The sequence below is a fragment of the Salmo salar genome, chromosome ssa18 (genome assembly GCF_905237065.1).
Source record: "Salmo salar chromosome ssa18, Ssal_v3.1, whole genome shotgun sequence".
Taxonomy (NCBI): Eukaryota; Metazoa; Chordata; class Actinopteri; order Salmoniformes; family Salmonidae; genus Salmo; species Salmo salar.
Window position 1 is genome coordinate 1,678,565 of NC_059459.1, and position 144,179 is coordinate 1,822,743.

Here is a 144,179-nt window from a genome sequence, read left to right on the forward strand (position 1 = left end):
CGGAGTGTACTGTTCTATCTTGCCAGTGCAGCGTATATCCCGCTAGCTGAATATCCATGTCGTCATTTAGCCACGATTCCGTGAAACATAGGATATTACACTTTTCGATGTCCCGTTGGTAGGATATTCGTGATCGTACCTCGTCTAATTTATTGTCCAATGATTGCACGTTGGTGAGTAGTATTGACGGTAACGGCAGCTTTCCCACTCACCCTCTCCGGGTCCTGACCAGCCATCCGGCTCTTTGTCCTCTGTACCTGCGTCTCTTCCTCTTGCAAATAACGGGGATGTCAGCCCTGTGGGGTGTTTGGAGAATGTTTTGTGCGTCCTCCTTGTTGTAGAAGAAATCTTCATCTAATCCGAGGTGAGTGATCGCTGTCCTGATATCCAGAAGCTCTTTTTTTCCGTAAGATACAGTTGCTAAAACATTATGTACAAAATAAGCTACAAATAACGTGAAAAAAAACACATAGTACGACAATTGGTTGGGCGCCCATAAAACTGCTGCCATTTCTTCCGGCGCCATTTTCTACAATCCCTATTGGATTGTAATTTCACTTTTTTGTGGATTTACCTTTTCTTTGGAGAGAACTAAAATAACGTAATTAACTTTTTATAGATCTTATATTTAAAGGACATTTAATAGATTTCAAATCAAAGCTTTGATCTGATGCTTTAACCCTTTGACACGTACAAACACACAGGTTTGATCATTCTACAGTGGTCCCTGCAGCGTATCCTCAAACTGGTGTGATTAGAACACCTATATAGCATGTACAGTTACGATTGACGCAACAGTCAGGGTTTGAGCTGGCCACACTGTTTTTTCACAAAAACATTTTGCACAAACAGTCTTTACAATGTTATGTCCTCACTGTGGGCAGTTTATTTTTGGATGCAACGTTCAGACATTCACAGAAGTAGCAACAGCATAACACAATTCTCATCCAAACCGGAAAATGGGGGCTAGATTAGTCGTAACGCTAGTTGAGGAAAGAGTGACCTAACACAAGCAGTCATATTTGGCTAACTCTCGGCTGACATAAACCATATGAATTAGCTAATAGCAATTACTATTTACAATTCATCACATCACAGGTGACTTCACCAGTGATCTAAATAATTGAGTAAAACACTTTCTAAAAATCGAAAGTAATCCGATTATGGGTAGCTTGTGTGTGCCGGCATCTTAGTTTTTTCGCGTCAACCCAACATAAGAGGTTACAAGACATGTTGTGACTGTTTGCAGTATGCGTGTTGAAGGGGGTGTGTCATCTACCATCATTCACTTTCGGAAGATTACTCGAAAGATGCCTGAACCATCCCTTTACCTCATTTTGTTATTTGGTCTGACAGACATTTACGTGACAACCAGAATGCATTGTATGATGTCAACAAACATGGCTGGCAATTAGCTTAGCATTAGCTCATCATAATCAATACAACTGTCAAAAAAGTATTTTATACACATCATACTGTATGTGTCCATTACAATCTGTGCAAGAATCAGAATGCATGATTTGTCACCAGCACTTGAAAACAGTAAATACAGTACATACATTTCTCTCCATACTTACGGTGTGCTACAGTAGAAACGACAACACAATAGACAGAAACTATAATAATAGCGTAATAATGCACTTACTTTGATAGGAACGCACACATGTCCAAAGTTATTATTAGTAGAGAAGGAAAGTCGGAAAATGTGCCTGGGAGGAAAGAGTTTGTGCTTTGGCTGTTGTCAAAGAGAGAAGTTTGTCCTGCTCAGTAATGTCTCAAACGTAAATTGTCCGCAACAGTGAAATGGGTTACTTCTATATTTTTGAGGCAGAACACACCTCAAAAATAAAACTTGTTTGATTTAATTTTAACAATTTTAACTTGGCCTAGAGATAATTAGCAGGCAGTGTACCTTGGTTTGAGGGCAGTGTGGGTTAACTGTCCTGTTGCATAACAATCATATTTTGGAACAGTAAGTGCAATCTGACATCACGCACATAAAAAAACTCACGCTGGTGCGACCTTTAGAGATATTTGGAACTCACACGTTAAAATGTTAACGGTGCCGTGTTTGTAGACGTTCATACTGTTTCTATATTGCAGAAAGGTCTAGGGGTCAAACTATATGCTTCACAGTACCCTAGCCAAAAGGTTTCGACTTGAAGTTTAGTAATCCTTCCTTCAAGTAGAAAGGGTCATATGCCAATATGTTTGGCCCTGTCCAGGGTTATAGTCGGGCAGGGCCACAGTGTCTCCTGACCCCTCCTGTCTCAGCCTCCAGTATTTATGCTGCAATAGTTTATGTGTCGGGGGGCTAGGGTCAGTCTGTTTTATCTGGAGTATTTCTCCTGTCTTGTCCGGTGTACTGTGTGAATTTAAGTATGCGCTCTCTAATTCTCTCTCTTTCTTTCTTTCTCTTGGAGGACCTGAGCCCGGGGACCATGCCTCTGGACTACCTGGCCTGATGACTCCTTGCTGTCCCCAGTCCACCTGGTCGTGCTGCTGCTCCAGTTTCAACTGTTCTGCCTGCGGCTATGGAACCCTGACCTGTTCACCGGACGTGCTACCTGTCCCAGACCTGCTGTTTTCAAGTAGAGACAGCAGGAGCGGTTGAGATACTCTGAATGATCAGCTGTGAAAAGCCAACTGACATTTACTACTGAGGTGCTGACCTGTTGCACCCTCGACAACCACTGTGATTATTATTATTTGACCCTGCTGGTCATCTATGAACATTTGAACATCTTGGCCATGTTCTGTTATAATCTCCACCCGGCACAACCAGAAGAGGACTGGCCACCTCTCATAGCCTGGTTCTTCTCTAGGTTTCTTCCTAGGTTCTGGCCTTTCTAGGGATTTTTTTCCTAGCCACCGTGCTTCTAAACCTGCATTGCTTGCTGTTTAGGGTTTTAGGCTGGGTTTCTGTACATCAGCTGATGTAAGAAGGGCTTAATAAATATATTTGATTGATAGGCTGTCACTGTAAATAAGAATTTGTTCTTAACTGACTTGCCTATTTAAATAAAGGTTAAATAATTAGAATTTTTTTTATTCTGACAGTAATTTCTTCATGAATCCACAGCCTGAGGGGCCTGTCAGTGGTCAAGTCGGGAGCCTCCTTCTTGCCAGTTAGCACAAAAACTGGTGCCCACAAAGCCCCCGCTCTCAATGGTATCTCTGTGCTCTGGGGCAGTGTTTGTGTATGTGTGGGTGAGAGGTATAGTCGGAGGGCAGTTAGAAGTGGGGAGGGAGGAGGAGATTCCGCCATCGTGAGGCTCTCTTAGCATGACAATGCCAAAACGCTTGGTCGTGTTGCTTGTTTTTCTCCACCACTCACTCTCTCTCCAACCAATTGGAACTAATAAAAGAATGACCTGCATTGAGGTCCGCCGTTAAAAGGTGTTTAGGTGGGTCTTGGCCCTGGGGAATACAAATTATACATGTGTCAATGCTTTAATATTGTATCAGGGTGGAATTTGAAATGTTGGCAGTGTTGTAGTGGTATAAATAGTGGTTTGGGTTGAGGGTAGTGGGTATTGGTTTGTGGAATAAGGAACAGGGTAAAGACAGGATTAAGCTACCTCTACTCTAGAGATAAATATTTTCCTGAAAATCTACAAGTTTCAATACTGGGAATAATTCATATTTATGAGAGAGAGTCCCAAGAAGTACCGTCAAAATTGGAAGTGACCAGTTAAAGTGTTTAAAACCAAAATATGGTCACTATGCCAGACTTCTCCCCAAATATGAGGGGCAGTGCGTCACCACTATGTAAAGATTTAAGAGCAAATGAAACTGATACAGTAGATACATACACCAACAATCAAAAGTTTGGGGTCACTTAGAAATGTCCTTGTTTTTGATAAAGGTCCTCTGTACGCCTATGTATATATTACATTAAAAATCTGCCGTTTACAGCTGCAATAGTCATTTACAACATTAACAATTTCTACCATGTATTTCTAATCAATTAGATGTTATTTTAATTGACAAAAAATTGGCTTTTCTTTCAAAAACACGGACATTTCTAAGTGACCCCAAACTTTTGAATGGTAGTGTATGGAAAATTGAAATCCAAAATGGATGGTGTTAAGAGCTAGATGGGAGGCATTGAATGGAGCTGAAGGGTGGGACTAATAACAAGATAACCAATGTAAGACATACGAGGTTTGTAAAATGTATATAGGTGCTGTATTCTGGCTGGTCTAGTCGAAATTCACAATTTTAACGTGGTGATCGTCACCTCCACATTATCTTGTCTCATGTAAATTTCGTTAGGTTGTATTTGAAATGAGCCCTTTTTGTCACACTTATCGTCGTCGTCAGACGATATGGCGAAATCATCGTCGGAAAAGGAGGACCAATATGCAGCAGGGTTGACAATGCTCATCTTGAAATTTATTAACTCAGAAGTGAACACAAAAAATAATAAACAACGTACTCACGATTTACTAGATAGTCCTGTTAGGCTCACACACGCTAAACAAGAAACAATCTCCCACAAATGACACACAAACACACCCTAATATATAGGACCCTCAATCAAAGGCAAAGAGGAAACACCTGCCTTCAATTGAGAATCCCAACCCCAATTAACCAAACATAGAAACACACTCACTAGACTACCCATAGAAATACATAAACATAGACCATAAACCAAAACCCCGGAAATACTAAATCAAACGCCCTACTACCAAAACACCACCCCGAACCACATAAAACAAATACCCACTGCCACGTCCTGACCAAACTACAATAACAATTAACCCTTATACTGGCCAGGACGTGACACTTTTAAACATACGGACACCAGTCCTCATGTCATCGGGGACTCAGGTTGACTTCCATCAACAGGCTTTTGTACTGGGGGAGAGAAGGGCGTGTTTCATAGTTCTCAACCAATGTCTGTTCACTTGGGCATGACCACTGAAGTGTTACTATGAAACAATTCTCTTATTTAGGAGGCTAACATTACATTCAATCTTTTCACAAATAGTTTCATACTTAAACATTTAAATTGCACAACAATTCCATGTGAATCTGATGTGAATGTGTAGACTTTCCAAGATACAATTTATGACATCCTATCATCAGATATAATGTCCCAGACAACAACTGATCTGACATCATATTCTTTAAGTACCAACGGACACTTTCAACTGGTTGAGAAAGGGAATTGTTGTTCCATTCCCCATCCTTTTGATGTTACCATACTTTCGCTGTGGTAACAAAGAGCTTTCCAAGAGTCCATTCTGTAGAGTGGTGAGAAAAGGGGGAAAGGTATTTATGGAGGGGGGGGGGGAGGATTCATAAATGTCACCCAACAGGGCAACATCATGACAGTGGCTACTTTGAAGAATCTACATTTGTAAAAATAGTTTTTTGGCTACTACATGATTCCATATGTGTAAATCATTGTTTTGATATCTTCACTAATATTCTACAATGTAGAAAATAGTAAAAATAAAGAAAAACCCTTGAATGAGCAGGTGTCCAAACTTTTGACCGATCCTGTACATTTGACATTTTAGTCATTTAGCAGACACAATTAAGACACATTTAAAGATAATTCACCTAGTGGCAAAGCTGCCAACCCTCAGGCATTAGCCGTGAGACACACACATTTGACCCTCTTCTCAAGCTCACACGCCGATACTGTTATAGCTCACCCATTGAAAAGATCTGCTTTCATTTGTCTTTTATTTAATACATTGTACAGTCAGTGAGTTAACTTTTAAACTGTACTCCAAATTGTTTTGAAATTGGAGCAATTTTACATCACCAGCAGAACCTCTATTGCACTATGAACCGCTGCTCAATGAAGCATATGATTGGTCTAGTTATGTAAGGGATCAAGGGGGTTGAATGCACATTTTAAAGAAGCGCCCTCAAGGTTAGAGTGGAGCTGAATGGAGAGAGAACGTACACTGCTGAGTTTTTAAAAAGAGCAGCACGGTTGCGCTGTTTTATGTACAATGATGTCAACAAAATGAGGTTGCTGTTACTCCCATCCCTGCTGCCTTTTGACAGCACGCTATACCATCTACTGCATCTTGCCATCTTGATGTAATGTGTCACCAGCCACTTTAAACAATGCCACTTCATATAATGTTTTCATACCCTACATTACTCATCTCATATGTATATACCGTACTCTTACCATCTACTGCATCTTGCCTATGCCGTTCGGCTATCACTCATTTATATATTTTTATGTACATATTCATATTCATTCCTTTACACTTGTGTGTATAAGGTAGTTGTTGTGGAATTGTTAGGTTATATTACTTGTTAGTTATTACTGCATGGCCGGAACTAGAAGCACAAGCATTTCGCTACACTTGCATTAACATCTGCTAACCATGTGTATGTGACAAATACATTTGATTTGATTTGATGTACTAAAGCTGATTTAATCCACATATGTATTGGTCCCCTCGTTTGGTATTGGCACTCAGGCTGTGACGACGAAAAGGCAGCAGACAGACCTACAGTATGTTGTAGCAGGGAAGATTGGTAGGGTGACCTGATTTTTAACTACGAAAATACTTTTGTCAAACATATTGTGAACCCAAAAGTGTAAGTTTGATTCTAGAGGGGGATAATACAGTTGAAGTCGGAAGTTTACATGCACCTTAGCAAAATACATTTAAACTTATTTTTTCACAACCTGACATATTAACTTGACATTTAATCCTAGTAACAATTCCCTGTCTTAGGTCAGTTAGGATCACCACTTTATTTTAAGAATGTGAAATGTCAGAATAATAGTAAAGAGAATGATTTCTTTCAGCTTTTATTTCTTTCATCACATTCCCAGTGGGTCAGAAGTTTACATACACTCAATTAGTATTTGGTAGCATTGCTTTTAAATTGTTTAACTTGGGTCAAACATTTCGGGTAGCCTTCCACAAGCATCCCACAATAAGTTGGGTGAATTCTGGCCCATTCCTCCTGACAGAGCTGGTGTATCTGAGTCAGGTTTGTAGGCCTCCTTGCTCCCACATGCTTTTTCATTTCTGCCCACAAATTCTCTATAGGATTGTGGTCAGGGCTTTGTGATGGCCACTCCAATACCTTGACTTTGTAGTCCTTAGCCATTTTGCCACAACTTTGGAAGTATGCTTGGGGTCATTGTTCATTTGGAAGACCCATTTGCGACAAAGCTTTAACTTCCTGACTGATGTCCTGAGAAGTTGCTTCAGTATATCCACATAATTTTCCTGCCTCATGATGCCATCTATTTTGTAAAGTGCACCATTCCCTCCTGCTGCAATAAAACACCACAACATGATGCTGCCACTCCCGTGCTTCATGGTTGTGATGGTGTTCTTCGGCTTGCAAGCCTCCCCCTTTTTCCTCCAAACATAATGATGGTCATTATGGCCAAATAGTTCTATTTTTGTTTCATCACACCAGAGGACATTTCTCCTAAAAGTGCAGTCTTTGTCCCCATGTTCAGTTGAAAACCATAGTCTGGCTTTTTTATGATGGTTTTGGAGCAGTGGCTTCTTCCTTGCTGAGCGGCCTTTCAGGTTATGTCGATGTAGGACTCGTTTTACTAGGGATATAGATACTTTTGTACCTGTTTCCTCCAGAATCTTCACAAGGTCCTTTGCTGTTGTTCTTGGATTGATTTGCACTTTTCGCATCAAGGTACATTCATCTCTAGGAGACAGAACGCATCTCCTTCCTGAGCAGGATGACGGCTGCATGGTCACATGGTATTGTTTGTACAGATTAACGTGGTAACTTCAGGCATTTGGAAATTGCTCCCAAGGATGAACCAGACTTGTGGAGGTTTACCATTTTTCTGAGGTCTTGGCTGATTTCTTTTGATTTTCCTATGATGTCAAGCAAAGAGGCACTGAGTTTGAAGGTAGGCCTTGATATACATCCACAGGTACACCTCCAATTGACTCAAATGATGTCAATTAGCCTATCAGAATTTTATAAAGCCATGACATCATTTTCTGGAATTTTCCAAGCTGTTTAAAGGCACATTCAATTTAGTGTATGTAGACTTCTGACCCACTGAATTGTGATACAGTGAATTATAAGTGAAATAATCTGTCTGTAAACATTTGTTGGAAAAAGTACTTGCGTCATGCACAAAGTAGATTTTTTAACCGACTTGCCAAAACTATAGTTTGTTAACAAGACATTTGTGGAGTGGTTGAAAAAATAGTTTTAATGACTCCAACCTAAGTGTATGTAAACTTCCCACTTGAACTGTATATAGAAAAAATATTTGGTTAGGGTGTAGGGGAAGATTTATGTAATCTTGTTTTCAGGAGAGTTTATTTTCAATGTACTTTATTTGGTCATTGGAACAATTCTCATTGTTAACAATGGGCTAAAATATAGGGTCATTTCTGTGCTTGTCAGCAAGAACACTACTTATTGTTGCGAAATAGGAACACTACACAAATTGTATTATTCCGATTCTTCCCAATTTTGCCTGTGTAATCACATATTTGAAATCTTTTATGCCTTGTGTCTTTGAAAATTAATTATATGAGAATATGTTTTTTTGCAGCCATTCATGGACAGTTTTGAATAAGTCATAGAAATATGCATTGGATATTAAATGCTCCATGCCTCAAATATAAAATGATAGTAATTTGCAAACGCTAGGCAGAAATGGTAGGGGGACTCACAACTCAGAAACACATCATATGTTGTCTATGTGGAGTATAATGATGGAAAGGATGTTCAAGTAGTAGGCATAATCCACCTAAATAAACAAGTCATCTTCAATCTACTAATCTACTAATCTTCAAGTAGTAGGCATAAACGACCTCTTCTCTGTATATATCAATGATGTCGCTCTTGCTGTGGGTGATTCTTTGCTCCACCTCTACGCAGATGACACCATTCTGTATACTGTGGGGCAAAAAAGTATTTAGTCAGCCACCAATTGTGCAAGTTCTCCCACTTAAAAAGATGAGAGAGGCCTGTAATTTTCATCATAGGTCCACTTCAACCATGACAGACAAAATGAGAAAAAATATCCAGAAAATCACATTGTAGGATTTTTAATGAATTTATTTGCAAATTATGGTGGAAAATAAGTATTTGGTCAATAACAAAAGTTTATCTCAATACTTTGTTATATACCCTTTGTTGGCAATGACACAGGTCAAATGTTTTCTGTAAGTCTTCACAAGGTTTTCACACACTTTTGCTGGTATTTTGGCCCATTCCTCCATGCAGATCTCCTCTAGAGCAGTGATGTTTTGGGGCTGTCGCTGGGCAACACGGACTTTCAACTCCCTCCAAAGATTTTCTATGGGGTTGAGATCTGGAGACTGGCTAGGCCACTCCAGGACCTTGAAATGCTTCTTACGAAGCCACTCCTTCGTTGCCCGGGCGGTGTGTTTGGGATCATTGTCATGCTGAAAGACCCAGCCACGTTTCATCTTCAATGCCCTTGCTGATGGAAGGAGGTTTTCACTCAAAATCTCACGATACATGGCCCCATTCAATCTTTCCTTTACACGGATCAGTCGTCCTGGTCCTTTTGCAGAAAAACAGCCCCAAAGCATGATGTTTCCACACCCATGCTTCACAGTAGGTATGGTGTTCTTTGGATGCAACTCAGCATTCTTTGTCCAAACACAACGAGTTGAGTTTTTACCAAAAAGTTATATTTTGGTTTCATCTGACCATATGACATTCTCCCAATCCACTTCTGGATCATCCAAATGTTCTCTAGCAAACTTCAGATGGGCCTGGACATGTACTGGCTTAAGCAGGGGGACACATCTGGCACTGCAGGATTTGAGTCCCTGGCGGCGTAGTGTGTTACTGATGGTAGGCTTTGTTACTTTGGTCCCAGCTCTCTGCAGGTCATTCACTAGGTCCCCCCGTGTGGTTCTGGGATTTTTGCTCACCGTTCTTGTGATCATTTTGACCCCACGGGGTGAGATCTTGCGTGGAACCCCAGATCGAGGGAGATTATCAGTGGTCTTGTATGTCTTCCATTTCCTAATAATTGCTCCCACAGTTGATTTCTTCAAACCAAGCTGCTTACCTATTGCAGATTCAGTCTTCCCAGCCTGGTGCAGGTCTACAATTTTGTTTCTGGTGTCCTTTGACAGCTCTTTGGTCTTGGCCATAGTGGAGTTTGGAGTGTGACTGTTTGAGGTTGTGGACAGGTGTCTTTTATACTGATAACAAGTTCAAACAGGTGCCATTAACCTGTTAGGGCTAGGGGGCAGCATTGACACGGCTGGATAAAAAACATACCCGATTTAATCTGGTTACCACTCCTACTCAGTAACTAGAATATGCATATACTTATTACATATGGATAGAAAACACCCTAAATTTTCTAAAACTGTTTGAATGGTGTCTGTGAGTATAACAGAACTCAAATGGCAGGTCAAAACCTGAGAGATTCCTTTACAGGAAGTGGCCTGTCTGACCATTTCTGGAACTTCTTTGCCATCTCTATCATTTACTAAGGATCTCTGCTCTAACGTGACACTTCCCACGTCGTCCATAGGCTCTCAGAGCCCGGGAAAAAAGAGAATGTCGTCATTCCAGCCCCAGGCTGAAACACATTATCGCCTTTCTCAAGTGGCCCATCAAGAGACACTAGCTTATGCGCGTGACCCCGACCGCCCCCGCCTTTGGGATTTTTTCCTCTGTTTGCGAAAAGGAGATTCCCTGTCGGAATTTTATCGCTTTTCTACGAGAAAAATGACGTAAAAATTGATTTTAAACAGCGGTTGACATGCTTCGACGTACGGCAATTGAATACTTTGAATTTTATTGTCAGGAATTGCGCCGCGCGCGACACTTCTTTACTATTTCGGATAGTGTCTGGACGCACGAACAAAACGCCGCTATTCGGATATAACGATGGATTATTTTGGACCAAACCAACATTTGTTATTGAAGTAGACGTCCTGGGTGTGCATTCTGACGAAGACAACAAAAGGTAATGACATTTTTATAATAGTAAATATGATTATGGTGAGTGCTAAACTTGCCGGGTGTCTAAATAAGCGAGCCCGTGATGCCTGGGCTATGTACTTAGAATATTGCAAAATGTGCTTTCACCAAAAAGCTATTTTAAAATCGGACATATCGAGTGCATAGAGGAGGTCTGTATCTATAATTCTTAAAATAATTGTTATGCTTTTTGTGAGCGTTTATCGTGAGTAATTTAGTAAAATGTTAGCGAATTCCCCGTAAGTTTGCGGGGGTATGCTAGTTCTGAACGTCACATGCTAATGTAAAAGCTGGTTTTTGATATAAATATGAACTTGATTGAACAAAACATGCATGTATTGTATAACATAATGTCCTAGGGTTGTCATCTGATGAAGATCATCAAAGGTGAGTGCTGCATTTAGCTGTCTTCTGGGTTTTGGTGACATTATATGCTGGCTTGAAAAATGGGTGTCTGATTATTTCTGGCTTGGTACTCTGCTGACATAATCTAATGTTTTGCTTTCGTTGTAAAGCCTTTTTGAAATCGGACAGTGTGGTTAGATTAACGAGAGTCTTATCTTTAAATGGCTGTAAAATAGTCATATGTTTGAGAAATTGAAGTAATATGATTTTGAAGATTTTGAAAATCGCGCCACAGGATGGCAGTGGCTGTTACGTAGGTGGGACGAATTCGTCCCGCCGGGTTCCTATAGAGGTTAATAGACAGGTGGAATAACCTCTAGGGGCAGGCGGGACGAATTCGTCCCACCTACGTAACAGCCAGGTTGAATCCTGTGGCGCGATTTTCAAATACCTTAAAAATCCTATTACTTCAATTTCTCAAACATATGACTATTTTACAGCTATTTAAAGACAAGACTCTCGTTAATCTAACCACACTGTCCGATTTCAAAAAGGCTTTACAACGAAAGCAAAACATTAGATTATGTCAGCAGAGTACCCAGCCAGAAATAATCAGACACCCATTTTTCAAGCTAGCATATAATGTCACAAAAACCCAGAAGACAGCTAAATGCAGCACTAACCTTTGATGATCTTCATCAGATGACAATCCTAGGACATTATGTTATACAATACATGCATGTTTTGTTCAATCAAGTTCATATTTATATCAAAAAACAGCTTTTTACATTAGCATGTGACGTTCAGAACTAGCATACCCCCGCAAACTTCCGGGAATTTACTAACAATTTACTAAATTACTCACGATAAACGTTCACAAAAAGCATAACAATTATTTTAAGAATTATAGATACAGAACTCCTCTATGCACTCGATATGTCTGATTTTAAAATAGCTTTTGGTGAAAGCACATTTTGCAATATTCTAAGTACATAGCCCAGCCATCACGGGCTAGCTATTTAGACACCCGGCAAGTTTAGCCTTCACCAAAATCAGATTTACTATAACAAAAATGTTATTACCTTTGTTGTCTTCGTCAGAATGCACTCCCAGGACTGCTACTTCAATAACAAATGTTGGTTTGGTCCCAAATAATCCATCGTTATATCCAAATAGCGGCGTTTTGTTCGTATGCGTTCAGAAACTATCCGAAATGGTAAATCAGGGTCGGCGTGCATGGCGCAATTCGTGACAAAAAATTCTAAATATTCCATTACCGTACTTCGAAGCATGTCAACCGCTGTTTAAAATCAATTTTTATGCAATTTATCTCGTAAAAAGCGATAATATTCCGACCGGGAATCTCCTTTTCGGCAAACAGAGGAAAAAACACAAAGACGGGGGCGGCCAGTGCACGCGCCTAAGCCCACAGTCCCTTGATCGGCCACTTGAGAAAGGCGATAATGTGTTTCAGCCTGGGGCTGGAATGACGACATTCAGGTTTTTCCCGGGCTCTGAGAGCCTATTGGAGCCGTGGGAAGTGTCACGTTACCGCAGAGACCCTAAGTTTTTGAAAGAGAAAGAAAGACAATAAATGGTCAGACAGGCCACTTCCTGTAAAGGAATCTCTCAGGTTTTGACCTGCCATTTGAGTTCTGTTATACTCACAGACACCATTCAAACAGTTTTAGAAACTTTGGAGTGTTTTCTATCCAAAGCCAATAATTATATGCATATTCTAGTTACTGGGCAGGAGTAGTAACCAGATTAAATCAGGTACGTTTTTTATCCAGCCGTGTCAATACTGCCCCCTACCCTCAACAGGTTAAAGAAGAAGTTACAGATCTGTGAGAGCCAGAAATCTTGCTTGTTTGTAGGTGACCAAATACTTATTTTCCACCATAATTTGCAAATAAATTCATAAAAAATCCTACAATGTGATTTTCTGGATTTTCTTTCTCATTTTGTCTGTCATAGTTGATGTGTACCTATGATGAAAATTACAGGCCTCTCTCATCTTTTTAAGTGGGAGAACTTGCACAATTGGTGGCTGACTAAATACTTTTTTGCCCCACTGTACATCTGGCCCTTCTTTGGACACTGTGTTAACAACCCTCCAAGCGAGCTTCAACGCCATACAACACTCCTTCTGTGGCCTCCAACTGCCCTTAAATGCTAGTAAAACGAAATGCATGCTCTTCAACCGATCGCTGCCTGCACCCGCCCCCCCGACTACTCTGGACGGTTCTGACTTAGAATATGTGGACAACTATAAATACCTAGGTTTCTGGCTAGACTGTAAACTCTCCTTCCAGACTCACATTAAGCATCTCCAATCCAAAATTAAATCTAGAATCGGCTTCCTATTTCGCAACAAAGCCTCCTTCACTCATGCTGCCAAACATACCGTCGTAAAACTGACTATCCTACCAATCCTTGACTTCGGCGATGTCATTTACAAAATAGCCTCCAACACTCTAGTCAGCAAATTGGATGCAGTCTATCACAGTGCCATCCGTTTTGTCACCAAAGCCCCATATACTATCCACCACTGTGACATGTATGCTCTCGTTGGCTGGCCCACACTTCATATTCGTTGCCAAACCCACTGACTCCAGGTCATCTATAAGTCTTTGTTAGGTAAAGCCCTACCTTATCTCAGCTCACTGGTCACCATAGCAGCACCCACCCATAGCACGCGCTCCAGCAGGTATATTTCACTGGTCACCCCCAAAGCCAATTCCTCATTTGGCCGCCTATCCTTCCAGTTCTCTGCTGCCAATGACTGGAACAAATTGCAAAAATCACTGAAGCTGGAGACTCATATCTCCCTCACTAGCTTTAAGCGCCAGCTGTCAGAGCAGCTCACAGATCACTGCACCTGTATATAGCCCATCTCCAAATAGCCCATCCAACTACCACATCCCCATACTGTTATTTATTTTTTTGCTCCTTTGCACCCTAGTATCTCTACTTGCATGTTCATCTTCTGCACATATATCACTCCAGTGTTTAATTGTTAAATTGTAATTATTTTGCCACTATGGCCCATTTGCCTTACCTCCCTTATTTTATCTCATTTGCACACACTGTATATAGACTTTTCTATTGTGTTATGTTTGTTTGTTCCATGTGTAACTCTGTGTTGTTGTTTGTGTCGCACTGCTTTGCTTTATCTTGGCCAGGTCGCTGTTGTAAATGAGAACGTGTTCTCAACTGGCCTACCTGGTTAAATAAAGGTGAAATAAAAATAAAATAAATAAATGAACAATTTTGAAATTCATTGTTATAACAATAACATTTTCAAATACCCAGCACTTGGGAAATATAGACCAGGGATGGCCAACCCTCCTGGAGAGCTAGCAGGATTTTCTTCCAGACATATTTTAAAAAGATAGTTCACCCAAATTACAAAATACAAAATGTTTGTGTCCTTACCTTGAAAACAGTCTATGGACAAGGAGACTGCAATCTATGGTTTGGTTTTCCACTGCCATCAACCATTAATATTAGTATTTCCTGTGCAGAGCCTTCTTGTGCAGAGACTTGGTGTAGTGGTAACACCAGGGGTCAATTCCTGCTTGTAAGAATGGCTGCCATTTTACGGGCTCTTAACCAATTGTGATATTTTGTGTGTTTTCTCGCATTGTTTGTAACTTATTTTGTACATAATGTTGATGCTACCGTCTCTTATGACCAAAAAGATCTTCTGGGTATCAGAACAGCAATTACTCACCGCGAACTGGACAAAGATTTTTTATTTGATGAGTCCGACACAAACAATATAATGTTGCTCCCAGACAAGGCCCAGATCCCCGTCATTTGCTTCAAGAAAATAAGGAAATAGAGGGGCCGGAGAGCAGGGTGCCTGGTGAGAATTTGTTGGTGAGTGGGTAACCCGCCTCTACCATCAGTTCTATTAGCCAACGTGCAATCACTGGAGAATAAACTGGATGAGCTCCGTTCAAGACTATCCTACCAACGGGACATTAAAAACTGTAATATCTTATGTTTCACAGAGTCGTGGCTGAACGATGACACCAGTTGGCTGGGTTTTCCGTGCATTGGCAAGACAGAATAGCTATGTCCGGGGGCTTAATGTTCCAACACTTCAATGCTAGATGACCCATCCTGGGAGTGTAAGAGTCTACACCTTGTCTGAAATGGCTTGGGTCACAGTCCCTCCCCAAGTCCCAACAAGTTTTTACTACATGTCGAATTCGTTTGCACTGTTTAGTGTGCTGTTTAGGGATAACATAGTTGGAAGCAATGAAACATGTATGGTTAGAATATCCTCTCCTTATTAGTGGCCCATGTAACAATTCCTTGGAATGTGTTATCTGCAGGACCCCCCAAACCTAATGCTTTACTCAGGTGGGTGCCTGATTGTTATGTGAGCATTGTTAGTAACATGTCATTGTCACGTGATGGGATTTCATGGCCAGAATATTAATAGAAAAGTTTCCACAGTTGCTCTGCGTACTGTTCAAACTGTTATTTTGTGCCCTGCTTACAAGCCATGACCCTAGTCCAGTCTGCATGAGATGGATCCCGAAGAGTGAGCAAGTTTGCTTGAACATTTCTGCAATGCTTTCATTGTCAAACAGCTGGTTGACAATTGTGCCATCCTTAAATCACAGAAATTTCACTTGGATTTGTGAGCAAAAGTACTTGCCATGCATCTCGCATTTCTAGACCATATCCATTGTACTGGGTCTTCACCTGTTCCCGCCTTGGTGTGAATGGAGATTTCACTGGGAATGGTCCCATATTATTTATGAGTGGTGGGTTCTTTGCATGTAAATTGGCACGAAATGACAGACTGCGCTTGCGTATTTTGTCATTGTTTTTAATGACTGAAACATGAGCTACTACTGCCCTAAATGGACTCGCTAATCTATAAGGAGTGCGACAGTGGTTGGGAGTTCGAATATGGGGGCGACCGAACAAGTGTCTTGTAGTGCGGCTGCGCTCTCCACAGTCGCCTGAAAGCCAACACCACCATCGGTGTCTGAAGCATCACCAGTGCCTGAATTGTCAACCTCAAAGCAGAGCTGTGGGCCCAGTGTTCCAGCAACTTGACACTGATTTTCCAGCACTTTACATTACTGCTTTTAACATTTTGCTCATATTTGTTTTCCCATGAAATGTTTTTGGAATGCATCTTGTCAGAAAAGAGTTCCAAAATGCATATATTTCCCTCCAATTGCCTGTTTTAGTGTTTGCTAAGCAAATGCACACTAACCTCTAGAATTCGTTTTTTCTCCACCTGCTTTTTATGCATGCCAATTGTTTGTCAGTAATCAAGTAATTCATCGCTTGTCGAATTAATGTTAACACGGTTTTTATCTATCTTTATCAGGTTTTGAGCCAAATCATGAATAAGAGATTCCCTTAACTTAAAAACGTCTGCAGCTCACACCTTATCCATTCCGTAGGCTAAGTGTATGTTATATATTGGGGATTTAATCTGGAATAAATAATCAAAACTTCATACAGACCCACAGGTGCTCACTGAAGGATATGGGAATCCTCTACATTAACTCACCCGAACCAGACCGGACTTTAACTTCTATGGGCTAGGTGGGACGCCAGTGGGACACAGCCAGTGAAATATCAGGGCGGCAAATTCAAAAACAACAAAATGTCTTAATTCACCTTTCTCAAACATACGACTATTTTACACCATTTTAAAGATACACGTCTCCTTGATGTAACCACATTGTCCGATTTCAAAAAAGGCTTTACAACAAAAGCAAAACATTAGATTATGTTAGGAGAGTACATAGACAAAAATAATCACACAGCCATTTTCCAAGCAAGGACATGTGTCAATAAAACCCAAAACGCAGCGAAATGAAGCACTAACCTTTGAGGATCTTCTTCAGATGACACTCCTAGGACATTGTGTTACACAATACATGTATGTTTTGTTCGAAAAAGTTCATATTTATATCCAAAAACAGCATTTTACATTGGCGCGTGACGTTCAGAAAATATTTTGCTCCAATACTGTCGGTGAATCAGCACAACAATTTACAAAAATACTCATCATAAACGTTGATAAAATATTAAACTGTTATTCAAAGAATTATAGATGAACATCTCCTTTACGCAACCGCTGTGACAGATTTCAAAAAAGCTTATTGGGGAAAGCACACTTTGCAATAATCTGAGTACTGAGTCATCTAAAATCATAAATAGCATTAGAAATATTCACTTACCTTTGATGATCTTCATCTGAAGGCACTTCCAGGAATCCCAGGTCCACAATAAATGTTGTTTTGTTCGATAAAGTCCATCATTTATGTCCAAATAACTCCTTGTTGTTTGCGCGTTCAGTAAGCTACTCCAAATGTAGGAAGCGCGCAGAAAATTTTACGACAAAAAGTTATATTTACGTTCGTTGAAACATGTCAAATGTTGTAAAACATTGATCTTTAGGGCCTTTTTAACGTAAAACTTCAGTAATATTCCAACCGGACGATTCCAATGTCTTGAAAAACGTTATGGAACACAGCTATCTCCTCACATGAATGCGCGTAATTGTGGCCTGTCATTCTCTCGGTCATCAGTCTCCAGGAGGTCTTGTTCGCGCTCTGTTGACTGCAAAAGCCTGAAACACGTTCTAAAGACTGTTGACATCTAGTGGAAGCTTTAGGAAGTGCAAATTGAACCCTAAGTCACTGTATACTGAATAGGCCCAGTCTTGAAAAACGACAATCCACTTCTTGGTTGAATTTTTTCTCAGGTTTTTGCCTGCCATATGAGTTCTGTTACACTCACAGACACCATTCAAACCGTTTTAGAAACTTCAGAGTGTTTTCTATCCAAATCTACTAATAATATGCATATTCTAGTTTCTGAGCCAGAGTAGTAACCTGTTTAATTTGGGCACGTTTTTCATCCGGCCGTGAAAATACTGCCCCCTAGCCCAGACAGGTTTTAAGTTACTAATAAAACTCAACATTATCCGTAAGATACAGCAAGTCGGAGGTCACCATTTACTGTAGTGTGGTAATATTTATTTATTTATCCATGGACTCACTCTGTGTGCAACAATAGTGTTAACATGATTTTTGAAGAACTACCTCATCTCTGTACCCCACATTTACAATTATCTATAAGGTCCCTCAGTCGAGCAGTGAACTTCAAACAGAGGCCAGGGAGATTTTCCAATGCCTCACAAAGAAGGGCACCTATTGGTAGATTTAAAAAAATACAAAAAAAAGCTGACATTGAATATCCCTTCGAGCATGGTGACATTATTAATTACACCCTGGATGGTGTATCAATAAACCCAGTCACTACAAAGATACAGGTGTCCGTCCTAACTCAGTTGCCGGAGAGGAAGGAAATCACTCAGGGATTTCACCATGAGGCCAATGGTGACTTTAAAATAAGGGAGAGCCGCACACTCTAGGAGCTCAGATGCAAAAATGTAATATCCATTGTTTCGACAGCCAAGCTGTCTTCATCAGGGTATCATGATACCCCGATGAAGACAGCTTGGCTGTCGAAACGTTGGATATAAAATTTTTGCATCTGAGCTCTTAGAGTGTGCGACTCTCCCTTATTTTCAAGTTTTCTACTCCGCCAGCCAGCACCTCGCCTTAATAGGTGTGCGTTTATTTTTCTTCTACAATGGTGACTTTAACCTGTTAGGGCTAGGGGGCAGTATTTACACCGCCCGATAAAAAACGACCCGAGTTAATCTGGTTACCACTCCTACCCAGTAACTAGAATATGCATATACTTATTACATATGGATAGAAAACACCCTAAAGTTTCCAAAACTGTTTGAATGGTGTCTGTGAGTATAACAGAACTCATATGGCAGGCAAAAACCTGAGAAGATTTCATGCAGGAAGTGGCCTGTCTGACAAGGTGTCGTTCTTCTTGTCTCTGTTTATTGAAGAGTGAGGATCTTAGCTGTCCCGTGACACTTCCTACGGCTGCCATAGGGTCTCAGAAGGCGGTAAAAAGCGGAATCGTGGCTTTGCAGGCTCTGGCTGAAAAAAAGTAGCGCGTTTGGGGAGTGGCTGGTTACAGTACTGTGAGACTCAGGCTCGTGCCCGCGTTGACCGAATGCTTTGTTTACTTTCCTCTGTTTAGCTAAAAGGAGATTCCCGGTCGGAATCTTATCGCTTTTTTACGAGAAAAATGGCATAAAAATGGATTTTAAACAGCGGTTGACATGCTTCGAAGTACGGTAATGGAATATTTAGATTTTTTTTGTCACGAATTGCGCCATGCGCACGACCCTGATTTACCATTTCAGATAGTGTCTGGGACGCACGAACAAAATGCCGCTATTCGGATATAACGATGGATTATTTTGGACCAAACCAACATTTGTTATTGAAGTAGCAGTCCTGGGAGTGCATTCTGACGAAGACAACAAAAGGTAATCAAACTTTTATAATAGTAAACCTGATATTGGTGAGTGCTAAACTTGCCGGGTGTCTAAATAGCTAGCCCGTGATGCCTGGGCTATGTACTTAGAATATTGCAAAATGTGCTTTCACCAAAAAGCTATTTTAAAATCGGACATATCGAGTGCATAGAGGAGTTCTGTATCTATAATTCTTAAAATAATTGTTATGCTTTTTATGAACGTTTATCGTGAGTAATTTAGTAAATTCTTAGTGAATTCGCCGGAAGTTTGCGGGGGGTATGCTAGTTCTGAACGTCACATGCTAATGTAAAAATCTGGGTTTTTATATAAATATGAACTTGATTGAACAAAACATGCATGTATTGTATAACATAATGTCCTAGGGTTGTCATCTGATGAAGATCATCAAAGGTTAGTGCTGCATTTAGCTGTCTTCTGGGTTTTTGTGACATTATATGCTAGCTTGAAAAATGGGTGTCTGATTATTTCTGGCTTGGTACTCTGCTGACATAATCTAATGTTTTGCTTTCGTTGTAAAGCCTTTTTGAAATCGGACAGTGTGGTTAGATAAAGGAGAGTCTTGTCTTTAAATAGCTGTAAAATAGTCATATGTTTGAGCTAGCTATTTTGACACCCACCAAGTGTGGTACTCACCAAACTCCGATTTACTATTAGAAAAGATTGATTGCCTTTGATGTTCTTCGTCAGAATGCACTCCCAGGACTTCTACTTCAATAACAAATGTTGGTTTGGTTCGAAGTAATCCATAGTTATATCCAAATAGCGGCGTTTTGTTCATGCGTTCAAGACACTATCCGAAGGGTAAAGAAGGGTGACGCGCCCGATGCGTTTCGTGACAAAAAAAATTCAAAATATTCCATTACCGTACTTCGAAGCATGTCAAACACTGTTTAAAATAAATTTTTATGCTATTTTTCTCGTAAAAAAGCGATAATATTCCGACCGGGAGTCGTTGTTTTCGTTCAAAGAGAGAGAAAGTAAACATGGTGTCGGCTCGTGCACGCGCCTCCAGTCTCATTGTCCTCAGATCGACCACTTACCAAATGCGCTAATGTTTTTCAGCCATGGCCTGCAAAGCCCCCATTCATCGTTCTTGCGCCTTCTGAGAGCCTATGGGAGTGTTAGAAAATGTCACGTTATGCCAGAGATCCCCTGTTTTGGTTAGAGATGATCAAGAAGGCCAAGAAAAAGTCAGAGAGAGCGCTTCCTGTTTGGAATCTTCTCTGGTTTTGGCCTGCCAAATGAGTTCTGTTATACTCACAGACACCATTCAAACAGTTTTAGAAACTTTAGGGTGTTTTCTATCCAAATCAAACAATTATATGCATATTCTAGTTACTGGGCAGGAGTAGTAACCAGATTAAATCGGGTACGTTTTTTATCCGGCCGTGCAAATACTGCCCCCTATCCCCAACAGGTTAAGCACAGGCAAATTCCTAGAGGAAAACCAGGTGCATGGCAACAGTTGAACAAGATGAATGAAAAAGGAAAACGCACACTGCTCTTGATAGTATCACTGATCTTTAATAAGCTTACGTAAGCTTATTAAAAAATGTTTTGTGAGAAATCATTAATGCGGTTACTAAAACAGCTGTACCGTTCGATTGGTAGCTGATATATTTGTTACGATTCCAGATTTGAATAGCAAAGAAGTAGTGGAAGATTTCAGACATGCTAACTTTTTGTCTAACTTGTTGAGAAAGTGGTCAAAATGTAAGTTGTTTATAAAAAGGTAGAGGAAATGTAATTGACACGGTCAGTAAAAGAGCTGTATCGTTTTATAGGTATGAGATATTTTTGTTCCAATTTCAGATTTGAATAGCAGAGAAGGTAGAGGAAGATTTCATACACTCTTTTTGTCTAACTTGTTGGGTAAATGATCAAAGTAGCTGATTTGTGTCAAAGTTACATTGTTTACAGTGAATAGAATTGAATGTTGGGAGTGATGATGTCACAATGGGGCCTTTAGAATGTTGAGAAAATCCTATGAGGACAAAAAGCTTAATGTTTTAAAAAGTATAAAAGATATAACAAAAGTGGAAAAGCACATTTAAAAGCACATTTGTGGAAAGCAAGGTAAACACATTAAAGTTTCCATGATGTTTATAGCTAGTTCCAAAGAATGATAATAACAAATCAAATCAAATTTGTGACATACGCTGAATACAACAGGTAGACCTTACCGTGAAATGCTTACCTAACCAACAATGCAGTTCAAGAAATTGAGTTAAGAAAATATTTACCAAATAAACTAAAGAAAATAATAATAATAACTCAATAAGATTACATTACTATAACGAGGCTATATACAGGGGGTACCAGTACCGAGTCAACGTGTGGGGGTACGGGATAGGTGAGGTAATTTGTACATGTAGGTAGGGGTAATGTCAATATGCATAGATAATAAACAGCGAGTAGAAGCAGTGTAAAACAAAGGGGGAGGGGTCAATGTAAATAGTTCGGATGGCCATTTGATTAGTTGTTCAGCAGTCTTATAGCTTGGGGGTAGAAGCTGTTGAGGAGCCAATTGGACCTAGACTTGGCGCTCCGGTACCGTTTGCCGTGCGGTTGCAGAGAAAACAGTCTATGACATGGGAGACTGGAGTCTTTAACCTCTATGGGCTAGGTGGGACGCTAGCGTGCCACCCGTGGTGCACTCCATCAACAGCAGGTGCATTTCAAGAGCGGCAAATTTGAATCCAAATAAATGTCAAAATTCAAATTTTTCAAAAATACAACTATTTTACACCATTTGAAAGATAAACATCTCCTTAATCTAACCACGTTTTACGATTTCAAAAAGGTTTTACGGCGAAAGCATAAATTTAGAGTATGTTAGGACAGTACATTTACAAGAGTTGTGTGTAATGTTTTGTCAAGTCAAAGACAGGGTCACCAAAACCATAAAACCAGCTAAAATGATGCACTAACCTTTTACAATCTCCATCAGATGACACTCCTAGGACATTATGTTAGACAATGCATGCATTTTTAGTTCTATCAAGTTCATATTTATATCCAAAAACAGCGTTTTACTATGGCATTGATGTTGAGGAAATCGTTTCCCTCCAATAACCGGCAGTCAAGTCAGCGTCACAAATTAAATAATTAAAATTAGAAAACATTGGTAAAATATTATATTGTCATTTAAAGAATTATAGATTTACATCTCTTGAACGCAATCAACTTGCCAGATTTAAAAATAACCTTACTGGGAAATCACACTTTGCAATAATCTGAGCACTGCGCCCAGAAAAATACGCGTTGCGATACAGACTAGCCGTCATGTTGGGGAGATCTAAAATCGAAAATACTATGTAAATAATCCATTACCTTTGATTCTCTTCATCAGATGTCACTTCCAGGTATCACAGGTCCATAACGAATGTAGTTTTGTTCAAAAAAGCTCATCATTTATGTCCAAAAATCTCCGTCTTGTTAGCACATGATCTAAGCCAGCCGGACTTCTCGTCATGAATGAGGGGAAAAAATATATTTACGTTCGTTCAAACATGTCAAACGTTGTATAGCATAAATCATTAGGGCCTTTTTAACCAGAACATGAATAATATTCAAGGTGGACGATTGCATACTCTTTTATAACGTATTGGAACGAGGGTACCCAACATGAACTCGCGCGCCAGGTGTCTAATGGGACATCATCGTTCCATGGCTCTTGTTCGGTCAGATCTCCCTCCAGAAGACTCAAAACACTTTGTAAAGGCTGGTGACATCTAGTGGAAGCAATAGGAAGTGCCAAAATATTCCTCAGCCCCTGTGTTTTTCAATGGGATAGGTTTAAAGTCAATACAACACATCAGGTATCCACTTCCTGTCAGAAAATGTCTCAGGGTTTTGCCTGCCAAATGAGTTCTGTTATACTCACAGACACCATTCAAACAGTTTTAGAAACTTTAGAGTGTTTTCTATCCATATATAATAAGTATATGCATATTCTAGTTACTGGGTAGGATTAGTAACCAGATTAAATCGGGTACATTTTTTTTATCCAGACGTGCAAATGCTGCCCCCTAGCCCTAACAGGTTAATGATGAGCTTTGTAGGCACTATGGTGTTGAACGCTGAGTTATAGTCAATAAACAGCATTCTCAAACATGTGTTCCTTTTGTCCAGGAGGGAAAGGGCAGTGTGGAGTGCAATTGAGATTGCGTCATCTGTGGATCTGTTGGGGTGGTATGCGAATTGGAGTGTGTTTAAGGTTTCTGGGATGAGGGTGTTGATGTGAGCCACGACCAGCCTTTCAAAGCACTTCATGGCTGCCGACGTGAGTGCTACGGGGCAGTAGTCATTTAGGAAGGTTACCTTTGCATTCTTGGGTACAGGGACTGTGGTGATCTGCTTAAAACATGTAGGTATTACAGACTCGGTCAGGGAGAGGTTGAAAATGTCAGTGAAGTCACTTGCCAGTTGGTCTGCGCATGCTCTGATTACACAACCTGGTAATCTGTCTGGCCCCGCAGCCTTGTGAAGGTTGACCTTTTAAGGTCAAGGTAATATTCACATCGGCTACGGAGAGCGTGATCACACAGTCGTCCAGAACAGCTGATGCTCTCATTTATGCTTCAGTGTTGCTTGCCTCGAAGAGAGCAAAAAAGGCATTTAGCTCTGCTGGTATGCTCCCGTCACTGGGAAGCTCACGGCTGGGTTTCCCTTTGTAGTCCTTAATAGTTTGCAAGCCCTGCCACATCCGACAAGCGTCAGAGCCGGTGTAGTAGGATTCAATCTTAGTCCTGTACTGACCCTTTGCCTGTTTGATGGTTTGTTTGAGGGCACAGCAGGATTTCTTGTAAGCATCCAGATTAGTGTCTCGCTCAAGGCTTTAGCTCAAGGCTTTAGCTCGGTGCGGAAGTTGCCTGTAATCCATGGCTTCTGGTTGGGATATGTACGTACGGTCACTGTGGGGCCGACATCATCGATGCACTTATTGATGAAGCCTGTGACTGAGGTGGAATACTCCTCAATGTCATTGGATGAACAGAACATACTCCAGTCTGTGCTAGCAAAACAGTTCTATAGCGTAGCATCCTCGTCATCTGACCACTTCTGTATTGAGCGAGTCACTGATACTTCCTGCTTTCGTTTTTGCTTGTAAGCAGGAATATGGAGGATATAATTATGGTCAGATTTGCCAAATGGAGGGTGAGGGAGAGCTTTGTATGCGTCTCTGTGTGTGGAGTAAAGGTGGTCTAGAGTTTTTTTCCTCTGGTTGCACATGTGACATGCTGGTAGAAATGTAAGTTTGCCTGTAATAAAGTCCCTGGTCACTAGGAGCGCCACTTCTGAATGAGCATTTTCTTGTTTGGTTTTGGCCTTATACAGCTCATTGAATACGGTCTTAGTTCCAGCATCGGTTTGTGGTGGTAAATAGACGGCTATGAATAATATCGATGATAACTCTCTTGGTAGAGAGTGTGGTCTACAACTTATCATGAGGTACTCTACCTGAGGCGAGCAATACCTCGAGACTTCTTTAATATTAGACATCGCGCACTAGCTGTTAGTGACAAATAGACACACACCCTGCCCCTCGTCTTACCAGATGTAGCTGCTCTGTCCTGCCGATGCACTGAAAACACAGCCAGCTCTATATTATCTGTGTCGTCGTTCAGCCACGTCTCAGTGAATCATAAGATATTACAGTTTTAATGTCCCGTTGGTAGGATAGTCTCGACCGTAGATCATAAAATTTGTTTTCCAGTGATTGTATGTTGGCCAATTGAACTGATGGTAGTGGCGATTTACTCACTCGCCTCCGAATCCTCACAAGGCACCCCAACCTTCTCCCTCTTTATCTCTGCCTTTTCTTCACACGAATGACAGGGATTTGGGCTTGGTCTCATTCGCGTCGCACTCATTAAAGAAAAAATCTTCATCCAGTTTGAGGTGCGTAATTGCTGTTCTGATGTCCAAAGCTCTTCAGTCATAAGAGACGGTAGCAGCAACTCTATGTACTAAATAAGTTACAAACAATGTGAAAAAACAAACAAAATAGCACAGTTGGTTAGAGCCCATAAAATGGCAGCCATCCCCTCTGGCCCCATTATATTAAATGTCATAAGTATGTCTAAGGTTTGGTATTTGGTATTTTATTAGGATCCCCATTAGCTGTTGCAAAAGCAGTAGCAACTCTTCCTGGGGTCCACACAAGCATGAAACATAATACAGAATTGCATAATACGGAACATCATTAGACAAGAACAGCTCAAGGACAGAATGACATACATTTTTAAAAAAGGCACACGTAGCCTACTTATCAATGAATACACACAAACTACCTAGGTCAAATAGGGGAGAGGCGTTGTGCCGCGAGATGTTGCTTTATCTGTTTTCTGAAACCAGGTTTGTTGTTTATTTGAGCAATATGAGATGGAAGGAAGTTCCATGCAGTAAGGGCTCTATATAATACTGTACATTTTCTTGAATTTGTTCTGGATTTGGGAACTATGAAAAGACCCCTGGTGGCATGTCTGGTGGGATAAGTGTGTGTGTCAGAGCTGTGTGTAAGTTGACAATGCAAACAATTGGGTATTTTCAACACATTAATGTTTCTTATAAAAATAAGTGATGCTGTCAGTCTCTCCTCAACTCTTAGCCAAGAGAGACTGGCGTGCATAGTATTTATATCAGCCCTCTGATTACAATTAAGAGCAAAGCGTGCCGCTCTGTTCTGGGCCAGCTGCAGCTTAACTAGGTCTTTCCTTGCCACACTGGACCACACAACTGGACAATAATCAAGATAAGACAAAACTAGAGCCTGCAGAACTTGCTTTTTGGAGTGTGGTGTCAAAAAAGCAGAGCATCTCTTTATTACGGCTAGACCTCTCCCCATCTTTGCAAACATTGAATCTATATGTTTTGACCATCAGATTACAATCTAAGGTAACACCAAGTAATTTAGTCTCCTCAACTTGTTCAACAGCCACACCATTCATTACCAGATTGAGCTGCGGTTTAGCACTTAAGGAATGATTTGTATCAAATACAATGCTCTTAGGTTTAGAGATGTTCAGGACCAGTTTATTACTGGCCACCCATTCCAAAACAGACTGCAACTTTTTGTTAAGGGTTTCAGTGACTTCATTAGCTGTGGTTGCTGATGCGTATATGGCTGAATCATCAGCATACATGGACACACATGCTTTGTTTAATGCCAGAGACGGTAGCAGGACAAGTCTCTGAAAGTCCTTGTGTGGCCCAGCCAGAGCTCAGACTTGAACCCAATCAAAGATCTCTGGAGAGACCTGAAAATAGTTGTGCAGCGACGCTCCCCATCCAACCTGACAGAGCTTGAGAGGATCTGCAGAGAATAATGGAAGAAATTACAGGTGTGCCAAGCTTGTAGCGTCATTCCAAGAAGACTCGAGGCTGTAATTGCTGCCAAAGGTGCTCCAACAAAGTACTGAGTTAACCTGTCTGGGCCAGTGGGACGTTTGCGTCCCACCCTAATCAACAGCCAGTGGAATCTCGTCACGCTAAATGCAAAACCTCATAAATGCTACAACTTCAATTTCTCAAACATATGACTATTTTACACCGTTTTATAGATACACCTCTCCTGAATCGAACCACGTTGTCCGATTTCAAAAAGGCTTTACAGCAAAAGCAAAACATTAGATTATGTCAGCAGAGTACCCAGCCAGAAATAATCACACAGCCATTTTCAAAGCAACTAGCATGTATCACAAATACCCAAAACACAGCTAAATGCAGCACTAACCTTTGACAACCTTCATCAGATGACACTCCTAGGACATCATGTTACACAACACATGCATTTTTTGTTCGATAAAGTTCATATTTATACATAAAAACATCATTTTACATCGGCGCATGACGTTCAGAAAATCTTTTCCCTCAAATGCTTCTGGTGAATTAGCGCTACAATTTACAAAATTACTATTCGAAAACATTGTTAAGGCTCTGAATACTTATGTAAATGTGATTTCAGTTGTTTTATATTTAATACTTTTGCAAAAATGTAAAAAAAAACTGTTTTTGCTTTATCATTATGGGTTATTGTGTGTAGATTGATGAGGGGGAAAAAACAATTTCATAAATTTTAGAATAGGGCTGTAACGTAACAAAATGTAGAAAAAGTCAAAGGGTCCGCATACTTTACGAATGCACTGTATATACAAAAGTATGTGCACCCTTCAAATTAGTGGTTTCAGCTATTTCAGCCACACCTGTTGTTGAATGGCATATCAAATCGAGCACACAGCCATGCAATTGCATTAGACAAACATTGGAAATAGAATGGCCGTACTGTTGAGCTCATTGACTATCAATGCGGCAACGTCATAGGATGCCAACTATCCAACAAGTCAGTTCATCAAACTTCTGCCCTGCTAGAGCTGCTCCGGTGAACTATGAATGTATAAGAGCAACAACAGCTCAGCCGTGAAGTGGTAGGTCACACAAGTTCACCGAGAGCTGAAGCGCGTAGTGTGTAAAAATCGTCTGTCCTTGGTTGCAACACTCACTAACGAGTTCCAAACTGCCTCTGGAAGCAACGTCAGCTCAATAACTGTTCGTCGGGAGTTCCATGAAATGGGATTCCATGACCGAGTAGCCACACACAAGCCTAAGATCTCCATGCGCCATGCCAAGCGTCGGCTGGAGTGGTGTAAAGCTAGCCGCCATTGGACTATGGAGCAGTGGAAAAGCGTTCTCTGGAGTGACGAATCACGCTTCACCATCTGGCAGTCCGACGGATGAATCTGGGTTTGGCGGATGCCAAGAGAACCGTACCTGCCCCAATGTATAGTGCCAACTGTAAAGTTTGGTGTAGGAGGAATAATGGTCTGGGGCTGTTTTTCATGATTCGGGTTAGGCCCCGAAGATCCAGTGGAGGAAAACATACAGCATACAATGACATTCTTGAGGATTTTGTGCTTCCAACTTTAAGGCAAGAGTTTGGGGTAGGCCCTTTCTATTTCAGCATGACAATGCCCCAGTGTACAAAGCGAGGTCCATACAGAAATGGTTTGTCGAGATCAGTGTGGAAGAACTTTACTGGCCTGCACAGAGCCCTGACCTCAACCCCATTGAACTCCTTTGGGAGTTCAACATCAGTGCCCGACCTCAAAAATGCTCTTGTGGCTGAATGGAAGCAAGTCCTCGTAGCAATGTTCCAACACCCAGTGGAAAGCCTTCCGAGAAGAGTGGAGGCTGTTAAAGCAGCAAATGGGAGACACACAGCATAATATTAAGTGCTCGTTTTCATTAAAATATAATTCTGAGCACGCAACACGCTGCACCTTGGTCCCCTTTATACGACGGCCGTTACAATTTGAGTATCTGGAGCATCAGCATTTGTGGGTTCAATTACAGGCTCAAAATAGCCAGAAACAAAGGCCTTTTTTCTGAAACTCGTCAGTCTATTCTGGTTCTGAGAAATGAAGGCTATTCCATGCGAGAAATTGCCAAGAAACTGAAGATCTCGTACAACGCTGTGTAGTACTCCCTTCACAGAACAGCGCAAACTGGCTCTAAAAAGAATAGAAAGAGGAGTGCGAGGCCCCGGGGCACAACTGAGCAAGATGACAAGTACATTAGAGTGTCTAGTTTGAGAAGCAGATGCCTCACAAGTCCTCAACTGGCAGCTTCATTAAATACTTCCCTCAAAACACCAGTCTCAAAGTCAACAGTGGAGAGGCGACTCCGGGATGCAGGGCTTCTGGGCAGACTTCCTCTGTCCAGTGTGTGTGTTCTTTTGCTCATCTTAATCTTTTATTTTTATTGGCCAGTCTAAGATATGGCTTTTTCTTTACAACTCTGCCTAGAAGGCCTGCATCCCGGAGTCGCCTCTTCATTGTTGACATTGAGACTGATGTTTTGCAGGTACAATTTAATGAAGCTGCCAGTTGAGGACTTGTGAGACGCCTGTTATGAGGGTATTATGGGAATGTTCTGCGTTTGTTGTTAAAGGTGTCTTTGATGTTGGGTTGGGAAATATCCCTGGTTTTCCTGAAATCCCGGTTAGAGGAATCCCAGAATCAGGAGGGAATAAGCAGGAAATTCCGAATCCTCCAACCAGGATTTATTGAAAGTTCCTGGAATTTTGCAACCCTACTTGGATGACATCTCCATCAACATAAGCAGAATGTTCCAGTAATGTTTTCCCAGAACCACATAATTGCTGAAGTACTTTATTGGAACATCACCCTGTAACTTTATGAGTCTTGCGGGAATGTTTCCTGCTTAGTTGTTATCGGTGTTTTGGATGCTGTCATCCTCAACATTAGCAGAACATCCCTGTAATGTTTTCTCATAAGCAATTTCATTTAATACAGGCATGATTGCTGATGTATGTTCAGGCAGTGGCATGTATTCATGGATGCCAAGAGAAGCCAGGGAAGTACCCAAAAAATACCAATAAAAAAACAGACAATTATTTATCTTTCATCATTCTGTGTTTCATCATTTTCATTCAATTTGCAAGATGCTGAATGTATCTCATTGGAGAAAGCATCCGAGTGAGTGAAACAGCGCCCCTCTGTCTCTCTACGTGTAGGCCATCCATTTGATTCTGTCTTGTCCAAATGAGTATGACATTGTTGCCACCTGTAGCATTGAAGGCAAGGGAAGCCAGCAAGCATCTGGTCTCCCTTGACAAAAAAAGTATAAAAATGTACCAATCAGCGTTGAGCTAAACTGAGTGAGCTCAACTGTGAATGGTCCTGGCGCACCAAAAAAAAGTGTCAAGGGAAGCCAGCTTGGATTTGGCGCAACTCCTATCAAATACCATTGAGAGCATACGTCATTGACAGAATTTTTTTTATTCTTGCATCTCATTGTATTGTTGTCCTCCAGCGACTAGCTAGCCAGCTAGCTAAAAGTGGCCCTTTCCTAAATTAGCTATGGATGGAGATAGGGATTTGGACTTGTGGTTTCACTTAATTCTCCATGCTGGCCAATGATTATAACGGCGATTCTGATCCAACCATTAATTCATACATTGTTTGTGCCCATGGCCTGAGAAGATGTAAGTTCAATATGTTGCTAGATGTAGAAGGCTAAAGTTAACTAGCTAAACGTTGCCCATGAATGGAAGTTAGGCTAGCGAGCAAGCATTTTAGCCAGGTAGCTGAGTAGTGTTTTATAGTGTTTTATAATTAAAGGGAATCACTTTACTCAAAGCAATCAAAAACACAATAATGGTGATTAGAAAGCTTTATACTACATTAAGAGTTTTTGTTTTAGTGTATCTTGGGGCATAATGTGTGTAATCACTATATTGTCTGTTTTCAAACCAGTATGGCTATAATACATTAGTCTTTTAAGTCATTTTACTGTAGATCATGATCTATAAAACATCATATCAAGTTTGATAACCGCCTATGAGTTATTATGGATGCTTAAAGTCAATGTCATAACACATTATAAAGCATGTTTTAAAGCGTTATACATATGGTCATCATAGAAAATACAAAACAGAAAAAATATTACGGAGTTCATAGACAGAAGAGGTAAATACGAGGAGAAGTAAGTGGAATACAGAGGAAAACAGGTAGTTGTAGTAATAGTTGTTAGATCATGCAATATTTCCCATTATAAATTGGGTGATTCAAGCCCTGAATGCTAATTGGCTGACAGCCATGGTATATCAGACCGTATACCATGGGTACGACAAAACGTTTTTTTTATTGCTCTAACATTGGTAACCAGTTTATAATAGCAATAAGGCACCTCGGGGGGTTGTGGTATATGGCCAATATACCACGGCTAAGGGCTGTGTCAAGGCACTCCGGGTTGCGTCGTGCAAGAATAGCCCTTAGCCATGGTATATTGGCCACATACCACACCTCCTCGGGCCTTTGTATGACTGATAGACACATGCAATGCAAATATGGGTCCCGCTTAAATGACGTTCAGCTTATGAAGGCCTCATAAAGCCTTCATAATGCCTTCATAAGTACTACATAAATTTGTTATTAAAGCATCTACAAAACCGTAAGTCATGCTTTATAAAGGGTTCATAAATGTGGCATAACTGTGTGACATAACCAATGTCAAATGTGACATAACCCACTATGTTAAATATGATATAAACATGTGCTTTACAAAGGGTTACATGTTGTGCTGAAGGATGGCATACGCTTTAAAGTGATAGCATGTTAGTCACATTACACCTAGGTTAAAAATCTAATTTTAAGATAAATTGTGGAAATGGGCAGGGTTTAGCCAGAATTATTACTTTTTGGCTGTGTTAAGTAGTGACGATGACAAATACTTTACTCAGTAAGGTTACTCCTATAGAATTCTATGGGCACTCCCACTAAGGCCCACTTTGAATGGTTAATATCCCAGGCTTATATGTGTTGTGTGTGTGTGTGCAATTGCCTGGGGATGACTTTACACCAAGAACCACTTAACTTGATGAAAGCCTCCAACCTAAAGAAATGTTAAGTGTCTGTCTTCTGGAACCAAGTTACATGTTCCTCAGTACATAAAAACGCACACAACAAAAATGAACCATACCATGCAGTGCTGTGCCCAGTCAGGTCTTTGATACATTCACCCACTCCCCCACTGAAAGATCAGCCACAAAATGTTGGCACCATTGTAACAGGTTGTAATCACGCACTTGTTTCCAGCATGGGAACAGAAGAGGAATACCTGGTGCAGTAGTCTCAGGTTGGACTACTCCAAATCATCTTGGTTATGACACACACACACACACAAACGGAAGCTTTGCAGGTCCGTCAATCCATTTAAATACCTCTCACCCTATAGTAACCTGTGGATTATGAGAGAACCTTCCTAAATCAGCAGAACGTTACTAACCTATTTATTGACACTTTATGTAGTGTCCTGTAATACTTAGTCCGAAGTGAGAAACCTTCAGTCATTCATAACACATCCATAAAGACTCTATATGGCATGATGCCATACTTCATTTAAAGTCAGACCCCTTTGTTAATTTTTAACACATACATAAATGCCTTGTATCATATGATGCTGTACTTACTATAAAGTCAGGCACATTTGGTCATTTATAACACATACATAAAGGCTTAATGATATAAACACAAACGTATTAACACTTAGGGAATTATCACTAACATGAATACATGAAGTTTCAAAAAGTCCAGAAATGCAATTACATTGAACAGTAGCTTGTCCCTGAACTGGCAGAGGAAATGGTCTCTCCTCCTCCTGGAGTTACTGCATGTTGGTTCCAACCTTAAAAGTAACAACAAAGAAAGTTAGCAGGTCTGTTAGGAAATGCCTTTGTCACACCATCTGGATAAGGGCATTTCTATGCTGTGCCAGAAACTCTAAATGGGAAGATGGTAAACTCTATTCAATTCATATTGTTATGTTTCTCTTTAATTTACAAATCTCATGATGTGACTATGAGGCGTGGATGTATCTAGGGGGATTTGTATTTAGCTGAGCCTGCTAGCTAGCAAAATTATTTGAAATAACGATTGAGGTAGCTACGGTATGTAATCTAACTCATCACTTAACTTCTACAAACTAATTTAAATGACAATAAATGAAGGTTAACTTACTTGTTTTTCGCTGTCCAGTGGCAGCACAAGTGTGCCTTTGATTTGCTAACTCATCACATGATCAGCATCTCGTCAGCAACACTAAAAAAGTACTTTAGGGTCACATAATTTCGGACATTTTTGAAAATAAAAGTCCCCCACGTAATAGTAGAAGAGTGTCAATAACCATTCATGATATATATGACAAATAATTGTCTAAATTATAACAATGATTCATATTTCTTCATGTTTAAGTGACATTTGCATAAATATGAGTTGAAAACATGTTCCAAGGTCAAATAAATGCCCGCAATGCGAATCACTGTATATGTAATACATGTTAGCTAGGAGCAAGAATTATTCTAGGTGCCACAGTAAAAGTATTGTAGGGAATACTCAGTATGGTCTGTAGAATGTATATTGTATATGATGTCGTTTCATGGGGCTCTGAAGTGTTACTGGCCTTTTATTCGACCCATTCCATTGCTGGCCGAATCACATGACGTGTGCTTACTGCACTACAAAGAAAACGCTAACCATGGCATGCCCACTGAATTATGGCATGGCATGCTCATCCAAAAATCAAAGTTTTTTTTTTTTTTACCAGACCTCAAAAGTTATCCCCTGATGTTAAGCATTGCTGTGAACACAGAACATCCAAATATGGTTGTTTTTCTATTAAACCGGTGTGAAGCAGAAAAAAGGAGGGAAAATCAAAACCTGGAAAAACAAAACCAAGAAAATGGAATTTGGGAAAATTAGGCAAATTGTTTTAACTGATTTTAAAAGGCCCTACCAACTTTTTTTTGCTTTGGGGAAAGTTGAGGTCAGGTCCAACTCTGACTATGCACCCTAGAGGTTGGGTCATCATAGAAATGTTTTAGTGAAATTTAATATAATATATACAATTTGCCAGACATTTTTATCCAATGCGACTTACAGTCATGCGTGAATACATACATTTTTACATATGGGTGGTCCCGGGAATCGAACCCAATTTCCTGGCGTTGCAATACTCTACCAAGATGCATGACAGGGTTAAAAAGGCTTTGTGATGCCTCAATTTAATATGATGTATAAGGCCTTTATTAAGCGGTGCTTACGCCATCCTTGTAAAGCACAGGTTTATGTCATATTTGTGACTCACCACCTGGATTCGGTCTTATGTTGCAACATTTTAAATGGTGTTTTTTGCATTGGATAAAAGTAGAGACTCAGAGCTAAAACATTGTATATCATACTGCATTGTTGAGGAACAATGGGAGAGTAATTCTGTTTTGAAAGTTGATAAACTTGTAAACTCACTTTTGAGAAAACGGCCTTTGAATGTTTTGGTATCTAGTGAAGAGCTCTTCTTTGTCTACATACATTCAGCATCATTCACACTCTCTTAAGCTTTAGCCCCACCCATCTTGTTTCGCCCTCGGAGCGTTCACAGCGTTCACAGCACACACTTTACCTGTTGATAACATGAAAACAGCCTAACTAGCTCTGCTGGCAACAATTTCATGACGCTTCTTTGCAGACATTTACTGACAGTGGCCATATTCAATGCGTGATGTTCACTTTAGCTTAAGACATGCAGCTAGCTAGGTAAACTATGAACCTAGCTTGGTAAACAATGTGTAAGATCACACACACGTCACATATCGTTAGCTAACGAGCCAGCCAGCTAATGTTAGCTAGTTTAACAACTATGAACATAGTGCCAAATCATGTTGATACTACCCTGCATGACTATGCTGGAAGGTAACTATCCAGGTTCAATGTTAGCTAGCTAACATTAGGCTCGAAATAGTGAAGCAAACAGCTGTGGGATACAAATAATAACGCCAGCTAGGGAGCCAGCCAGCTAACGTTAGCTAGCTAGCTAACAGTACACTTTACCTTGAAATGAAACCCCTTTCTGTCAAAATTAGAAATGTGTAATATCTGAAAATGTAGCAAGCTAATGGTAGACTATCTTACCTGTATACATCATCATGCATGATGGACGCATCTCCCTGTCATGGATACCATGCCACAGTTGCCCTTAGTTTGAAGATGTAATCCGGAGACAGGTGTTTTCTCCATCTATTTAGCTATCATACTCTAATTCCTCTAATTTCCAATCCAGAGAGTGGAGAGCAACACTTAGCAATGCAGCTCCACTACACAATATATATATTTTTTAAAACAGTGTTCGACAGGATTACCAACACAGACTGACCAGCTCAAATAGACAGAAGCCTTCTATATGGCAGATCAATCCAAACTCCTCTCTCGGCATGTCCAGCTGACTCATTATCTCAGCCAATCATGGCTAGTGGGAAGGTTGCTGACTTTTTCTGTGGCTTAACCAACAAGGCTTGCAATTTAGAAATTGTATTTGTATTTACAGATGGCATACACGTTTGTTATAAAGGCACATGAAAGTTCACATGTTTGAGAAGGCATTTCTGTCAAAAAACGCATTTTGATCAAAAAATATTTTTTAGGTTCAAGCGGTAATCCTGTGAAGTCGTGACTTCTGACATACGGTCACAATTGACATAGTGGGTTATGTCACATTTGACATTGGTGGTTATGTCACACAGTTATGCCACATGTATAAACACTTTATAAAGCATGACATACGGTTATAAATGACACGTGTAGTGATTATGAACGCTATATGGAGGCTTTATTTAACCAGGCAAGTCAGTTAAGAACAAATTGTTATTTACAATGACGGCCTAGGAACAGTGGGTTGTTCAGCTTGTTCAGGGGCAGAACAACAGATTTTTACCTTGTCAGCTCGGGATTCGATCTAGCATTCTTTCAGTTACTGGCCCAATGCTCTAACCACTAGGCTACCTGCCGTCCTTTATGAAGCCTTTATAAGCAGCATGTCATTTAAAGCGGGACCCAAATGGGTCATAAAATAGTTTTTTATTTCTAATAAACATGTATACATTTTACACAAAATTAATTGTGTGATGATCCATGTTTAATAATACAAACTGCTGTACAGAGCTCAGGAAGGGCTGCTAGGTCAGTAAGTACATAAAAAATGTGGAGGGGCCTAAGTTATTGTTTTAGCCATGTAACAAACTATACATACATCTGCGTCAACATCAACAACAGTAAAACGTAACAATTCAAAGCGGACACAAAATGCAACATCACAAAACTTGTACAACTCCGAAAAGTATACTTTCTTTAGACACAAAAGACACATACACTGTATGTGTTAAATATTTTTTCTAAAGACATAAAAAAAACTACGTCATTCACAGATTCAGCAGTCTGTTTAAATACCTCATTTCTACAAAGGGAATTTACATTTCTTAAAGTACAAAGTGCAAATACTATGGTTTCCATTGCCGATTGGCAGAAGCTCCAAAAGGGGAGGGGAAATCTCAGTTGTTGGCTTAGCCTTGCTTCTTTGAGGGATTCTGCGAAGAGGAAGAACCAAGCACTATAGCAAACTATATCTGTGACACATATCTCACACATCTTTCTCCAAAGTTATTATAACCTGCTTTTCAAAGGAAGTGTTAGCACTGCTAGGATCTTATAAAAAAGAGATCATACTGCACTGTAACAGAAAACTGTAATTTATACGGTAAATGTATATATGTATCAACAGTAAAATACTGTAGAAGCATTATACAGCATAGTACGGTAAATTAAGGTGCAGTGTTAGAAAATGTTGTGAGAGGTGAAATATTTGCTGTATTTCCACCCTACAGAATCGATTATTCTGCCATATTTTTGGAGCGCCAACATCTTTTTTTTTACCACCAATTGGTGCATGGTATTGTTGTTTCTGGCTCATTATCATATTTTTGCATGTCCCTATATTAATTTTGTTGCACCCGTTTGTGAGACTGCTGTACCAATTTAACCTGTTAGGGCTAGGGGGCAGTATTTAAACGGCCGGATAAAAAACGTACCCGATTTAATCTGGTTACTATTCCTACCCAGTAACTAGAATATGCATATAAGTATTGGCTTTGGATAGAAAACACCCTAAAGATTCTAAAACTGTTTGAATGGTGTCTGTGAGTATAACAGAACTCATATGGCAGGCAAAAACCTGAGAAGATTCTGTACAGGAAGTGGCCTGTCTGACAAGTTGTTGTTCTTCTTGCCTCTGTTTATTGAAGACTGAGGATCTTTGCTGTAACGTGACACTTCCTACGGCTCCCATAGGCTCTCAGAGCCCGGGAAAAAGCTGAACGATATCGAGGCCGCCCCAGGCTGAAACACATTATCGCGTTTGGCAAGTGGCCGATCAGAGGACAATGGGCTTAGGCTCGTGCCCGAGTCGACCCCGAGCTTTATTTTCTTTCTTCTTTTTACCTAAACGCAGATTCCCGGTCGGAATATTATCACTTTTTTACGAGAAAAATGGCATAAAAATTGATTTTAAACAGCGGTTGACATGCTTCGAAGTACGGTAATTAAATATTTAGAAATCTTTTGTCACGAAATGCGCCATGCTCGTAACCCTTATTTACCATTTGGATAGTGTCTTGAATGCATGAACAAAACGCCGCTGTTTGAACATAACTATGGATTATTTGGGACCAAACCAACATTTGTTATTGAAGTAGAAGTCCTGGGAGTGCATTCTGACGAAGAACACCAAAGGTAATCAAACTTTTCTAATAGTAAATCGGAGTTTAGTGAAGGCTAAACTTGCTGGGTGTCTAAATAGCTAACCCTGTGATAACGGGCTATCTACTTAGAATATTGCAAAATGTGCTTTCACCAAAAAGCTATTTTAAAATCGGACATATCGAGTGCATAGAGGAGTTCTGTATCTATAATTCTTAAAATAATTGTTATGCTTTTTGTGAACGTTTATCGTGAGTAATTTAGTAAATTGTTAGTAAATTCGCCGGAGGTTTGCGGGGGGGGGTATGCTCGTTCTGAACGTCACATGCTAATGTAAAAAGCTGGTTTTTGATATAAATATGAGCTTGATTGAACAAAACATGCATGTATTGTATAACATAATGTCCTAGGTGTGTCATCTGATGAAGATCATCAAAGGTTAGTGCTGCATTTAGCTGTCTTCTGGGTTTTTGTGACATTATATGCTAGCTTGAAAAATGGGTGTCTGATTATTTCTGGCTGGGTACTCTGCTGACATAATCTAATGTTTTGCTTTCGTTGTAAAGCCTTTTTGAAATCGGACAGTATGGTTAGATTAACGAGAGTCTTGTCTTTAAAATGCTGTAAAATAGTCATATGTTTGAGAAATTGAAGTAATAGCATTTCTAAGGTATTTGAATAACGCGCCACAGGATTCCACTGGCTGTTACGTAGGTGGGACGATTTGGTGCCACCTACCCTAGAGAGGTTAACTGATGTGTGGTAGTAGTTCCCTATCAATCTAAAATGTATAGGATACAGATTGGAGTGGGAGCAAGTCTTAAACCTTTAACGGTTGAGCATGTTGGCATGTTCTTTTGGTCTGCTTTTATCTGTAGTCACTGCCAGTTTGAAGCCTTAACTATGGCCTTTAAAAGTGCAAATGATATAAAATACAAATATTAGTAGATATGCTGTAATGTGTAAACACTTTACCTAGCAACCAACCTGCTTGCACCAATCCAAGTAAAATACTGTAAAATCCATCCCCATCTCCCATCAATTAATTTAATGAATTCATCCATTCATTCATTCATTTATTACGATTACAGTAGTATTATACTGTAAAAAGTATACTTTTTACAGTATAATACTATACATTTTACATTATTGTACTGTGTGTCGTTGATCTGATATTCACAGTAACCTACTTGCCACTAGCTGCTGTTAAGGTAAAATTCACAAGAACCCCTGAAGGTTCAAATGCAAAAATATTTATAATTTATTAGGGCATCATACTGCCCAAAAAGTCCAAAGTGCAGAAAAGTGCATAAATAAAAGGTTAAAAATGACAAACGTTTTTGGTATTTCAAACCATCATTAGTGTCCTCAGTGTGCATTTCAGTATGCACCTTGCACTTTTAGGACATCATGATGTCCTAATAAATTATTTATATTGTTGCATTTGAGCCTCCAGTTTGGATTATTCCAAAATGTCAATGGAGTGCAGTCTCTATCTTTCTATTATTATATACATATTTTAAACAATGTATCTGTAGCAGACTATCTCTTACATCTAGACGTTCCGCTAGCGGAACACCTGCTCCAATATCCAATGATAGGCGTGGCGCGAATTACAAATTCCTCAAAAATACTAAAACTTCAATTTTTCAAACATATGACTATTTCACAGCATTTTAAAGATAAGACTCTCCTTTATCTAACCACGCTGTCCGATTTCAAAAAGGCTTTACAGCGAAAGCAAAACATTAGATTATGTCAGCAGAGTACCAAGCCAGAAATAATCAGACACCCATTTTTCAAGCTAGCATATAATGTCACAAAAACCCAAAAGACAGCTAAATGCAGCACTAACCTTTGATGATCTTCATCAGATGACACACCTAGGACATTATGTTATACAATACATGCATGTTTTGTTCAATCAAGTTCATATTTATATCAAAAAACAGCTTTTTACATTAGCATGTCACGTTCAGAACTAGCATACCCCCCGCAAACTTCCGGGGACTTTGCTAACAATTTACTAAATTACTCACGATAAACGTTCACAAAAAGCATAACAATTATTTTAAGAATTATAGATACATAACTCCTCTATTCACTCGATATGTCCGATTTTAAAATAGCTTTTTGGTGAAAGCACATTTTGCAATATTCTAAGTACATAGCCCAGGCATCACGGGCTAGCTATTTAGACACCCGGCAAGTTTAGCACTCACCAATATCAGATTTACTATTATAAAAGTTTGATTACCTTTTGTTGTCTTCGTCAGAATGCACTCCCAGGACTGCTACTTCAATAACAAATGTTGGTTTGGTCCAAAATAATCCATCGTTATATCCGAATAGCGGCGTTTTGTTCGTGCGTCCCAGACACTATCCGAATGGTAAAGAAGGGTCGTGCGCATGGCGCAATTTGTGACAAAAAAAATCTAAATATTCCATTACCGTACTTCGAAGCATGTCAACCGCTGTTTAAAATCCATTTTTATGCCATTTTTCTCGTAAAAAAGCAATAATATTCCGACCGGGAATGTCCATTTAGCTAAACAGAGGAATGAAAACAAACCTTTTCGGTCGACGCGGGCACGAGCCTGAGTCTCACAGTACTGTAACCAGCCACTACCCAAACGCGCTACTTTGTTTCAGCCAGAGCCTGCAAAGCCACGATTCAGCTTTTTGCCGCCTTCTGAGAACCTATGGCAGCCGTAGGAAGTGTCACGGGACAGCTAAGATCCTCACTCTTCAATAAACAGAGACAAGAAGAACGACACCTTGTCAGACAGGCCACTTCCTGCATGAAATGTTCTCAGGTTTTTGCCTGCCATATGAGTTCTGTTATACTCACAGACATCATTCAAACAGTTTTAGAAACTTTAGGGTGTTTGCTATCCAAAGCCAATAATTATATGCATATTCTAGTTACTGGGCAGGAGTAGTAACCAGATTAAGTCGGGTACGTTTTTTATCCAGCCGTGAAAATACTGCCCCCTAGCCATAACAGGTTAAGGACCTTAAAAGAGGGCAGACGGCCTCCCATTACTTCACTGCTTGGATCTCAACTCTCCTTATTGTCACTCTGATATTTGCTAACCTTATAAGTGCAGCATATAACACTCACACAAGTAATTGCCAAGGTTTACTTACCAGTTTACTGGAGGATGTACCGTCACCTGGTTTGGTCCCTGGAGAAAAACAGTGTCACAATCTAATCAGCCTTACATGATGAGAGCAGTGTAAAACTTTACCAGCAGTTTATTTATAAAAGCACGTCATAGTCATTTCCGATTAATCATTTAGCAGCTTATTACAACATTAGTATTCGAGAGGTGTACCATTCCCATTTGTGTCAGGCAGTATTCCTGGTTGCGAATTCTCTGGGAATGAGAATTTGGTATCTCACCTTCTTCCTTGGTGACACCCAGGCATCCCATCAGCTCCTGCAGGGACAGAGCCTTGTCATTGCTGATGTCACAGTACTCCACAAACTTCTTCACACACTTCTTGGGCTTGGACTTCTTGCGCAGGAAACGTTTGAAAGGTTTGATCTCCTTCTTGCCGATGTCGCCGCTGGAGTTTTTATCTAGCTGACTAAAGTACCAGTGGACCACTCTCTCCTCTAGTGTGTGACTTGGGTCTGGCTCCAACATCCTGTGGATCCATGTTTGTTCGATTAATCAGTCAATCAGGGAATTAATCCATTAAAGGCCCACTCTGTGATATTTACATCAATTTAATATCATTTAAATTCATGATATTGTATGATATTAAAGAATATCACTCAGATTCATAGCAAAAGAATATCACTCAGCTTTAAAGTGGCTTGGCTGCCATTTTGTTTTTTTTCTAACCATTTAAATCAATAAAAAAACTATGAATAAATCAATCAGTGACATTCTAACCTGCCGGCAGACGCTGGATCTGTGACAGCATGCACCATGTCTGTTGACAGTGCGTCGAGAACACTCGTCAGAAATTCAGTTTTCTTTGCCCCGGGACACCCTGGAAAGGAAAACAAAGGTAGCTGAATAAGTGCATATGCACCTATTATGTGTTTGATTTACAAAAGAACGTCAACATCGGTGCGTGACGAGACAGAACAATGACTTTCCATTCCATGTCATGCCATTCAATTTTTCAAAGGCGGTTGCCACCATAAAACCCCAATAAACCTTTGGGAAGGGAAGTAAAATAACTGAGACTGTAGTTTGAACATGAGTTCATGAGTTCACATAAAGATGGCAGAGGGGAAAATAAAACCCAATGAGACTGTCACACAGTTTTCTTTTTAATCCCTTTCAATAAGTGTCAGAATTCCCCAATCATGGAGAAGGAAAAAGTATCTGGAGGCTCCCAGAGCAAACCTATCACAGTTTTCACAACTGTGGGCTACAGACCAGGGGCCCTGGCCCTGTATTCCCCGACGTGACTAACCAACGCTTGGTGCCATTTCATAGGCAAACTGTAGATATTATTGACTATAAGAATCTTAATATTCCCATCCTTTTGGTCTCTTTCTGCAACATCATCTGATAATATAATCAACATGTGGGGCAGCAGGTAGCCTAGTGGTTAGAGCGTTGGACTTGTAACCGAAAGGTTGCAAAATCGAATCCCCGAGCTGACAAGTAAAAATCTGTCGTTCTGCCCCTGAACAAGGCAGTTAACCCATTGTTCCTAGGCCATCATTGAAAAGAAGATTTTTTTCTTAACCTCTTACATCTAGACGTTCCGCTAGCGGAACACCTGCTCCAATATCCAATGATGGGAGTGGCGCGAAATACAAATTCCTCTAAAATCCGAAAACTTCCATTTTTCAAACATATGACTATTTCACAGCATTTTAAAGACAAGACTCTCGTTAATCTAACCACACTGTCCGATTTCAAAAAGGCTTTACAGCGAAAGCAAAACATTAGATTATGTCAGCAGAGTACCCAGCCAGAAATAATCAGACACCCATTTTTCAAGCTAGCATATAATGTCACAAAAACCCAGAAGACAGCTAAATGCAGCACTAACCTTTGATGATCTTCATCAGATGACACACCTAGGACATTATGTTATACAATACATGCATGTTTTGTTCAATCAAGTTCATATTTATATCAAAAAACAGCTTTTTACATTAGCATGTGACGTTCAGAACTAGCATACTTCCGGGGAATTTACTAAAAATTTACTAAATTACTCATGATAAACGTTTACAAAAAGCATAACAATTATTTTAAGAATTATAGATACAGAACTCCTCTATGCACTCGATATGTCCGATTTTAAAATAGCTTTTTGGTGAAAGCACATTTTGCAATATTCTAAGTACATAGCCCAGCCATCACGGGCTAGCTATTTAGACACCCGGCAAGTTTAGCCTTCACCAAAATCAGATTTACTATTACAAAAGTTTGATTACCTTTTGTTGTCTTCGTCAGAATGCACTCCCAGGACTGCTACTTCAATAACAAATGTTGGTTTGGTCCAAAATAATCCATCGTTATATCCGAATAGCGGCGTTTTGTTCGTGCGTTCCAGAAACTATCCGAAATGGTAAATCAGGGTCGTGCGCATGGCGCATTTCGTGACAAAAAAATTCTAAATATTCTATTACCGTACTTCGAAGCATGTCAACCGCTGTTTAAAATCAATTTTTATGCAATTTATCTCGTAAAAAGCGATAATATTCCGACCGGGGAATCTCCTTTTCGGCAAACAGAGGAAAAAACACAAAGACGGGGACGGCCAGTGCACGCGCCTAAGCCCACAGTCCCTTGATCGGCCACTTGAGAAAGGCGATAATGTGTTTCAGCCTGGGGCTGGAATGACGACATTCAGGTTTTTCCCGGGCTCTGAGAGCCTATGGAAGATGTAGGAAGTGTCACGTTAGAGCAGAGATCCTTTGTAATGGATAGAGATGGCAAAGAATTTCAAGAAATGGTCAGACAGGGTACTTCCTGTACAGAATCTTCTCAGGTTTTGGGCTGCCATTTGAGTTCTATTATACTCACAGACACCATTCAAACAGTTTTAGAAACTTTGGAGTGTTTTCTATCCAAAGCTACTAATTATATGCATGTTCTAGTTTCTGGGCAGGAGTAATAACCAGATTAAATCGGGTACCTTTTTTATCCGGCCGTGAAAATACTGCCCCCTATCCATAACAAGTTAAAGGCATAGTCAACTTAGTGTATGTAAACTTCTGACCCACTGGAATTGTGATACAGTGAATAATAAGTGAAATAATCTGTCTGTAAACAATTGTTGGAAAATTACTTGTGTCATGCACAAAGTAGATGTCCTAACCAACTTGGCAAATCTAGTTTGTTAACAAGAGATTTGTAGAGTTGTTTAAAAACTAGTTTTATTGACTCCAACCTAAGTGTATGTAAACTTACGACTTCAACTGTATATGGAATTTCTGTAGTCCTCCAGGATTTCAAATGTCCCTCCAGTTCATACAAATGTTAAGCCTTTCGGTAAGGATCCAGATCCAGCTAGACACTCCCTCTTGGCAGCAGACAGAGGGGGCGTTCAACACTTGTGTGTGTGTGGGGGCGTTCAACACTTGTCGGTAATAGCGCTCACTGATGCCCCCTAGTGGCTGGTTTCAAAATAATTCCCCCAACATCCTCAGGGCATGGATAGATGTCCAATTTCGAAGTCACTCTTGAGTGATCTGCCTGGTTAATTCATAAACCCACATGGGGCAAAGCCCTGTCAGCACTCAGTGCAGCAGCTCCCAGGATCAGCCCCCATGGCATCCCTCAGTCCCTCACACTGGTCAAACACCCCCATCCCCTCACACCTTTCAGCGCATGTTGCCCCCTTCTCCCTTTTCGCCCCATAAACCTTTCAACACTAGTGGTTCAAGTGCAAATATGCTGCCGTGATGTGAAGGAAACATTTATAATTATCCTTCCCAGTTTTATACACTAACCGAGTTTACGGCCACTGAAGCAATAGCTCATTAAAAAAACAAGATGCAGCTTTTTCTTGACGCTCTGTCCTGACACATTTTACAACGAGAGACAGGAGTTATATAGAACAGGGTGCCATGATAGATGCTGTATGCATGTTTGTGTGTGTGAGTGTGTGGCTGCAATCTCACACTGAGTCTTTATAAACGAGCCTCGATATACAGTACTCTACTACTGTTTCTGAAGGATCTCATGTTCTGTGGTTGTGGTCTCTCTCATGGGATGGTTGTAGTTGTTCCCCACCCCATTGTCACCTACTCAAGCACAGAGCACTTGGTTAACAACACATAACTTCATTAGTTTCTCTCCAGCTTGTAATAACCAATATTTCCCAAATGCTCAACAGGCTCCAGCAGTGCCACAAAATGTAGCATTTTAACGAGATCAGTCAACCAAGAGGTCAGGTTGAAACAGTACAGCAATAGTAAAAACAGTAGGCTACATCAATAGCAGAGAGTGTTTTCAGTGTGTGATGATATTAACCCTGCGCCTGTCCCTGTCAGGCCTCAAAAGAAATGTGACACAATGCCTTGATTTGGCCTTATGTAGCAAAATTTGAAATTGTGTTTTTTACAGTGGATTAAAGTAGAGACTCAGAGCTAGAAAATGGTGTGTCGTCATAAACTGCAGTTGAGGAACAATGAGAAAGTAATTATTCTTTGAAAGTTGATAAACTTGTAAACCCACTTTTGAGAAAATGGCCTTTGAATGTTTTGGTACCGTGGGCTGCTCCACAATGGACCTGTTCTGTTCAGTAAACACCACCTGCTAACACAGCTTTGGCCGGGCACGGTGTTACATAAACAGCAGTGGAACGGTCTGGAAACAGTGGAAGCTCTGTTCATGGTTCCTGCATGGCCTGGAAGTGATACTGTCGCAAAGCTAACTAAAAAGCAGCCTTCGCAAATGGAGGATGGCTTTCACTTCAGCAGTAATAAATTTATGAACTTCTTTGAGGAAAAGATCATGATCATTAGAAAGCAAATTACAGACTCCTCTTTAAATCTGGGTATTCCTCCAAAGCTCCATTGTCCTGAGTCTGCACAACTCTGCCAGGACCTAGGATCAAGGGAGATACTAAAGTGTTTTAGTCCTATATCCCTTGACGCAATGATGAAAATAATCATGGCCTCCAAACCCTCAAGCTGCATACTGGACCCTATTCCAACTAAACTACTGAAAGAGCTGCTTCCTGTGCTTGGCCCTCCTATGTTGAACATAATAAACGGCTCTCTATCCACCGGATGTGTACCAAGCTCACTAAAAGTGGCAGTAATAAAGCCTCTCTTGAAAAAGCCGAATCTTGATCCAGAAATTATAAAAAACTATCGGCCTATATCGAATCTTCCATTCCTCTCAAAATTTTTTGAAAAAGCTGTTGCACAGCAACTCACTGCCTTCCTGAAGACAAACAATGTATACGAAACGCTTCAGTCTGGTTTTAGACCCCATCATAGCACTGAGACTGCACTTGTGAAGGTGGTAAATGACCTTTTAATGACGTCAGACCGAGGCTCTGCATCTGTCCTCGTGCTCCTAGATCTTAGTGCCGCTTTTGATACCATCGATCACCACATTCTTTTGGAGAGATTGGAAACCCAAATTGGTCTACATGGACAAGTTCTGGCCTGGTTTAGATCTTATCTGTCGGAAAGATATCAGTTTGTCTCTGTGAATGGTTTGTCCTATGACAAATCAATTGTAAATTTCGGTGTTCCTCAAGGTTCCGTTTTAGGACCACTATTGTTTTCACTATATATTTTACCTCTTGGGGATGTCATTCGAAAACATAATGTTAAATTTCACTGCTATGCGGACGACACACAGCTGTACATTTCAATGAAACATGGTGAAGCCCCCAAAATTGCCCTCGCTAGAAGCCTGTGTTTCAGACATAAAGAAGTGGATGGCTGCAAACTTTCTACTTTTAAACTCGGACAAAACAGAGATGCTTGTTCTAGGTCCCAAGAAACAAAGAGATCTTCTGTTGAATCTGACAATTAATCTGGATGGTTGTACAGTCGTCTCAAATAAAACTGTGAAGGACCTCGGCGTTACTCTGGACCCTGATCTCTCTTTTGAAGAACATATCAAGACTGTTTCAAGGACAGCTTTTTTCCATCTACGTAACATTGCAAAAATCTGAAATTTTCTGTCCAAAAATGACGCAGAAAAATTAATCCATGCTTTTGTTACTTCTAGGCTGGACTACTGCAATGCTCTACTTTCCGGCTACCCGGATAAAGCACTAAATAAACTTCAGTTAGTGCTAAATACGGCTGCTAGAATCCTGACTAGAACCAAAAAATGTGATCATATTACTCCAGTGCTAGCCTCCCTACACTGGCTTCCTGTTAAGGCAAGGGCTGATTTCAAGGTTTTACTGCTAACCTACAAAGCATTACATGGGCTTGCTCCTACCTATCTTTCCGATTTGGTCCTGCCGTACATACCTACACGTACGCTACGGTCACAAGACGCAGGCCTCCTAATTGTCCCTAGAATTTCTAAGCAAACGGCTGGAGGTAGGGCTTTCTCCTATAGAGCTCCATTTTTATGGAATGGTCTGCCTACCAATGTGAGAGACGCAGACTCAGTCTCAACCTTTAAGTCTTTACTGAAGACTTATCTCTTCAGTAGGTCCTATGATTAAGTATAGTCTGGCCCAGGAGTGTGAAGAGGAACGGAAAGGCTGGAGCAACGAACCGCCCTTGCTGTCTCTGCCTTGCCGGTTCCCCTCTTTCCACTGGGATTCTCTGCCTCTAACCCTTTTACAGGGGCTGAGTCACTGGCCTACTGGTGTTCTTCCATGCCGTCCATGGGAGGGGTGCGTCACTTGAGTGGGTTGAGTCACTGACGTGGTCTTCCTGTCTGGGTTGGCGCCCCCCTTGGGTTGTGCCATGGCGGAGATCGTTGTGGGCTATACTCGGCCTTGTCTTAGGACGGTAAGTTGGTGGTTGGAGACATCCCTCTAGTGGTGTGGGGGCTGTGCTTTGGCAAAGTGGGTGGGGTTATATCCTGCCTGTTTGGCCCTGTCCGGGGTATCATCGGATGGGGCCACAGTGTCTTCTGATCCCTCCTGTCTCAGCCTCCAGTATTTATGCTGCAGTAGTTTATGTGTCGGGGGGCTAGGGTCAGTCTGTTACATCTGGAGTATTTCTCTTGTCTTATCCGGTGTCCTGTGTGTATTTAAATATGCTCTCTCTAATTCTCTCTTTCTCTCTTTCTGTCTTTCTCTCGGAGGACCTGAGCCCTAGGACCATGCCTCAGGACTACCTGGTATGATGACTCCTTGCTGTCCCCAGTCCACCTGGCCGTGCTGCTGCTCCAGTTTCAACTGTTCTGCCTGCGGCTATGGAACCCTGACCTGTTCACCGGACGTGCTTGTTGCACCCTCGACAACTACTATGATTATTATTATTTGACCATGCTGGTCATTTATGAACATTTTAACATTTTAACATTTTGACCATGTTCTGTTATAATATCCACTCTGCACAGCCAGAAGAGGACTGGCCACCCCTCATAGCCTGGTTCCTCTCTAGGTTTCTTCCTAGGTTTTTGGCCTTTCTAGGGAGTTTTTCCTAGGGAGTTTTTCCTAGCCACCGTGCTTCTTTCACATGCTTTGCTTGCTGTTTGGGGTTTTAGGCTGGGTTTCTGTACAGCACTTTGAGAATATCAGCTGATGTACGAAGGGCTATATAAAAATAAATTTGAAATTTGATTTGATTTGATTATTAACATGCTGACCCCCCATCCCCTCCTGATCTGTTGTATACATTTAACCAACATATTCTCTCTCTCTCTGGCAAAAAAACACTGTGTCACACAGTACAACTTTTTTATTTTATTACCCTTTAGTAACACAAGTAAATTGTTTAAATACCCTAAAATAAGCAATTTTTCACACATTTATGGTCACATTTGATGTTTCAAAATGTTTTTTGAACAGATATTTCGATATATTACATCCATAGCCACTTGTTATGAACATTTGTCTGTTAATCATTAGGAGTTTAGCAGCGAAGCTGGTGAAACACTATTGTATTTGTTGCCGTTGATTATTAACTTCCCCGGGCTAGGTGGGACGCTTGCGTCATACCCTAGTCAACAGCCAGTGGAATCGCGTGGCGCGAAATACAAATACCTCAAAAATGCTATAACTTCAATTTCTCAAACATATGAATATTTTACACCATTTTAAAGACAAGACTCTCGTTAATCTAACCACATTGTCCGATTTCAAAAAGGCTTTACAGCGAAAGCAAAACATTAGATTATGTCAGGAGAGTACCCAGCCAAAAATAATCACACAGCCATTTTCAAAGCAAGCATATATGTCACAAAAACTGAAACCACAGCTAAATGCAGCACTAACCTTTGATCTTCATCAGATGACACTCCTAGGACATTACGTTATACAATACATGCATGTTTTGTTCAATCAAGTTCATATTTATATCAAAACCCAGCTTTTTACATTAGCATGTGATGTTCAGAACTAGCATACCCACCACAAACTTCCGGTGAATTTACTAAATTACTCATGATAAATGTTCACAGAATACATAGCAATTATTTTAAGAATTATAGATACAGAACTCCTTTAAGCAATCGCGTGTCAGATTTTAAAATAGCTTTTCGGTGAAAGCACATTTTGCAATATTCTGAGTACATAGCCCGGCCATCATGGCTAGCTAATTTGACACCCACCAAGTTTGACCCTCACCAAACTCAGATTTACTATAAGAAAAATTGGATTACCTTTGCTGTTCTTCGTCAGAATGCACTCCCAGGACTTCTACTTCAACAACAAATGCTGTTTTGGTTCCAAATAATCCATAGTTATATTCAAATAGCTCCGTTTTGTTCGTGCATTCAGATCACTCTCCGAAGGGTGACGCGCGAGCGCATTTCGTGACAAAAATGTACAAAATATTCCATTACCGTACTTAGAAGCATGTCAAACGCTGTTTAAAATCAATTTTTATCAAATTTTTCTCGTAAAATAGCGATAATATTCCAACCGGGCGACGTTGTATTCATTCAAAGGCTGAAAGAAATAAATAGAAAATTATCATGAACAGTGTCACTGTCCCCAGGCTGACCACTCACAAATTCTCCAGCTGTTCTTCGCCCAGAGACAGCAGACACCCCATTACACTTTCTGGAGGCTTTAGAGAGCCAATGGGAGCCTTAGAAAGTGTCACGTTACAGCACAGATGCTGTATTTTCGATAGAGATGCAACAGAAGGACAACAAATTGTCAGACAGGGCACTTCCCGTATGGAATCTTCTCAGGTTTTGGCCTGCCATATGAGTTCTGTTATAGTCACAGACACCATTCAAACAGTTTTAGAAACTTTAGTGTTTTCTATCCAAATCTACTAATTATATGCATATTCTAGTTTCTGGGCAGGAGTAGTAACCAGATTAAATCGGGTACGTTTTTTTATCCGGCCGTGCAAATACTGCCCCCTAGCCCCAACAGGTTTTAAGGGTTCAGCAGCGAAGCTGGGATAAGAGTCGAGCTAATCTGTATGGCTCAGTTCGCTCTTGGACAGGAAAAATCATTAATATAAGATCATTGATTATTGCGGCAATATTGTTTGAACAATAGTCTTGAAGATGTGCATCCATAGATGTTATATACCAAATTTGGTATTTGTGGTTCTGGAGAAGAAGACATTTTAAAGTAGTTAACATCATAAAATGTGTTCCAAAATGTGCATAATATATGATCTGTTAAATTTTTTGTTGTGATATTGGACACGTGTGGTAAGGAGTACAGAAGTCGCTCTTCCTAGAGAAACGTGTCCAATTTGTCCTGATGGTGGCGCAATGGGCCCACAGCTTGAACCCTGGCATTGATGCTTGCAACTATATTTAGGGGTTCCATCTGCGAAGCTGGTGAAACACTATTTTATTTGTTGGTGTTCATTATTATTATAAAGGGTTCAAGCTGCGAAGCTGATGGAACCCTATTCTATTAGTTGCCGTTGATTATTATTATTATTATTATTATTATTATTATTATTATTATTATGTGTTCAGCAGCAAAGCTGGTGAATCTATTGTATTTGTTCCAGTTCATTATTGTTATTATTATTATTATTATGTCCCTGACATTTTGGTGAAAAATGTCAAATTCCTGTCAGATCAAAAGGCTCAAGACTGTGCAAATTAGCAATATGGTACACTCTCTCATGCAATACCATGCCAATTGGCCATATGGTGGCACTATAACAAGCGACTGAAAATGCAAACTTTGAAAGGTCAGCCCCTGCACCCCATATGACCATGAGATGTAGTCCATATGTCCCGTTCCTCATATGGAACAAATTTGCCTCAAAATCAATAAAGTCCGCCATGATGGATTTTCCACCATTTTGAATTTTGTGAAAAGAAATGTAAATGCTACTCCTCTGGCACCGAATGACCGATCGTCACAAAACCTGATATATGGCATCTATGGACCAAGGTCTGTAAAGGCACTATAATCCAGGCATATATGTCAAACAACATGGCTGCTACTGACCAATAAACACTCAAGTGGGAGTGGTCTGTCACAAATTCATATAAATCAGTCACAGATATTTGTATTGTAGCGAAACTTGGTACACATGTTCCAAATAATGTGAAGCCTCAACTTATGCAAGCACATTCATATCGACCACACGGTGACGCTATAACAGGCACGTGTTTATAGCTCTTGATTTGTTTGACCCCGAGTGATGAAATTTGGCACACATGCTCAAGGATATGAGTCTCAATAACCTGTCAAATATGGTTGAGTTTGGCAACATTGTTGCGCTGTTGGACAGGAAAAAACATTAATGCAAGCTTATTGGCTCATAGCGGACATTGTTTCAGCTAGAGTTTTGGAAAATTGTGCAAATACCACATTTGGTTCTGATCAGTCCAGCGGTTCTGAGGAAGAAGACATTTAAAGTAGTCAACATCATTAAAAATAGTAAAGAATACAGATGTAGGCACACAGAAACACACGTCACTTATAAACATAAACACACACACAAACACACTGGAACTGAATTGAAAATAGGGCAGGACTTTTTCATTAAATCAACAAGCATAATAAAGATTTGCAACAAGCATAATAAAGATTTGCAATCTACAACTCATTGCTGTAGATTGCAAGACGGAAAAGGTATTAGATATACATGGTCATCGGAAGGCAAGACAGTGGGTTGAAAGTAGGGAGGTTTAAAGAGCTCAGGAAAAAGAAAGATAGAGAGTTGTTGATCCTTGGGTTTAGATTTAGTGAATGATTTTATATTGGTCAAAATATGGCAAAAAGTATGTACATGAACTACTAACCAACATTCAATTTCTGGTTGTTTATTAATTGTGGCAACTTGTCCTGATTTGGATATTTCTGCTACAGAGTGACATAAATGGATGCAGTTAAACTGAGTTATACTGGGTCATTAACATGAGGCAGGAGGTTTCTAAAGCACAGAAGAGAGAAAGTATGTTATTGGATCCATGGGAATTATTTGAGCCACGTGTGCATGTTATGATGCTTGAAATATGATTGGCATTTGCCTATATCCACTCAAATGTTATCACAATGAGAAAAAGTTACATATATTTATATTTGTAAGTGTCTGTTTTATAGATAATTTAGTGAACATCTTCAACGGCCACATTCAACAAATGAAAGTGTTTTTGTAACACTGTCACAGTAAAAACAGTGCTGACGCCTGCACAGTATGTTGCCCAGTGAAAGTTTATCAGACAACCAAAAATCGGACATTTGCCTGGTTGTCCGTGAGCATTGTGGGTATCAAGGTAAGCATGTGAAAGTTGTGCCAGTTAACATGTTTGTGTTCAAAGTGAAGATTTCAATCAAATGGGTTTGTTGGTATTTGTAGCAGTATTATCTCTGATGGTATGTAGCTAGCTAGCTACAATGAACAAGAGATGGATATTAAGCTAATGTTAATTAGTAACAAAATAACAAATGATTGATTGGTGTTTTTGTAAGCAGTTTTATATCATTGAGAGGGTCGTTAGTGGATAGTGTTGGACTTCAATGGTAACATTATCAACATTTAAATAGCCTGTCTGGCGGAAGCTTTGACAGTGCAACATTTCAGTAGCAATCTAGCCATTAGTCACTCCACGTGACTCATGTTGTGTTCAGTTGAAAAAAGACGCTCTTCATAGAATGAATTAGCAATAGAGCTCGCCAGCTTGTTGCCCTAAAACCCGGAAATGAGTTACCTCTGGTTCATTCAGCCGTTCCAATGGGGAAAATGAATGGGGAAAAAAATAGGGTTAACACATGCTTATGAGATCTTATATATTTTGTTCTATGAGATAATATCCGTCAGAAAACATGACCTTTATGAATTATTTTGTGCATTGTTTTTTATTACATAAAATATAAAATAATTCACAAGGTGATGTTAGCTGATGAAGGTTATCTCAAAGAACAAAACATATCAGATCTCATAAGCCTGTGTTTACCGCAGACCTTATTTTCAGCGCTTATCCAAAAACCTTTAAAAACTCCATGAATTTTCCCATAGGCTTTGCTCAATGAACCAATGCCGGATTTAGTGTCTTCAAAAAGATGGCAACAAAAGACACCATTACTATCGGTCTCTGTTAGAATACTAGAATAGACATGAACATTCATTTGTGGCAGCATCATGATGTCTGATAGCTAAAAGCTAATGGAAAGTAGCTAATGTGTTAGCCACCTAGCTAAGGCCTATAAGGGGGGGAACCTGGTAGGTTGGTAAAACTGATCACAGATGCATTCTCTCCACTGAATTCTCACTTTATACAAATTGCCCCAAGTGGTTTGACTGGCTTCTCTTCACAAGTCAGTCAGTGACAGCGTCACGCTTAACTTTTCAGGGCTCTCGATAAATGTATAAACGCTAGCTACCTTTTCCAACAATAACAGTGGTGGAAATGTGTTTTGAAAGTTAGGTTACTTTTGTGTTATCATATCAGTGACTGTCTGATTTATGATTTACAGTTGAAGTCGGAAGTTTACATACACTTATGTTGGAGTTATTAAAACTTGTTTTTCAACCACTCCACAAATGTATTGTTCACAAACTATAGTTTTGGCAAGTATGTTAGGACATCTACTTTGTACATGACACAAGTAACTTTTCCAACAATTGTTTACAGACAGATTATTTCACTTATAATTCACTGTATCACAATTCCAGTGGGTCAGAAGTTTACATACACTAAGTTGACTGTGCCTTTAAACAGCTTGGAAAATTCTAGAAAATGATGCCATGGCTTTATAAGTATCTAATAGGCTAATTGACATCATGTGAGTCATTTGGAGGTGTACCTGTGGATATATTTCAAGGCCTACCTTCAAACTCAGTGACTCTTTGCTTGACATCATGGGAAAATCAGCCAAAACCTCAGAAAAACATTTGTAGACCTCCACAAGTCTGGTTCATCCTTGGGAGCAATTTCCAAATGCCTGAAGGTACCAAGTTCATCTGTACAAACAATAGTACGCAAGTATAAACACCATGGGACCACGCAGCTGTCATACCGCTCAGGAAGGAGGCGCGTTCTGTTTCCTAGAGATGAACGTACTTTGGTGCGAGAAGTGCAAATCAATCCCAGAACAACAGCATAGGACCTTGTGAAGATGCTGGAGGAAACAGGTACAAAGATGTCTATATCCACAGTAAAACGTGTCCTATATCAACATAACCTGAAAGGCCGCTCAGCAAGGAAGAAGCCACTGCTCCAAAACTGCCATAAAAAAGCCAGACTACGCTTTGCAACTGCACATGGGGACCAAGATTGTACTTTTTGGAGACACTTCCTCTGATCTAATGAAACAAAAATAGAACTGTTTGGCCATAATGACCATTGTTATGTTTGGAGGAAAAAGGGGGAAGCTTGCAAGCTGAAGAACACCATCCCAACCAAAGCACGGGGGTGGCAGCATCATGTTGTGAGGGTGCTTTGCTGCAGGAGGGACTGTTGTGCTTCAGAAAATAGATGGCATCATGAGGCAGTAAACCTATGTGGATATATACATCTCAAGACATCAGTAAGGAAGTTAAAGATTGGTTGCAAATGGGTCTTCCAAATGGACAATGACTCCAAGCATACTTCCAAAGTTTTGGCAAAATGGCTTAAGGACAACAAAGTCAAGGTATTGGAGTGGCCATCACAAAGTCCTGACCTCAAGCCTTTAGAAAATCTGTAGGCAGAACTGAAAAAGCTTGTGCAAGCAAGGAGGCCTACAAACCTGACTCAGTTACACCAGCTCTGTCAGGAGAAATGGGCCAAAATTCACCCAACTTATTGTGGGAAGCTTTTGGAAGGCTACCCGAAACGTTTGATCCAAGTTAAACAATTTAAATGCAATGCTACCAAATACTAATTGAGTGTATGTAAACTTCTGACCCACTGGGAATGTGATGAATGAAATAAAAGCTGAGATAAATCATTCTCTCTACTATTCTGACATTTCCCATTCTTAAAATAAAGTGGTGATCCTAACTGACCTAAGACAGGGAATTCTTACTAGGATTAAATGTCAGGAATTGTGAAAAACTGAGTTTAAATGTATTTGGCAAAGGTGTATGAGCTGAACCTATCTGGTGGAATTGGTCCATTTTCAAATATTTAGATAGAAAGACTTGTTGCTTCTACAGTATATGAGCTTTTTTATTCATTCTTCAGCAATGAGTAGACCTAAAAAAAAAGACCTACAAAAAAATTGGGCAGTAAAGAATGGAGTATGGAAGTTCACAGAAGGGAAGCGTACTAGTGACATTCCGGGTAATTAGCCTATTCCTACCACACAGGGCTTGACATATTTTTTTGGGCCAAATCACCCAACCCTAACTGACACAATGTAACAATCTACGACAGAATTATATGTTCGGTATTGGATAATATACTGTGAAATATTTAGTGGACATTGGCTAACGTAATTGTCTCTCTTTTGTCGTTTTCATGTGTTCATCTGATTGGATTGGGAGTGTGAATTGCTATTGTGGATGGTGCTTTTAGGTAAGTCACAAACCACACAGGATCTCTACTTCGGACAAGTAGAGCAAAAAAAAGGTCAGTTGGTAGAGCATGGTGTTTGCAACACCAGGGTTGTGGGTTCGATTCCCACGGGGGCCCAGTATGGAAAAAAAATGTATGAAATGTATGCATTCACTTCTGTAAGTCGCTCTGGATAAGAGCGTCTACTAAAATGTTGTTTTTTTTAAATGTCATGGAAAAAGCAGGTGTTCTTAATGTTTTGTACACTCAGTGTTTGTACCAAGGTCTCTGAACCCAATATTTTCCAGACTAGTATGTCAAACATCATGGATAATACTGACCAATAAACATTAATGTGGGTGTGGTCTGGCACATTCATGCGTATAAATCAGACACAGATATTCTCATTGTAACCAAACTTGGTACACATGTTCGAAACAGTGTCAAGACTCAACAAATGCAAACATATTCACCTCGAAGACACGGTGGAGCTATAACGGGCACATGTTTATATCTCTTGATCTGTTTGACTCAGAGTGATTAAATTTGGCACACATGCTAAAGGATATGAGTCTAGCTAATGTGTCAACTATGGTTCACTTCGGCCACATGGGGGCACTGTTGAACAGGAAAAAACATTCACAAGCTCATTTGCTTATTGCCGCCATATTGTATTAGCAAGAGTCTTGAAAAATTTTGTGTCGGTCGGTCTAGCAGTTCTGGAGACGAAGGCGTTTAAAGTAGTCAACATCATTGAAAATGGTCAAAAATCCATCAAGATCAAACTGGCAATTCAATTTTATCACGAATGTTTGAATATTTTACTATTGAGTCCACATTTTCAGCACCACTAGTATAAAAAAAGAGATATTATTTTTAATTCCTTCATGTTAACATAAACATCATCGTAAAGGTTTTAGTTTTTTTGTTGGTAACTACTGTGGCTTGCGAAGATATTCACCCCCTTGGCATTTTTCCTATTTTGTTGCCTTACAAGCTGGAAATAAAACGGATTATTTTGGGGTTTGTATCATTTGATTTACACAACATGCCTACCACATTGAAGAACAAAGAAATAAGACAAAAAAACTGAAAACTTGAACGTGCATAACTATTCACCCCCCCAAAGTTAATACTTTGTAGAGCCACCTTTTGCAGCAATTACAGCTGCAAGTCTCTTGGGGTATGTCTCTATAAGATTGACATGTCTAACCAGTGGGATAATTGCCCATTCAAGGTAAAACTGTTCCAGCTCCTTCAAGTTGGACTAGTTCCATTGGTGTACAGCAATCTTTAAGTCATACCACAGATTTTCAATTGGATTAAGGTCTGGGCTTTGACTAGGACATTCCATGGCATTTAAATGTTTCCCCTTAAACCGCTTGAGTGTTGCTTTAGCAGTATGCTTAGGGTCATTGTCCTGCTGGAAGGTGAACCTCTGTCCCAGTCTCAAATCTCTGGAAGACAAACAGGTTTCCCTAAAGAATTTCCCTGTATTTAGCGCCATCCATCATTCCTTCAATTCTGACCAGATTTCCAGTCCCTGCCGATGAAAAACATCCCCACAGCATGATGCTGCCACCACCATGCTTCACTGTGGGGATGGTATTCCCTGGGTGATGAGAGGTGTTGGGATTGTGCCAGACATAGTGCTTTCCTTCATGGCCAAAAAAGCTCAATTTTAGTCTCATCTGACCAGAGTATCTTCTTCCATATGTTTGGGGAGTCTCCCACATGCTTCTGGCTAACACCAAATGTTTTTGCTTATTTTTTTATTTAACCTCTTACATCTAGATGTGCCGCTAGTGGAACGCCTCGCCAATATCCAATGATAGAGCGTGGCGCGAATTACAAACACCTCAGAAATCCAAAAACTTCTAACCACATTATCCGATTTCAAAAAGGCTTTACAACGAAAGCAAAACATTAAAGGGATATTCAATGTCTGCTTTTTTTAACTCACCTATCAATAAGTGCCCTTTGCGAGGCACTGGAAAACCTCCCTGGTCTTTCTGGTTGAATCTGTGTTTGAAATTCACTGCTAGGCTGAGGGAGCTGACAGATAATTGTTTATGTTGGGTACAGAGATGAGGTAGTCATTCAAAAATAATGTGAACAAGAAGTTAAGCTTTTAAACGATGTAAGACACTTGTATTTTCATGAATGTTTAATAACCTTTCTGGTGCAGTCTAAATAATCAATAATATTTCAACCAGACAATAGCATTTTCAATAGAAAGGAAAAACAACGAAGGGTGCACACTCGGTCACGCGCGCAACCAGCTCTGCATTCTTCCTCAGTCCACTGACAGAGAGGTCTCCTCTTCATTTTTCAGAAAATAAGCCTGAAACAATGTCTAAAGACTGTTGACATCTAGTGGAAGCCAAAGGAAATGCAATCTGGGTCCTAACCCATTAGATATTCTACAGGCATTCAACTGAAAATACCCACATCAAAAAAATCTCACTTCCTGGATGGATTTTCTTCAAGTTTTCACCTGCCATATTAGCTCTGTTATACTCAGACATTATTTTAACAGTTTTGGAAGCTGAGAGTGTTTTCTATCCACATCTACCAATTATATTATCCTTCCGTCTTCAAGAGAGCGAGAGTTGCACCCCTTCTGAAAAAACCTACACTCGATCCCTCCGATGTCAACAACTACAGACCAGTATCCCTTCTTTCTTTTCTCTCCAAAACTCTTGAACTGTGCCGTCCTTGGCCAGCTCTCCTGCTATCTCTCTCAGAATGACCTTCTTGATCCTAATCAGTCAGGTTTCAAGACTGGGCATTCAACTGAGACTGCTCTTCTCTGTGTCACGGAGGCTCTCCGCACTGCTAAAGCTAACTCTCTCTCCTCTGCTCTCATCCTTCTAGACCTATCTGCTGCCTTTGATACTGTGAACCATCAGATCCTCCTCTCCACCCTCTCCGGGTTGGGCATCTCCGGCGCGGCCCATGCTTGGATTGCGTCCTACCTGACAGGTCGCTCCTACCAGGTGGCGTGGCGAGAATCTGTCTCCGCACCATGCGCTCTCACCACTGGTGTCCCCCAGGGCTCTGTTCTAGGCCCTCTCCTATTCTCGCTATACACCAAGTCACTTGGCTCTGTCATATCCTCACATGGTCTCTCCTATCATTGCTATGCAGACGACACACAATTAATCTTCTCCTTTCCCCCTTCTGATAACCAGGCGGCGAATCGCATCTCTGCATGTCTGTCAGACATATCAGTGTGGATGACGGATCACCACCTCAAGCTGAACCTCGGCAAGACGGAGCTGCTCTTCCTCCCGGGGAAGGACTGCCCGTTCCATGATCTCGCCATCACAGTTATTGACTGTATGTTTGTTTATTCCATGTGTAACTGTGTTATTGTTTGTGTCGCACTGCTATCCTTTATCTTGGCCAGGTCACCGTTGTAAATGAGAACGTGTTCTCAACTGGCCTACCTGGTTAAATAAAGGTGAAATAAATCAAATGTTAAAAAACGTAACTAAATGATGGGGATTAATGGTACATTTACCAGGCAAACTTGTGACACGTAATTGGAAATTTACAAAATTAAACAATGTAAGAGCAAATAATTCACACAATGAATGCGAAAGAATTAGAGGGAGACAGCTGAGGGCATTCTGGACAGCTGAATATATGCATTCTGAAGAGAGATTTGCCATATCTTAGCTACACACCCCTCCCGTTCTTGTCTCGACATTTTAAATTATACTCAAGACATTATCTTCACACATATTTTAGATGCTTTTCACTGACAGCCGCAACTCAATACTCAGCTAGGCCTTTTGCCATGTGTGCTGCCAAATTGCTGATTGCCGGCTTCCCAAATTGGCATAGGCCTACATGCTTGTGATTTTAAATATTCCACAGCTAATTTTTAAAATAAGCTAATGATTCTCTATGGCTAAGTCATGCTCTCTGGTTAAGTATTTTGAATAATTGTATTTCGACTGAAGTAACTATATAACTTTGGAAAAACATCAATTCACTTTAGGGCAAGCCAGCATCCGAACAGTGTGCTGTGCACCCGCCAACTTTCCTTTCCAATTCACAAGTGGCTGAAATCAGAAATCTGTATGTAATGCCGAAATGCTCATATCTCCGCACTAACAATGGGAGTAGTTGTCCCAAAGGCGGGAAGGCAGGCGACAAGCTTAGGGCTGCATATTAAGCCTATAGAAACGCATTGGGTGTATTCTGGACAAATTTTGGTGTGAGTGAGCCCTCTCACTTCGCTTCTACCTCGCTGCTGAAACTATCTCACCTGAGAAAGCAGAAAGCATCCGAGTGAGTGAAACAGGGCCCCTCTGTCTATATGTAGCCCATGTATCAGAGGCTGTCTGGTGTTGAGAATATTATATTTATTCTTTTTTATTTGTTTTTGCGTGCTGCCTGGAGTGTGAATAAGAATGAAAGCTGTTTTCAAGGCAGACGTCTTTTAACACAGTTGTGAAAGCAGTGTCAATCGGCTTTCCTAAAAGCGCCTTATTAAACCAGATCAGTAGATTATGCCATTTTTCCTGCTTCATTGTTTACCTAAAGCTGCCCAACGCTAAACACACTACTGACCAAGCTCCCTTGGTCTGAATCTTACACACTATTCAAATGGCTGTCATCCCATAAGGGGCTGGGTTTACAGATGAATTAACCTCTCTAGGGTAGGGGGCAGTATTTGCACGGCCGGATAAAAAACGTTAAGGTTAACCTCTCTACCTACTCAACAGCCAGTGGAATCCCGTGGCGCGTTATTCAAATACCTTAGAAATGCTATTACTTCAATTTCTCAAACATATGACTATTTTACACCATTTTAAAGACAAGACTCTCGTTAATCTAACCACACTGTCCGATTTCAAAAAAGCTTTACAACGAAAGCAAAACATTAGATTATGTCAGCAGAGTACCCAGCCAGAAATAATCAGACACCCATTTTTCAAGCTAGCATATAATGTCACATAAACCCAAACCACAGCTAAATGCAGCACTAACCTTTGATGATCTTCATCAGATGACACACCTAGGACATTATGTTATACAATACATGCATGTTTTGTTCAATCAAGTTCATATTTATATCAAAAAACAGCTTTTTACATTAGCATGTGACGTTCAGAACTAGCATACCCCCTGCAAACTTCCGGGGAATTTACTAACAATTTACTAAATTACTCACGATAAACGTTCACAAAAAGCATAACAATTATTTTAAGGATTATAGATACAGAACTCCTCTACGCACTCGATATGTCCGATTTTAAAATAGCTTTTTGGTGAAAGCACATTTTGCAATATTCTCAGTACATAGCCAAGCCATCACGGGCTAGCTATTTAGACACCCGGCAAGTTTAGCACTCACCAATATCAGATTTACTATTACAAAAGTTTGATTACCTTTTGTTGTCTTCGTCAGAATGCACTCCCAGGACTGCTACTTCAATAACAAATGTTGGTTTGGTCCAAAATAATCAATCGTTATATCCGAATAGCGGCGTTTTGTTCGTGCGTCCCAGACACTATCCGAAATGGTAAATCAGGGTCGTGCGCATGGCGCAATTCGTGACAAAAAAATTCTAAATATTCCATTACCGTACTTCGAAGCATGTCAACCGCTGTTTAAAATCAATTTTTATGCAATTTATCTCGTAAAAAAGCGATAATATTCCGACCGGGAATCTCCTTTTCGGAAAACAGAGGAAAAAACACAAAGACGGGGGCAGCCAGTGCACGCGCCTAAGCCCACAGTCCCTTGATCGGCCACTTGACAAAGGCGATAATGTGTTTCAGCCTGGGGCTGAAATGACGACATTCAGGTTTTTCCCGGGCTCTGAGAGTCTATTGGAGCCGTGGGAAGTGTCACGTTACCGCAGAGATCCTTTGTAATTGAATGAGATGTCAAAGAAAGACAATAAATGGTCAGACAGGCCACTTCCTGTAAAGGAATCTCTCAGGTTTTGACCTGCCATTTGAGTTCTGTTATACTCACAGACACCATTCAAACAGTTTTAGAAACTTTGGAGTGTTTTCTATCCAAAGCCAATAATTATATGCATATTCTAGTTACTGGGCAGGAGTAGTAACCAGATTAAATCGGGTACGTTTTTTATCCAGCCGTGTCAATACTGCCCCCTAGTCCTAACAGGTTAAAGGGATAGTTCACCCAAATTCAAAACATTTCATATGATTCCCTTACCCTTTAAGAAGAGACAGCAATCCATGATTTGGTTTTGTTTACCTGGCTGCTCTCATCAAATGCTAACTTTGGTTTTTAAACTAAAATGCTGAAGGTGACGGAAACTAAAGGTGACAAAACCAAAGCATGGATGTGTCCAAAGACTACATACAGAGTAAGGTAACCAATATGTAACTTTTGTAATTTCCTGTCAAGTATCAACAATATTTTCCTGTAGCCAACTCATCTTACTTTTGGTAACAATTTCATATGGGAAACACTGAATATTTTTACAGCAGATACTTTAAGTTCAATATAATCTGTACTGAATAGCATTCCTGTACAATTTTTTTTTTTTTTTTTTAAACCTAGGCCTAAAAACCAACCAGTGCCACCCAAAACTATGAGTCCCTCTTGGGATTTCTTCTGCCCACACCGATCTATCCCTGTTGTTCATCCATCTTCCACTAACTATCCATGGTATCCCCCATACTTCCTGTCCTTCATTATCTTTCCCTCTCTCACACTCTTCCATCCTCAACTGGCGATTCCTGTCACCCGCCTATTTCACATCTCTCCCTGTCAGTCACTAATTACATACCTCACTAATTAGCATCTGTCTCCTCTCTATCACACACAAACACACACACACAATGTGAGGGGTTGTGGGAAATATCAAGCCAGCCTGCGTCAAGCATTTCATGGATAAACACTAATGATGTCAACAAACACACACACAGGCACTGTGTTTCTGCCCCTTGTGTTGGGATCAGCAGACAGGGTAAACTGCTGTGAAACCAACATGGTCTCATTAGAATGTCAAAATAGTCATATCTAACCATTATGTAGTAATATGTCACCTAAACTGACATATTACTTACATGTTACTTAAAACCTCTTGGGGCTAGGTGGGACGCTAGCGTGCCACCCGTGGTGCACTCCATCAACAGCAGGTGCATTTCAAGAGCGGCAAATTTGAATCCAAATAAATGTCAAAATTCAAATTTTTCAAACATACAACTATTTTACACCATTTGAAAGATAAACATCTCCTTAATCTAACCACGTTTTACGATTTCAAAAAGGTTTTACGGCGAAAGCATAAATTTAGAGTATGTTAGGACAGTACATTTACAAGAGTTGTGTGTAATGTTTTGTCAAGTCAAAGACAGGGTCACCAAAACCATAAAACCAGCTAAAATGATGCACTAACCTTTTACAATCTCCATCAGATGACACTCCTAGGACATTATGTTAGACAATGCATGCATTTTTAGTTCTATCAAGTTCATATTTATATCCAAAAACAGCGTTTTACTATGGCATTGATGTTGAGGAAATCGTTTCCCTCCAATAACCGGCAGTCAAGTCAGCGTCACAAATTAAATAATTAAAATTAGAAAACATTGGTAAAATATTACATTGTCATTTAAAGAATTATAGATTTACATCTCTTGAACTCAATCAACTTGCCAGATTTAAAAATAACCTTACTGGGAAATCACACTTTGCAATAATCTGAGCACTGCGCCCAGAAAAATACGCGTTGCGATACAGACTAGACGTCATGTTGGGGAGATCTAAAATACTATGTAAATAATCCATTACCTTTGATTCTCTTCATCAGATGTCACTTCCAGGTATCACAGGTCCATAACGAATGTAGTTTTGTTCAAAAAAGCTCATCATTTATGTCCAAAAATCTCCGTCTCGTTAGCACATGATGTAAGCCAGCCGGACTTCTCGTCATGAACGAGGGGAAAAAATATATTTCCGTTCGTTCAAACATGTCAAACGTTGTATAGCATAAATCATTAGGGCCTTTTTTAACCAGAACATGAATAATATTCAAGGTGGACGAATGCATACTCTTTTATAACGTATTGGAACGAGGGTACCCAACATGAACTCGCGCGCCAGGTGTCTAATGGGACATCATCGTTCCATGGCTCTTGTTCGGTCAGATCTCCCTCCAGAAGACTCAAAACACTTTGTAAAGGCTGGTGACATCTAGTGGAAGCAATAGGAAGTGCCAAAATATTCCTAAGGCCCTGTGTTTTTCAATGGGATAGGTTTAAAGTCAATACAACACATCAGGTATCCACTTCCTGTCAGAAAATGTCTCAGGGTTTTGCCTGCCAAATGAGTTCTGTTATACTCACAGACACCATTCAAACAGTTTTAGAAACTTTAGAGTGTTTTCTATCCATATATAATAAGTATATGCATATTCTAGTTACTGGGTAGGATTAGTAACCAGATTAAATCGGGTACATTTTTTTTATCCAGACGTGCAAATGCTGCCCCCTAGACCCAACAGGTTAAAGTAACCAGGTTTCCATCCAACCATTTCATGCGGATGAATTACCTAATGCAAAAAAACAGCAATTTTGTCTGTAAAATTTCCCAAATGTCGACAAAACAAAATACTCTAGAGAAGTTACGATAATTTTTTTGTTGGTGAAATAGATAGTCATAATTGCGGTTGAAATGCACCATGACGAATTAAACTTGGAGTCACGAGATGATATATTACGTTCTACCACAACCAGAATGCGGAAAAGCATTTAAAGGCAGATGAAATAAGTTATGATGAACTTCATAACTTATTTCATAAGTTTATAATTTATGGTGGTTAACCTCTCTAGGGTAGGCGGGACGAAATCGTCCCACCTACTCAACAGCCAGTTGAATCCCGTGGCGCGTTATTCAAATACCTTAGAAATGCTATTACTTCAATTTCTCAAACATATGACTATTTTACACCATTTTAAAGACAAGACTCTCGTTAATCTAACCACACTGTCCGATTTCAAAAAGGCTTTACAACGAAAGCAAAACATTAGATTATGTCAGCAGAGTACCCAGCCAGAAATAATCAGACACCCATTTTTCAAGCTAGCATATAATGTCACATAAACCCAAACCACAGCTAAATGCAGCACTAACCTTTGATGATCTTCATCAGATGACAACCCTAGGACATTATGTTATACAATACATGCATGTTTTGTTCAATCAAGTTCATATTTATATCAAAAACCAGCTTTTTACATTAGCATGTGACGTTCAGAACTAGCATACCCACCGTAAACCTCTGGTGAATTTACTAAATTACTCACGATAAACGTTCACAAAAAACATAACAATTATTTTAAGAATTATAGATACAGAACTCCTCTACGCACTCGCTATGTCCGATTTTAAAATAGCTTTTTGGTGAAAGCACATTTTGCAATATTCTAAGTAGATAGCCCGGCATCACAGGGCTAGCTATTTAGACACCCACCAAGTTTAGCACTCACCAAAGTCAGATTTACTATAAGAAAAAGGTTATTACCTTTGCTGTTCTTCGTCAGAATGCACTCCCAGGACTTCTACTTCAATAACAAATGTTGGTTTGGTTCAAAATAATCCATAGTTATGTTCAAATATCCTCTGTTTTGTTCGTGCGTTCAAGACACTATCCGAATGGTAAAGAAGGGTGACGCGCACGACGCATTTCGTGACAAAAGATTTCTAAATATTCCATGACCGTACTTCGAAGCATGTCAACCGCTGTTTAAAATCAATTTTTATGCCATTTTTCTCGTAAAAAAAGCGATAATATTCCGACCGGGAAAGCGTGTTTAGGTTCAAAGGGAGAGAAAATAAAAACATGGGGTCGACTCGTGCACGCGCCTCCGTCCCATTGTCCTCTGATAGAGCACTTATCAAAAGCGCTAATGTTTTTCAGCCAGTGGCTGGAATTACATCATTCAGCTTTTTCCCACCTTCTGAGAGCCTATGGGAGCCGTAGGAAGTGTCACATTACAGCAAAGATCCTCAGTTTTCATTAAAGAGCGCCAAGAAGAACAAGAACTTGTCAGACAGGTCACTTCCTGTAAGGAATCTTCTCAGGTTTTTGCCTGCCATATGAGTTCTGTTATACTCATAGACACCATTCAAACAGTTTTAGAAACTTTATGGTGTTTTCTATTAGCACTTTTATTTATACATGTGATCTAGATGAGGTAAATAGCAAATATGAACCATGTATGTTGTCTATATTGCTCGTAATTGATATAAGCCAACATCTAAGTATTAAGTATTTTTACGTAAATTGTTACGACTGTATTGTTTTAAAAACCCATTAATGTTGTGGATCCATCAGACCCGCAAACATTGGATGAATAACAAAAACATGAACACCACACAAGGGTTAAATCACCCAGACACAAAGATATAGTCCTTCTGAACTGAGCTGCAGGACAGGAATTAAACTGCTTAGGGGATGTCATGAGTGGAAGCCATGAGGCAATTGGTGATTTTAAAACATTCAATGACTGTGATGGGGGAAAACTGAGGATGGATCAACAATATTGTAGTTACTCCACAATAATGACCTAAATGACAGAGTGAAAAGAAGAATACAAATATACAGAATAAAAATATTCCAAAACATGCATCTTGTATTCAACAAGGTACTAAAGTAATACTGAAGAAACAAAAACACAGCAAAGGAATACACTTTTTGGCCTAATGCAAAGCCTTATGTTAGGGACAAATCCAACACAACACATCCCTGAGTAACTGCCTCCTTATTTTCAAGCATGGTGGTGCCTGAATCATGGTATGGGTATGCTTGTTATCTGCAAATACTGGGGAGCTTCAGGATAAAAATAAACAGGATGAAGCTAAGCACAGGCAAACTCCTAGAGAAAACCTGCTTCAGTCTGCTTTACACCAGAGACTGGGAGAGGGATTCACCTTTCCGTAGGACAATAAACTACAACACAAGGCCAAATCTACACTGGAGTTGCTTACCAAGAAGACAGTGAATGTTCCTGAGTGGCCAAGTTACAGTTTTGACTTAAATCTGCTTGAAAATTGCTGTCTATCCATGATCCCCAACATATTGACAGAGCGTAAAGAATTTTAAAAAGAATAATAGGCAAATATTACACAATCCAGTTGTTCAAAGCTCTTATAGACACCCAAGAAGACTCACAGCTGTAATCAATGACAAAGCTGTTTCTAACATCTATTGACTCAGGGAGCTGAATAATTATGCAACTATATTTTAGTTATTTAATTTCTATTAATCTTCTTCCACATAGTATTTTTGTGTAGATTGTTGACAAAAAAATGACAATTAAACCAATTTTGATCTTATTTTCTAACACAATAAAATATCACTATATAGTGATATATTAGTTATAGGTCACAAAGCATAGTTAGGGTCATAGACAAGTTTAACTTCTTACGTGTAGGGGGCAGTATTTTCACGTTCGGATGAAATACGTGCCCATATTAATGGTTAGGATTAAGATTCCACAATGTGTTCCGGATAGGAAAGAGGAAAGAGACCATGTAGACTTCATCCACCCAGACCCACCTTGAAGATGTCTGCTTCTGTAATGGTCCTTCGGTTTGGTGGGATGGGCTCTGGCGTTGCCATCACACTTTGGTTGCTCATATCTGTGATACACAATGTAAAGAACTATTAATGCTGTTCAGTTCACTCTTATGGTTAAATTAACAATGCTATAATTCATCCCCCATCTCCCCATGCAATCAAATGTCAGCAGTTTAAAGTCCCACTTAATCTAGAAATATTACTGTGGCTAAATACTTTATCTGCAACTTGGAAAGAGGGAAAAGAGGGGAAAGAGGGGAAAGAGGGAAAAGAGAGAAAAGAGAGAAAAGAGGAACAGTGATAGTGAGATGAGAGAAAGAGAGAAAGAGAAAGGAAATTGTGTGTGAGATAGAGAGAAACAGGGAAACAGAGAGCGTGGGACACAGGGATGTCTTTCATGCCCTCCCTTGGAAAATGCGAGAGAGTGAAGCCCCGATTGCCACTGCTGTGCCATGCGTCCTGGCCAAGAACAGACTAATGCGCTGTCTGGCGCCCTGCCTGGGGCCTTGTTAATCCGATACCCAGCTCTGCATCCTTCCCCCCACTCATTAAAACTGTACCCGCACGCATGCCCCTTCTCTGCCAGCCTCGCTGACCCCTGAACCCCACACTCAACCTCACCAACCACTCAATCACACACACAGCAGTGCCCATGATGGACCGCTTAGCTACTGGTGACTGGCACTCAGTTTAATGTGTGATTGGACTCTATAGGAAATGTGGATGTGAGGGCATTCTGTATGTACCTGCATGTGCGTTGGTATGTAGTTGCATCTGTACACTTGGAAGCTTCAGGACGTACACTATACAAAGCAGGACACAAAGCAGGGTACCCAATAAGACGATATATCGATAGCCTACTGTAATACAGGTTGAAAACTTCCAGCTCCAGCCCCCTGTCAGGTGTATTGTAGCTGTACTGCCAAGGAGGGCAGTACCAGTCTCTCACCTGGTGGAGGTGCCAGGAATGGGCCGCCCAGTGTCCACCAGCACGCACCAGCAGTACCCGGTGGACGGGTGACACTGGACAGGCTTGTAGAGGCCCCCTTGGGCACAGTCGGGCACGAACACCGCCTCGTTCTTGTGCTGCCGCGCTTCCTCCTGGGCCGACTGCTGCTCCTGGTCACATGACGAGGCTGAGGGGTCAGGGGTAAGAGGATAAGCAGCGAGAACAGATCAAGTCAGCGCAGTGGAGATGGTCCACCTTGGTATATAGACACCCACACACAGTACACCTGGAGAAGATTCATTTAACATCTTATGTCTTGGGGGCAGTATTTCGACATCTAGATGAGAAGCGTGCCCAAAGTAAACTGCCTGTTACTCAGGCCCAGAAGCTAGGCTATGCATATAATTGGTAGATATGGATAGAAAACTCTAAAGTTTCCAAAACTGTTAGAATAATGTCTGTGAGTATAACAGAATTGATATAGCAGGTGAAAACCTGAGGAAAATCCATCAAGGAAGTGGGATTTTTTTTTATGTGGGTATTTTCAATTGAATGCCTATAGAGTACAGTGAGGTAAAAAGTATTTGATCCCTGCTGATTTTGTACGTTTGCCCACTGACAAAGAAATGATCAGTCTATAATTTTAATGGTAGGTTTATTTCAACAGTGAGAGACAGAATAAGAAAAAAATCCAGAAAAACGCATGTCAAAAATGTTATAAATTGATTTGCATTTTAATGAGGGAAATAAGTATTTGACCCCCTCTCAATCACAAAGATTTCTGGCTCCCAGGTGTCTTTTATACAGGTAATGAGCTGATATTATGAGCACACTCTTAAAGGGAGTGCTCCAAATCTCAGCGTGTTACCTGTATAAAAGACACCTGTCCACAGAAGCAATCAATCAGATTCCAAACTCTCCACCATGGCCAAGACCAAAGAGCTCTCCAAGGATGTCAGGGACAAGATTGTAGACCTACACAAGGCTGGAATGGGCTACAAGACCATCGCCAAGCAGCTTGGTGAGAAGGTGACAATAGTTTGTGCAATTATTCGCAAATGGAAGAAACACAAAAGAACTGTCAATCTCCCTCGGCCTGGGGCTCCATGCAAGATCACCTCATGGAGTTGCAATGATCATGAGAACGGTGAGGAATCATCCCAGAACTACACGGGAGGATCTTGTCAATGATCTCAAGGCAGCAGGGACCATAGTCACCAAGAAAACAATTGGTAACACACTATGCCGTGAAGGACTGAAATCCTGCAGCGCCCGCAAAGTCCCCCTGCTCAAGAAAGCACATATACATGCCCGTCTGAAGTTTGCAAAGGAACATCTGAATGATTCAGAGGACAACTGGGTGAAAGTGTTGTGGTCAGATGAGAAAAAAAAGGAGCTCTTTGGCATCAACTCAACTCGCAGTGTTTAGAGGAGGAAGAATGCTGCCTATGATCCCAAGAACACCATCCCCACCATCAAACATGGAGGTGGAAACATTATGCTTTGGGGGTGTTTTCAGCTAAGGGGACAGGACAACTTCACCGCATCAAAGGGACGATGGATGAGGCCATGTACCGTCAAATCTTGGGTGAGAACCTCCTTCCCTCAACCAGGGCATTGAAAATGGGTTGTGGATGGGTATTCCAGCATGACAATGACCCAAAACACACAGCCAAGGCAGCAAAGGAGTGGCTCAAGAAGAAGCACAATAACCTGTTATGGCTAGGGGGCAGTATTTTCACGGCCGGATAAAAAACGTACCCGATTTAATCTGATTATTACTCCTGCCCAGAAACTAGAATATGCATATAATTATTGGCTTTGGATAGAAAACACCCTAAAGTTTCTAAAACTGTTTGAATGGTGTCTGTGAGTATAACAGAACTCATATGGCAGGCAAAAACCTGAGAAGATTCCAAACAGGAAGTACCCTCTCTGACCATTCCTTGGGCTTCTTGGCACTGTTTAAAGAAAATGTAGGATCTTTGCTGTAACGTGACACTTCCTACGGCTCCCATAGGCTCTCAGAACCCGGGAAAAAGCTGAATGATGTAATTCCAGCTGCTGGCTGAAAAACTTTAGCGCGTTTGGATGGCGGTCGATCAGAGGGCCATCAGACTGAGGCTCGTGCACGAGGGGATCCCATGTTTTTACTTTCTCTTTCTTTGAACCTAAACACGCTTTCCCGGTTGGAATATTATCGTTTTTTTACGAGAAAAATGGCATAAAAATTGATTTTAAACAGCGGTTGACATGCTTCGAAGTACGGTAATGGAATATTTAGAATTTTTTTGTCACGAAACGCGTCGGGCGCGTAACCCTTATTTACCCTTTCGGATAGTGTCTTGAACGCACGAACAAAACGCCGCTATTTGGATATAACTATGGATTATTTGGGACCAAACCAACATTTGTTATTGAAGTAGAAGTCCTGGGAGTGCATTCTGACGAAGAACAGCAAAGGTAATAACATTTTTCTTATAGTAAATCTGACTTTGGTGAGTGCTAAACTTGGTGGGTGTGTAAATAGCTAGCCCTGTGATGCCGGGTTTTCTACTTAGAATATTGCAAAATGTGCTTTCACCGAAAAGCTATTTTAAAATCGGACATAGCGAGTGCATAGAGGAGTTCTGTATCTATAATTCTTAAAACAATTTTTTTTTTTTTTTGTGAACGTTTATCGTGAGTAATTTAGTAAATTCACCGGAAGTGTTCGGTGGGAATGCTAGTTCTGAACGTCACATGCTAATGTAAAAAGCTGTTTTTTTATATAAATATGAACTTGATTGAACAAAACATGCATGTATTGTATAACATAATGTCCTAGGAGTGTCATCTGATGAAGATCATCAAAGGTTAGTGCTGCATTTAGCTGTGGTTTTGTTTTTTGTGACATTATATGCTAGCTTGAAAAATGGGTGTCGATTTCTGGCTGGGTACTCTGCTGACATAATCTAATGTTTTGCTTTCGCTGTAAAGCCTTTTTGAAATCGGACAGTGTGGTTAGATAAAGGAGAGTCTTGTCTTTAAAATGGTGTAAAATAGTCATATGTTTGAAAAATTGAAGTTTTCGGATTTTCGAGGAGTTTGTATTTCGCGCCACGCCTATCATTGGATATTGGAGCAGGTGTTCCGCTAGCGGAACGTCTAGATGTAAGATTAACTTTAAACAAAGAAAAAGTAATGAGTTGTGGAAATGTCATAATGTAGGGTGTAGGTAAGGTGCATGGATGCATGAATCTGTGTTTGTGAACATGACTGAGTGGAAACTAAGTTAACCTACAAAGGAACAAACAAAACAGGATCATACCTGGAGGAGCAGGGAGAGAGAGGGAGTGGTTAGTGAAGCAGCAAGTTTAAATACCCTGAGCCCAGGTGGCTCCAATCACGCCAGCTCCAATCACTGACGACCCTCCTCTGCCTGCAGGAGGAACCGCCCCTGCACTGCAGAGGAGGGGCCGTGAAACTATCCACATTCTGTGACTAACAGCAGCATCAGACCCTAGACCCCCACAGAGGAGGAACCAGAAGGTAGCAGAGGTAAATCAAGAGTGCCCGACAGACATGCAGTATTTTGATTTGTATGGTTGTTATTTCTTACATTATTACCTACAGCCCATAATAACTTTTGGATATTAGATCAGCGGTCACTCACCAGCATTTCAACCGGTAATCCGACTTTCTGAATTGGAACCTTTATTTGTACCCCCCCCCCGAGGCATTTCCACTCATCCCAGGGGCTGCTGCAAGACGCCGGCGACGGAGAAGAGGAATATGGAGTGGGCTTTTATTCTGACTCAGGAGGCGTGTATGCTATCCACCGCTTCCGAGTATATTACTTGCTGATGTTCAGTCTCTGGACAATAAAGTAGACAAGCTCAGGGCGAGGATCTCTTTCCAGAGAGGCATTAGGGACTGTAACATACTCTGTTTCACGGAATCATAGTTTGCGCCTGATATACTACCCTCGTCCATACAGCCAGCTAGGTTCTCCGTACATCGAGCGGACAGGAAGAAAGATCACTCCAGAAAGAAGAAAGGCGGAGGTGTATTTCATGATTAACTACTCATGGTGTGATTGTGATAACATACAGGATCTCAAGTCCTTTTGTTCTCTCGATCTGGAATACCTCACTATCAAATGCTGACCGCATTACCTCCTGAAATAATTATTTTTGTTCATCGTCATGGCCGTGTATATTCCCCCTCAAGCCGACACCGTGACAGCTCTCAAGGAACTACATTGGACTTTGTGCCAACTGGAACCTGCATATCTTGAGGTCGCATTTATTGTAGCTGGGGAATCTAACCTCTATGGGCTAGGTGGGACGCTTGCGTCCCACCTACGTAACAGCCACTGCCAGCCTGTGGCGCGATTTTCAAAACCTTAAAAATCCTATTACTTCAATTTCTCAAACATATGACTATTTTACAGCCATTTAAAGACAAGATTCTCGTTAATCTAACCACACTGTCCGATTTCAAAAAGGCTTTACAACGAAAGCAAAACATTAGATTATGTCAGCAGAGTACCAAGCCAGAAATAATCAGACACCCATTTTTCAAGCCAGCATATAATGTCACCAAAACCCAGAAGACAGCTAAATGCAGCACTCACCTTTGATGATCTTCATCAGATGACAACCCTAGGACATTATGTTATACAATACATGCATGTTTTGTTCAATCAAGTTCATATTTATATCAAAAACCAGATTTTTACATTAGCATGTGACGTTCAGAACTAGCATACCCCCGCAAACTTCCCGGGAATTCGCTAACATTTTACTAAATTACTCACGATAAACGTTCACAAAAAGCATAACAATTATTTTAAGAATTATAGATACAGACCTCCTCTATGCACTCGATATGTCCGATTTTAAAATAGCTTTTTGGTGAAAGCACATTTTGCAATATTCTAAGTACATAGCCCAGGCATCACGGGCTCGCTATTTAGACACCTGGCAAGTTTAGCACTCACCAATATCAGGTTTACTATTATAAAAGTTTGATTACCTTTTGTTGTCTTCGTCAGAATGCACACCCAGGACTGCTACTTCAATAACAAATGTTGGTTTGGTCCAAAATAATCCATCGTTATATCCGAATAGCGGCGTTTTGTTCATGCGTTCCAGACACTATCCGAAATAGTAAAGAAGTGTCGCGCGCATGGCGCAATTCGTGACAATAAATTTCAAAATATTCCATTACCGTACTTCGAAGCATGTCAACCGCTGTTTAAAATCAATTTTTACGACATTTTTCTCGTAGAAAAGCGATAATATTCCGACAGGGAATCTCCTTTTTGGCAAACAGAGGAAAAAATCCCAAAGGCGGGGCGGTCGGGGTCACGCGCATAAGCCCAGTGTCCCTTGATCGGCCACTTGAGAAAGGCGATAATGTGTTTCAGCCTGGGGCTGGAATGACGACATTCTGTTTTTTCCCGGGCTCTGAGCGCCTATGGACGACGTGGGAAGTGTCACGTTAGAGCAGAGATCCTTAGTAAATGATAGAGATGGAAAAGAAGTTCAAGAAATGGTCAGACAGGCCACTTCCTGTAAAGGAATCTCTCAGGTTTTGACCTGCCATTTGAGTTCTGTTATACTCACAGACACCATTCAAACAGTTTTAGAAAATGTAGGGTGTTTTCTATCCATATGTAATAAGTATATGCATATTCTAGTTACTGGGTAGGAGTGGTAACCAGATTAAATCGGGTATGTTTTTTATCCAGCCGTGTCAATACTGCCCCCTAGCCCTAACAGGTTAATAAAGCAAATCTGAAGAACCGCTACCAAAGTATTTCCAACACATCACCAACAAAAATTATTGACCATTGCTACTCCCCCTTCCGGGGTGGCTACAAGGCCCTCCCCTGCACTCCCTTCAGCAAATCAGATCACACCTCCATTACGCCTCCTTTTCTTTAGGCAGAAACTTAAAAAGGAAGTACCTGTGGTAACATCGGTCTGACCAATCGGAATCTATGCTTCAAGATTGTTTTGATCACACAGACTGGGATATGTTCCGGGTTGCCACTGAGAATAACATTGACGTATACACTGACTCGGTGGCTGAGATCATCAGGAAGTGCATAGAGGATGTTGTTCCCACTGTTACGATAAGAACTTACCCAAAACCAAAAGGCGTGTTAACCCTTGCAAGACGGCATTCCTAACCGTGTCCTCAGAGCATGCGCAGACCTGCTGGCTGGACTGTTTATGGACATATTCAATCTCTCCCTATCCCAGTCTGTTGACCTCACTTGCTTCAAGATGTCCACCATTCTTTTAGGGATGGGCATTTTACCTTTTTGACTGTTCTAGTACTTGCATGTTTTTTTATAGTACTCGAGTACTCCAAAAAAATAGTTTTTGTTGTTGTTGCTATTTTCAGAAAATGTTCATATTTATCAATATGCCAACAGCGAGCAACAATGCCTAATTTATCATAACCATTACAGACAACACATACTAATTGCTAAATTGCCCCATATTCATTCAGTCAATAAAAAAACAAGTGCCATTTAAGATGTATTTATTGAAAACTGTAAAATCAACTGGTTAACATTGTGGAACATCTTCAAAAAGGTAGTAACCTCAGCAGTGTGGCGCTTACTTGTAGAAGCCTATCGCTGTGCAATGGCATAGCCTTGTTTTGTTAATTTTGTAGACAAGACCCCTTATTTCCCGAGCCCTGATCACAGGAAAGACACCTATTTTATAGTAAAAAAAACATGATGTAAAATATCAAAATAAAATAGAACAGAATAGTGCAAAGCCATTCGTGTCTCGTGTCTGGAACAGTCACTCTTAGAGTGATAATGTGAAATAGGCTCAATTTGGCAAGGGTTACAAACCAAAATCAAACAGGTCTTCTTTTTGATATGCAGATAGAGTTTATTATGCCTGTTCCTTCTACATTGAACACTACATGGGGATGAATTATGGCCAAGACATCTGTTTGGGGAGTAGGCCTAGGCTTAATGATTCTGATGAAAATACGCTCTTAGTCTTCATCAAACTAATAACTTTTTCCATGTTTTCATTGTGGAACCTGTCTATGTTTAGGGGGGTAATAAACCCTGCCTGTTTCTACAAGTTTGCTTCTTAAAATCTGATTTTAAACCTAACCCTGACCTGAACCACACTGTTAGCCTTATGCCTAACCTTAAATTAAGACCAAAAAGCAATTTTTTGTTTTCATGCATTTTTACAATATTGCCAATTTTGACTTTGTGAAAATTTTGACTAGTACCAGTACCCTAAACAACTAATGACAAATATTCCAAATCTACAGTTCATTGTTGGAAACACATATATCCATACTTCAGTCAACCAGTCCATTTAGAATTTGTAATAAAATTGTCATCATTTGGCAAGGAATGTAGCTTGTGTTTCCCATCAGTTAGATACATTTTTATAAGCATTTATTTCTGTAGGCGTACACAGCACGTGTGTGTAGAGGGAGCAGTCGGTACACAATTGAGTGAGTAGTGAGACATGGAGGGGAAAGGGAATTTAGTGAGCAGAACTGTGTGATGCTTGGCTTGGTTTATTTTTTTGTTGTGTCCCTGAAATGCACATGTACAAATGGAACACTAGAGTCAAAGCAAAGTAACGTTGTCTTCAAGACAAAATTTCGACCAAATAGTTTTACAGTATTAGAAAAAAAATTATCTGTTTAAAGATCGAGCATTGAGGTCAGTTCGAGTACTCGAGTACTTGATTACTCATGCCCATCCCTACATTGTTCCTGTACCTAAGAAAGCAAAGGTAACTAAACTAAATTACTAATTGCCCCGTAGCACACACTTCTGTCATCATGAAGAGCTTTGAGAGGCTAGTTAAGGATAAGGATCATATCACCTCCACCTTACCCAACAACCTAGACCCACTACAATTAGCAAAACGCCCCAACAGATCCACAGATGATGCAATCACCATTGTACTGTACACTGCCCTATCCCATCTGGACAAGAGGAATACCTATGTAAGAATTCTGTTAATTGACAACAGCTCAGCCTTCAACACCATAGTGTCCTCCAAGCTCAACACTAACCTTGGGGCCCTGGGTCGGAACCCCACCCTGTGCTACTGGGTCCTGGACTTCCTGACAGGTCAACCCCAGGTGGTGAAGGGAGGCTACAACACCTCCGCTATGCTGATCCTCAACACGGGGGCCCCACAATGGTGTGTGCTCAGCCCCCTCCTGTACTGCCTGTTCACCCATGACTGCTTGGCCACGCATGTCTCCAACACAATCATCAAGTCTGCAGACGACAACAGTGGTAAGCCTGATTACCAACAAGGATAAGACAGCCTAAAGGGAGGAGGTGAGCGCCCTATCAGAGTGGTGCCAAGAAAATAACCTCTCCCTGAACGTCAACAAAACAAAGGAGCTGAACCTGGACTTCAGGAGACAGCAGAGGGAGCACACCCCCATCCACATCAACAAGGTCTCAGTGGATGGGGTTAAAAGATTCAAGTTCCTCGGTGTGCACATCACTGACAACCTGAAATGGTCCATCCACACAGACAGTGCGGTGAAGAAGGCGCAACAGCGCCTCTTCAACCTCAAGAGGCTGAAGACATTTGGCTTGCCACCTTAGGCCCTCACAAACTTCTACAAATGCACCATTGAGAGCATCCTGTCAGGCTGTATCACCACCTGGTACTGCAATTGCAGCTCCGGAACCGAAAGGCTCTCCAGACTCTGACATTGCTCATCTAATATTTCTTAATTTTGGGGATTTACGTGTATTGTTTTATATTGTTAGGTATTACTGCACTCTTGGCGCTAGGAACACAAGCATTTTGCTACACCCGCGATAACATCTGCAACATATGTGTATGTGACCAATACAATTTTATTTTATTTTATTTTTTAAAGGAGAGGAAAGGAAGCAACGGAGGAGGAGGAGTGTTCAGAGACAGTGTGTGCAGACCGCTTTATCAGCCCCCCACTGCACTGTTTACCGGCATTAAAGGGCTAATGACTGAACAGAGGTCCCTGTGCTCAAGTTAAGTAAATATTTACACACACACACACGCACACACACACACACATTTTCCCAGAGAGAAAAATGCTACATCTACGGTATCTAAAGCAACTAGCTTTTATGTCTGCATATTTTTCCTTAAACATTCCCAAACCCAGTAGTAGGGACTTACTTTGGCTCCACCGAAGAAAGATATCTCTCCAAGAGTCCCACCAGAAATCAATCAGATCACTCCCTGTAGCCGAATTTTCCCTATGCCACACAGCTCTCCAGCAAAGCTTTAAAGCATTAAACTTCTATGCCAACACATTTTTTTAAAGAGCTCCTCTGGGCCATTGGGGCTTTCAACATTTCTTCTTTCTTTCCTCTACTTCTTCTTTGTGGCTTCTCTCTGGGCTTGGAATCAACAGTAGGATAATGCATATCCCCTTTGTCTTTGTTTGTTTTCATTTTACAAGAGCTTTAGCCACACGAAAGACACTAAATACCTCCTTTGCTCTCTTAACTCTCTCTTCCTCTGTCTCTCTTTACTATTGTTCTCTCTGTGTGTCTCTCTTTTGATAATATTTTAATAGATAGAAATCCAATACCCCACAAGGAGCACATGGGAGTTCATTGGGTAATCAAAACCATCAACACTGCGTTTGCAACGTTTTCATTGGTCGAAAATCAAGACTGAGTGATTCACACACACGCATGCATGCACATGCGCACACACACACGTATCATGACATAGACACCAAAAATAACATTGTTTCATACAGCAGTAATCTTCCCCAAATGAGTAGATGGGAATAAATAAAACGCCATTGATCCATGCAATGAGATCAATCTGTGTGTTAGAGGATAGATAGAGCCAGGGGAATGGAGAGGATACTGCAATGCTGACAATTACAGGCACATGGCATAAGAAAAAAGACAGACAGAGCTCAAAACCATCATCAATTGCGAATGCAGCATACTCATCCCATATACTAATATCATATAGATTGGTGTATCCCATTCAATACTCTCATAAAATACTTAATCATAATGAAAGTCTTTCTTCTACTAAGATATTCTCACAAAACTCACAGAGCTTCATCAATTCAGTTCACAATGCAATCTAAAAAACAATCATTGGATAGGTAGAAATGTCTCTTGAACTCACATTGTGTTCTGGTCCTGTTGTTCTGCCGGCTGCGGACCTGCTCTGTCCAGAGGGTGGGGTACTGAGAAATGATGTCTGAAAGAAAATTACAGAATATTCAATCAAACACACATTATCCATCACATGAGTTTATTTTTTTAACCTTTATTTAACTAGGCAAGTCAGTTAAGAACAAACTCTTATTTTCAATGACAGCCTAGGAACATGTTCTGCTCCTTGTTCAGACCCTTTTCGAATACTGAAGAAATGTCCTTTCTTGTATTGTTGAGGTGAAAACAAGGTTACTAATTTATTACTTTTATCAAATCAAATTTTATTGGTCACATACACATGGTTAGCAGATGTTAATGCAAGTGTAGCGAAATGCTTGTGCTTCTAGTTCCGGCAGTACAGTAATATCTAACAAGTAATCTAACAATTCCCCAACAACTACCTAGGCAAGGTTCAGTAGATGGTATAAAATACAGTATATACATGTGATATGAGTAATGTAAGATATGTAAACAGTATTAAAGTGCCATTATTTAAAGTGCCCAACCAATTCAGATTTGTAATTACTTGAAGGTAAGGAAGGAAGGATGCATTTCTGAACTAATCGAACAGGGCCCAGAAAGGAAGAAGAAGAGCTCACCTTCCTCGTCTGTCGGGGAATTCGGCTCCCCCACTAGGCCGGCTGACTCATCTGCGTTTAGAATGGAAAAGATTTGCAAGGAAACTACAATTGAGAGTGTACGCTAGATTTTCACAGCACTAAATCAACCATTACAGATTTGCACATTGCCCGGCCAAGAGAGGTAGAGAGAGAGAGAGAGAGAGAGACTGGAGGATTGAAAGAGTGAGAGGGGTGATAGAGGAGAAGAGGTGCACTCAAGGTGTCAGTGGATGTACAGTACATATAGTGGTCATAGTTGGACATCAAGATTACAGAGCTTTCATAATACTCATCATCATCATTAAACTCCAGTTAGTGGCTATTCAAAGACACATAATACCAATACCTAACTTCAGACACCCACACCATCCCCTTTTATCAATGGAAAATGTATGGGAAAGTTATATATGTATACAGTACATCTCAAGCTAGGATGCAGCCCTACATACAGTACACTTATTGAGGTCCTAACCCAAAGTTAATGAGAAGGGATGTGAACATTGCTAAAGGCTGACACTACTCTGTGGTATACACTTCTCCATCCCTCTGTGGATCTGCATGTGGGGAATGCATGAGTTTGTGTGCGTGCATGCGTGTGTACGTTTATGTGTGTACGTGCATGTATGTAACGCCAGCTGAAGAACAGGAGGAAGGAGAGGAGAAGGCGTGCAAGGTCCAACCAGAGAACTATGCAACATCCAGGCGCACACATGTTCCAGATGAATCAATTAACAAGAGGGTTAGGGTTGGGCTTGGTGTTCGTTTAGGCTCTGTTTGTTTGTTTGATTTTGAGGGGGGGGAAGGGAGGACTGGGCTAGGGGGCTAGTTGGGTTCTGGCTCGTTAGTGTGAAGCGCAGGTGTGGGTAACCTCACAGCAGGTCACAGAGGAGGGCTCAACCACTGTAGGGACTGACTGGGGACACAGGCTTATGGGAACTAGAGAGATTGAAGAATGTTCCATCGTATGTTAATTCAATGGACAATAAAGCTTTTGGGATTGAATTCACTTGAACCCTGTCAGCCTTCAGTTACAAATTAATTCAGAAATGCACAGGAAGTCATAGCACTACACCGGAAATGAGATTCTGAAAAGGACTTGGATTTAACATAAACCTCTAATAAACACTAATTTGTAAGGTTTTTATGGCTGTAATTCCTTTTTTTGTGTGTAGTAGGAAAATCACATGCCATTTGTTGTTACACAGCATTAGTTACTGTCAGTCTTCAGTGACCAATTATTTCAGAATGTGTATGAAATATGTACGAATGCAGTCAAAAACTAGATTTTTCTGTGTTTTATACTGAACAAAAATATAAACGCAACATGTAAAGTGTTTCATGAGCTGAAATAAAAGATCCTAGTAATTTTCTATATGCCCAAAAAGTGTATTTCTCTCACGTTGTGCACAAATGTGTTAACATCCCTGTTAGTGAGCATTTCTCCTTTGCCAAGATATTCCATCCACCTGACAGGTGTGGAATATCAAGAAGCTGATTAAACAGCGTGATCATTACACAGGTGCACCTCGTGCTGGGGACCAGAAGAGGACACTCTAAAAATAGCAATTTTGTCACAAAACACAATGCCACAGATGTCTCAAGTTTGGAGGGAGAGTGCAATTGGCATGCTGACAGCAGTAATGTCCACCAAAGCTGTTGCCAGATAATTTAATATTACATTCTCTACCATAAGTCATTTTAGAGAATTTGGCAGTATGTCCAACTGGCCTCACAACCACAGACCACGTGTGTGGTGTTGTGTGGGCCAGCGGTTTGCTGATGTCAACGTTGTGAACAGAGTGCCCCATGGTGGTGGTGGCTTTATGGTATGAGTAGGCATAAGCTACGGACAATGAACACAATTGCAGTTTTTCAATTGCAATTTGAATGCACAGAGATAACATGATGAGATCCTGAGGGCCGTTGTCGTGCCATTCATCATATCACCTCATGTTTCAGCATGATAATTCACGACCCCATGTCGCAAGGATCTGTACACAATTCCTGGAAGCTGAAAATCTCCCAGCAACAAATCTCTCACCAGACATGTCACCCATTGAGCATGTTTGGGATGCTCTGGATCGACGTGTATGACAGCGTGTTCCAGTTCCCACCAATATCCAGCAACATCGCACAGCCATTGAAGAGGAGTGGGACAACATTCCACAGGCCACAGTCAACAGCCTGATCAACACTGTGCGAAGGAGATGTGTCGTGCTGCAAGATACCAATGGTGGTCACACCAGATACTGACTGGTTTTCTAATCCATGCCCCTACCTTTTATTAAAAGGTATATGTGACCAACATAGATTAGGGCCAAATTAATTTATTTCAATTGACTGAAATGGCACCCTATTCCTTATGTAGTGCACTACTTTTGACCAAAAGTAGTGCACTACATAGAGAAAATGGTGCCATTTAGGATGCACTCTCTTTCTCTGGCTTCTGCATTTGCATTTTCTCTGACTCTAATAACAGTTGACCTACAGTATGGGTAATGACTTGGCTGGGCTCAAACAACCTACATGCTCTAGGTTTAAGCTGTTAACTGAAAAGAGGCGCAGACATAAACGTCACACAGCAAAGAATATCACGACACCGGGTTCTGGAATCAATCGGAAACCTCCCCCCAATTAACAACATCCTTCACAGAATTCACAGGATTTCAAATCAGCATGCCCTTAAAATGAAACTCAATTGTGAGGTAGAGAGGCTAGGGAGAGGTAAAGGAGAGGTAAAATCAGAGGATAAAGGAGGTAAAATGTTAGGGAGGACTGAGAAGATTCTTGTATCTGCTGTTTCTGAGGACACTGCTGCTGAAAGGAAAGAACATTATTTGTGTTGGTGAGTTAAGTTGGTGAGTTCTGCCACTCTGAGGGCCCTTCAATATCTCTGTCTGGTGTCTGGTAAAGACAAGCAGAAATGCAATGGGGTCTTATGCCCTTTTCACAATATTGTGCTGACCCCGAATCAAACTTTACAGGCTTGATATTTCTTTCCACATTGTCTTTTTCATTATGGTTCCAGCAACTATGGTGGATGTGTAACCAGGCCAGCTCAATACAGTTTGGTTTGGCTTGACCTGGTTTGGCTCAGTAGTGTGAAAATCCCTTTAGTCTAGCTGCTGGGAGTAAACTTTATACAAGCCAAACACAGCCTCTCTTCTCTCTGGCCTAGTTACTGTGTAACAAGCTGTCTTTTATTCCAGCCCTGAGGCTGCTCTCTTGCACTCTTTCAATTGTCAAAATATTGGAAAGGCAGGCTATAACAGGTGACCTTCCTGTATGATGTACATATATTACAGATTCAAACACACACAGGTGCATGCACACAAGCACACACATGCACTCACTCACACACTCCCTTAGGCATGGATGAATGCACACCCACTATAGACACACATAAAATATACCAAAAACAACAGTTTGATCATGTTATTGTCAAGGTACTAATGTACTAAGTACTTACCTGCTTTTCCGGGTTCTCTTGTGCTAGCTCTCTCATGTTTTGACCCTGAAAATGGAAAGCAGTTAGTGTTTCTTATTGGACAAGTCCAGGTAGTCACTCTCCGTTTCAGTCAGTTTTCTTCATTTGGTGCCTAATGAACACGACCCAAGAGTCCTAGAACACCAACCAGTGGCTCCTATATCCGCCATGCTTTCAATCATTGGCCTCATACTGTGACACCAACATGGACTGCAAACCCAAACCCATACCCTGAGATCTCTGTAGTTGCCTCACAACTGAAATCACACTGACTTCCAATTGAGCTCCAAAGAGGGAAATATAGGGACATGTGGCATTGGTTATTTGATTGTTTGGCAGACTCTGTTATCCAGGAACGCTCACATTCCGTGCAGTTTAACTTTGTTGCTCAACTCCACTGCAAGATTTTCTGCTGGGCCTATTTACACCATGTAGCCCATGAATTGAGCAACATCCTCGGACTCCTAGGTTGCGTCCTAAATGGCACATTATTCCCTTTATACTGAATAGCCCTTACTGGCTCTGGTCAAAATAACTGTGCTCCATAGGGAAAAGAGTGACATTTGGGATGCACACCTAACCCTCAAAGCCCAAGGTCTGCTGGATCCTGACTTTCCCATAGGGAAGGGCATTACATGGTGGTCCACACAAATATGTCTCATAATCAAAAGAATGTCAAGTTGGTTCCCTACGTAAGTGGATTGAGCAAGCATTGTCATTGTTACTCAGCTACATGGTGCTAAAGCTAAATTACAATACACATCACTACTGTACTATTTGGATATGGTTCTCCACTGTCAGCAACTGATCAATCAACAACAACATTGCGACAACATTGTAACTAAAAAGTGCCAGAAAATGAACACGTTAACACACACACAATTGTGCAAGTAGACACCCACAGAATATACAGCTACAGTAACAACTAGATGGTCTCTAACAAAAAAATATATTAAAAGGACCCAGGTTGGGAGGAGTGTACCTACCTTGGCATCGGGGTTTCTTATTGGCCACGGCTGAGCCACTGATAGGACGGCCATTGGGCGTGACACACCAACAGTAGCCTGTGTAACTATGACACTGCACCTGTAACCAACACAGCATGGCATAGGAGCTCAGCACAGGATAACGCTGAAGGAAAAGCTCCTTCACTAGAGACATTGGAGTATTTTAAAGTATAGTTATTTAAAGGGATACTTTGTGATTTTGGCAATGAGGCCCTTTGTCTTCTTCCCCAGTCAGTTGAACTCGTGAATAAAAATTGTATGTCTCTGCTTACAGTTTGAAAGAAGTTGCTAACTAGTGCTAGCGCAATTGCTAACTAATATTAGTGCAATGACTGGAAGTCTATGGTTATCTCATTGCGCTAACGCTAGTTAGCATTGGCTTGCGAAACTACCTCTAACTCCCTTCATACTGGACACAGAGACCTTATTGCCAAATCCCAAAGTATCGCTTTAAGAGCAGGGCTGGTTTCCCAAAGGTATCTAGGCTAAGTTCATCGTTAGAACCTTCGTAGGAGCATCGTTAAATCTCCAAACTGTTTCCCAAGACCAATGTTATTAACGTTGCACTTGAAAATTCTCGTAATCGAACACCTGCCTCAGACCGCTCATAGAACAGCTAAGTGCATCGTTAGATACATTTTTGCCTTGCAGCATAAATGTATACAAAGAAGATCTCCGCTAAACATAGAATCACATGGTTTACCCATCTCTCTGTGACCGCCGATAACGTCATAGGGGTATCCTACGAAGCGATCTAGATCTACTTAGTGTTTTCTAAAGCTAATCAGCTTCAGTTAACTTCACATTCCAGCTCCGGCTTCATCCATAATACAACTGGATATTGCTCATATAGTTACAAGCCTCTAGGAGGCTTGTAACTATGCATGCATGTCGCACATGGCTAGTCGAACGCCGAACTCTTCATTGAGACAATGATGAAAAATCAATCCATGGGCAAGTCATTTCATTGGTGCTCAACTCGTGGTTCAGTCATTTCATTCAGGGTAAGTGGAGTTAGCTGTGAGTTAGCCTGCCCCGCAGCAGGTTAGTTCTGAAGGATTCATTGCCATAGAAATGTACCTGGTTAAAAGGTGAGCCATTTTCGTATGACTGTTCATTGATACAAACAAGCGATGTATAAAAAGACGATTCAAGTGAAAACTGAGGTGACTGCATTACAATATAAACAGTAGGAAATAATATTGAAATACATTTAATGTTCAATCAATTGAGTTCCAATTTGCTACTTGTAGGCTACTGTCTGTAATATCATGATGTGTATCGTAACAGGTGCGCAATGATTTGCCAAATCGGTGATTTAGAGTATTTTTATTGGGTAAGCATTAGAATAAGCCGCTTCAATATTTGCAGCCGTAGGTGGTAATATCTCTCTAGGAGCTTATTCATCGTCAGTATTATGAAATAATTATAATGTTAAGGTAAGATTTTAATGGAGAAAGCTGATCCCAGAGCAGCACTGTCTTTCTTTCGATCCTATCAGTATCGACACATGCTCCACTTAACAGCCGTTCTCTCTGCATGGTGTTTTGGGAAACACATGTTACATTTTCAGCCATTGTAGGAAAGGTGCATCGTTAAAACACTTGTAAGCCTGAGTGTCATGCCCTGACCATAGAGAGCCTTTTATTCTGTATGTCGGTTAGGTCAGGGTGTGACTAGGGTGGGTTATCTAGGTGGTTTTATGTCTATGTTGGCCTGGTATGGTTCCCAATCAGAGGCAGCTGTTTATCGTTGTCTCTGATTGGGGATCATATTTAGGCAGCCATTTCCACACTGTGTTTTGTGGGATCTTGTTTTGAGTTAGTGCATGTAGCACTTCTGAAGTCACGGTTCGTTGTGTCTTTATTTGTTTTATTCAAAGTTTCACTTAATAAAATATAACTCAGAGCACGCTGTGCCTTGGTCCTTCTCTCCACACAATCGTGACACTAAGTTCCATCGCTATCAGGAAACCGGGCCCAGATCGTTTGTATATTTTGAATTGATTCATTCATTCGTCATTCAAATATTTCCATATTTAAGTGCCTTCTATCAGTATCAGCTCATGCAGTTAATTGCTTCAATTGTGTGTTAACTGAGCAGATTGGCTAGTTTTGCATGGCAGGTCACATTACAGGTGTACCTAATTAGTTAATTGCTCAAACCAGAGTATATTACAGGTATATTCAGTATGTTCTAAAAAGTGAGGTTCTTTTTTTATTTTGAACCGGCAATCTGGTTTGTTTTAGCTTGCTCAAACACTTTTAAAAAAAGGTTTATTCTCAGTTTATTTTGAGGGGATGGCCAGCCTTGTCACGTATGGAGGCAGTGGTTGGATATTTACCCCTTGCGGTTTTGGGGGCTTTTTTTGTAGGCTTTAAACTGAGACATTTTTGCAAGAGCAAGCAATGTCAAGGCCATCGTCTACCAGCACCAAGCCATGGTTCAACAGGATGTGGGCGGGTGGCAACTGGTGTATATCCTCTGGAGGACCAGCATGGAAGACCCCTGAAAAGGGGAAGCGGTTCTGTTCCTGCTGAGGAGTACAGCAGTTCCATTTTAGTCATTTAGCAGACTCTCTTATCCAGAGTGAATTACAGGCGCAATTAGGGTTTAGTGCCTTGCTCAAGGGCATATCAACAGATTTTTTTCACCTAGTTGGCTTGGAGATTCAAACCAGTGACCTTTCGATTACTGGCCCACCACTCTTAAGGGCTACCTACTGCCCTCAGTGCCTAGGCTGCAGTGTCCTGGGAGTGCGGTGGAGGCACTCCCGCAGTTGCCGATATACCGAAAGGGGAACTACAGGAGGACTTAGATAAAGTCAGGGGGCTGTCCTCTTGAGGTAATATGGGGAACTGCAAAGAGATGTGTTTATTGACTGTGTGCTGGATGATTAAGGCCTTCAAAACTTAACTGTATTGGCAGCAGACTCCCTAGCTGTGTTAACACAGGCAGCCCAATTCTGATAATTTGTCCAATTTTCTGATCTGATGGGTCGAAAGACCAATTAATGGCAAAATATCAGCATTGGGCTGCCTGTGTAAAGATTTAATTTGTATCACTTTTCATTGCAGCAATCTTTAAGATGCTCTTAAAACAAAACATTTCAGAAGTGAAGGAAATGCTCCGTCACTAGAGCACTTGTACTCTTAAAGTATGCAAGTTATTTAAGGGCAAGTGTGTTTCTGTTTTGTATTGATTCATTCAAATCCTTCCATATTTAAAGAGCGGCTGAACAATAAAAGAAACGACTAGATAAATGAACTGTGGCATCGGTAGTAGTCGTAAATATCAATTCTAGTCCCAAAATTGACTAACAGCTGTAAGTAGTGGGATAAATCTGGTCATTAAGTATTTTCCAAAACAAAGATTTTGTGAAAATGACGTTGCTGATTTCCTGGGATATTTGAGGGTTGGGTTTGGATTTCAATCATGCCCACTAACTCGGGACAGCTGCCTAGCAGCACAAATGATTGGAGCATGCTGCACACTACCAATTGTAGCAGCAGAATCAACCTACAGCCTGTCAATGTCTTCACAGACAGCAGAACTACCCAATTGAGGAATTAGCGCACATAGCCTGGGGACTTGTTTGATTGACATGAGAGAACTTTCAATAAGTATCATCTCATGCAATTAATTGTTTGGTTAATTGTTTCAATTGTGTGTTAAATGAGATTGGTTAAGATTTGCATGGCAGGTCACACTCCAAGTGTACCTAATAGTTAATTGCTCAACCCAAAGTGTAAAACAGGTATGTTCTTGAAACATGTGAGGTTGTTTTTAGAACCTTTGAACTGCTAATCTGTTTAGTTTTATATTGCTTTTTTCACAATAACTCAAGTTTTATTCTCAATTAATTTCTTAAGCCTTTAAGTGCACAAGGCGACTGACGGCCTTGTCAAAAACACCAAATAATTCAAATCCAATCTACAGTATCAGTGTTTCCCAAACCTGTCCTCAAGTATCCCCAGTGATTCTACATATTTGATAAACAGAACTAAAACACCCGATTAAGTTCTGGCATATATAGCCTAGCAGGTAAGCATGCGGTACCAATAACCAAAAAGTTGCTGGTTCAAATCCCTGAGCCGACTAGTTGGAAAACGCTGTTGATGTTCCCTTGAGCAATGCACTTAACCCTAATTGCTCATGTAAGTCACTCTGGAAAAGAGTGTCTGCTAAATGACTAAAATGTAAATGTTAAAATATATGAAAAACTTGAAATGGCTGGGGGTACTCAAGGAGAGGATTGAGAAATGCTGATCGAGCTCCTATAATTGCACTCTATCTTACCTCACTGTACGTTCCGTCTGGGTTGCAGACAGGTACAAACACCTGAGGGAAGAGCTTCTTGGCCTGCTGTTCCGTGTACTTCTTCTCTGCCACACATCTGGATGTATCTGCGGCACAGACATCATAATCATCACACATCCAGTAATCCAACCAATCATATACTAAACTAAATAATAATCCAACCAATCATATAATAAACAATATAATATTTCAACCAATCATATGTCTAGAAAACACTGTTTATAAAAACAACTAGGCTGGGATTCAATCCAATCCATGCTTGACATTTTAAGGTAATTTCCGATTGAGCCCACATTCGCAGCGTTTACCGTGAATGTGATATACACGAACATCTGGGAAAATGCCTTTAAAAGCATCATTGTTGGCTGTTCAGTGCACTGCGCTATGAATTGAATCGCAGCACTACTGTCTGGGCAACAAAAATCATAACAATCATTGCATGTCCAGCAAGAGCGGACAGACTCCACCTCAATAAGAATCCAACTAGTCATATCTACATGTGGACTTCAAATACTCTGTTAAAATCCACTAGTTGAAATACTCGTGAATTTTATGACATTCACTAAAAAGCCAAGACAATAAATATGGTTAAAAGACAGAGTGAGACATTGAATCACATATTCATATTATGAAGAGAGTCTTTCTTTCTCTTTCCTAAGACAGAGGGGAAATAATTCAATCTGTTTCGGAAGTGGCAGATGCTTGTGTGGCTGGGAATCGAACCAACATCGCCATCTTATTAGTAGCAGACAGGCCTCTGCAAAAGCCAGTCCAATGGTCAAGTGGTAAAGCCATTACGGGGCTGGACAGATCACTTTCCCTCTCTCTCCTGGAGTACATTCCAGTCTTGGCCTAGCTCAGAAAAGGGCTGATGCACGGAAAACATTTTCTGGAAGGTCGGAACGTTGGGATGTCCACCTCTTCCTTTCTCTCTAAACCCCACTCCATCTCTTCACACTCTACACCCCACAGCATCCCCTCTCTCTCTCTCTCTCTCTCTCTCTCTCTCTCTCTCTCTCAACCCCATTCTCTAGACCCCACTCCATCTCTCTCATTCTCTTTCCCTCCCTCTCTTTAAACCCCACTCCAAAACAGTTTAGTTTCTGGTCATTTCTTTTTTCTCTCCTGGCCTTTAAGGGTTCTTGGATGTAAAAATGGGTCCTATTTTTCTTCTCTTATGGTAATGGCCTCAGATCAGATTGCCCTGTCAGGAGCTATAGTGGATGGTGTGTTGATGCCACAGCTGACTATTACTATGTGTGACACATTACCCATAATGCAAACCTGGCTGGCTGGTTCGAATCAAGTGAAAACAATGACGCATGCTAAAACGTTTAAAAGTTGTCTCCGGTCTGGGGAGGAGGCTCTTTGTCGCTGGCTCTTTGTCTTTGGAGAGAAAGTGTGCTGGTTTATTTCAGCCTGAGTGTTTGTGTGTGTGTGTGCACCACTGTCACAGGCGTGGAAGAGGGGGCAAGGCAAGACAATGTTCCGGAGGGAGGGAAACAGGGACTTGTCTAAAGTTAGCTTCAGTGGAAAAAACCCAAACCTCTCGTCCTTCACTAGGGTGCTCCAACCAAATACCCGACGACTGGAAAAAATGATAGGACAGTTGAATCATCTGAGCTCTGCTTTGTGATAGAAAACAAATGTGGTGCCAGTCTCGCCTTTCGCTCCATCCCGAACGCACAAACACAACTCTGTGCTTCCAAAGCCGCCTAGTCTCTGCTGACCTCTGGGTTATTTCTGGTCCCAACTGGCCTGGGCTTCAGTCTGGAAAAGTCACTTTGTGGGTCTTGCCCCAAGGAATGGATGGGGTTTTAGACTCCCCCCAGCATCTATGTTATTTACTCATACAATAGGACTTTCATGAACCCTTGTCCCTTTCAGCCCTCCTAGCTGGAATCCTCCATTCTCTCTCCTCCCTTTCTTTGTTGGCCACATCCAGATGTCCCGCTCAAAGCAGTTGCTGTGGCAACCCAGCACAAGCATAAATGTGAAAAATAGTTTTTTGTCATGTTACGTTTTGTTTTTTTTGCAGTTGGGCAGATTGGCCATCTGGCAATTCTGACAAATGCCAGATGGGCTGGACAATTATTTTTGGGGGTGGGTTGACACCCCTAAAATATATTTTTTATATAAAAGGTGACATGGCCCATAAGCCTATTAATACATTTTTTTATTACGATTTTTTTGCACAATTCCTTTGTTATACTAATCTATAATGAGCCTTTGGCTGCTCAGTGGGCAACGGCCGGCTCGGTTCTCTGACTGACTGAGCTGAGGTCATGCAAACTCACATTCAAAGTCAAACGCGGCATCAGCAAAGAGATCTGCTCCGACTCTGTCATCAATTAGACAGCCAAGATCATGGATCATAAAACCTTTTTAAAAGGTACCTATAAATGCAGAAAGAGCACATTATACATTGTCAACTCACTCAAAACGTCCTGTTTTTTGGGCGACTAAAACCATGAATTGGTCAAACAGTAAAGTGCATTATCTTGATAATTCCTGTAATGAAGTGCCTGTCCTGCCACTGTGCTTGTTTCACTGGAGCCTGCTGCTGTGATGAGCGAGCCACTCTCCTCTCCCTCCATGAGCTCGAGTGAAAAATCCGTTCTGGTTGTATAGCATTTCAAAATGCAATTGCAGGAAAAACACAGCTTTGGATGCTTTGTCCCTGTCGGAGAGGAGGGTCTCCGCTTTCTGTAGGAATCATTTACATTTCTCAACTCTCAATATTCCGCTCAATAGCATCTATTTTACAACCAAGATATTTTATATGGCTTTGAGATTTGGAGTGGCGCACGGTCATAGGCATATATAGGTCTCATGGGTAATAGCCTACAACTGTGCATTTTTTTTTTAGGACATTACAGTTACTGGTGGATCATGAATTTTGCAATTCGTGTGATATGTTACAAATCCAATTTGTGCAATATGTTACGAATTTGTTGTGCTTAAGATCCCAGAATGCATCTTTAACGTCGTTTGAGTTTTTTCCTCAGGTGTTGAACCCCAAATGTTAATATCCTGATATTAGTTAGAGTACATAAAGATGTATGTAATTCCTCTCTATTGAACACAAAATAAATCTTGAAATTCTGGAGTCCTATTTTGACAGTAAAATATAGCAACTATAGTCTAATTGTCAACCCAAAATTCATGACAATCACCTTATTAGGTTGCACATCAAAATAAATTGAATCATGCATTCCTGCTTGGACGTGTTAGATTGAACAACTTATGTCCTGTATACATTAGTAGTCCATTTATTACACTTCCTATTAAAGCACTATTAATTATTTTAGAAGATGATTACTCATGACTTGGGTCCGACCAAATCATGGGCTGGTGCCACCAACTGTAGAAGATAGTGGCACCAGTGACACCAGGGGAAAATATTAGTCTGGAGCCCTGTAATAGTAATTAAAACTTAAGGTAGGGGAACAGATATCCAGGCACTAATTTTCAATATAGCCTAAGTCGTTAGCTTGGCATTTATAATGTATATGACTTAAGCAGACATACAAAAAGAGGCACAATGTGACAGGATAAAAGATGCTAAGATAGATAGAGCGCACGACAGAGAGGCGAACAAAGGTGAGTTGGCGGCCCGCGCATTGATGTGGGCAGGTGTGGATAATATGCCAGGCCCGAATTTTTGTCCAAGTCCACCCTGCCCGCAATCCTCCCCTGTGACTTTCTAGTGAGTGCAGCAGAGGAGTAGGAGGTGCAGAATTGGGGATGCTAGGATTCTATGGGGTCTTCCTACCACCACTCGCACAATGAGTGGGTCTGTGAGCTGCCTGACCTTGTTGGGTTCCGATTGCATTATGCTTTTCATCCCAAATCTGCCATCGGTCCCATATATGTCTATGCTAGCATGCATATATAATCTATATAATGAAAACGACCGCATTAACTCTTGTCAAGGCATTTCATTCAGACACCTGTCACATAATTTATTCTGTTCCATCAGACGGAGGATAAAAAATCTGTTTCTAATTGATGAGGATGCTTCACCCACAGTTTGACATTGTGATTGGATAGAAAGGAAAGGAAATAATGTAAAAAGAAACATAAAGCAAAGGATACACATCCTGCAACACATATACACATCTAATACAAATCATTCAAGAACTTCATCAACGCAATAAACTAGAATGGTGTTCATTCTTCTACACGTCGACTGTCTACACTTTTAACTGCCAATTATCCTTTTATTATCCCTCAAGTTAGACTTATTATACCACAAAGAACATAACACTTTTAAAACATTGATGGGGAGTTGGGAACTCGTCCTGTATAATGCATGACTAGTAGCTACAACACAAACCTATAAGACCAAACCAGCGGATTTCACTTTACATTATACTCTCTATAGGCCTGCCTGTGTCAACTCCAGTTGTCATCCCAGTGCTCAAAGAATCAATTATGCTGAAATGAAGTTTCTGCTGTGACCCGCGGCTCATTTGCGAGGCTCCGCGGGGCTGAAGCGTGACTCATGGCCTGACCTTTGCATGGCCCTCGGATGACCTCCAGCTGGGGGTCTCGGCACTTGGCACGGAGGAACTCGCAGCGCGATGAGAAGGTCCTGCCGTCCGACGCGCACAGGGGCTTCCTGGGACCACCAGTACACTCCATGTTACACTCCTTATCCTGCTCCACCCGCAGAAACTGAGAGAGAAAGGAAAGAGAGGGAGGGAGAGGCAAGAGGGAGAGATGGACAGAAAGGGAGAGGAAAGTAGAGAGAAAAGGAGACAGAAAGACAGAGAGCAAGATAGAGTGGAGAAAGGGACAGAAATAAGAGAGAAGTGTTAAACATGTTGAAAAATCATTACACCGAATAATTTCATTGACCTCTCTGCCAAAACAGTTTAATCTTCTCAAGCAGCAGGTGTGATTTCAAAGGGATTTACAGTATGTAGCCTAAATACAGGGTGTGATTGGGGCCTGGGAAGGGGCATATGCCTTGCAGAACCATATTGTGAGACTTATGTCAACAAGGTACAGCTGTCCATTCATTGCCTAAACCAAATATAGTAATTGAACATTTGAACATTTGAACTTTTCTAGTCGTTATTGGTGGTAAAAAGAAAACAAGCATAACATCCTCTCATTGATATACAACCACATAGACACCCTGATGAAACCGTCTCTATCACAGGACTGAGGAGAAGCTGTCAGTCACAAGGAGTAGCCATGCCTTGTCTTGTCCCGGGGGTGAGGGGGTGGAGGGGGAGGGGAGCTGGATCAGACTTGAGTGACGCTTCCTGCTTGCCTTTTTTTCGTGCCAACACCTGCGCAGGAATTCACCTGAAATCCCTCCAGATTCCCGATGGATGTTTGACTGAGGCATGAAAAGAGAACAACAAGGATGCAGCCTCCTGGCTGAACGCATCGGATCACCTGTGTCAATGCCACCATTGTGTCTGCCCAACGCAAACTGAAACCCCCTCACTGGTCCACACAAAGGAGCAGGCAACAGGCTGTGACTGCTATAATGAATGGAAAGACACTGAATGAGAAAGTGGCTAAATAAACTAGAAGTCTTGAGGGTTTTGTGTGACTTAGAGTACAAATGTGTGTGTTTTCATGGTGTTGGCTTGATTCTTGCATGTTCTGTACGATATTCAGGTGGATTGAACAGTGAAAACAAACTGTTTTGTGCCCTCTCCTGTCTCCAGAACACACACAGGTGTTGTTTTAATTTAAATCCAATAGTAAATGCCTGTCTGTGGACTGAACTGTCCTCTCCTGACACTTGAATTCTATTGTATCTTAAGTAATGTAAATATTGGACCACTCAAAATAAACATGAACAGTTTTTTGTTTAAGTTGTCATTGTAGGTACGCACACATGCACATGCAGTATACACACTCCTGAACAGCCGTAACCTCCAACACCCACATCCACCCACACACACACACACACACACACACACACACACACACACACACACACACACACACACACACACACACACACACACACACACACACACACACACACACACACACACACACACACACACACAAGTTACCCACACCATATAAATCCATTGTTAGCGATCAAATGACAGGGCAGCAGGCCTAGAAAGATGAAAAAAGGAAACATCATCCATATAGGTGGACGGGATGATCACTAATAAAATAAATTAGCTTTGTCTGACATGTAACAAATGAAGAGAGACTTGACGTGCCGAGGGTTTAGTGTTGTTAGCAGATGGGCCTCTAACAGTGCTCAGAAGAGGAGAGCTGGAGGGACTGCACTGCACCTGGAAGAGCGCTAGCCTGGATCACGGCATCGCTCATGGCCGGGGGAGACAACCCCCTCTGTCATCTCTGATCATAAATCTCCCAGGGAGGAATCAGAAGAGAGAGGCCAGTTGAAACACATTGAGAAAGAGAGAGGAGCCACGAGGGAAGACTTGGATTAAATAAAAAAAAATTTTTTTTTTACAAGCCTCTGTCTTGCTTTCCCGGCTGCCTTTAAACTGATGTTGTCGTCATTCTTTAAAAAAACATTGATCTAAGAAGCTAAAGGGAGTATAGGAGATGAGACGGTGGAATAAAATGTTTGCACGTGCTACAGGGGCCCCACGTCTGTTTTCACAAACACACCCTGTGTCTGAGTCACGACTACAGAGTCTCTGCAGCCTTCCTTTCTTCCCTCCTCCTTCTCCCCTCTCTCACCCACTTGGAATACTATCTTCTGGATTGGGAGATAAACGATTGTCAGTGAATCTTTTAAGCCCACTTCCTCTGTCTTGGTTTTCTTTTACTGATCTATGCAAAACATCCATCTGAATGTTCATCCAATTTATGAATGTCATCTCGAGAAGAAAAGAGGAGGGTTTGTTGCCCATTTCTGAGTGTGTTGGGGGTCTATCCCTAACCCCCCTTCTCTTCCTCCATGTCTCTCATCTCTCAGTTTCTTGGATCGTCTGCACCACTGCTTCTGACTGACAGTCTCCCACAGTCTTGGGTCAGAGAACTCTCTCACCCCCTCCCTCCTTCCTTCCCCCCCTCCTCCCTCGCTGTCTTCCCTTCCCATCGTACAGAAACAACATCTCCCATTAGGGCTTTCCCCTGCAGCTGTGACCTCCATGCACCCGGCCGCTCTCTTTCACAGCTCCCCGTCACATAAAGGGCAGGGGGCAAGAAAGACTGGGCAGAAAATGGCTCTCTCCAAGACCACAGCCGTAGTGGGCCAGGATCAGCTCTGACAATGATCAGTCTGTGTGTCCTCCAGACTTCAACCCAGACCCAGCCCACCACAGCAGGCTAGCAGCCCCAGAGCCCCACCACAGCCCAGAGTGCTACTGCTGCTGCCCACCTAGAGAACCAGACCAGACCATCATTATCAACCACATCCAGTGGGCCTGACACTCCCCTGACATCTCACTCCAACCTCATGGCAACCATGACACACCATAACAGGGCCTGGGCCACAATGTGATGGATTGTCCACTGCATCCCCACTGGGCACAAATGTCAATTCAATGTTTATTCCACGTTGTTTAAATTTTTTTTTTATTATGTGGGAACAATGTTGATTCAACCAGTGTGTGCCCAGTGGGTCTGCTACAGCTAAGTGCATGTCTCCGCCCTCCGCTCTACTGTGACTTACGACTTCTTCATAGAAGGAGAAGAAGAGAATTCATGCAAGACAGACCACTTGTTGTGGCTTGAGTCCTTTTCATGTACCCTTTTGATGTGCCCATTTCTCTCTATCTTTCTAGTCTGTCCTTTTTATGACATTTTCTTAATCTCTGTTGGAAGATGCTTTTTGCATCTGCTAAAATAATGCAAGAAGAGGTTTGAAGAAAAAGAGGGGGGGTTGAGAAAGGGAGTGGGTGTGAGAGAGAGGATTTTTCTTTTCTAGACCAACCAGCATACAAATCAAATCCTATTACCTCCCCTGGCTCTGCAGCTTTTTGGGATTGAATGGAGTGGTCTGGAGGCGAAGCTCCAGCAGAGAGCACATTGTAGCCCAATGAGGGCCTTCTGGGCTGGGGTGCCCCCTCTTCCACTGCCCCGAAGGCCCCTCACACCACGGCCCCGTACAGTCAATGGGGGCCCCAGCTGAGAGCCGTCACAAACGTGTTAAATCGCCTTGGCGGGAGTTTCCTGCACCACCGCTTGGATGCAAAGGAGATCATTAGTTTCCAGAATGGTGGACAGGGAAGAAAGTGACAGCTTTTTAACCAGGCTATTAACTCAATCAAAGGCAAAGGCATTTAATTGCTGTGAAAGATGTAAAAAATAAGAAGGGAAAAAAAAGAAAAGAGAAATCTGTGAAAGGCCGCTGGTAGTTTTTAATGTGAGAATTTATTTTTTTAAGTAAAGAAATGTGTGCAGGTGCTAAGTTTCGTGAATGACAAGGGGGCAATAGAGGCCATGTGTTAATTAAGTTAAAGCATGATTCTTCTTTTTATAGGTTTGTGCCAGAGGCAGGCATTGTTCTACACGTTCTTATCCGATTTAAACACAATTCTAGACAGGTCTAACACCTTTCACAGTACAATGACAAAAACGTAACCTACCCAGGAATGACATAAGTGGCACATTATTCAGCTGCCTAATAACATCAAGAGGGCATCGACAAATGTTTTAGGCAGAGAACATAACGTTATGACTATAACTAGCGTTCCCTGAAGGAGGGAAACGAGGCACAATATACTATGGGGTGTCATACTCTCGCGACTTTGATTGAAGGATCTACAGTCACGCCTGACAAGGCCAGTGATATCCGTGCCTTGCTGGAGGCCCTGCCTTCCACAGGTGATAAGTGTGAGGCTTGGATTCATTCTTTAAATGTTTTATACCGCTCTTCAAGGAGCCTAGGAACGGGTGATGCCGGGCCAAACAGGTGTTGTACCTCGTTTCCCTCCTTCAAGTAACAGTAGTTATAGTCATAACATTACGTTCCCTTTCAGTCAGTCAACTCGGTACAACATACTATGGGGAAATATAATCATGCCCCATATAATCATGCCCCAGGCTGACCCCAGAATACTATAAATGAAACGTCCCTTGGCAGACCACCCAGACCTGACCCAGCCAGATGCGTCAGTCTGGGTATTGCACACAAGGTGCGCTGCTTATTGACTTTCCCCTGTCAAAGCCTTAAGGACACTGTGGGCTACACTGGGAGCAGTGACATCCAAGCAATAAAACCTCACAAAAATGTGTGGTGATACCCAACTCACCGCAGCACAAATATTTCCTACAGTCAACCCTTTAAACAATGGGCATGTGACCTCTGTTACTCTTCAGAAGCAAAAGGAGGCGGCGAGATGGGAAATAGCCCAAAGCTAAGGACCGTGGCCCGGTTGCATAAAACATCTTAAGTATTTCCCTTAAGGGTTTACATTAAGGAATAATTTGACCTTACCTAAGGGAATTGTTTAAGGGTGTGCATTGAGCCCCTCAAACATTTTCCTTAGGTAAGTGGCATACTTAAGTGTTTTTACAGTAGTTTGAAGGCATGCACGGCAGAAAGAGTGTCTGGTTACCATGCATACGGCCTGATTCACTGACCAAACATCTCCTCAAAGAAATCACATTTATATTGGTAGATCGCAAAATAGAAGTTTTACATGCACAGGAGAAACAAATTAATCAGAAGATAATAAAACACGTCTCTTTTTAGTTACTTTTTTCTCAACTATTACTTTCTAGGCTAATGTTAGCCTACCTCAATACAACTTGGATTTGGCTTGAAAACATGATAACATTTAAAAAGAAGGGAAATAATTAGTAGGAAAACCTTTTATCATGATTGTGATGTCGCCAGAGTGACTTTAGATGCAATATAACTTTAGCTAGCTAACTAAGATTGAGGGGACCACCGTATTTTAGCTAGCTAACATTAGCATTGCTAGCTATTTTTGACAAACTTTTCTCGTAACAGAAATGGCAACATTGCTATCTCTCTAAAGTAAATTTGACGACAACACAATTTGGCAAAGTTGTTTCCTACTAATTATTTGCCTACTTAGCAATGCCATCGTATTTCCATGCCACGCTAAGTTAGTGTAATTCAGACAAAACAGTCACATTAGCATCCGAGGTGCAACCCTTGTCTCTAGGGCACAAATAAATATTGGATGCAGCTATGGTGGTACTAGCTAACTCATGTCTGACTATAACAGTGTACTAACTAGCAGCAACAAACTCAAACCAACCCAGGGCCATAGCAAAACATGTCACAGTTGGTTGCATAATGTAACATGTTTATCTAATACAATCTGGAGCTAGTCAGTCAACATCTGTAAAGCATAGAATTAGCTTCCAAATGAGATTACATTATTTCTCAAGCTATGTTTATAACTGAGGGATGATGACAATTGTTGACCCTGTTTTCCTATTAGACAAAGTGCACAGTTGGGTGTCAGATGGATCCCCTGGTCATGAATAGATGCCGGGACCTACCAGAAGGAGCAAAGGTGGGTATCATAACATGTCCGGCAATGTGATTGCCATTGTTGCCAGAGTCTCCCTTAACTTCTATGAAAAGGACACGCCATCATGAGGCCTCTGACAGTGAGCCGAGTTACTACCCTGATGACACAGGCGACTTCATCAACAATGACAGGTAAGATGTGTTATATAAAATGTTGTTCAAAAATACCCGGCTTGATAAAATAGTAGGCCAATTACCCAGCCAAGCAGATACAACTAGTACAGTAATTTTATTTCTGAAGTATATTAGCAAAAAGCTTTGTCCTTTCTTTATAACAAAATGCAATTTACCACTTGGCTGTCTAATATATCACCATGTCACAGGCCCTCCCAGTCAACAACACCTCATAAGATTAACTGCTGCGGTTGATCGAGAGATGTCCAGTGTGCAACCGAACATGCAGCATAGAAAAGACCAGCAGGGGAGCCCTCATCAGCATCTTGCAGACATGCTCTCGCTGTGAGAATTCCTATAAATTGAACAGTCAATCAATCAGTCAAATGTATTTAGAAAGCCCTTTTTACATCAGCCGATGTCACAAAGTGCTGTACAGCAAACCAGCCTAAAACATCAAACAGCAAGCAATGCAGATGTAGAAGCACAGTGGCTAGGAAAATCTCCCTAGAAAGGCCAGAACCTAGGAAGAAACCTAGAGAGAAACCATGTTTTGAGGGGTGGTCAGTCCTCTTCTGGCTGTGCCAGGTGGAGATTATAACAGAACATGGCCAAGATGTTCAAACGTTCATAGATGACCAGCATGGTCAGATAACAATAATCACAGTGGTTGTAGAGGGTGCAACAGGACAGCACCTCAGGAGTAAATGTCAGTCAGCCACATGTTGGCAAGTATCCGGCCAGTAACCTTCACCTGTCAGCGGCAACAGCTTTCACTGCTCATCCTTTGTAAATATACAGAAGGTAACCCACTTCATTGCTTTGACACAATTGATAACCCAATTATGAAACATGATTTATGTAACTGACATTTGTTTCTTGTTTTCTACTTCTTAGATGCATACAGTGCCTTGCAAAAGTATTCTTCCCCTTGGTGTTTTTCCTATTTTGTTGCATTACAACCTATCATTTAACTAGATTTTTATTTGGATTTAATGTAATGGACATACACAAAATAGTCCAAATTGGTGAAGTGAAATGAAAAAAACAACTTTTTCAAAAAATTATAAAAAATAGAAAATGGAAAAGTAGTGTTTGCATATGTATTCACCCCTTTGCTATGAAGCCCCTAAAAAAGATCTGGTGCAACCAATTACCTTCAAAAGTGACAAAATTAGATAAATAAAATCCACCTGTGTGCAATCTAAGTGTCACATGATCTTGGTATATATACACCTGTCCTGAAAGGCCCCAGAGTCTGCAACACCACTCTGCAAGGGGCACCACCAAGCAAGTGGCACCATGAAGACCAAGGAGCTCTCCAAACAGGCCATGGACAAAGTTTTGGAGAAGTACAGATCAGGGTTGAGGTATATAAACATATCGGAAACTTTGAACATCCCACAGAGCACCATTCAATCCATTATTATTAGCCTTCCCTGTGGCTCAGTTGGTAGAGCATGGTGTGTGCAACGCCAGGGTTGTGGGTTCAATTCCCACGGGGGGCTAGTACAAAAAAAAAATGTAAGAAATGTATGCATTCATTACTGTAAGTTGCTCTGGATAAGAGCGTCTGCTAAATTACTAAAATGTCAATTATTAACAAATTGAAAGAATATGGCACTACAACAAACCTGCCAAGAGAGGGCTGCCCACCAAAACGCACGGACCAGGCAAGGAGGGCATAAATCAGAGAGGCAACAAAGAGACTAAAGATGACCCTGAAGGAGCTGCAAAGCTCCACATTGGAGTATCTATCCGTAGGACCACTTTAAGCCGTACACTCCACAGAGCTGGCCTTTACGGAAGAGTGGCCAGAAAAAAAAGCCATTCTTAAAGAAAATAATAAGCAAACACATTTGGTGTTTGCAAAAAGGCATGTGGGAGACTCCCCAAACATATGGAAGAAGGTATTCTGGTCAGATGTAACGCCCTGGCCAAAGAGAGGGGTTTTTTGTTCTTTATTTTGGTTAGGCCAGGGTGTTACATTGGGTGGGCATTCTATGTTCTTTTTCTAGGTTTTTTGTATTTCTTTGTTTTGGGCCGTGTGTGACTCCCAGTCAGGCACAGCTGAAGTTCGTTGTTGTTGATTGGGAGTCACACATAATGAGCAGGTTTTTCCTTTGGGTTTTGTGGGGGATTGTTTTCTGTCTCGTTCGTTTTTGACCAGACAGGACTGTTAGCTTTCGTTGCTGTTTGATGTTTTGTTTATAGTGGTTCATTTTATTAAATATTTATAATGAATCCACAGCCTCCGCTGCATCTTGGTTTTCTTGCGACGACAGCCGTTACATCAGATGAGACTAAAATGTAGATGTTTGGCCAGAAAGGACACAAACCCAACACCCCCATCACCCCGAGAACAACATCCCCACAGTGAAGCATGGTGGTGGCAGCATCATGCTGTGAGGATGTTTTTCATCGGCAGGTACTGGGACACTGGTCAGAATTGAAGGAATGATGAATGGTGCTAAATACATGGAAATTCTTGAGGGAAACCTGTTTCAGTCTTCCAGAGATTTGAGACTAGGACAGAGGTTCACCTTCCAGCAGGACAATGACCTTAAGCATACTGCTAAAGCAACACTCGAGTGGTGTACGGGGAAACATTTAAATGTCTTGGAATGGCCTTGTCAAAGCCCAGACCTCAATCCAATTGAGAATCTGTGGTATGACTTAAAGATTGTTGTACACCAGCGGAACCCATCCAACTTGAAGGAGCTGGAGCAGTTTTACCTTGAAGAATTGGCAAAAATTCCAGTGGCTCGATGTGCCAAGCTTATAGGCATATTCCCCAAGAGACTTGCAGCTGTAATTGCAGCAAAAGGTGGCTCTACAAAGTATTGACTTTAGGGGGGTGAATAGTTATGCACACAAGTTTTCTGTTTTTCTGTCTTATTTCTTGTTTGTTTAACAATAAAAAAATATTGCATCTTCAAAGTGGTAGCCATGTTATGTAAATTAAATGATACAAACTTTTTTCCAGTTTTTATTCCAGGTTGTAAGGCAACAAAATAGGAAAAATGTCAAGGGGGTGAATACTTTCGCAAGCCACTGTATAATGTCCAGGGCATGATATATCTGAAGTGAAATAGAAAGGTGAACGCATAGATCAGGTTGGTTTCACCAGGCTAATCAGAACCAAAACTTCCAAAGGCACTCGCACATCTGAGCTATCTTTTTTGCAGGTGCATGGTAACAGGTGAATAAAATGAGAGAAAAGAAGGAAACCGCACACTGTTCTTGTTAGTATCACAGGCTAATCAGCACCACCGTTGATAATGTAATCAGTGCTTTGTGTATTTGTGTATGTCAAATAACATTAAATGCCTTATGAAATTATGACTTTACAATGATTTCAGAGCTTTTTAATGTGAAATTCCAAAGCCCAAAATATTGAATATTCAATATTGAACAAAACATTGAATTGCCAAAACTTAGAAAATATTCCATTGTCTCTGATCAGGTCCACATTGAGTTGACATCAATAGAAAAATGGAAATTACTATAAAATAATAAAATATTTCAGTTGTGTATATTACTTCGTTTTTATTTGATTAGTTTATTATTTTTCATTTCATAAAGTAATCATCTCATCTCTACTCAGGCAATTGCAGTCAGCCAGCCAGGCCATCGAACATTATGTCCTCCCCATACTGTACTGTTTTTAGTCATCTTATTTAGCTAGCCTTCAGAGCTGTCTGATGAAATAATTTTACTTGTTTTTCAAAGTAGATAAGGCATACTTTCACGAACTGGCTCCATCCCTCTCCTCTTGTGTTGTGTACATTCCTCTCTCATGCGGTCTGTGTGTATCTAACCTAACGTAGCAGCCGTAAAAGTGTATCCATCCAGAGATCTGCATACTGTATGTGACAAGATGCCCATGTCTCTGCCCTAACAATGGGAGTCATTGTCCCAAAAGGGGGAAGGCAGGCTACAAGTGTAGGTCCAAAATAAGCCCACAGAAATGCATTGGGCTTATTTTGGACATATTTTGGCAAGAGTGAAACCTCTCACTTTGCCTCTTCCTTGCTGATCCATCTAAGCTGGGAAAAAAATGGTGCAATAGTAAAAAAATGGTCATTGTAGTTAATTACCATGTTTATGTGCTGAACTAGGTTGAATATTTGCTCAATAAAAACTATGACTCCCTTCAGCCCAGCATCCCACATAGTACTTGACTTGATTTATTTCGTGAATGATTTGATTTCCTCTCTAGAGTAACAGTGCACTGGGTTCACAAAATAAAAAAAACATAATGGAATTCATGTAACTGAACTGATGACGGTCAATGACTTGTTTAATAGCCCGAAAAAAGTATATGTTGGTTAATCGCTCAGCACTACTGACCAGTATCTTTGATGAGTGGCCAGGAGCTGATATACGCTGCTATGCCCATCAATGGGGTTCTGGCAAAGACCTCACCTCTTGCCTGCTCATCAATGGTTGTCGATGGGGAGAACAGAATTAGGTAGGTTTAGTCTGACAAGGCACTCAACACATCAACTCAACACATTCACAATGAGGCGATTACTAATAATACAGTACAGCACAAATGTCCAGTAACAGTAACACTATTTTCATTCCATGTGTCACTGATGAAATCTGTCTCAACTCTGCCTATTTCTGCAGATGAACTGGAGATGCTTTTGCCTCAGTCGTTTGATGGGAAGACTATAGTTGGGTAGGTGTCATATTCGTCGTAAAAAGTGGACCAAGGCGCAGCGGGTATCGTGCTCATCTTCTTTTATTTATATAAGTCAACACTTAAAGAAAATAAATAGATGAAAACCAACAGTTCCGTAAGGACACAACGACTATATGAAAAACAACTACCCACAAACACAAGAGAAAATAAACCCACTTAAATATGGCCTCCAATTAGAAGCAACGACAACCAGCTGCTTCTAATTGGAGGTCGTTCCCAAAACTAACATAGAAATAGAAAACATAGAACATACACCAAAAACCCCGAAACACACAAAACAAACACCCCCTGCCACGCCCTGACCAAACTGCAATAACAAAATAACTCCTTTACTGGTCAGGACGTGACAGTGCCCCCCCCCCCAAAAGGTGCAGACCCCGGATGCACCTGAAACAAAAAACTAACAAAACAATAACCCCAAAATTAAAGGGAGGGAAGGGAGGGTGGCTACCGTCACCGACGGCTACCGTGCTACACCCCGCCCCCCCCCCCAATCCTCCAACTACGGAGGTGGCTCTGGCTCCAGCCTTAGTCCCCATTCAAACCTGTCCACCCCCGCTGAAGTCTCTGGGCTGAGGAGCGACTCTGGCTGCGCCGGACTGGTGGGCGACTCTGGCTGCGCCGGACTGGCTCACAACAGGCACTGGCTGTACCGGGTTATGGAGGCGCACTGGAGGGTGAGTGCGGGGAGTAGGAACAGGACGTACTGGACTGGGCTGGCGCACTAGAGGCCTGATGCGTGGGGCTGGCTTTGGAGGCGCCAGACTAGTGACACGCGCCTCAGGGCTAGTGCGAGGAGCAGGAACAGGACGTACTGGACTGGGCAGGTGCACTAGAGGCCTGATGCGTGGGGCTGGCTTTGGAGGCACCAGACTGGTGACACGCACCTCAAGGCTAGGGCGAGGAGCAGGACGTACTGGACTGGGCAGGCGCACTGGAGGCCTGGTCCGTGGAACTGGCTTAGGAGGCGCCGGACTAGTGACACGCACCACAGGGCTAGTGCGAGGAGCAGGAACAGGGTAAACTGGACCCTGGAGACGCACTGGAGGTCTGGAGCATACCGCCTGCACAACCCTTCCTGGCTAAGTGCTCACCATAGCTTGGCCATACTGAGGAGCTTTCACCAATTGCACTGGCCTTTGAACGCGTCTGGGCAATACAGTGCGCATTTCCACATAGCTCGGTGCTTTCTCGATCTGTCGCTCCCCGTAATAAGCATGAGGAGTTGGTTCAGGCCTATTGCCTGACTTGCTCCAACTCCCCGTGTGCCCCCCAAAATTTTTTTGGGGGGGGCTGCCTCTCAGGCTTCCTTGCCAGCCGTGTTCCCGCATAACATTCCCGGTTTTCTCCAGCCTTCTTCCATGGTCCCTCTCCAGTCAATATTTCCTCCCATGTCCACGACTCTACATAGCTCCTCTGCTGCTCCTTCCTCCGCTGCTTGGTCCTCTTTTGGTGGGTGGTTCTGTCATATTCGTCGTAAAAAGTCGACCAAGCCTCAGCGGGTATCGTGCTCATCTTCTTTTATTTATTTAAGTGAACACTTAAACAAAATAAATAGACGTAAACCAACAGTTCTGTAAGGACATAAGGACTATACGAAAAACAACTACCCGCAAACACAAGAGGAAATAAACCCACTTAAATATGGCCTCCAATTAGAAGCAACAACAACCAGCTGTTTCTAATTGGAGGTTGTTCCCAAAACTAACATAGAAATAGAAAAACTAGAAAACCCACATAGAAATAGAAAACATAGAAAATACACTAAAAACCCCAAAACACACAAAACAAACACCCCCTGCCACGCCCTGACCAAACTGCAATAACAAAATAACCCCTTTACTGGTCAGGACGTGACAGTAGGTTTTATCTGACCTTTTCAATCTTTAACATAGTACTTCTTTGTCTGTCAGATACTCTATTTCCTATCCTAACTGCCATTGGTAATAAAACACATACACTATGTGTGTGTGTTCACAGAAACATGTATGGAGCCAGCACATGGAGACTTGAAAGATGATGTGATGAAGTCCAGACTGACAGACAGGCTTGATACTGATGTCTCTGAATGGAGAGAGACCTGGCACTCGGCATAACATTTTTACGAGACACAACTTTTACTTGTATTGTCTTTTTTATTATTGAATTGAGTGGTATCAGTCAATATCGGGAGGGAGAAACCCTGTGTATTCTGCACCAGGATCAGGGAACTCCTGTTGTATATGGGACACCACACAGGAAGGTATGACCACTCTGACATGTTTGCCAAGCCCCATTACCACCAGACAGAATGCTGTGAATTGCAATGAAAGAGGAAAGGTGGACATTGTTATATTGGTAGAACACTGCTTCTACGGTATTATGTAAAGGCTTGTTTATTATATATGGACCTGTTACTACATTTAAAAGTTATCAAAACACTTTGTTTAGAATATCTACATAAATTCAGCAAATGCATTCTTCTCATATTACTCTGTAGGCTACTGACCTATTCAAAGCTTCCTTCGGCATCTCTTCATACATCTGCCTGTAGTTATTGGAGTCAACCTGAAGGAAGTTGGTTTGTTGTGATTGAGTTGGGGGAAACAGCTGTGGGCAAGGTTCTGACAGATGGGTGTGTCTTGGTGGTGGCAAAGGCACACCCAAGAAGCACCCACATCAAACCACACCCACAAGCCAACTCACGTTTGGCTTCTGTCATGGCCACCAGCATTTCTTGAGGAGCAAGCTAAAAAATTAGGCCAAATCAGCAGGTGTAGTTCCCCTTTAAAGTTAAGGAAATTTTAAGGGAAAAGATAAAGGGAAAATGAATCACCTTAGAGTTACCCGGGACGAACTGAGTACAGGAAGTGTGTACAGAAAAAGCATAGAGGTCCCCATCACGTTTAGCTGAGGCCAAAGCCATGAGCAGGGAGGTTTTTTAGAAGAGGATCTTCAGATCCACCGACTCCAGAGGCTCAAAGGGGAACACAGTGCCTCCAAAACCAGCGTGAAGTACCATGTGGGCGAAATAGGTTTAGAGACCTGTCTGATACGATGTACACCGTCCAGGAACCACACAACCAGGGGTGTGCCCCCGGTGTGGCTCCGTCATTTCCCACATGACACTCTAATATAGCGGCCATGTACACTTTTAAGGTGGAGAATGCCCGCCCCTGCTCAAAAAGCTGCTATAGGAACCTAAGGATGTCCCTCACAGAGCAATGAAAAGTAACCAGCCCTTTAACATGGCACTAGAGCTCAAACGCTTGCCTCTTATACGCATACAGCCCTCTCGTGGAGGGCACCTTTGGAGATTGAACGGTAGCAATAACATTCGGAGGTAAACCTCTAGCCATCAGATTGGCCCTCTCATTGGCCAGGCACATAGGAACCTGATCTCCAGCCTTGCATGCCAAACCTGCCCATGCGCATGGGACAACAGTTCCCTGCGCAACAGGAGTTGCCACGAGTCCCCGCCTAAAGGGCAAATGATCTCCTCGAACCAAGGCTGCCTGGGCCAACGGGGAGACACAATAATCAATGATAATCCCTTCCGGTGCACTCAAACGTGGGCTGAATCAGAACCACTGGCGGAAATGCGTAAAGGAGGGTCCGAAGCCACTGGTGCACCAGAGCGTCCATTCCCCATGGGGCACTCGGGTCCCTCATCAAGAGAAATAGACTACATTGCACGTTTTCTCGTGATGCATAAAGATCTACATCGGCCCTGCCAAACCTCTCCCATATCTGGGCAACGACCCAGGGGTGAAGTCTCCACTCCACACCTAGTCCCTCAAGATGGGCACAAAGGCCTCGGGAACAGTAGACGTGATGACGGCGTAGAAAATTGTAGCCTGTACCCCGACGTTCCTGTTCGCATGATCCATAGAAACATTGCACATGGGCACTATTGATTGGAGCAGACAGTCAGTCTCCCGTCAAGTCCTGTCTGAAGGGGCGGGACACTACCTTGTGGACTGGTCGAGATTGGTTATTTTTCCCTTTCCACCACTCTCGACCACATGTGTCTGAATGTGGAGAAGGGACACTTTTCATTACACCCACATGTGGGAGACGCAAAACTTTTGTTACCCATGAACACTGTGGATTTTTTTTTTACATTTTACATTTTAGTCATTTAGCAGACGCTCTTATCCAGAGCGACTTACATTAGTGAATGCATACATTTCACAACAACAAAAAAAAATCTTCCATACTGGTCCCCCGTGGGAATCGAACCCACAACCCTGGCATTGCAAACACCATGCTCTACCAACTGAGCCACACAGGACCCCTGTTGACAACTGTGTTTATGCACTAAGGTTTGCCTGAAGCTCAGTCCACTCTGGGTTTTGGGGCACCAGCAATCAGTGACGTACCCCGATTGGCAGTGCCCCTCGGTTTAGGCGGTAAGATGCATCCCGGTAACCAGCTGGCACCCAGCGCTGAAGGTTATCATACCCACCAGTCATAGGAAGGTTATCATACCCACCACTCATATCACCTTGTAACCCAGCTGGAAAAGGGACATACAGCTCTGAAAAAGCTGTCTGTCCTCTTTCTAATTCCCAGGAATGAAACCAATCGCCTATAAACCCCATTACCTGTATCACTAAGCACCTAATAGAGACTAGTGAGCTACAGGCATGAATCAGCTATTAATCCCAGTAATGAGCCACCTATGGGGAGGAGTGCTCCTTTGTGGACAGAGAGCGAATCTCCCAATGTATTACTCTCACCCTGGGAGATTGATATACCCTTTGAACCAGGTGAACACCATGGAACGGGGGGGGGGGTATAAGGGGGCTTTAAACACGAACAAGCTTCCAAACTAAGTTGTGTTTCCATGAGAGTGTATAGCCTGGATGAAGCCCGGCCCCTTATGGACACAGGGGCTCCGGCAATGGTTGACGTAGCACCCTGTTTGGCAGTAACCATATGTGGAGGCACTGATGTCACAGTAATGTTTTTGTGCAGGGGCTCACCAGTCACTCAGACCTGTGCTAAGGTCCCTCGCTCCGAGGGTTACCCGAGCCAAGTGCTCGGAGGCTGCTTTCTCATCGGAGGTTCCCGCAAGCCCCACTTCCTCCACTCCCTCCAACTCCAGGAATTGGAAATAGGAATGTGATTGCCTTAATGCTGAGGGAAAGCTAGTATGCTTAATTTGCCAGAAGTTATGCATGCTAACCGAATTTAACCATGATGAGGCTTCTAGTCTAGCTAGCCTCTTTGACTGTAGCACAACCCGTTTAGAATAACCAAGAAACTTAACGCTTGCTACGTATACTAAATAAGAAAGCTACCCAAGCAATTCCACCTTTAGGAAGCCGGAATAGCTGACAGTAGCTAGCTCTCCTCTGCAAGTTAGCTAACCTGGCTAGCATGCTATGCAGCGCTTGTTAGCTAGCCTGATCTCAAAAATCTACATAGGACCGAATCACCGAGGTGGGACCTTGAGCCTTCTAGGAAGAGAGGCAGGCGGTTCTTAACCAAGGCAGACACAAGCAGCAGAACTTGGTCGCCCTCTCTTTTCAAGTAGCCTCCCATAACCGGTGAGCCGGGACACATTCGACCCGACCAAGGAAAAGTCGCTATCGGAAACACCAAGCCCCCTAAATAATGCCACACGATTGTCAAGAGAACCTGCATTGCGAACAAGTAGTGGAACAGTGCCAGCCATCCCCTAGTCTCATGTACAAACTGATTCGAGCGAGGGCAGCCTGAGCATGCATCGAGACAAGACATACAAGACAACAAACGTGAGTATCTTAATTCATTTGGGAGTGGTCGCGAACCCGAACCAGCTTGTTAGCCTTAGTTGTTTCGGACGCGTTAGCCATCTTACTAACTGCTATAGCCAAGCCAAACTATTCAAAGAATAACTAATTCTTTGTGATTAGGAAACTTATGAGAACCATACCAAATTCAGCACACAAAGTCCAGGGAGTGGCATGCTCTATCACTAATGGACAGTTAAGTTGACACAATGTATGACAGTTTCGTGTTACAATTGTTTGTTTAGTAGTGTGAATCGTTCCGTTTCACACCGAGGTGAAGAACAGAATAATTGAAGGAATGAATCCGAGCCTCAAGCTTATCACCTGTGGAAGGTGGGGCTTCCAGCGAGGCGCAGATTTCCTTCAACTTGTCGGGCGTGATTGTAGATACTTCAACCGAAGTCGCGAGTGTGCGACTCCCCATAGAATTTTACCGAAGTTGACTAACTTAAAGGGAACTCCAAAAGTCTTCAGGTTAATCAATTTCTCCTGAGGCAAAACATTAAAGCCACTCTGTCTCACCAGTCCACAAACTAACACCCCAACATTCCATGTTATATCTATTGTTTCACAAAGTTCCTTAGATGTATTAACCATGTCTACGCATCTATGTAGGCCTTATAAAGGGTTTATGAAGGCTTAATTTAATGAATGAGTTATTGTTTGTGTGACCAAATATAGCCTAAATACAATAACAGTTATGTTTTCTAAGGGGCCTATTATGACGGTTCACCAATAAAGTGTAATTCTGAGACTCACCAATTTGAGTCCAGTAGATTATATATGCATACCAGGGAATGTTTTGTGTTGCAGTAGTTTACTACATGGTAAAAGTTATCTCATTGTTATAGTCATATCCCGAGCATGCCCCTGCACCGTGCCCACACAGCCAATTTGAGATCAGAATTTTAACAACCACAGTGTTAATTGTAACACTTTCTTAGTGTGTATATGTAACTGACAGAAAGGTTGTTAAAATAATACTTTTCAAAGTGTTGAAAAACTAACACCCCAAGAGTGTTGGGTCCCTAACACTACGAGTGTAGCAAATTGTGACTTAAATTAACACACTGTAAAAAAAAATATTCAGAGGCTTAGTAAATATTACCCAAAAGAAGCTATGATTCTCACATAAAAATGCAGGTTTCTGGTTTATCAAAACTGTTGTGCAAATTGATGTTCAAAGATGAGACAACTCATTCCCACCATCGCCAAGGTCATGCACACAACCCTTAATGACAAAGGCAAATGCAGCATCCTACAATGATTGCAGCTCTACCTCCACTTAGGCTACTGTTAGTGGATTGAGCACAGTGCACAACAATGGCTGTGAAAGTGGGATAAAAATGCCTAATAATCAAAAATCTAAAACAATGTTAAATAATAAGATATGATCTCTGAAAGTAACTAATCAAAACGAAGTTGATCTTCCAAACAATAACAGTGTTGGACTTAAAAAAATTAAGTTGAAACTAAGCCAATTTTTAGATGCTGGAATTAAAATATTAGTGTAAAACCAAAAGTTAAGTATATTATACAAAAGAATACCTCATTTTGGTAATACTCAAAAAGCTGATGCAAATAGTAACTCATTTTGGGGTGTTGTTTTAACACTGTAGGGTGTAAAGGCCTATTTGCATATTTATTTCCAAGGGTGCCTTTCAAGTAAATTTTAGAGGTACTTGTAGTACACATGACGTATTTGCTAGTGACAGAGACATTATTGTTGCATTTCACAGCTTTCAGTCCTGCAACCTTCAGCAAGTGAATGCCTAAGTGAATATTTTATCATAAAGATGTAATTATTTATGACAATATATTACTTTTTTTGACAATATCATACTTTGACAGCCTAGTTTTACCCTAACACAGTGGTCTGAAACACTTGGTTTGCAGGCCACATTGGCAAGTCATATTAGGATATCCAACAATTGGAACTTATAAGTGATAAATGAGACGACCTAAACCATCTAAACTGGAACAACCATCTCAATAATGGATGCAATAAGTCCAACCACTTACAGATCGGATATGTTAAGAAAAATGTGTTATCTTTGGGTAGTATAAGAACAACTAATCAATCAATATGCATGCAGAAACATAGATATTAAAACAAACAATTATAAATAGCAACCTGCAACAAGGGATACGGGGAAATATGATCATGAGGCCCCTTACATGTTTTTTTTCACTCTGAGAGAGAAATTACCTCAACACAGTGGAGTAACAAAAACCCCACTTCATTTATTCACCGCAGGTGGTGTCAATTTCAATCCCACTGGTGTTAACTCCATTAGAATCAACAGTCAGATATAACACTCACAACACTTTTTACCTCAACACTGAGATGTTAAAACAAACACACACACACCAAACATTGCTCCGTCCCTCTGCCTCCACATGGACAGAGTGCACACATATATCAGTGTGTGTGTATGTGTTTGTGCGCGGCTAGTCTATGCGAACAGTTGAAGTCGGAAGTGTACATGCACCTTAGCAAAATATATTTAAACCCCGTTTTTCACAATTCCTGACATTTAATCCTAGTAATAATTCCCTGTCTTAGGTCAGTTAGGATCACCACTTTATTTTAGGAATGTGAAATGTCAGAATAATAGTAGAGAGAATGATTTATTTCAGCTATTATTTCTTTCATCACATTCCCAGTGGGTCAGAAGTTTACATACACTCAATTAGTATTTGGTAGAATTGTCTTTAAATTGTTTAACTTAGGTCAAATGTTTCAGGTAGCCTTCCACAAGCTTCCCACAATAAGTTGGGTGAATATTGGCCCATTCCTCCTGACAGAGCTGGTGTACCTGATTCAGGTTTGTAGGCCTCCTTGCTCGCACACACTTTTTCAGTTCTGCCTACAAATGTTCTATAGGGTTGAGGTCAGGGCTTTGTGATGGCCACTCCAATACCTTGACTTTGTTGTCATTAAGCCATTTTGCCACAACTTTGGAAGTATGCTTGGGGTCATTGTCCATTTGGAAGACCCATTTGCAACCAAGCTTTTACTTCCTGACTGATGTCTTGAGACGTTGCTTCAATATATCCACATCATTTTCCATCCTCATGATGCCATCCATTTTGTGAAGTGCACCAGTCTCTCCTGCAGCAAAGCACCCCCACAACATGATGCTGCCACCCCCGTGCTTCACGGTTGGGATGGTGTTCTTCGACTTGCAAGCCTCCCCCCTTTTCCTCCAAACATAATGATGGTCATTATGGCCAAACAGTTCCATTTTTTGTTTTATCAGACCAGAGGACATTTCTCCAAAAAGTACGATCTTTGTCCCCATGTGCTGTTGTAAACCGTAGTCTCGCTTTTTTTATGGCGGTTTGGGAGCAGTGGCTTCTTCCTTGCTGAGTGGCCTTTCAGGCTATGTCAATATAGGATTAGTTTTACTGTTTATATAGATACCTTTGTACCTGTTTCCTCCAGCATTTTCACAAGGTCCATTGCTGTTGTTCTGGAATTGATTTGCACTTTTCGCACCAAAGTACGTTCATCTCTAGGAGACAGAACATGTCTCTTTCCTGAGCAGTATGACGGCTGCGTTGTCCCATGGTGTTTATACTTGCGTACTATTGTTTGTCCAGATGAATATGGTACCTTCAGGCTTTTATATTTGTTAGCACTTATTTGTTTTTCCTTTGCCTCCAACCCCTTTCGATGTGTGGAACGGATGTGGGTGGGGCTAGGTCTACATAAGGGTGCTAATTTACAAAAATCACAAAGCTCTGATGAAGGCCGTGACGCCGATAAGTAAGCTTATTAAACATCAGTGATACTATCAAGAGCAGTGTGCAGTGTTCAACTGTTGCCATGCACCTGCAAAAAAGATTGCTCAGATGGGCGAGTGCCTTTTGAATTTTATATTACCTTCAATCTTTTGGAAATTGCTCCCAATGACGAACTAAACTTGTGGAGGTCCACCATTTTTTCAGAGGTCTTGCCTGATTTCTTTTGATTTTCCCATGATGCCAAGCGAAGAGGCACTGAGTTTGAAGATAGGCCTTGAAATATATCCACAGGTACACCTCCAAATGACTCAAATTATGTCAATTAGCCTATCAGGAGCTTCTAAAGCCATGACAAAATTTTCTAGAATTTTCCAAGCTGTTTAAAGACACAGTCATCTTAGTGTATGTAAACTTCTGACCCACTGGAATTGTGATACAGTGAATTATAAGTGAAATAATCCGTCTGTAAACAATTGTTGAAAAAATGACTTGTGTCATGCACAAAGTAGATGTCCTAACCGACTTGCCAAAACTATAGTTGTTAACAAGAAATGTGTGGAGTGGTTGAAAAACAAGTTTTAATGACTCCAACCTAAGTGTATGTAAACTTCTGACTTCAACTGTATATCACAGTGTGTGTGAGAATGCAGAGCGAGAGGTGCATCTGCACAATGCAATACTTCCTCCCGCATTCCAAAATGCCATGTGCAGGCAGAGGAGAGAGCTTCTCTGACCCCTCACCTCCAGGTTAACAACCCATGGCCATTTGTTTCCCATTGGATATTAAGGCATCCTCGCACACAGCCCATAAATAGTGGCGCTAAGGGCGGCGGCTGCCACATCAACCTCTAAATCACAGAGGCAAGGCTCTGACACTGCGCATTCCTCGGCAGCCACTTCGGCCTCCAGTCTCTACAACTTTCTATTATTTCTACCTGAGCAGAAGTGAGCAGAAGTGAGCACTGTGTGCACACTTGATTACGGTCGTAAAAAAAACTCCATCCACCCCAAAATTTGCTCTTTTCATCATAAGCATGCAAGGGCTGATGTGTAATATGTGATGGGCACAGTAGTGTTGTTGGGTTTCCCCTGCTGGGTTATGATGCAATGAACATGTCAACATTACACTCTAAGAGGGGACAGCAAGTAGGTTGTTTTTAGAGTTCACCAGAAGCCTTGTGTGCATGGTGCTTCAGACCATTACTCAGATCTAGAGGGGGATGAAATGACACTGGCCTGTGCTTCGCCTGTGGTAACAATGACAAGTGCTTTATGAATGTAAATGCGCTGGTAAGGCAGTCAAAGCAGAGAGGCATAGAGCCCATCCCCAAAGAGTGCATTGTCATCAGTGCTGTTGGATGTTGGATGCAGTCATGGCTGCATATTTGGCTTCTAGCTTGCTGTCTGGGTGACTAGCACAACAAAACTGGAGAGGATCACTGGGCAGACCAGGCACTGGAGCAATGAGCAGGCTGCTAACAGGCACATCAGCATCACAGAGACATGCCAGCAGAGATAACCACTCCACTCCTGCCATCTGGAGCTGTCAGACCCTACAAACCCAGGGAGATGGCACCTAAAGATTCTATTAGGTCAGACAGAGTACATGCGCCCAGATGCCACTGCTAGGCCAGACAGAATGCACCCAGAGAATCTGTCAAGCCACTTAGCCAGACGGAATACAAGCACACAGAAATTCCTCTTACGTGTCTTTTTGTAGAGCAAAACTTTTGGTGGAAGGTACTATGCTGCGTACAGACCCCCAGGAACTCGTCAAGATACATTGAGTTTCCTTGTAGACCTATGTGGCAAGGAAACTGTGAAGCAAGCTGTGAAGCAAGCTGTTTATGTGTCTTTTATTAAGTAATTTGAAACAATGTTGTGTCTGTTTGCTGCTTTTCATTCAATCATGTAGCTGTTCCTTAGGCTATGGCCTAAAATAAATTTGTTCATATGGGCAGAATATTATATTTTGTAGCATAGGCTACCAAATGTATGACAATAAACAGTTCATGCAAAAATATTTGATCAGGTAAAAGGCAGAGCTAAGGTCGTTTCAGTTTAAAGAAGAGTCTTTGTCACATGAAAATAGCAATGGAAACATTGTGATTTTAGCGACACGAAGTAACAATAGCCTCTATGATTAAAGTATGCAGCCCATCCTACGTAATTGGGCGCAGTAGCCTAGACCTTGATGCTTTCTCTGTTAAATCTTCTAGACCCTGCTGTAAATCAATCTGACAATAGCAGATAATCAACATAAATGTATGGGTATTGGATCCAACATTGATCGCAACAGTCTTCATTGGCGCGACGAACTAGACACCTAAGTATTCTGGACAATATCACTAGGCTTAACTAAACACCTGGATACCAAATGAGCATCCAACAAGTAGTCCTATTGGCCTATGCATATTGAAGTACCACGCAAGTTGGTGACTCTCGGTTAGAAGCATTCGATTTTGTAATCGCATACATCATTTTGGATTTGTATGCCCATGAAAACTGTAAAATATCAACATGAACATTTGATAAAATGGTGCTGCCATTTTTAGCGAACCATCTCATAGACTGAGCAATACTTTTGTCCCGCTGATAGCTCATAAGGGGTCTATGGGTTTCTGTTGTATTCATGATGGATTAGAATTAAGCTTCAGAACATTCACACCTAGCCTAATGGTTAATCAGCTCACAATTGTCTGGACACTTTCCTACCTGTACAGTGTAGGTCAGTCACATTTCTGTCTCCTTTTCATATCTCAAAAATGCAACTGGTAGCCTATTGATACAGACTTTACATAGGCTATTGGTGACATCACTATAGCCTAAAATTCATCAAATTGATGTAAAGATTTGGTGTGCTGTTGACAAAAAGCGGTACAGAATCTCTAATAATTAGCCTATCCTAAAAAACGAATCATAATGTGCTGAATATGAATGATTGTGCAGAGCGCCTTGCTAAATAAAGCAAATTATGATGTTTGAAAGAAAATATCATAGGCCTAGTGTTATTATATTGATAATTAGATTCTATAGAGAATATTGAAAGAAAATGAATTAATACAAGGTTAAAATAACTTTTCTTTCAGTTTGTCTGTTTCTTATATTGAATATGTGCATGTTTTAATTTTTTTTATTAATGAATGTATTAGTAGGCTTATGGATGACATTTTTCTACTTATTTTCCCAACCCTGTTTTATTTACTCTATCTAAAAGGCAACAAATGCAGCACATGCGAAATATCACTATAATAAGGCTACAAGACAATGAGGCTGTTTTTAGCTACATACTTTATATCATCCTTCAAACAGGTTTAAACGAGTTTCCCCGCCAAGCAACCAGCCAGCTATTCCCTAGCCAATGTGTTTACACTCGCAATGAGAGCGCACAGGCGCGCAAGGACGAAAGACTTTGCTGACAGGGAGTTCCACGAAGGAGCAGCGTTTGCACAAAAAATGCTTCGGAAAATGCCATTGTTACAGTCAAAATTCACCCAAAGATTCAATAAGGCTAAACTAAATTATTCTTTAAATTATTTCCGACCTTTGAAAGTCATAACATTAAATTAGCTATACATGTTAGCGGTACATCCAGATTTCACAATGGACTCTCATACCCATATATTTTTCACTAAAACGGATTTTAGAATGATGGACTCATGTGAACAAGTCAATATTTGGTGTACCTCTAAAGCTTGAGAACACTGCTCTGGTAAAAAAAAAAATTAGAATAATCAAAACCACCACCACACTATGTTTTAATTTATATACAATATGCAATGTTCAGGTATTTAGCGTAATCAGACACACAGCTAATCTTTTTTCGTATCAAAAATAACTATTTTTACAATGTAGTTTGTTCCCACTTGCTCAACTAAACATGTTATCTGTCTCATCTACATTATCTAACTCACTCTCACGAAACAAGGTAAGTTGATTTATTTCATCAATCCAATGCATGTCAATAGTACCTAAAGTAGAATTTTCCAAATCATGTCCAAGTCATCGACAAGTTACTTCATTGAGTTACACAGTCATTTTTGTCATACTTTAGGATGATTTGGACATGATTTGGCACGGAAATGAAGAGGGACCTTACATCAAAGAGGGACCTTACATGAATGGTCCTATCATTTAAGTTTTAAGTAAAAATAAATAATTTAAAAATAGGAAAGGAAAGAAATAGAAATATTAAAAAAGATTAATTATAAATAAATAGATGGATTAACAGGCCTAAATAAAGAAATACAAAAATGAAAAAAGAGAGAAAATATCTTGTCCCAGATAAAACACACTTAAATCAATAGGCTATGTTCATGGGTTCAAAAAGATGCAAGTGGAGAATCCGAACCATATGTTATCCCTCGCGGCTCGTAAACTGGTGAAAAACCTTTATTTTCTTATTTGCCATCACATAAAGCCATTGCTCCAAGCATGCATTCTGCGCGTAAGAAGGCTATATCCAAAATAAACCAATACAAAAGTATGACAAATGCTCGACTGCAAAAACTCTGAGTATTCTGGCAATAGGTATACTATAGTATCCTACCGTGAGAGCGGAGAACTTCTGAGCGTGCCCAGCGCAAAGGAGGCAGAGAAGGACCAAGAGCAGGCAGACGCGCATCCTGATGGTGGCTCTCAATGAAAATTACGCACGATCCAAAGTGAAGCCTCCAGCCTACTGTCTCGGCTTCAGCAAAACCAACTGTGTCCTAAGTATCCAAATAATTTTCTTGAGAAAATGCGCCCAATTCAATTCCCAAGGTATTCCTTTCAATTGACTTTGTGAAGAAGTTGTGGGGCAGACGTTTATTTTATCACACGTTTTTATATCTGCCAATTCCGTTACTTCTGCAACCTTCTGATACTATCCTTATTTCTCGCAGTGCGAAATGCCCCCTGTGTCCTGACCTTTATCCCTCCCTCAGTGCTCTCTCTCTCTCTCTCACACACACACACTCTGTCTCTCTCTCGACTTTTCTCCACACCCCCTCCCTCTCCTCATATGTGGACTAGATCCCTTATCGGATGCAGGCAGTTCCTTGACGGTAGGTAGGTAGCCTATACGTTTTGAAGTTATCTTTCTGCTGCTGGTAGCTAAGGCAAACAACGTTTTATTTTCTTTCTTTCTCCCTGTTTTCTTTTTTTCCCCCCTAAACCACAACAGGGAATCCTTTTCTGTTTTGTCCTCTGCTCTGTCATGAGCCTCGCTCAGTAAAGAGAGGACCAGACTGCGTAAAGGCGTAGTGAGTATGGAGTAGCGACTTGCGCATGCGTATGAAAGGTAAGGAAAGAGGACAGAACATATAGTGAGCCGCGTGTACAGTCTTGAACTCCCATCTCTCTCTCTCTCTCTCTCTCTCTCTCTCTCTCTCTCTCTCTCTCTCTTTCTCTCTTTCTCTCTCTACTCTCACACACACGCACACGCAAAAGATAGGGATATGGATAGGTCCACATGTCGAAAGGAATGGAAAACCCCTTTGATGTTCTGTGGTCACCCGCATCATGAGCCCTCTGACACCTCAAATAAAAGATGGTCAGGCTGCCCAACCTGGTCTCAGAGCATTTGTGTTATTCTGTATCTAAATCCGAGACACCCATTTAGTATATGTCACGAATTATAATTTCTGTTATTAATGTTACGAATTTGCAAAATATACAATATGTTACACATTTTCGAAATGTACAATATGTTACAAATTCGCAAAACGTATGATATGTTACGAATACTGGCTAATGTTAGCTAGGCTAAGGGTTAGGGTGTGAAGGTTAGGGTTTAGATTAGGAGTTAGGTTAAAGGATTAGGGTTAGCTATTAATTTGAGTGTCTCGGGTTTAAATTTACTATGTTACGTCTAGTCTATGAGACCAAGCTGGGCTGCCGTGTATGAGGAATATTGAAGTATCATGCCAGATTCCATGGATGGAAGCTCACTGACAGTTTACCCAAACCGCAAACAGTCCAGTGGGCTGCGAAATTGGGTGTGGAATCTCACTAGCTGGGCTTAGAAGGCCAGTGACCGAGGGCGTGCAAAAAAATGTCATATGGTGGTACTGTCGAGTAGGCCCATACCTATAGTGTTGGCATTCAGCAAAAGACACATTTGTGAAGTTTTAACACTCAGTGCACAGTGCGCACCGATCACTTCGAAAGGAAGATTATGGTCAATAGGCTCGGCCTAACAGGCCTACGTGACATTTGAGGCAAACTTTTTAAAATGATTCTCAACAAAAATGTAATTTAATAGCCTAATACAAAAAAACATAATACATTGTCCATAAAATCTGAAACTGTGGGTTTGTTTTTATTTAAGGCCATTAAAGGACCGAGGCTCAGGATCGCTCCAGAAATAGGCCTACACCTTAATTGTGTGGACAGCAGTGGAGGCTGGTGGGAGGAGCTATAGGAGGATGGGCCCAGTGTAATGGCTGGAATGGAATAAAAGGAACGGTATCAAACACATCAAACATATGGAAACCACATTTCACTCTGTTCCATTTATTCCATTCCAGCCATTACAATGAGCCCGTCCTCCTATTGCTTCTCGCACCAGCCTCCACTGCTGGACAGGCCTGTCATAGAGTATAGGAAAGAGTCATGCAAATTAAAATTCCAGTTGAAACATCTACACCACTCACAATAAATAACAACAAAAAAGAGGTTATGGCCAAAGGGGTAATGTGTCTGCACATTACCCTATGTAACCCTATGTCTGCATAGACATAGGGTTACTAGTCACCGTGCAACAATGTCAACAATGTTACCCTGTCAGTGCACATTCAAAGCAATCATGCCACCTGGTGGCAAGTTAAGTAATTAAATCCACAGTACAACCTGATTTTAAAGAGGACTTCCTGACCATTGCAACATGAGTTCAAATGTACATATATTTTTTTTTAACTAATATCTAATAATACGAATGTATACTATCAATGCCTATACAAATGTAGTGCACTTTAACTGTTATCTGGGCAGAGAAGAGATGATGAATATGATGAGTCTCCTCTAGTCCAGTTAACTACCATTCATTTTCCTCTTAGACAGCTCTGCAAGCGTTAACATGTCAAAATACGTTATGTAGCACTATATGGGATCACTCCAATATGGTATTCTTCCGTGAAGCAGGATACATTCCGAGTAAGGATTTCAAATTAGTCCACTGTATCGGGTAGTGCTGAGGCTGCGGCTGACCCCCTTAAATAGCTGCCGCCGCACTACTTCCACCTTTTTACTTTTCTCGGCTCATTCCAAGAGGATTTTCTTGGTAAGAGCTCTATATTAGAGTGTATAAGCGCAGAAGTATAGCCACAGCTATTCATTAGCTTGGTGCAGCTAGCTAACCTCTCCATCTGGGTGCTCTGCTGTCCCCCCACTCGGTTTGACCTATGCCATCTTTTGGGGGTTTTGTCCTTGTTTTATTATTTTTGACAGTGTACAAAACTGGGCGATACTCGGTTTGGCCAACTAGTATTGCGGCGCAGAGGGTTTGTCTTAGTTGTCTGTGTGACTTGTCTGTCCACTGGAACCCTCACGGTTTAAGCCTTCAGGTTCGGGGACCATGCCTATCCCGCAAGATCAGGAGACTGTGTGTTTCACTCCAGCGGACTTGCAGTTCTTCCCTGAGAGTAAGCTAGGTGTCGCGAGGCGCACCATATTTTCATCTCACTCAGAGGGCGCAGCCATTTGCCTAGACTCTTGTGTGTTCCATGGTGAATGAGCTATGCAAAGTAGCTATCTTAATGAGAGGTGACCATTGCAGGACTAAGTACTGCCAACCTGAACCCCCACGTATATAGCAAGAAATAAGCTATAAACGTGTCAGTTAGAATGCCCTGCCACTTCACGGTCAGGCAGTTCACACTAAATGTCTGTTCCTTCAGATTGTCTCATACACTAAGACTGATATTTTAGGCCCATACTAAACTTTAGTATTGTACAGTACTGCGCAGTGTTTACTATAAACATTGTATATTACATGGTTGGCTTAATTGTTTTTCCAGAAGGAAAAGCTACAGCCATTAATGTCTCCTCTCCTTCAAATAGTGTATGAGACTAAGGCTGACACTGTAGAACCCATTCTATACTATCATACAGTGTTGCACAGTGTATATATAGGCACAGTAACACATTGAGTCTACCAAACATGGTGAACACCCTACTAATATTGAGTTGCACCCCCCCCCCCCACGCTGTGCCCTCAGAACAACCTCAATTTGTTGGGGCAAGGTGTTGAAAGTGTTCAACAGGGATGCTGGCCCATGTTGACTCCAATGCTTTCCACAGTTGTGTCAAGTTGTCTGGATGTCTTTTGGGTGGTGGACCATTCTTGATGCACTCGGGAAACTGTTGAGAGTCAAAAACCCAGCAGCGTTGCAGTTCTTGACACAAACCGGTGGATCTGGCACCTACTACCATACACCGTTCAAAGGCATTTAAATATTTTGTCTTGCCCATTCACCCTCTGAATGGCACACATACACAATCCATGTCTCAATTGTCTGAAGGCTTAAAAATCCTTCTTTAAGCTGTCTCCTCCCCTTCATCTGCACTGATTGAAGTGGATTTAATAAGTGACATCAATAAGGGATCATAGCTTTCATCTGGATTCACCTGGTCAGTCTGTCATTGAAAGAGCAGGTGTTCTTAAAGTTTTGTATACCCAGTAAATTACACTGTTGGCTTAATTTACTGGGTATAGAGTTTATGTTCACCATAGTGAGATTACAATGTTATTTTTTCACACAATTGCTGGGTTGTGATAGTTTTCTGTTAAACTATTTTACAGTACAGACAGTAACTATCATAGTTTCCCATTGAAACTCACATCTCAGCTCTATTTCGGTGTGTAGCTGTGTTTACTATTGTTATGTTGCACTACTTTACAGTACAGACATTAACTATCCCTTAATTGGAAACTACATTTACATTACATTTAAGTCATTTAGCAGACGCTCTTATCCAGAGCGACTTACAAATTGGTGCATTCACCTTATGATATCCAGTGGAACAACCACTTTACAATAGTGCATCTAAATCTTTTAAGGGGGGGGTTAGAAGGATTACTTTATCCTATCCTAGGTATTCCTTAAAGAGGTGGGGTTTCAGGTGTCTCCGGAAGGTGGTGATTGACTCTGCTGTCCTGGCGTCGTGAGGGAGCTTGTTCCACCATTGGGGTGCCAGAGCAGCGAACAGTTTTGACTGGGCTGAGCGGGAACTGTGCTTCCTCAGAGGTAGGGGGGCCAGCAGGCCAGAGGTGGATGAACGCAGTGCCCTTGTTTGGGTGTAGGGCCTGATCAGAGCCTGAAGGTATGGAGGTGCCGTTCCCTTCACAGCTCCGTAGGCAATCACCATGGTCTTGTAGCGGATGCGAGCTTCAACTGGAAGCCAGTGGAGAGAGCGGAGGAGCGGGGTGACGTGAGAGAACTTGGGAAGGTTGAACACCAGACGGGCTGCGGCGTTCTGGATGAGTTGTAGGGGTTTAATGGCACAGGCAGGGAGCCCAGCCAACAGCGAGTTGCAGTAATCCAGACGGGAGATGACAAGTGCCTGGATTAGGACCTGCGCCGCTTCCTGTGTGAGGCAGGGTCGTACTCTGCGAATGTTGTAGAGCATGAACCTACAGGATCGGGTCACCATCTTGCTGTTAGTGGAGAACGACAGGGTGTTGTCCAGGATCACGCCAAGGTTCATAGCACTCTGGGAGGAGGACACAAGGGAGTTGTCAACCGTGATGGCGAGATCATGGAACGGGCAGTCCTTCCCCGGGAGGAAGAGCAGCTCCGTCTTGCCGAGGTTCAGCTTGAGCTGGTGATCCGTCATCCACACTGATATGTCTGACAGACATGCAGAGATGCGATTCGCCGCCTGGTTATCAGAAGGGGGAAAGGAGAAGATTAATTGTGTGTCGTCTGCATAGCAATGATAGGAGAGACCATGTGAGGATATGACAGAGCCAAGTGACTTGGTGTATAGCGAGAATAGGAGAGGGCCTAGAACAGAGCCCTGGGGGACACCAGTGGTGAGAGCACATGGTGCGGAGACAGATTCTCGCCACGCCACCTGGTAGGAGCGACCTGTCAGGTAGGACGCAATCCAAGCGTGGGCCGCGCCGGAGATGCCCAACTCGGAGAGGGTGGAGAGGAGGATCTGATGGTTCACAGTATCAAAGGCAGCAGATAGCTCTAGAAGGATGAGAGCAGAGGAGAGAGAGTTAGCTTTAGCAGTGCGGAGAGCCTCCGTGACACAGAGAAGAGCAGTCTCAGTTGAATGCCCAGTCTTGAAACCTGACTGATTAGGATCAAGAAGGTCATTCTGAGAGAGATAGCAGGAGAGCTGGCCAAGGACGGCACGTTCAAGAGTTTTGGAGAGAAAAGAAAGAAGGGATACTGGTCTGTAGTTGTTGACATCGGAGGGATCGAGTGTAGGTTTTTTCAGAAGGGGTGCAACTCTCGCTCTCTTGAAGACGGAAGGGACGTAGCCAGCGGTCAAGGATGAGTTGATGAGCGAGGTGAGGAAGGGGAGAAGGTCTCCGGAAATGGTCTGGAGAAGAGAGGAGGGGATAGGGTCAAGTGGGCAGGTTGTTGGGCGGCCGGCCGTCACAAGACGCGAGATTTCATCTGGAGAGAGAGGGGAGAAAGAGGTCAAAGCACAGGGTAGGGCAGTGTGAGCAGGACCAGCGGTGTCGTTTGACTTAGCAAACGAGGATCGGATATCGTCAACCTTCTTTTCAAAATGGTTGACGAAGTCATCCACAGAGAGGGAGGAGGGGGGGGGAGGGGGAGGAGGATTCAGGAGGGAGGTGAAGGTAGCAAAGAGCTTCCTAGGGTTAGAGGCAGATGCTTGGAATTTAGAGTGGTAGAAAGTGGCTTTAGCAGCAGAGACAGAAGAGGAGATTGTAGAGAGGAGGGAGTGAAAGGATGCCAGGTCCGCAAACTGACAGCACTATTACACTACCTTTTTTTGCACAGTGTGCAGCTGGGTTTACTATAGTTTTTCTGTTGCACTACTTACGGTAGGCTACATACCAGTTTTCAGTGACTATCCTAGTTTTCCCTTGGAAACTCACCATTCCGCTATTACACTACTGTCTTGCACAGTGTGTAGCTGTGGTTACTAGTTTTCTGTTGTATTTACAGTTAAGACCGTAACTATCCTAGTTTCCCCTGGGAACTCACATTACAGCTCTATTGTAGTGAGGGTTTCAGTGTGTATCTGTGTTTACTATAGTTATGTTGCACTACTTTGCAGTATAGACATTAACTATACTAGTTTCCATTACAGCTGCATTACAGCTGCATTGCACTGCTGTTTTTCAAACAGTGCGTAGCTGGGTTGGTGCTTGATAGTTTTTTTTCACATAACAACTAGATGTTGGTCTTACGGTGTTGCCATATTTTTCTGTTACACTTCTCTTCTTCCCACAGAGAGAAACGACCATTTCCAGTATGGCGTTTCACGTTGAGAAATGCAAGGTGTCCCTGCCCACAGGCAGCGGACTGTGTCTATGAAAGGTGGCACTTAGCAGTCATCCTGAAGTGCTTGCTGCCAGCATTGGCAGCTTCTCACAGGCCCAAAGGCCAAACTGAAAGAGGCAAGTGGAGTCCCCATGGGTACTGAACATAGTGACAGAAGGCAACAAACTCCAATTCCAATGCCGGCCACCGCTACAGGTCTGGCACCTGACTGGACTCTTACGTTGCATGGTGAACACCTACTGCAGCATTTCGGCATAACTGCCTTACCTGGACGATTGGATAGTCTGCCCCATCCAGGGAACAGGCCAAAACAGACCTGAGGACCCTCTTGAACCCTATTTGAGTTCTGGGCCTCACCCTAAACGAGGAGAAGAGTCACCTGACCTCCTCACAGCAGCTGATCTACCGCGGGATGTCCATAGACCCGGCTCTCATGAGGGCACGTCTCCCTCAGATGAGAGTAACAAAATCATATCCTAGCTCAAACGTTTCCGGCTCGGACGAGCCATGGCTTCACTGTTAGTTCCGCTGGGCATTCTCCATCAGGCCACTCCAGCGATGGTTCAAATCCCACGGCCGGCACCCAAACCAACACAAACACTATCAACTGTTGGTGATGAGTGCATGTTTGAAGACCCTATCGAAATGGCTATCCCGCTCCTTCCTGTTAAAGGGGGTGTACCTAATCAGAGTCCACCTCAGATAACTTGTGTGAGCTGATGCCTCTGGGTTGGGGTGCCATGTTAAGAGGCAGGCGGCCAGCGTCCACTGGAGCCCCCCATGGAATGGTCAACACATCAATGTGCAGGAGCTCGGGGGTTTGCCTAGCTCTCCAACAGTTCCAGTCCTGCCTGGTAGGACAGTTCCTGGTCCAATGGTTCGGGAGCTCTTGCTGTGGGCCTAGACCCACTTAGCATCGCTGCGAGCAGCACATATCCCCGAGGTCCTGAACAATGCAGTAGACATGCTTTTGAGAGACGGCCCACCGGAGTGGGACTAGATCTTTGGTGCTACAGCTTTGGGACAGGTTCGGGAGAGCACAGGTGGATCTGTTTGCATCTCAGGAGAACACTCATTGCCCCAGATGGTTCTCGATGTTGGACCCTACAGGCCCTCTGGGTCTGGACTCCCTCACTCACGATTGGCCAGCAACAACACTTTACACACACTTTACGCCTCCAGCTTCGGGCTTGGCCTCTAGTGGACCGATCTAGACCTTCCGGACAATGTGGTGAACACGTTGTGGAGCGCCATGGCATCTTCCACCAATGCATCATATCAAATGTGATGGGGCATATTCTGTACCTGGTGTGAGAGTCATACACAGGAGGTTGGTGGCATCTTAATTGGGGAGAATGGGCTGTGGTAATGACTGGAACGGAATCAATGGAATGGTATCAATACATCCATTTGCTTTGTTCTGGCCATTATTATGACCAGTTCTCCCCTCAGCAGCCTCCACTGGAGTCACATATGCAAACAGTTTTACATTTTCACAGTTTAGACGCTATCTCAGCATGCCATGACAACAGCCAAGATGGACCCATGGGTGGCTACCCATTGCTCTCCAAATTTATGAAGGGAGTTCAACGTCTGTGTCCAGCAAAGGCTCGCTCGGTGCCAAGTTGGAACCTTGACGTGGTGCTGTCAGCTCTTGCTAAGCCGCCCTCAAGCCCCTAGAGTTGATGTCTTTGAAGCACTTATCCATTAAGCTGGGCATTCCTGTTGGCTATTACCTCCAGTACGAGTGTGAGTGAACTTCATGCTTTTTCAGTGAGCACTGAATGTTTTTCACAATGGGTCCAGGCAAGAGGAGTGTCACCCTCCATCTTAACCCCTAATTCTTGCCGAAGGTCCTGTCTGATAAACATGTGAACCGGGCCTTACATTTGTCTGTATATGCCCCTCCCGCGGATGCGGGTGAGCTGGGTGTTTTTTCCCAAGTGTGCTGTGCCTGATGAGGGCCTTGGACACTTACATTACACAGACACAGGCAATACGACAGTCTGATCAGCTATTTGTTTGCTATGGTGAGAGAGTTCTAGGACAAGCCTATCGATATAAAGACTCTCATATTGGCCTCTGCTGTCTGCTGTAGTGAGGCATTCTACTAGAGGAGTCGCTACATCATGGGCCCTGCTCTGAGGAATTCCCCTCAATGACATTTGTGCCTCAGCCAGTTGGGCATCGTCTAGCACCTTTTCTAGGTACTATCAAGTAAATGGGGACCCTGCCGATGAGGTTGGGACGGCTGTGCTGGGTGTTACCTCCGCCTCCCTGAGTCGGGACGGAGGAACAAAGCAACAACAATGACTGCCCTAAACTCAGTCCTATGGGACTTTACTCTCTGTCTGGCCCTTACCTAGTTCACCGATTCATCTGGTATTGTGATACCATATTGGAGTGATCCAATATAGTGTTACATAATGAAGATTACGTATGTAACCAAGGTTATGTGAGCTATTAGATCACTCCAATCGTCTATGTCGGTGAGCTACGGCACCTCGAAAAAGGACACATGGTGGAAGTAGTGCGGTTGTAGCTATTTAAGGGGGGCAGCCGCAGCCTCAGCACTACTGAGGTGCATGGGACTAACCTGAAATCCTTACCGTTTGTGTACATTAGTACGTGGTAAATTGCAACAAGCCGCACCTGCCACCAGAAGTGGCTTGCTTGTGGGTGTGCTGGCAGCATATAGCAGCACGGTTCAATTGTGTGTCAAGAATTCAGCATAGCAAGTTTGTATGAAGGTCTGGTTATTAAATGGGTAAATAGTTAATCCATTCTCCATTTCATTCATTTATTCACATGTAAGTAGTAATATGCTCTAAACCGCTCTGGTGACAAACAAACCTTGCTGCTCTGTTTCCAATCGTCCACATGGTTGAGAGAACCTTTCAAGTAAGTAAATACATTTAACAAAAATGTACAAAAATTTTTGTATTATTAGCTAACTAGCTACAGTGCAGGCTAACTCAAATGAGCTGCTAACGTAGTTAGCTAGCTATCTAGCCAACTTTACATACTGTATAGCTAGTGTAAGTGTTGTTACATAGATGCTGTGTTCACGATGCATGATTAATACATAATTCATGGTTTATTTGATGTAGGAAATAAATAAATGATTTATTGATGTATAGATACGAATTTAAATGTGATGTGACAGGTAAATTAACGTTAGGCCATTGTTTGTGTTTTTATGTTCCATCCCGGAACTAACGTTCTCTGTTGTGTTACTGCTACGGAATTTGTTAATTGACTGTGTGCAATCTAACTTAAGCAGATCTTAGTCTGAGTCATAATTGTTGATGGCAGAGGCTAAGATAGACAGTAAAGGGACTTTCAAGGGACTTTAAAGATTCAAGAACCTCTTTTCAGGACAAGCAGCCAACGAGGTATTTTGTTCAACCTATAGAACTTTGTTTATAGTCGTGCCAAGCGCCATTTGTATTGTTGCACCGAGCGCCATTTGTATTTCTTTGTTTCAGTACTGTATAATTTATCAACGTTACTGTGTTCATTCAAACATATAGTTCTCACGGCATGACGTGGATGCATTGGAGAAAAAGACGTGCAAGGCAATAAACGCCCGTTTCAAGGAACCAACATGTGTCTGTTGTCGTGAAGAGAGCTACAGTGAGAACTCGCCTGCTCAACACGGGTAAGAGAGACAACAAGACCACCGTGGGTAACGACGCAACAAAGATCCAGCAGATCAGATAAGCAAAGCCCATGACATTGTCGGCTTAGCGACTGCAAGCAACGGTGATTGGACTGTGTTGAAAGCGCAACTTTTCAGGCCAAAAGCACTCTACCACAACATTCAAGTTAAGGTGGGATGAGAAGTGGTTTGTCGTGTCTTTGGGGTACCATTAAACTGAAGACATGTTTATCAATTAACTCCCTGTAATTATTATCACGCGATTAAACTGATTAATCGTTTAATTGTAATTAACTAGGAGATTGGGGCACCAAGGAAAATATTCAGATTACAAAGTTATAATTTTCCTAATATAACTTTCCTACATTATAATATTATATATTCTATTATAGTATAGGCCGATTATCTTCTGGTTTAAATGGTGTATTTTACCTCGCGTCCAGTCTCATTCCAAACGTCGTAAATTGTTGTATCTGCACGAACCCAGTCTTTACTAAAATCATCCATACATCAATTGTCTTAAAATCATTTATTTACTAGACTAAGTAATTCACAGAAAGTATACAAACAGTAATTATCGTCACAAAGAATTGGTAGAGTAATGTGTCCTAGTGGTCTAAAACAGTCATGGCTGGTGTCTTGTAGAACAATGGGTCATAAAATGTTCAGCTGAGGAGGTACACAGAGTTCATTAATATTAACAATTGACATGCTAATCAATTGCACATGAACGCTCACTCATTTGGGAACAATTGCAATCAATATATATTTACGCTCAGTGTGTCGTCGGGATCCTTGTTGAAGAGTCGTTCTGTTGGAGAGTTCTCTCTCTCTCTCTCTCTCTCTCTCTCTCTCTCTCTCTCTCTCTCTCTCTCTCTCTCTCTCTCTCTCTCTCTCTCTCTCTCTCTTAGAATGGATCTTTCAAAGCGACATTCATTAATGTCGTTATAGAATGGATGTTTCGTTGGTCTTCGCGTTCAATTATATAATTTCTAGCTGCAGACTATTAATTAATATCAAAGACTTGTTCTTATTCTGTCGGTATCAATAGTCTAAAAGTTAACCACGTGGTATGGTTCACTTTCAGTAGATGGATTGGATGGTCAAACCTATTGGCCAACTCGCAATGGAGTGGAGGCCTGGTCTGAAGAAAGTAGATCAGGGTATAGTTTTATAGTGAACATAGAACAGGCTTGTCACTTGACGCCTGGTCCTGTCTGTGTCCCTGGGGGCGTGCCGATGACTGAGTTAAGCTTGGTACAGAAATACAATTCTATCACATTAACATCAGTACATAGCATCTCAATGTATTACAAATAGCTTTATCCTTATTAATACATTTTATACAACCATGTGGATGCAAGTCTCAAGGCTGAGGCTATTATATAAACCGTTTTATGGTAATATGGCTATATTGTCTCTTCTGAGTATCACAATATTGTACCAAGCGGATCAGTTCGTAGCTGGATTCTTCACCAATCTTCCATACCTTCTCCAGAACACAAATGTCGCTTGGCTCCCCAATTCTGTGAGTTGGAAGGATTTCCTGTGTCTCTCTATGGGCCATGTGGCAAGAGATTCTCCTCTTAGAGTTTTACAACCCTTTCACACAGGGCCTGGGTGGGGGGAGGTAGGTTGGGGGATGGTGCAAGTGGGGAGGGGGTCAACTGTCCTCCCTGTACTCAAAGAGGCCAACGTCATGACAGGTTCTACTTGGAAATTGCAACTAAGGACTCAGCTCTATGAATCGTACATACTGTGCTTAGCCTACATGTTTTGGGGATAAATCGAATGTGCTGGTGTTTGTGGTTGTTACGTGTTACGAGATTTAAAGGGAAACTTAACTCCATAAGCAAGTGAACACGTTTTGAGTAAAGATAAAAGATAATCATACATTGAAATTAAGATGAGTGTTTTATGAAAAGTGGTGTTAGCCAAGCTTAAAGGGCAATTTAAGCAAAGTTTAAAAGGTACCTCCACTGATGTGAAATTATTTTATGTGAAGTGATATGTGATTTAATGCATTATATGCATATTCATTCTGTGATTAAGGTTTATACTAAGTTTATTTGTACCAAAGTAATTTTCAATCTTATTTTGAAATTGAAGTCAACTTGAAGTCTAGCTAAGTTTAAATGCTGATAGTTATCTTGATGCAATACTGAAGTTTATATTTAGAAGTTAGGCTACCCACCTAGTCTTCACACAGTTAAGGAATTCATACAGTTATTAACCTTTCTGGCTAATCACATTTAGGCCTACTGTAGCCTACATTCACCCATAGCCTAATATAAATCCAATTCAAGCTCAATAGTTGAGACACACATACCACATCCATCTCAAAATGTCAGACACAAACACTGAGACATGCCATGAAATTACCAAATCACCTGCTCAACCCGACGCAACAGACGCGACAGAAGAAGTGGAAAGGCTACGAAGAAGTGAAAGAACCCGATCCCTAACAGAGAAAGGAAAAGAACTTCAAGAAGAAAGGCTGAAGAGTGTATAACGTCGGTACAGGATCATCCATGAGACGTGGAAGTATCATACAAGAATAGGCAAGGAAATATTGACTGATTCGGCCTCCGAGGACGAATTAAATGAGCTGATTGAGAACATGAAAAGCACCTGTTCTGATGTACAGGTCATTTATGAAGAGTTACGTAGAATGCAAACTCCTGAACCAAACCTGCGACGCAGAGTTGACACGTGCATTTCGCTTTCAGGATTTATCATTCAAAAGGCAGAAAGGCAACTTAAAAGGCATACAGCAGATGAGGAGGAAGAACCTTGGCCCGATGTTGGCTCGATCCTAGACTCAACAGGTTCTCTATCAAGGCCACCGTCTCATTGATCAAAATGTGGTTCTATCCACTTTAGCATCGCCTCAGTCAAAAGAAATGAGGCTGCAGCTGAAGCTGCCGCATCCAAGGAGATTTTGGCAGTGTTGGATGAACAAGAAAGGGAAGCGATAAAACTTCAAAGGCTAGAGGCTGAAGGAAAACAGCGGCTGACACAATTTGAATCTGAGAACCTAGCCAGACAACAGGCAATGCAAGACAAGCGTAGAAAGCTTGAACGTTTAGAGGAAGTGAAGAAGTTGAACGCTGCAAGAGCTCGAGTAAAGGTCTACGATCAAGTCGAAGACAATTTTGATACCACTGACTTTCTGCATGATGTTGAAGCAGCAGGAGAACTTCAAGTTCTAACCTGTTGGGGATAGGGGACAGTATTTGCACGGCCGGAAAAAAAACGTACCCGATTTAATCTGGTTACTACTCCTGCCCAGTAACTAGAATATGCATATAATTGTTTGATTTGGATAGAAAACACCCTAAAGTTTCTAAAACTGTTTGAATGGTGTCTGTGAGTATAACAGAACCTGAGAAGATTCCAAACAGGAAGCGCCCTCTCTGACCATTTCTTGGCCTTCTTTGTCATCTCTATCCAAAACAAAGGATCTCTGCTGTAACATGACATTTTCTACGGCTCCCATAGGCTCTCAGAAGGCGCCAGAACGTTGAATGATGACTCTCCAGTCTCTGGCTGAAAAACAGTAGCACATTTGGTAAGTGGTCGATCTGAGAACAATGAGATGGGTGTGCGCGTGCACGAGACGACTCCATTTTCAGCTTTGAGTCTTTGAACGAAATTATCGCTATTTTACAAGAAAAATCGCATAAAAATTTATTTTAAACAGCGTTTGACATGCTTCGAAGTACGGTAATGGAATATTTTGTAATTTTTTGTCACAATACGCGCCGGGTGCGTCACCCTTCGTTACCCATCGGATAGTGTCTTGAACGCACAAACAAAACGCCACTATTTGGATATAACTATGGATTATTTGGAACCAAACCAATATTTGTTATTGAAGTAGAAGTCCTGGGAGTGCATTCTGACGAAGAACAGCAAAGGTAATAACATTTTTCTTATAGAAATCTGAGTTTGGTGAGTACCAAACTTGGTGTGTGTCAAAATAGCTAGCCTGTGATGGCCGGGCTATCTACTCAGAATATTGCAAAAATGTGCTTTCACCGAAAAGCTATTTTAAAATCGGACACCGCGATTCCATAAAGGAGTTCTGTATCTATAATTCTTAAAATAATTGTTATGTTTTTTGTGAACGTTTATTGTGAGTAATTTAGTAAATTCACCGGAAGTGTTCGGTGGGAATGCTAGTCACATGCTAATGTAAAAAGCTGTTTTTTTTTTTATATAAATATGAACTTGGCGCTCTTAAATATGAATTTGGCGCTCTTGATATTTCACCTGTTGTTGATAGGGTGTACCAGGGGTGGGACGCTTGCGTCCCACATAGCCCATAGAGGTTAATCTGGTTACTACTCCTGCCCAGTAACTAGAATATGCATATAATTATTGGCTTTGGATAGAAAACACCCTAAAGTTTCTAAAACTGTTTGAATGGTGTCTGTGAGTATAACAGAACTCATATGGCAGGCACAAACCTGAGAGATTCCTTTACAGGAAGTGGCCTGTCTGACCATTTATTGGCTTTCTTTGACATCTCTTTCCAAAACAAAGGATCTCTGCGGTAACGTGACACTTCCCACGGCTCCCATAGGCTCTCAGAGCCCGGGAAAAAGCTGAATGTCGTCATTCCAGCCCCAGGCTGAAACACATTATCGCCTTTGTCAAGTGGCCGATCAGGGGACAGTGGGCTTAGGCGCGTGCACTGGTCGCCCCCGTCTTTCTTTTTTTTCCTCTATTTACCGAAACGCAGAATCCCAGTCGGAATATTATCGCTTTTTTACGAGATAAATTGCATAAAAATTGATTTTAAACAGCGGTTGACATGCTTCGAAGTACGGTAATGGAATATTTCGAATTTATTTGTCACGAAATGCGCCATGCTCGTAACCCTGATTTACCATTTCGGATAGTGTCTAGAACGCACGAACAAAACGCCGCTGTTTGGATATAACGATGGATTATTTGGGACTAAACCAACATTTGTTATTGAAGTAGAAGTCCTGGGAGTGCATTCTGACGAAGAACATCAAAGGTAATCAAACTTTTGTAATAGTAAATCTGACTTTGGTCAGGGCTAAACTTGGTGGGTGTCTAAATAGCTAGCCCGTGATGGCTGGGCTATGTACTTAGAATATTGCAAAATGTGCTTTCACCAAAAAGCTATTTTAAAATTGGACATATCGAGTGCATAGAGGAGTTCTGTATCTATAATTCTTAAAAGAATTGTTATGCTTTTTGTGAACGTTTATCGTGAGTAATTTTGTAAATTGTTAGTAAATTCCCCGGAAGTTTGTGGGGGGTATGCTAGTTCTGAACGTCACATGCTAATGTAAAAAGCTGTTTTTTGATATAAATATGAACTTGATTGAACAAAACATGCATGTATTGTATAACATAATGTCCTAGGGTTGTCATCTGATGAAGATCATCAAAGGTTAGTGCTGCATTTAGCTGTGGTTTGGGTTTATGTGACATTATATGCTAGCTTGAAAAATGGGTGTCTGATTATTTCTGGCTGGGTACTCTGCTGACATAATCTAATGTTTTGCTTTCGTTGTAAAGCCTTTTAGAAATCGGACAGTGTGGTTAGATAAAGGAGAGTCTTGTCTTTAAAATGGTGTAAAATAGTTATATGTTTGAGAAATTGAAGTAATAGCATTTTTAAGGTATTTGAATATCGCGCCACGGGATTAGACTGGCTGTTGCGTAGGTGGGACGATTTAGTGCCACCTACCCTAGAGAGGTTAACCTGTCTGGGCTAGGGGGCAGTATTTTCACAGCCGGATGAAAAATTTTTACCCAATTTAACCTCTATGGGCTAGGTGGGACGCTTGCGTCCCACCTACTCAACAGCCACTTTAAGCCTGTGGCGCGATTTTCAAAACCTTAAAAATCCTATTACTTCAATTTCTCAAACATATGACTATTTTACAGCTATTTAAAGACAAGACTCTCGTTAATCTAACCACACTGTCCGATTTCAAAAAGGCTTTACAACGAAAGCAAAACATTAGATTATGTCAGCAGAGTACCAAGCCAGAAATAATCAGACACCCATTTTTCAAGCCAGCATATAATGTCACCAAAACCCAGAAGACAGCTAAATGCAGCACTCACCTTTGATGATCTTCATCAGATGACAACCCTAGGACATTATGTTATACAATACATGCATGTTTTGTTCAATCAAGTTCATATTTATATCAAAAACCAGCTTTTTACATTAGCATGTGACGTTCAGAACTAGCATAGCCCCCCGCAAACTTCCGGGGAATTCGCTAACATTTTACTAAATTACTCACGATAAACGTTCACAAAAAGCATAACAATTATTTTAAGAATTATAGATACAGACCTCCTCTATGCACTCGATATGTCCGATTTTAAAATAGCTTTTTGGTGAAAGCACATTTTGCAATATTCTAAGTACATAGCCCAGGCATCACGGGCTCGCTATTTAGACACCCTGCAAGTTTAGCACTCACCATAATCATATTTACTATTATAAAAGTTTGATTACCTTTTGTTGTCTTCGTCAGAATGCACTCCCAGGACTGCTACTTCAATAACAAATGTTGGTTTGGTCCAAAATAATCCATCGTTATATCCGAATAGCGGCGTTTTGTTCGTGCGTTCCAGACACGATCCGAAATGGTAAAGAAGTGTCGCGCGCATGGCGCAATTCGTGACAATAAAATTCTAAATATTCCATTACCGTACTTCGAAGCATGTCAACCGCTGTTTAAAATCAATTTTTATGCAAGTAACCCATAGAAGTTAACTACCTTATTTTCTCATAAACAGTCTCCTTCACTTCTTCCCTCTCCCCCTTGTCCCTAAATCCTCTATGTTATATCAGCTGTGTCGGTGAACCCCTCCCGCATCAGAACTGGCTACATAGAGGACACAGCATGATCAGAGGTGAGAGGTCACTTGCTCAGGTCTACAGGAAGTATTATTAAAGAGATGCTTTACATTGAAATACAGATAGAGGTGTAGTAGTCCCAGAGTTAATGATCCAAGGTCAGTTTTGCATTTCACCTCCTGAATGAATTGCCACCTCACCTGCTCTTAAGATAATCTTCGGGCCAACTGGGGGCCCAAGGCTGTTTAGAAGACACCGCTAGAGACATTATTTTGTAATGATAATGAACTGAGATAATATTAAGTTTAGTAGCACTGTAATTCATTAATCATATGCTGTCTTCCCTGCTCCTCTGTTCTTACCACTTTCCCTTTGTCTTTTACACTCTCACACCTCTCTGGTGGGTGGCGGGACACAATGCAGATAGTCCGGTGAGCCAATGTGCGGAAGCACTGGTTGGTCGGCCCAATCGAGGTAGTATGTACATGAATGTATAGTTAAAGTGACTATGCATATATGAATATGAGATCTTGCATGGAGCCCCAGGCCAAGGGAGATTGACAGTTCTTTTGTGTTTCTTCCATTTGCGAATAATCGCACCAACTGTTGTCACCTTCTCACCAAGCTGCTTGGCGATGGTCTTGTAGCCCATTCCAGCCTTGTGTAGGTCTACAATCTTGTCCCTGACATCCTTGGAGAGCTCTTTGGTCTTGGCCTTCAAACTTGTTAGACAATCACATGTACAGTACCTACGGGGGAAGGTTGGCCAGCCACATAGGAGGGTGATTTTTACTGACGAGAAGGAGGCCATGCTGACCGAGATGCATGTTGGCCATTTCGGAGTGAAGCACATGATTGCCAAAATCAACATACGCTTCTTTTGGCATGAAATTGTCAAGGATGTGGACAGCTGGGCAAGTGAAATAACCTTTTGTTTATCGTTCAGATTCTATTATAACATGATCGGCGAGTGTTAACATAGTACTTCTTTGTCTGTCAGATACTCTATTTCCTATCCTAACTGCCATTGGTAATAAAACACATACACTATGTGTGTGTGTTCACAGAAACATGTATGGAGCCAGCACATGGAGACTTGAAAGATGATGTGATGAAGTCCAGACTGACAGACAGGCTTGATACTGATGTCTCTGAATGGAGAGAGACCTGGCACTCGGCATAACATTTTTACGAGACACAACTTTTACTTGTATTGTCTTTTTTATTATTGAATTGAGTGGTATCAGTCAATATCGGGAGGGAGAAACCCTGTGTATTCTGCACCAGGATCAGGGAACTCCTGTTGTATATGGGACACCACACAGGAAGGTATGACCACTCTGACATGTTTGCCAAGCCCCATTACCACCAGACAGAATGCTGTGAATTGCAATGAAAGAGGAAAGGTGGACATTGTTATATTGGTAGAACACTGCTTCTACGGTATTATGTAAAGGCTTGTTTATTATATATGGACCTGTTACTACATTTAAAAGTTATCAAAACACTTTGTTTAGAATATCTACATAAATTCAGCAAATGCATTCTTCTCATATTACTCTGTAGGCTACTGACCTATTCAAAGCTTCCTTCGGCATCTCTTCATACATCTGCCTGTAGTTATTGGAGTCAACCTGAAGGAAGTTGGTTTGTTGTGATTGAGTTGGGGGAAACAGCTGTGGGCAAGGTTCTGACAGATGGGTGTGTCTTGGTGGTGGCAAAGGCACACCCAAGAAGCACCCACATCAAACCACACCCACAAGCCAACTCACGTTTGGCTTCTGTCATGGCCACCAGCATTTCTTGAGGAGCAAGCTAAAAAATTAGGCCAAATCAGCAGGTGTAGTTCCCCTTTAAAGTTAAGGAAATTTTAAGGGAAAAGATAAAGGGAAAATGAATCACCTTAGAGTTACCCGGGACGAACTGAGTACAGGAAGTGTGTACAGAAAAAGCATAGAGGTCCCCATCACGTTTAGCCGAGGCCAAAGCCATGAGCAGGGAGGTTTTTTAGAAGAGGATCTTCAGATCCACCGACTCCAGAGGCTCAAAGGGGAACACAGTGCCTCCAAAACCAGCGTCAAGTACCATGTGGGCGAAATAGGTTTAGAGACCTGTCTGATACGATGTACACCGTCCAGGAACCACACAACCAGGGGTGTGCCCCCGGTGTGGCTCCGTCATTTCCCACATGACACTCTAATATAGCGGCCATGTACACTTTTAAGGTGGAGAATGCCCGCCCCTGCTCAAAAAGCTGCTATAGGAACCTAAGGATGTCCCTCACAGAGCAATGAAAAGTAACCAGCCCTTTAACATGGCACTAGAGCTCAAACGCTTGCCTCTTATACGCATACAGCCCTCTCGTGGAGGGCACCTTTGGAGATTGAACGGTAGCAATAACATTCGGAGGTAAACCTCTAGCCATCAGATTGGCCCTCTCATTGGCCAGGCACATAGGAACCTGATCTCCAGCCTTGCATGCCAAACCTGCCCATGCGCATGGGACAACAGTTCCCTGCGCAACAGGAGTTGCCACGAGTCCCCGCCTAAAGGGCAAATGATCTCCTCGAACCAAGGCTGCCTGGGCCAACGGGGAGACACAATAATCAATGATAATCCCTTCCGGTGCACTCAAACGTGGGCTGAATCAGAATCACTGGCGGAAATGCGTAAAGGAGGGTCCGAAGCCACTGGTGCACCAGAGCGTCCATTCCCCATGGGGCACTCGGGTCCCTCATCAAGAGAAATAGACTACATTGCACGTTTTCTCGTGATGCATAAAGATCTACATCGGCCCTGCCAAACCTCTCCCATATCTGGGCAACGACCCAGGGGTGAAGTCTCCACTCCACACCTAGTCCCTCAAGATGGGCACGAAGGCCTCGGGAACAGTAGACGTGATGACGGCGTAGAAAATTGTAGCCTGTACCCCGACGTTCCTGTTCGCATGATCCATAGAAACATTGCACATGGGCACTATTGATTGGAGCAGACAGTCAGTCTCCCGTCAAGTCCTGTCTGAAGGGGCGGGACACTACCTTGTGGACTGGTCGAGATTGGTTATTTTTCCCTTTCCAACACTCTCGACCACATGTGTCTGAATGTGGAGAAGGGACACTTTTCATTACACCCACATGTGGGAGACGCAAAACTTTTGTTACCCATGAACACTGGATTTTTTTTTTACATTTTACATTTTAGTCATTTTGCAGATGCTCTTATCCAGAGCGACTTACATTAGTGAATGCATACATTTCACAACAACAAAAAATCTTCCATACTGGCCCCCCGTGGGAATCGAACCCACAACCCTAGCATTGCAAACACCATGCTCTACCAACTGAGCCACACAGGACCCCTGTTGACAACTGTGTTTATGCACTAAGGTTTGCCTGAAGCCCAGTCCACTCTGGGTTTTGGGGCACCAGCAATCAGTGACGTACCCCGATTGGCAGTGCCCCTCGGTTTAGGCGGTAAGATGCATCCCGGTAACCAGCTGGCACCCAGCGCTGAAGGTTATCATACCCACCAGTCATAGGAAGGTTATCATACCCACCACTCATATCACCTTGTAACCCAGCTGGAAAAGGGACATACAGCTCTGAAAAAGCTGTCTGTCCTCTTTCTAATTCCCAGGAATGAAACCAATCGCCTATAAACCCCATTACCTGTATCACTAAGCACCTAATAGAGACTAGTGAGCTACAGGCATGAATCAGCTATTAATCCCAGTAATGAGCCACCTATGGGGAGGAGTGCTCCTTTGTGGACAGAGAGCGAATCTCCCAATCTATTACTCTCACCCTGGGAGATTGATATACCCTTTGAACCAGGTGAACACCATGGAACGGGGGGGGGGGTATAAGGGGGCTTTAAACACGAACAAGCTTCCAAACTAAGTTGTGTTTCCATGAGACTGTATAGCCTGGATGAAGCCCGGCCCCTTATGGACACAGGGGCTCCGGCAATGGTTGACGTAGCACCCTGTTTGGCAGTAACCATATGTGGAGGCACTGATGTCACAGTAATGTTTTTGTGCAGGGGCTCACCAGTCACTCAGACCTGTGCTAAGGTCCCTCGCTCCGAGGGTTACCCGAGCCAAGTGCTCGGAGGCTGCTTTCTCATCGGAGGTTCCCGCAAGCCCCACTTCCTCCACTCCCTCCAACTCCAGGAATTGGAAATAGGAATGTGATTGCCTTAATGCTGAGGGAAAGCTAGTAAGCTTAATTTGCCAGAAGTTATGCATGCTAACCGACTTTAACCATGATGAGGCTTCTAGTCTAGCTAGCCTCTTTGACCGTAGCACAACCCGTTTAGAATAACCAAGAAACTTAACGCTTGCTACGTATACTAAATAAGAGAGCTACCCAAGCAATTCCACCGTTAGGAAGCCGGAATAGCTGACAGTAGCTAGCTCTCCTCTGCAAGTTAGCTAACCTGGCTAGCATGCTATGCAGCGCTTGTTAGCTAGCCTGATCTCAAAAATCTACATAGGACCGAATCACCGAGGTGGGACCTTGAGCCTTCTAGGAAGAGAGGCAGGCGGTTCTTAACCAAGGCAGACACAAGCAGCAGAACTTGGTCGCCCTCTCTTTTCAAGTAGCCTCCCATAACCGGTGAGCCGGGACACATTCGACCCGACCAAGGAAAAGTCGCTATCGGAAACACCAAGCCCCCTAAATATGATTTCACTGAATGTCATTTGAGAGAGCACACAGTGTTTCAATTTGTCAGCTTGTTCTTAAAGGTCAGTACCTGTCTAGCCTGACAGAAGTTTGAGAGGGTGAAGACTGTGCCGCAGGAGTTGAAGCCCATCAGTTGTTTCACCATGACACATGATCGGCGAGTGTCACAATTCACATTTTTCCCTGATAAGTTGTTTTGTAATGGTTGCTTCATTTGACCACAGCAGAGTTCAATGTTATCCTGTTAGGGCTAGGGGGCAGCATTGACATGGCTGGATAAAAAACATACCCGATTTAATCTGGTTACCACTCCTACTCAGTAACTAGAATATGCATATACTTATTACATATGGATAGAAAACACCCTAAATTTTCTAAAACTGTTTGAATGGTGTCTGTGAGTATAACAGAACTCAAATGGCAGGTCAAAACCTGAGAGATTCCTTTACAGGAAGTGGCCTGTCTGACCATTTGTTGAACTTCTTTTCCATCTCTATCATTTACTAAGGATCTCTGCTCTAACGTGACACTTCCCACGTCGTCCATAGGCGCTCAGAGCCCGGGAAAAAACAGAATGTCGTCATTCCAGCCCCAGGCTGAAACACATTATCGCCTTTCTCAAGTGGCCCATCAAGAGACACTAGCTTATGCGCGTGACCCCGACCGCCCCCGCCTTTGGGATTTTTTTCCTCTGTTTGCCGAAAAGGAGATTCCCTGTCGGAATATTATCGCTTTTCTACGAGAAAAATGTCGTAAAAATTGATTTTAAACAGCGATTGACATGCTTCGAAGTACGGTAATGGAATACTTAGAATTTTATTGTCACGAATTGCGCCAAGCGCGTGACACTTCTTTACTATTTCGGATAGTGTCTGGAACGCACGAACAAAACGCCGCTATTCGGATATAACGATGGATTATTTTGGACCAAACCAACATTTGTTATTGAAGTAGCTGTCCTGGGTGTGTATTCTGACGAAGACAACAAAAGGTAATGAAATTTTTATAATAGTAAATATGATTATGGTGAGTGCTAAACTTGCCGGGTGTCTAAATAGCGAGCCCGTGATGCCTGGGGTATGTACTTAGAATATTGCAAAATGTGCTTTCACCAAAAAGCTATTTTAAAATCGGACATATCGAGTGCATAGAGGAGGTCTGTATCTATAATTCTTAAAATAATTGTTATGCTTTTTGTGAACGTTTATCGTGAGTAATTTAGTAAAATGTTAGCGAATTCCCCGGAAGTTTGTGCGGGGTATGCTAGTTCTGAACGTCACATGCTAATGTAAAAAGCTGGTTTTTGATATAAATATGAACTTGATTGAACAAAACATGCATGTATTGTATAACATAATGTCCTAGGGTTGTCATCTGATGAAGATCATCAAAGGTGAGTGCTGCATTTAGCTGTCTTCTGGGTTTTGGTGACATTATATGCTGGCTTGAAAAATGGGTGTCTGATTATTTCTGGCTTGGTACTCTGCTGACATAATCTAATGTTTTGCTTTCGTTGTAAAGCCTTTTTGAAATCGGACAGTGTGGTTAGATTAACGAGAGTCTTATCTTTAAATGGCTGTAAAATAGTCATATGTTTGAGAAATTGAAGTAATAGGATTTTTAAGGTTTTGAAAATCGCGCCACAGGATAGCCGTGGCTGTTACGTAGGTGGGACGAATTCGTCCCGCCTAGCCTAGAGAGGTTATAGATTGTGTGTCATTATAATTACAAATATGAAAATCTGCATACTGAATGAAGTAATCTTCTCTCTAACACTTTATATGTTAGGGGTGGACCTCGCAAAATCCAGGAATGGCAACAGCTGGTGTCTGACTGCGACTGATTATTTCTGTGGTTCTCCTGAGGTCATCTTGAGTGACCGAGGTCGTGAACTCTGGAACAAGGTACGGATGTTATAGGTTATATTCTGTCACCAATGGTTTGTTTTATTTTTTTAACAATTGTTTTATTTTGTATTATGGTACATAATCAGACATTTCAATATCTTCCATTGTCAATAGATATCCCTTTCCTATCCCCTCCTCCAGGTTTGGATGAATGGACCAACCACACCCTCAAGACTGCCATGGCCAAGTCCCTTGACGGGTTCCTGGAATGGTGGGAGGACAACCTGAAGGTCATTCCCTTTGCACACATCAGCAGCATCCAGGCCTCCAGAGTACTCACCCTATCGCCTGCTGTATGGACGGGAGCTGCAGCTGTTGACTGAGGTAAACAATGCAATTCTATATACAATTATTGGATATACTGTGGTATTTCAAATTTGTGATTGGCTTAGTGTTGTTGTTTGTCTATTGCTATTTTAGTATGACATACTTTCAAATCACTGAAACTCCACCTGATGTTGTGGAAAATGTTGAACCAGATCAGAATGCCTTCAAGGACCACTTTCAGGCACAGGCTGAGAAGGATGTGGAGGTTTTTGACCAGGTAAAAATGATTGTCCGCTGTTATTTTATTTTCTGGCCATCCAAGAGATTGGTAAGAGATGATTTAGTAATAATATGAAATATAAATTGCATTTATTTCTATTATCAATCAAGGTGAGACTGAACATGGACAAGGCGCAAAAGAAACAGAAGGAGAGCTACCGGAGGAGAATCAAGAAAGGGACCAAGAGCTTCGACATCCGGCCAAATGAAACCTTGCTGCTCTTTCACTCCTAGCTGGGCTCACCATCCGTTAAGGTGAATATAAAAATCTCAGATGATAACTATTTGCATTTTCCTCCTCGTGGTGGGCGGCATCGCCATGCTGTCAGCAGTACCAACACTGGCCCGGGGGGTTTCTCCAGATAGTCAATCTCAAGGTTACCTATTGGGTCACATTAAGTAACCTCCACTACCAGATAGGTACTGTTAAGGTATATGACTCAAGTGGTTATGACACCACCCCAGAGTTTCTCTCACAACTCACCTGTCTCATCTTTTCCAGGGACCATCCCCTTACCTCCCTCATCCACCCCACTAACATAAACAATTACAGACGGGTGTCCTTTCTTTTCTGTCTGCCATTAACAATATTGCATGTCTAATCAAACATTTACATGAAATCATTCAATAACTGTATTTTTACCTGATCAACCTGTAACTTGTGTTTGCTTGTTTACATCTCTGTCTCCTACCCTGTTCCCTTTACTCTGCTCCTGTTCCCCAGGATCTAGGGGTTCTGCTAACACCCAGAAATGGATCCAGCTGATGTCTTCCATTACCAACCACCCTCCAGCTTTTTGTTACATCATCTACAGCTACTGTTATTATCATGTTGTCATTATCTGCCAATAACGTTTTCTTGCTCTATCATGCTGGAAACATAAAAACGCTTTTTATTTTGTAATTTTTTTATTTAACCTTTATTTAACTAGGCAAGTCAGTTAAGAACAAATTCTTATTTACAATGACGGCCTACACCGGCCAAACCCAGACGATGCTGGGCCAATTATGCTCCACCCTATGGGACTCCCAATCACGGCCGGTTGTGATACAGCCTGGATTCAAACCAGGGTGTCTGTAGTGACGCCTCTAGCACTGAGATGCAGTGCCTTAGACCGCTGCACCACTCAGAATCACTAGCATTGCAAACACTCAGAACAAACAGAGCAGCAGTGCCTGGACTTCGCTGTCTCCCTCTTTGAGTCCCCTTTCAGAGACTGACTGCCTGTTGAGAACAAGTGACAAGCAGAACCTCCCACCCACACAGCACCCACTTCCTCTCTATTCCACCCACCAGAATTCAGTATTTCAGGCTATGAACACCATGTGAGTGTACAGAACATCGGTGAAAGTAAATTGACACACCTGTACCAAATAAATATAAAAGATTATATATTTAAATCTTACATTTTGCCAGGTTGCTTTTCACAGCTGTTTCACCAGATCTTCATTATTGTAAATTGTAAGGTATCCCTTGATGGTATTTGTTACTTCAACATGATTCATTGTTGTATCCCAGGACCTACAATAGATACAGTACCAGTCAAAAGTTTGGACACACCTACTCATTACAGGATTTTTCTTAATTTGTACTATTTCCTAGAATAATAGTGGACATCAAAACTATGAAATAACACATATGGAATCATGTAGTAACCAAAAGTGTTAAACAAATCAAAATATATTTTATATTTGAGATTCTTCAAAGTAGCCACCATTTGCCTTGATGACAGCTTTGCACACTCTTGGCAAACTCAAAACTATATATTTTTTTTTTACCCCAATGCCTGTTTACTCATAAAAAGCAGATGATAGTAAATATCATTAATCGCAATGGTTAGCCTATGCAAATGAATAGGAAAACATTAAAAGCTTGTTCATAGAACTACATTTAGCCTAATTGGGAACAAATATAACTTGTGGAAAAGTAAAAGGATCCTAGTCAATCTATTGTTTGTCAAATCCAGAGTAAATATAGGCCTTTGTGTGTATCAAATCTGTAGGCGATTGTGGGCTAAATCAATGACAAATATAGCTGAAATATTCAGGCTTTATCATGATCTGTGATCAAAGCAAACTGGGGTGTTTTCGGTTCCATTTAGACTAAGGTTATGCGTAAGAACGCAACTGCACTGAAATGAACAGCCTGATTCAATGCGATTCTCCTGAATAAAAAAGTGTTTATCTGTTAAACTGTTTGGTCTATGGATAGACCCATACCGATTCTTTCTTTTTGGTTTTTTTCTGTAGGCATAGCCTACC

The 144,179-nt window shown here is 41.6% G+C and overlaps 1 protein-coding gene and 1 long non-coding RNA gene across 4 annotated transcripts; one reads left to right on the forward strand and one right to left on the reverse strand.

Moving 5' to 3' along the window:
* Positions 1-36,137: 36,137 nt before the first annotated feature.
* On the reverse strand, positions 36,138-118,005 carry smoc2 (SPARC related modular calcium binding 2). Of its 3 annotated transcripts, none has more exons than XM_014154436.2 (14): positions 117,332-118,005; positions 92,492-92,654; positions 87,954-88,060; positions 83,634-83,733; positions 82,630-82,674; positions 79,140-79,190; positions 78,509-78,583; positions 68,355-68,541; positions 68,152-68,208; positions 67,385-67,467; positions 41,736-41,835; positions 41,237-41,484; positions 40,981-41,018; positions 36,138-36,662 (listed from the first exon to the last, which is right to left on the reverse strand). In XM_014154436.2, exons 1-14 carry the CDS (start codon positions 117,404-117,406, stop codon positions 36,639-36,641), a joined length of 1,353 nt encoding a protein of 450 aa, XP_014009911.2. In that variant the 5' UTR covers positions 117,407-118,005; the 3' UTR covers positions 36,138-36,638. The 3 variants fall into 3 exon arrangements, with proteins under 3 accessions (XP_014009911.2, XP_045556592.1, XP_045556593.1); XM_045700636.1 differs by having other exon boundaries at positions 79,140-79,223; XM_045700637.1 differs by lacking the exon at positions 68,152-68,208 and having other exon boundaries at positions 79,140-79,223.
* Positions 118,006-141,833: 23,828 nt separating this feature from the next.
* On the forward strand, positions 141,834-142,837 carry LOC106576928 (uncharacterized). The gene is made up of 3 exons (XR_001322038.2): positions 141,834-141,915; positions 142,029-142,172; positions 142,642-142,837. It is a non-coding gene; the product is annotated as an uncharacterized lncRNA (long non-coding RNA).
* The last annotated feature ends 1,342 nt before the right edge of the window (positions 142,838-144,179 follow it).

Bases quoted from the DNA above. Each gene is read 5' to 3' on its own strand.
- smoc2 (XM_045700636.1), bottom strand. From the start codon at position 117,406: ATGCGCGTCTGCCTGCTCTTGGTCCTTCTCTGCCTCCTTTGCGCTGGG. The intron at 82,675-83,633 runs GTAGGTACACTC...TTCCATTTTCAG, and splicing joins TAAGAAACCCCGATGCCAAG to GGTCAAAACATGAGAGAGCT. The intron at 41,836-67,384 runs GTGGGTCTGGGT...TTTCCTTTCCAG, and splicing joins CAGAAGCAGACATCTTCAAG to GGTGTCCCGGGGCAAAGAAA.